We start from the raw sequence: 144179 nt of genomic DNA on the forward strand, positions 1-144179 counted from the left end.
CACATTCAGCAGTATAGATATATGGTCCGCACATTCATCATTATATGGTCAACACATTCAGCAGTATATATTCATATGGTCAACACATTCAGCAGTATATATATATGGTCAACACATTCAGCAGTGTATATATATGGTCAACACATTCAGCAGTGTATATATATATATGGTCAACACATTCAGCAGTATATGGTCAACACATTCAGCAGTATATATATATATGTATATATATATATATGGTCAACACATTCAGCAGTGTATATATATGGTCAACACATTCAGCAGTATATATATATATGGTCAACACATTCAGCAGTATATATATATATATATATATATATATATATGGTCAACACATTCAGCAGTATATATATATATACATGGTCAACACATTCAGCAGTATATATATATATATATATATATATGGTCAACACATTCAGCAGTATATATATATATATGGTCAACACATTCAGCAGACCAGGAGGCCGCTCCGTCTGCCCCTTCTACGGCGTCGTTGTTTTGGGTCGCCTGCTGGGATCCGATCCATTGTCCTGGGTGGTGGTCCAGACTGAGGATCTGCTTCGGGAAAGTCGTATTCCTGGTCGTAATGTCGGTGAGTTAACGTTGCTCTTATATCCAATAGTTCCTCCCGACTGTATGTAATACAACCTAAGATTAGCTGGGGTAACAATGTAAGAAATAACATAAAAAAACTAAATACTGCATAGTTTCTGTTGGGTCGCGTCAATTCGAATCTGGTATCAGAACAAAATAGTCAGCACATAGTAACTTCTGATTTCTTTGTACTTTAATTAATGCAAACACTTGAATGGTAAATATGTTGTTCGTATATACGGGCTCACTGTGACACCACGCAGGGCAGACAGAGAACTGGAATGACATCATAAGTTCTTCTTTAAGTACTTGACAGACTTAGTTCCCTCTCCCTGAGGGCCTGTCATAGTAGAGGCTTGGGTATGGTTTAGACTTACTCCAGCCTATCGTTGGTTGGCTCCCAACCTCTAGACGCACTCCCGTTTCCTGGCATAGCTATTGTCTCTGGTGGATGTCTCATCTTGTGACTGCACAATGCACAGTTCTCTAAAACCCTTAACACCCCCCCCCCCTGCATATACCTTTCACCCATATCCTGTTATTGCTATTAATCTACAGAAAACCCTGTTTCTACAGCATCAGCATTCTGTCCACACGACCCACCATCACATGAGCCACTCCCTCTAACATACAGCAGTATTCAATTATCTATAGTTTATATACTTATTATTATAGCTTCTGTGTTATATTATATAGGTTATGCAAACAAATTGTTATATTATATAGGATATGCACACAAATAGTTGGTCAAACCCAAGAATGCGAAACGAGGCGGCCATCTCTGTCGGCGCCGGAAAAAAAACTTTATAACGTTCTTATCTTTCGCGTTATAATGTTCTTATCTTTCCCGTTATAACGTTCTTATCTTTCCCGTTATAACGTTCTTATCTTTCCCGTTATAACGTTCTTATCTTTCCCGTTATAACGTTCTTATCTTTCCCGTTATAACGTTCTTATCTTTCCCGTTATAACGTTCTTATCTTTCCCGTTATAACGTTCTTATCTTTCCCGTTATAACGTTCTTATCTTTCCCGTTATAATGTTCTTATCTTTCCTGTTATAATGTTCTTATCTTTCCCGTTATAACGTTCTTATCTTTCCCGTTATAACGTTCTTATCTTTCCCGTTATAACGTTCTTATCTTTCCCGTTATAACGTTCTTATCTTTCCCGTTATAACGTTCTTATCTTTCCCGTTATAACGTTCTTATCTTTCCCGTTATAACGTTCTTATCTTTCCCGTTATAACGTTCTTATCTTTCCCGTTATGTTATCTTTCTCGTTAGAATGAGATCATGGATGATTTCCTTGTAAGCAGTTATTTAATAATAACGTGATTTTATCAATACGCCACCATAGTAAAGAAACTAAGGCTATTAGAGTTGTTAAATAGTGAAAAGCCCTAATTATTTTTGTAAATGTAGAATGGAGCCAAGTGAGAAAGACAGACATCTTGGTTTTAGACATTTGATTTATTAACTTTATATGTAAAATGAACAAGAGATCAACAACAGAACACGTTTAATTCCAGCCTCTTCATCAACGGTAGAAGAACCCCAATCAAAAGCCTCTTACTGCAGACATACAGTCCAGACATACAGTCTATACATACAGTCCAGACATACAGTCTATACATATAGTACAGTCCAGACATACAGTCTATACATATAGTACAGTCCAGACATACAGTCTATACATATAGTACAGACATACAGTCTATACATATAGTACAGTCCAGACATACAGTCTATACATATAGTACAGTCCAGACATACAGTCTATACATATAGTACAGTCCAGACATACAGTCTATACATATAGTACAGTCCAGACATATAGTACAGACATACAGTCTATACATATAGTACAGTCCAGACATATAGTAGACATACAGTCCAGACATACAGTCTATACATATAGTACAGTCCAGACATACAGTCTATACATATAGTACAGACATACAGTCTATACATATAGTACAGTCCAGACATATAGTAGACATACAGTCCAGACATACAGTACAGACATATAGTACAGTCCAAACATATAATACAGACATATAGTACAGTCCAGACATATAGTACAGTCCAAACATATAATACAGACATATAGTACAGTCCAGACATATAGTACAGTCCAAACATATAATACAGACATATAGTACAGTCCAGACATATAGTACAGTCCAAACATATAATACAGACATATAGTACAGTCCAGACATATAGTACAGTCCAAACATATAATACAGACATATAGTACAGTCCAGACATATAGTACAGTCCAGACATATAGTACAGTCCAGACATATAGTACAGTCCAAACATATAATACAGACATATAGTACAGTCCAGACATATAGTACAGTCCAAACATATAATACAGACATATAGTACAGTCCAGACATATAGTACAGTCCAAAAATATAATACAGACATATAGTACAGTCCAGACATATAGTACAGTCCAGACATACAGTCTATACATATAGTACAGTCCAGACATATAGTAGACATACAGTCCAAACATACAGTACAGACATATAGTACAGTCCAAACATATAATACAGACATATAGTACAGTCCAGACATATAGTACAGTCCAGACATACAGTCTATACATATAGTACAGTCCAGACATATAGTAGACATACAGTCCAAACATACAGTCTATACATATAGTACAGCATCTAGACTCTGGCATTGGGGCAGCACAGGCCTACATTACATTAGAATGTACAGTCACCACCTATTGTGCTTTATTAAATGCTGTTCCACCGTCAGGTGGATTATTAAACGGTGTTCCACCGTCAGGTGGTTTATTAAACGGTGTTCCACCGTCAGGTGGTTTATTAAACGGTGGTTTATTAAATGGTGTTCCACCATCAGGTGGTTTATTAAACGGTGGTTTATTAAATGCTGTTCCACCGTCAGGTGGATTATTAAACGGTGGTTTATTAAATGCTGTTCCACCGTCAGGTGGATTATTAAACGGTGTTCCACCGTCAGGTGGTTTATTAAACGGTGGTTTATTAAATGGTGTTCCACCATCAGGTGGTTTATTAAACGGTGGTTTATTAAATGCTGTTCCACCGTCAGGTGGTTTATTAAACGGTGTTCCACCGCCAGGTGGTTTATTAAACGGTGTTCCACCGTCAGGTGGTATATTAAACGGTGTTCCACCGTCAGGTGGTATATTAAATGGTGGTTTATTAAACGGTGGTTTATTAAACGGTGTTCCACCATCAGGTGGTTTATTAAATGGTGGTTTATTAAACGGTGTTCCACCGTCAGGTGGTTTATTAAACGGTGTTCCACCGTCAGGTGGTTTATTAAACGGTGTTCCACCGTCAGGTGGTTTATTAAACGGTGTTCCACCGTCAGGTGGTTTATTAAACGGTGTTCCACCGTCAGGTGGTTTATTAAACGGTGTTCCACCGTCAGGTGGTTTATTAAACGGTGTTCCACCGTCAGGTGGTTTATTAAACGGTGGTTTATTAAACGGTGGTTTATTAAACGGTGTTCCACCGTCAGGTGGTTAATTAAACGGTGTTCCACCGTCAGGTGGTTAATTAAACGGTGTTCCACCGTCAGGTGGTTTATTAAACGGTGTTCCACCGTCAGGTGGTTTATTAAACGGTGTTCCACCGTCAGGTGGTTTATTAAACGGTGTTCCACCGTCAGGTGGTTTATTAAATGGTGGGTTATTAAACGGTGTTCCACCGTCAGGTGGTTTATTAAACGGTGGTTTATTAAATGGTGATCCACCGTCAGGTGGTTTATTAGACGGTGTTCCATCGTCAGGTGGTTTATTAAACGGTGGTTAATTAAACGGTGTTCCACCGTCAGGTGGTTTATTAAACGGTGGTTTATTAAACGGTGTTCCACCGTCAGGTGGTTTATTAAACGGTGGTTTATTAAATGGTGATCCACCGTCAGGTGGTTTATTAAATGGTGGTTTATTAAACGGTGGTTTATTAAACGGTGTTCCACCGTCAGGTGGTTTATTAAACGGTGGTTTATTAAACGGTGTTCCACCGTCAGGTGGTTTATTAAACGGTGGTTTATTAAATGGTGATCCACCGTCAGGTGGTTTATTAAATGGTGGTTTATTAAACGGTGGTTTATTAAACGGTGTTCCACCGTCAGGTGGTTTATTAAACGGTGGTTTATTAGACGGTGTTCCATCGTCAGGTGGTTTATTAAACGGTGGTTAATTAAACGGTGTTCCACCGTCAGGTGGTTTATTAAACGGTGTTCCACCGTCAGGTGGTTTATTAAACGGTGTTCCACCGTCAGGTGGTTAATTAAACGGTGTTCCACCGTCAGGTGGTTTATTAAACGGTGTTCCACCGTCAGGTGGTTTATTAAACGGTGGTTTATTAAACGGTGGTTTATTAAACGGTGTTCCACCGTCAGGTGGTTTATTAAACGGTGTTCCACCGTCAGGTGGTTAATTAAACGGTGTTCCACCGTCAGGTGGTTTATTAAATGGTGGTTTATTAAACGGTGTTCCACCGTCAGGTGGTTTATTAAACGGTGGTTTATTAAACGGTGTTCCACCGTCAGGTGGTTTATTAAACGGTGTTCCACCGTCAGGTGGTTTATTAAACGGTGGTTTATTAAACGGTGGTTTATTAAACGGTGTTCCACCGTCAGGTGGTTTATTAAACGGTGTTCCACCGTCAGGTGGTTAATTAAACGGTGTTCCACCGTCAGGTGGTTTATTAAACGGTGTTCCACCGTCAGGTGGTTAATTAAACGGTGTTCCACCGTCAGGTGGTTTATTAAACGGTGTTCCACCGTCAGGTGGTTTATTAAACGGTGGTTTATTAAACGGTGGTTTATTAAACGGTGTTCCACCGTCAGGTGGTTTATTAAACGGTGTTCCACCGTCAGGTGGTTAATTAAACGGTGTTCCACCGTAAGGTGGTTTATTAAACGGTGTTCCACCGTCAGGTGGTTTATTAAACGGTGTTCCACCGTCAGGTGGTTTATTAAACGGTGTTCCACCGTCAGGTGGTTAATTAAACGGTGTTCCACCGTCAGGTGGTTTATTAAACGGGGTTCCACCGTCAGGTGGTTTATTAAACGGTGGTTAATTAAACGGTGTTCCACCGTCAGGTGGTTTATTAAACGGTGGTTTAATAAACGGTGTTCCACCGTCAGGTGGGTTATTAAACGGTGTTCCACCGCCAGGTGGTTTATTAAACGGTGTTCCACCGTCAGGTGGTTTATTAAACGGTGTTGCACCGTCAGGTGGTTTATTAAACGGTGTTCCACCGTCAGGTGGTTTATTAAACGGTGGTTTATTAAACGGTGTTCCACCGTCAGGTGGTTTATTAAACGGTGTTCCACCGTCAGGTGGTTTATTAAACGGTGGTTTATTAAACGGTGTTCCACCGTCAGGTGGTTTATTAAACGGTGTTCCACCGTCAGGTGGTTTATTAAACGGTGGTTAATTAAACGGTGTTCCACCGTCAGGTGGTTTATTAAACGGTGGTTTAATAAACGGTGTTCCACCGTCAGGTGGATTATTAAACGGTGGTTTATTAAATGCTGTTCCACCGTCAGGTGGATTATTAAACGGTGTTCCACCGTCAGGTGGTTTATTAAACGGTGGTTTATTAAATGGTGTTCCACCATCAGGTGGTTTATTAAACGGTGGTTTATTAAATGCTGTTCCACCGTCAGGTGGTTTATTAAACGGTGTTCCACCGCCAGGTGGTTTATTAAACGGTGTTCCACCGTCAGGTGGTATATTAAACGGTGTTCCACCGTCAGGTGGTATATTAAACGGTGTTCCACCGTCAGGTGGTATATTAAATGGTGGTTTATTAAACGGTGGTTTATTAAACGGTGTTCCACCGTCAGGTGGTTTATTAAATGGTGGTTTATTAAACGGTGTTCCACCGTCAGGTGGTTTATTAAACGGTGTTCCACCGTCAGGTGGTTTATTAAACGGTGTTCCACCGTCAGGTGGTTTATTAAACGGTGTTCCACCGTCAGGTGGTTTATTAAACGGTGTTCCACCGTCAGGTGGTTTATTAAACGGTGTTCCACCGTCAGGTGGTTTATTAAACGGTGTTCCACCGTCAGGTGGTTTATTAAACGGTGTTCCACCGTCAGGTGGTTTATTAAACGGTGTTCCACCGTCAGGTGGTTAATTAAACGGTGTTCCACCGTCAGGTGGTTTATTAAACGGTGTTCCACCGTCGGTGGTTTATTAAACGGTGTTCCACCGTCAGGTGGTTTATTAAACGGTGTTCCACCGTCAGGTGGTTTATTAAATGGTGGGTTATTAAACGGTGTTCCACCGTCAGGTGGTTTATTAAACGGTGGTTTATTAAATGGTGATCCACCGTCAGGTGGTTTATTAGACGGTGTTCCATCGTCAGGTGGTTTATTAAACGGTGGTTAATTAAACGGTGTTCCACCGTCAGGTGGTTTATTAAACGGTGGTTTATTAAACGGTGTTCCACCGTCAGGTGGTTTATTAAACGGTGGTTTATTAAATGGTGATCCACCGTCAGGTGGTTTATTAAATGGTGGTTTATTAAACGGTGGTTTATTAAACGGTGTTCCACCGTCAGGTGGTTTATTAAACGGTGGTTTATTAAACGGTGTTCCACCATCAGGTGGTTTATTAAACGGTGGTTTATTAAATGGTGATCCACCGTCAGGTGGTTTATTAGACGGTGTTCCATCGTCAGGTGGTTTATTAAACGGTGGTTAATTAAACGGTGTTCCACCGTCAGGTGGTTTATTAAACGGTGTTCCACCGTCAGGTGGTTTATTAAACGGTGTTCCACCGTCAGGTGGTTTATTAAACGGTGTTCCACCGTCAGGTGGTTAATTAAACGGTGTTCCACCGTCAGGTGGTTTATTAAACGGTGTTCCACCGTCAGGTGGTTTATTAAACGGTGGTTTATTAAACGGTGGTTTATTAAACGGTGTTCCACCGTCAGGTGGTTTATTAAACGGTGTTCCACCGTCAGGTGGTTAATTAAACGGTGTTCCACCGTCAGGTGGTTTATTAAATGGTGGTTTATTAAACGGTGTTCCACCGTCAGGTGGTTTATTAAACGGTGGTTTATTAAACGGTGTTCCACCGTCAGGTGGTTTATTAAACGGTGTTCCACCGTCAGGTGGTTTATTAAACGGTGGTTTATTAAACGGTGGTTTATTAAACGGTGTTCCACCGTCAGGTGGTTTATTAAACGGTGTTCCACCGTCAGGTGGTTAATTAAACGGTGTTCCACCGTCAGGTGGTTTATTAAACGGTGTTCCACCGTCAGGTGGTTAATTAAACGGTGTTCCACCGTCAGGTGGTTTATTAAACGGTGTTCCACCGTCAGGTGGTTTATTAAACGGTGGTTTATTAAACGGTGGTTTATTAAACGGTGTTCCACCGTCAGGTGGTTTATTAAACGGTGTTCCACCGTCAGGTGGTTAATTAAACGGTGTTCCACCGTAAGGTGGTTTATTAAACGGTGTTCCACCGTCAGGTGGTTTATTAAACGGTGTTCCACCGTCAGGTGGTTTATTAAACGGTGTTCCACCGTCAGGTGGTTAATTAAACGGTGTTCCACCGTCAGGTGGTTTATTAAACGGGGTTCCACCGTCAGGTGGTTTATTAAACGGTGGTTAATTAAACGGTGTTCCACCGTCAGGTGGTTTATTAAACGGTGGTTTAATAAACGGTGTTCCACCGTCAGGTGGGTTATTAAACGGTGTTCCACCGCCAGGTGGTTTATTAAACGGTGTTCCACCGTCAGGTGGTTTATTAAACGGTGTTGCACCGTCAGGTGGTTTATTAAACGGTGTTCCACCGTCAGGTGGTTTATTAAACGGTGGTTTATTAAACGGTGTTCCACCGTCAGGTGGTTTATTAAACGGTGTTCCACCGTCAGGTGGTTTATTAAACGGTGGTTTATTAAACGGTGTTCCACCGTCAGGTGGTTTATTAAATGGTGGTTTATTAAACGGTGTTCCACCGTCAGGTGGTTTATTAAACGGTGTTCCACCGTCAGGTGGTTTATTAAACGGTGTTCCACCGTCAGGTGGTTTATTAAATGGTGGTTTATTAAACGGTGGTTTATTAAAAGGTGTTCCACCGTCAGGTGGTTTATTAGACGATGTTCCACCATCACGTGGTTTATTAAATGGTGTTCCACCGTCAGGTGGTTTATTAAATGGTGGTTTATTAAACGGTGTTCCACCGTCAGGTGGTTTATTAAACGGTGGTTTATTAAACGGTGTTCCACCGTCAGGTGGTTGATTAAACGGTGGTTTATTAAACGGTGTTCCACCGTCAGGTGGTTGATTAAACGGTGGTTTATTAAACGGTGTTCCACCGTCAGGTGGTTTATTAAATGGTGGTTTATTAAACGGTGTTCCACCGTCAGGTGGTTTATTAAACGGTGTTCCACCGTCAGGTGGTTTATTAAACGGTGGTTTATTAAACGGTGTTCCACCGTCAGGTGGTTTATTAAATGGTTGTTTATTAAACGGTGTTCCACCGTCAGGTGGTTTATTAAATGGTGGTTTATTAAACGTTGGTTTATTAAACGGTGTTCCACCGTCAGGTGGTTTATTAGACGGTGTTCCACCGTCAGGTGGTTTATTAAACGGTGTTCCACCGTCAGGTGGTTTATTAAACGGTGTTCCACTGTCAGGTGGTTTATTAAATGGTGTTCCACCGTCAGGTGGATTATTAAACCTTGTTCCACCGTCAGGTGGGTTATTAAACGGTGTTCCACTGTCAGGTGGTTTATTAAACGGTGTTCCTCCGTCAGGTGGTTTATTAAACGGTGTTCCACCGTCAGGTGGTTTATTAAACGGTGTTCCCCCATCAGGTGGTTTATTAAACGGTGTTCCACCGCCAGGTGGTTTATTAAACGGTGTTCCACCGTCGGGTGGTTTATTAAACGGTGTTCCACCGTCAGGTGGTTTATTAGATGGTGTTCCACCGTCAGGTGGTTTATTAAACGGTGGTTTATTAAACGGTGTTCCACCGTCAGGTGGTTTATTAAACGGTGTTCCACCGTCAGGTGGTTTATTAAACGGTGTTCCACCGTCAGGTGGTTTATTAAACGGTGTTCCACCGTCAGGTGGTTTATTAAACGGTGTTCCACCGTCAGGTGGTTTATTAAACGGTGGTTTATTAAACGGTGTTCCACCGTCAGGTGGTTTATTAAACGGTGTTCCACCGTCAGGTGGTTTATTAAACGGTGTTCCACCGTCAGGTGGTTTATTAAACGGTGTTCCACCGTCAGGTGGGTTATTAAACGGTGGTTTATTAAACGGTGTTCCACTCTCAGGTGGTTTATTAAACGGTGTTCCACCGTCAGGTGGTTTATTAAACGGTGTTCCACCGTCAGGTGGTTTATTAAACGGTGTTCCACCGTCAGGTGGTTTATTAAACGGTGTTCCACCGTCAGGTGGTTTATTAAACGGTGGTTTATTAAACGGTGTTCCACCGTCAGGTGGTTTATTAAACGGTGTTCCACCGTCAGGTGGTTTATTAAACGGTGTTCCACCGTCAGGTGGTTTATTAAACGGTGTTCCACCGTCAGGTGGTTTATTAAACGGTGTTCCACCGTCAGGTGGTTTATTAAACGGTGGTTTATTAAACGGTGTTCCACCGTCAGGTGGTTTATTAAACGGTGTTCCACCGTCAGGTGGTTTATTAAACGGTGTTCCACCGTCAGGTGGTTTATTAAACGGTGTTCCACCGTCAGGTGGTTTATTAAACGGTGGTTTATTAAACGGTGTTCCACCGTCAGGTGGTTTATTAAACGGTGGTTTATTAAACGGTGTTCCACCGTCAGGTGGTTTATTAAACGGTGTTCCACCGTCAGGTGGTTTATTAAACGGTGTTCCACCGTCAGGTGGTTTATTAAACGGTGTTCCACCGTCAGGTGGTTTATTAAACGGTGGTTTATTAAACGGTGTTCCACCGTCAGGTGGTTTATTAAACGGTGTTCCACCGTCAGGTGGTTTATTAAACGGTGTTCCACCGTCAGGTGGTTTATTAAACGGTGGTTTATTAAACGGTGTTCCACCGTCAGGTGGTTTATTAAACGGTGTTCCACCGTCAGGTGGTTTATTAAACGGTGTTCCACCGTCAGGTGGTTTATTAAACGGTGTTCCACCGTCAGGTGGTTTATTAAATGGTGGTTTATTAAACGGTGTTCCACCGTCAGGTGGTTTATTAAACGGTGTTCCACCGTCAGGTGGTTTATTAAACGGTGTTCCACCGTCAGGTGGTTTATTAAATGGTGGTTTATTAAACGGTGTTCCACCGTCAGGTGGTTTATTAAACGGTGGTTTATTAAACGGTGTTCCACCGTCAGGTGGTTTATTAAACGGTGTTCCACCGTCAGGTGGTTTATTAAACGGTGTTCCACCGTCAGGTGGTTTATTAAACGGTGTTCCACCGTCAGGTGGTTTATTAAACGGTGTTCCACCGTCAGGTGGTTTATTAAATGGTGGTTTATTAAACGGTGTTCCACCGTCAGGTGGTTTATTAAACGGTGTTCCACCGTCAGGTGGTTTATTAAACGGTGTTCCACCGTCAGGTGGTTTATTAAACGGTGTTCCACCGTCAGGTGGTTTATTAAACGGTGGTTTATTAAACGGTGTTCCACCGTCAGGTGGTTTATTAAATGGTGGTTTATTAAACGGTGTTCCACCGTCAGGTGGTTTATTAAACGGTGTTCCACCGTCAGGTGGTTTATTAAACGGTGTTCCACCGTCAGGTGGTTTATTAAACGGTGTTCCACCGTCAGGTGGTTTATTAAACGGTGTTCCACCGTCAGGTGGTTTATTAAATGGTGGTTTATTAAACGGTGTTCCACCGTCAGGTGGTTTATTAAACGGTGTTCCACCGTCAGGTGGTTTATTAAACGGTGTTCCACCGTCAGGTGGTTTATTAAACGGTGTTCCACCGTCAGGTGGTTTATTAAACGGTGTTCCACCGTCAGGTGGTTTATTAAACGGTGTTCCACCGTCAGGTGGTTTATTAAACGGTGTTCCACCGTCAGGTGGTTTATTAAACGGTGTTCCACCGTCAGGTGGTTTATTAAACGGTGTTCCACCGTCAGGTGGTTTATTAAATGGTGGTTTATTAAACGGTGTTCCACCGTCAGGTGGTTTATTAAATGGTGTTCCACCGTCAGGTGGTTTATTAAACGGTGTTCCACCGTCAGGTGGTTTATTAAATGGTGTTCCACCGTCAGGTGGTTTATTAAACGGTGTTCCACCGTCAGGTGGTTTATTAAATGGTGGTTTATTAAACGGTGTTCCACCGTCAGGTGGTTTATTAAACGGTGTTCCACCGTCAGGTGGTTTATTAAACGGTGGTTTATTAAACGGTGTTCCACCGTCAGGTGGTTTATTAAATGGTGGTTTATTAAACGGTGGTTTATTAAACGGTGTTCCACCGTCAGGTGGTTTATTAAACGGTGTTCCACCGTCAGGTGGTTTATTAAATGGTGTTCCACCGTCAGGTGGTTTATTAAACGGTGTTCCACCGTCAGGTGGTTTATTAAACGGTGTTCCACCGTCAGGTGGTTTATTAAATGGTGGTTTATTAAACGGTGTTCCACCGTCAGGTGGTTTATTAAACGGTGTTCCACCGTCAGGTGGTTTATTAAACGGTGTTTCACCGTCAGGTGGTTTATTAAACGGTGTTCCACCGTCAGGTGGTTTATTAAACGGTGTTCCACCGTCAGGTGGTTTATTAAACGGTGTTCCACCGTCAGGTGGTTTATTAAACGGTGTTCCACCGTCAGGTGGTTTATTAAACGGTGGTTTATTAAACGGTGTTCCACCGTCAGGTGGTTTATTAAACGGTGGTTTATTAAACGGTGTTCCACCGTCAGGTGGTTTATTAAACGGTGGTTTATTAAACGGTGTTCCACCGTCAGGTGGTTTATTAAACGGTGTTCCACCGTCAGGTGGTTTATTAAACGGTGTTCCACCGTCAGGTGGTTTATTAAACGGTGTTCCACCGTCAGGTGGTTTATTAAACGGTGGTTTATTAAACGGTGGTTTATTAAACGGTGTTCCACCGTCAGGTGGTTTATTAAACGGTGTTCCACCGTCAGGTGGTTTATTAAATGGTGGTTTATTAAACGGTGTTCCACCGTCAGGTGGTTTATTAAACGGTGTTCCACCGTCAGGTGGTTTATTAAACGGTGTTCCACCGTCAGGTGGTTTATTAAACGGTGTTCCACCGTCAGGTGGTTTATTAAATGGTGGTTTATTAAACGGTTCCCCCGGTGGTTTATTAAACTGTGTTCCACCGTCAGGTGGTTTATTAAACGGTGTTCCACCGTCAGGTGGTTTATTAAACGGTGGTTTATTAAACGGTGGTTTATTAAACGGTGTTCCACCGTCAGGTGGTTTATTAAACGGTGTTCCACCGTCAGGTGGTTTATTAAACGGTGTTCCACCGTCAGGTGGTTTATTAAACGGTGTTCCACCGTCAGGTGGTTTATTAAACGGTGTTCCACCGTCAGGTGGTTTATTAAACGGTGTTCCACCGTCAGGTGGTTTATTAAATGGTGGTTTATTAAACGGTGTTCCACCGTCAGGTGGTTTATTAAACGGTGTTCCACCGTCAGGTGGTTTATTAAACGGTGTTCCACCGTCAGGTGGTTTATTAAATGGTGGTTTATTAAACGGTGTTCCACCGTCAGGTGGTTTATTAAACGGTGTTCCACCGTCAGGTGGTTTATTAAATGGTGTTCCACCGTCAGGTGGTTTATTAAACGGTGGTTTATTAAACGGTGTTCCACCGTCAGGTGGTTTATTAAATGGTGGTTTATTAAACGGTGTTCCACCGTCAGGTGGTTTATTAAACGGTGTTCCACCGTCAGGTGGTTTATTAAACGGTGTTCCACCGTCAGGTGGTTTATTAAACGGTGTTCCACCGTCAGGTGGTTTATTAAACGGTGTTCCACCGTCAGGTGGTTTATTAAATGGTGGTTTATTAAACGGTGTTCCACCGTCAGGTGGTTTATTAAACGGTGTTCCACCGTCAGGTGGTTTATTAAACGGTGTTCCACCGTCAGGTGGTTTATTAAATGGTGGTTTATTAAACGGGTGGTTTATTAAATGGTGGTTTATTAAACGGTGGTTTATTAAACGGTGTTCCACCGTCAGGTGGTTTATTAAACGGTGTTCCACCGTCAGGTGGTTTATTAAACGGTGTTCCACCGTCAGGTGGTTTATTAAATGGTGGTTTATTAAACGGTGTTCCACCGTCAGGTGGTTTATTAAACGGTGTTCCACCGTCAGGTGGTTTATTAAACGGTGTTCCACCGTCAGGTGGTTTATTAAACGGTGTTCCACCGTCAGGTGGTTTATTAAACGGTGTTCCACCGTCAGGTGGTTTATTAAACGGTGGTTTATTAAACGGTGGTTTATTAAACGGTGTTCCACCGTCAGGTGGTTTATTAAACGGTGTTCCACCGTCAGGTGGTTTATTAAACGGTGTTCCACCGTCAGGTGGTTTATTAAACGGTGTTCCACCGTCAGGTGGTTTATTAAACGGTGTTCCACCGTCAGGTGGTTTATTAAATGGTGTTCCACCGTCAGGTGGTTTATTAAACGGTGTTCCACCGTCAGGTGGTTTATTAAACGGTGTTCCACCGTCAGGTGGTTTATTAAACGGTGTTCCACCGTCAGGTGGTTTATTAAACGGTGGTTTATTAAACGGTGTTCCACCGTCAGGTGGTTTATTAAACGGTGTTCCACCGTCAGGTGGTTTATTAAACGGTGTTCCACCGTCAGGTGGTTTATTAAACGGTGGTTTATTAAACGGTGTTCCACCGTCAGGTGGTTTATTAAACGGTGTTCCACCGTCAGGTGGTTTATTAAACGGTGTTCCACCGTCAGGTGGTTTATTAAACGGTGGTTTATTAAACGGTGTTCCACCGTCAGGTGGTTTATTAAACGGTGGTTTATTAAACGGTGTTCCACCGTCAGGTGGTTTATTAAACGGTGTTCCACCGTCAGGTGGTTTATTAAACGGTGTTCCACCGTCAGGTGGTTTATTAAACGGTGTTCCACCGTCAGGTGGTTTATTAAACGGTGTTCCACCGTCAGGTGGTTTATTAAACGGTGTTCCACCGTCAGGTGGTTTATTAAACGGTGTTCCACCGTCAGGTGGTTTATTAAACGGTGTTCCACCGTCAGGTGGTTTATTAAACGGTGTTCCACCGTCAGGTGGTTTATTAAACGGTGTTCCACCGTCAGGTGGTTTATTAAACGGTGTTCCACCGTCAGGTGGTTTATTAAACGGTGTTCCACCGTCAGGTGGTTTATTAAAAGGTGTTCCACCGTCAGGTGGTTTATTAAATGGTGGCTTATTAAACGGTGTTCCACCGTCAGGTGGTTTATTAAACGGTGTTCCACCGTCAGGTGGTTTATTAAACGGTGGTTTATTAAACGGTGTTCCACCGTCAGGTGGTTTATTAAACGGCCGGTGGTTTATTAAACGGTGTTCCACCGTCAGGTGGTTTATTAAATGGTGTTCCACCGTCAGGTGGTTTATTAAACGGTGGTTTATTAAACGGTGTTCCACCGTCAGGTGGTTTATTAAACGGTGTTCCACCGTCAGGTGGTTTATTAAATGGTGGTTTATTAAACGGTGTTCCACCGTCAGGTGGTTTATTAAACGGTGTTCCACCGTCAGGTGGTTTATTAAACGGTGTTCCACCGTCAGGTGGTTTATTAAATGGTGGTTTATTAAACGGTGTTCCACCGTCAGGTGGTTTATTAAACGGTGTTCCACCGTCAGGTGGTTTATTAAACGGTGGTTTATTAAACGGTGTTCCACCGTCAGGTGGTTTATTAAACGGTGGTTTATTAAACGGTGTTCCACCGTCAGGTGGTTTATTAAACGGTGTTCCACCGTCAGGTGGTTTATTAAACGGTGTTCCACCGTCAGGTGGTTTATTAAATGGTGTTCCACCGTCAGGTGGTTTATTAAACGGTGGTTTATTAAACGGTGTTCCACCGTCAGGTGGTTTATTAAACGGTGTTCCACCGTCAGGTGGTTTATTAAACGGTGTTCCACCGTCAGGTGGTTTATTAAACGGTGTTCCACCGTCAGGTGGTTTATTAAACGGTGTTCCACCGTCAGGTGGTTTATTAAACGGTGTTCCACCGTCAGGTGGTTTATTAAACGGTGTTCCACCGTCAGGTGGTTTATTAAATGGTGGTTTATTAAACGGTGTTCCACCGTCAGGTGGTTTATTAAACGGTGTTCCACCGTCAGGTGGTTTATTAAACGGTGTTCCACCGTCAGGTGGTTTATTAAACGGTGTTCCACCGTCAGGTGGTTTATTAAACGGTGTTCCACCGTCAGGTGGTTTATTAAACGGTGGTTTATTAAACGGTGTTCCACCGTCAGGTGGTTTATTAAACGGTGTTCCACCGTCAGGTGGTTTATTAAACGGTGGTTTATTAAACGGTGTTCCACCGTCAGGTGGTTTATTAAACGGTGTTCCACCGTCAGGTGGTTTATTAAACGGTGTTCCACCGTCAGGTGGTTTATTAAACGGTGTTCCACCGTCAGGTGGTTTATTAAACGGTGTTCCACCGTCAGGTGGTTTATTAAACGGTGTTCCACCGTCAGGTGGTTTATTAAACGGTGTTCCACCGTCAGGTGGTTTATTAAACGGTGTTCCACCGTCAGGTGGTTTATTAAACGGTGTTCCACCGTCAGGTGGTTTATTAAACGGTGTTCCACCGTCAGGTGGTTTATTAAACGGTGTTCCACCGTCAGGTGGTTTATTAAACGGTGGTTTATTAAACGGTGTTCCACCGTCAGGTGGTTTATTAAACGGTGTTCCACCGTCAGGTGGTTTATTAAATGGTGGTTTATTAAACGGTGTTCCACCGTCAGGTGGTTTATTAAACGGTGGTTTATTAAACGGTGTTCCACCGTCAGGTGGTTTATTAAACGGTGTTCCACCGTCAGGTGGTTTATTAAACGGTGTTCCACCGTCAGGTGGTTTATTAAACGGTGTTCCACCGTCAGGTGGTTTATTAAACGGTGTTCCACCGTCAGGTGGTTTATTAAACGGTGTTCCACCGTCAGGTGGTTTATTAAACGGTGGTTTATTAAACGGTGTTCCACCGTCAGGTGGTTTATTAAATGGTGTTCCACCGTCAGGTGGTTTATTAAACGGTGTTCCACCGTCAGGTGGTTTATTAAACGGTGTTCCACCGTCAGGTGGTTTATTAAACGGTGTTCCACCGTCAGGTGGTTTATTAAACGGTGTTCCACCGTCAGGTGGTTTATTAAACGGTGGTTTATTAAACGGTGTTCCACCGTCAGGTGGTTTATTAAACGGTGGTTTATTAAATGGTGTTCCACCGTCAGGTGGTTTATTAAACGGTGGTTTATTAAACGGTGTTCCACCGTCAGGTGGTTTATTAAACGGTGGTTTATTAAACGGTGTTCCACCGTCAGGTGGTTTATTAAACGGTGTTCCACCGTCAGGTGGTTTATTAAACGGTGTTCCACCGTCAGGTGGTTTATTAAACGGTGTTCCACCGTCAGGTGGTTTATTAAACGGTGTTCCACCGTCAGGTGGTTTATTAAACGGTGGTTTATTAAACGGTGTTCCACCGTCAGGTGGTTTATTAAACGGGTGGTTTATTAAACGGTGTTCCACCGTCGGGTGGTTTATTAAACGGTGTTCCACCGTCAGGTGGTTTATTAAACGGTGTTCCACCGTCAGGTGGTTTATTAAACGGTGGTTTATTAAACGGTGTTCCACCGTCAGGTGGTTTATTAAACGGTGTTCCACCGTCAGGTGGTTTATTAAACGGTGTTCCACCGTCAGGTGGTTTATTAAACGGTGTTCCACCGTCAGGTGGTTTATTAAATGGTGGTTTATTAAACGGTGTTCCACCGTCAGGTGGTTTATTAAACGGTGTTCCACCGTCAGGTGGTTTATTAAACGGTGTTCCACCGTCAGGTGGTTTATTAAACGGTGTTCCACCGTCAGGTGGTTTATTAAATGGTGGTTTATTAAACGGTGTTCCACCGTCAGGTGGTTTATTAAACGGTGTTCCACCGTCAGGTGGTTTATTAAACGGTGTTCCACCGTCAGGTGGTTTATTAAACGGTGTTCCACCGTCAGGTGGTTTATTAAACGGTGTTCCACCGTCAGGTGGTTTATTAAATGGTGGTTTATTAAACGGTGTTCCACCGTCAGGTGGTTTATTAAACGGTGTTCCACCGTCAGGTGGTTTATTAAACGGTGTTCCACCGTCAGGTGGTTTATTAAATGGTGGTTTATTAAACGGTGTTCCACCGTCAGGTGGTTTATTAAACGGTGTTCCACCGTCAGGTGGTTTATTAAACGGTGTTCCACCGTCAGGTGGTTTATTAAACGGTGTTCCACCGTCAGGTGGTTTATTAAATGGTGTTCCACCGTCAGGTGGTTTATTAAACGGTGTTCCACCGTCAGGTGGTTTATTAAATGGTGGTTTATTAAACGGTGTTCCACCGTCAGGTGGTTTATTAAATGGTGTTCCACCGTCAGGTGGTTTATTAAACGGTGTTCCACCGTCAGGTGGTTTATTAAATGGTGTTCCACCGTCAGGTGGTTTATTAAACGGTGTTCCACCGTCAGGTGGTTTATTAAACGGTGTTCCACCGTCAGGTGGTTTATTAAACGGTGGTTTATTAAACGGTGTTCCACCGTCAGGTGGTTTATTAGACGGTGGTTTATTAAACGGTGTTCCACCGTCAGGTGGTTTATTAAACGGTGTTCCACCGTCAGGTGGTTTATTAAACGGTGGTTTATTAAACGGTGTTCCACCGTCAGGTGGTTTATTAAACGGTGTTCCACCGTCAGGTGGTTTATTAAACGGTGGTTTATTAAACGGTGGTTTATTAAACGGTGTTCCACCGTCAGATGGTTTATTAAACGGTGGTTTATTAAACGGTGTTCCACCGTCAGGTGGTTTATTAAACGGTGGTTTATTAAACGGTGTTCCACCGTCAGGTGGTTTATTAAACGGTGTTCCACCGTCAGGTGGTTTATTAAACGGTGTTCCACCGTCAGGTGGTTTATTAAACGGTGTTCCACCGTCAGGTGGTTTATTAAACGGTGTTCCACCGTCAGGTGGTTTATTAAACGGTGTTCCACCGTCAGGTGGTTTATTAAACGGTGTTCCACCGTCAGGTGGTTTATTAAACGGTGTTCCACCGTCAGGTGGTTTATTAAACGGTGTTCCACCGTCAGGTGGTTTATTAAATGGTGGTTTATTAAACGGTGGTTTATTAAACGGTGTTCCACCGTCAGGTGGTTTATTAAACGGTGTTCCACCGTCAGGTGGTTTATTAAACGGTGTTCCACCGTCAGGTGGTTTATTAAACGGTGTTCCACCGTCAGGTGGTTTATTAAACGGTGTTCCACCGTCAGGTGGTTTATTAAACGGTGTTCCACCGTCAGGTGGTTTATTAAACGGTGGTTTATTAAACGGTGTTCCACCGTCAGGTGGTTTATTAAACGGTGTTCCACCGTCAGGTGGTTTATTAAACGGTGTTCCACCGTCAGGTGGTTTATTAAATGGTGGTTTATTAAACGGTGTTCCACCGTCAGGTGGTTTATTAAACGGTGTTCCACCGTCAGGTGGTTTATTAAACGGTGTTCCACCGTCAGGTGGTTTATTAAACGGTGGTTTATTAAACGGTGTTCCACCGTCAGGTGGTTTATTAAATGGTGGTTTATTAAACGGTGTTCCACCGTCAGGTGGTTTATTAAACGGTGTTCCACCGTCAGGTGGTTTATTAAACGGTGTTCCACCGTCAGGTGGTTTATTAGATGGTGTTCCACCGTCAGGTGGTTTATTAAACGGTGTTCCACCGTCAGGTGGTTTATTAAATGGTGGCTTATTAAACGGTGTTCCACCGTCAGGTGGTTTATTAGATGGTGTTCCACCGTCAGGTGGTTTATTAAACGGTGTTCCACCGTCAGGTGGTTTATTAAACGGTGGTTTATTAAACGGTGTTCCACCGTCAGGTGGTTTATTAAACGGTGGTTTATTAAACGGTGTTCCACCGTCAGGTGGTTTATTAAACGGTGTTCCACCGTCAGGTGGTTTATTAAACGGTGTTCCACCGTCAGGTGGTTTATTAAACGGTGGTTTATTAAACGGTGTTCCACCGTCAGGTGGTTTATTAAACGGTGTTCCACCGTCAGGTGGTTTATTAAACGGTGTTCCACCGTCAGGTGGTTTATTAAACGGTGTTCCACCGTCAGGTGGTTTATTAAACGGTGTTCCACCGTCAGGTGGTTTATTAAACGGTGGTTTATTAAACGGTGGTTTATTAAACGGTGTTCCACCGTCAGGTGGTTTATTAAACGGTGTTCCACCGTCAGGTGGTTTATTAAACGGTGGTTTATTAAACGGTGGTTTATTAAACGGTGTTCCACCGTCAGGTGGTTTATTAAACGGTGTTCCACCGTCAGGTGGTTTATTAAACGGTGTTCCACCGTCAGGTGGTTTATTAAACGGTGTTCCACCGTCAGGTGGTTTATTAAACGGTGTTCCACCGTCAGGTGGTTTATTAAACGGTGTTCCACCGTCAGGTGGTTTATTAAACGGTGTTCCACCGTCAGGTGGTTTAGTAAATGGTGGTTTATTAAACGGTGTTCCACCGTCAGGTGGTTTATTAAACGGTGTTCCACCGTCAGGTGGTTTATTAAACGGTGTTCCACCGTCAGGTGGTTTATTAAACGGTGGTTTATTAAACGGTGTTCCACCGTCAGGTGGTTTATTAAATGGTGGTTTATTAAACGGTGTTCCACCGTCAGGTGATTTATTAAACGGTGTTCCACCGTCAGGTGGTTTATTAAACGGTGTTCCACCGTCAGGTGGTTTATTATATGGTGTTCCACCGTCAGGTGGTTTATTAAACGGTGTTCCACCGTCAGGTGGTTTATTAAATGGTGGTTTATTAAACGGTGTTCCACCGTCAGGTGGTTTATTAAGATTGTGTTCCACCGTCAGGTGGTTTATTAAACGGTGTTCCACCGTCAGGTGGTTTATTAAACGGTGTTCCACCGTCAGGTGGTTTATTAAACGGTGTTCCAAGGTCAGGTGGTTTATTAAACGGTGTTCCACCGTCAGGTGGTTTATTAAACGGTGTTCCACCGTCAGGTGGTTTATTAAACGGTGTTCCACCGTCAGGTGGTTTATTAAATGGTGTTCCACCGTCAGGTGGTTTATTAAACGGTGTTCCACCGTCAGGTGGTTTATTAAACGGTGTTCCACCGTCAGGTGGTTTATTAAACGGTGGTTTATTAAACGGTGTTCCACCGTCAGGTGGTTTATTAGACGGTGGTTTATTAAACGGTGTTCCACCGTCAGGTGGTTTATTAAACGGTGGTTTATTAAACGGTGTTCCACCGTCAGGTGGTTTATTAAACGGTGGTTTATTAAACGGTGTTCCACCGTCAGGTGGTTTATTAAATGGTGTTCCACCGTCAGGTGGTTTATTAAATGGTGATTTATTAAATGGTGTTCCACCGTCAGGTGGTTTATTAAACGGTGTTCCACCGTCAGGTGGTTTATTGTCAGGTGGTTTATTAAATGGTGTTCCACCGTCAGGTGGTTTATTAAATGGTGGTTTATTAAATGGTGTTCCACCGTCAGGTGGTTTATTAAACGGTGTTCCACCGTCAGGTGGTTTATTAAACGGTGGTTTATTAAACGGTGTTCCACCGTCAGGTGGTTTATTAAACGGTGGTTTATTAAACGGTGTTCCACCGTCAGGTGGTTTATTAAACGGTGTTCCACCGTCAGGTGGTTTATTAAACGGTGTTCCACCGTCAGGTGGTTTATTAAACGGTGTTCCACCGTCAGGTGGTTTATTAAACGGTGTTTCACCGTAACGGGTGGTTTATTAAACGGTGGTTTATTAAACGGTGTTCCACCGTCAGGTGGTTTATTAAACGGTGTTCCACCGTCAGGTGGTTTATTAAACGGTGTTCCACCGTCAGGTGGTTTATTAAACGGTGTTCCACCGTCAGGTGGTTTATTAAACGGTGTTCCACCGTCAGGTGGTTTATTAAATGGTGGTTTATTAAACGGTGTTCCACCGTCAGGTGGTTTATTAAACGGTGTTCCACCGTCAGGTGGTTTATTAAACGGTGTTCCACCGTCAGGTGGTTTATTAAATGGTGGTTTATTAAACGGTGTTCCACCGTCAGGTGGTTTATTAAACGGTGTTCCACCGTCAGGTGGTTTATTAAACGGTGGTTTATTAAACGGTGTTCCACCGTCAGGTGGTTTATTAAACGGTGTTCCACCGTCAGGTGGTTTATTAAACGGTGGTTTATTAAACGGTGTTCCACCGTCAGGTGGTTTATTAAACGGTGGTTTATTAAACGGTGTTCCACCGTCAGGTGGTTTATTAAACGGTGTTCCACCGTCAGGTGATTTATTAAACGGTGTTCCACCGTCAGGTGGTTTATTAAACGGTGTTCCACCGTCAGGTGGTTTATTAAACGGTGTTCCACCGTCAGGTGGTTTAGTAAATGGTGGTTTATTAAACGGTGTTCCACCGTCAGGTGGTTTATTAAACGGTGTTCCACCGTCAGGTGGTTTATTAAACGGTGTTCCACCGTCAGGTGGTTTATTAAACGGTGTTCCACCGTCAGGTGGTTTATTAAACGGTGTTCCACCGTCAGGTGGTTTAGTAAATGGTGGTTTATTAAACGGTGTTCCACCGTCAGGTGGTTTATTAAACGGTGTTCCACCGTCAGGTGGTTTATTAAACGGTGGTTAATTAAACGGTGTTCCACCGTCAGGTGGTTTATTAAATGGTGGTTTATTAAACGGTGTTCCACCGTCAGGTGATTTATTAAACGGTGTTCCACCGTCAGGTGGTTTATTAAACAGTGTTCCACCGTCAGGTGGTTTATTAGATGGTGTTCCACCGTCAGGTGGTTTATTATATGGTGTTCCACCGTCAGGTGGTTTATTAAACGGTGTTCCACCGTCAGGTGGTTTATTAAGTGGTGGCTTATTAAACGGTGTTCCACCGTCAGGTGGTTTATTAGATGGTGTTCCACCGTGAGGTGGTTTATTAAACGGTGTTCCACCGTCAGGTGGTTTATTATATGGTGTTCCACCGTCAGGTGGTTTATAAAACGGTGTTCCACCGTCAGGTGGTTTATTAAACGGTGTTCCACCGTCAGGTGGTTTATTAAACGGTTGTTTATTAAACGGTTTTCCACCGTCAGGTGGTTTATTAGACGGTGGTTTATTAAACGGTGTTCCACCGTCAGGTGGTTTATTAAACGGTGGTTTATTAAACGGTGTTCCACCGTCAGGTGGTTTATTAAACGGTGGTTTATTAAACGGTGTTCCACCGTCAGGTGGTTTATTAAACGGTGTTCCACCGTCAGGTGGTTTATTAAACGGTGGTTTATTAAACGGTGGTTTATTAAACGGTGGTTTATTAAACGGTGGTTTATTAAACTGTATTCCACCGTCAGGTGGTTTATTAAACGGTGGTTTATTAAACGGTGGTTTAATAAACGGTGGTTTATTAAACGGTGGTTTATTAAACGGTATTCCACCGTCAGGTGGTTTATTAAACGGTGTTCCACCGTCAGGTGGTTTATTAAACGGTGTTCCACCGTCAGGTGGTTTAGTAAATGGTGGTTTATTAAACGGTGTTCCACCGTCAGGTGGTTTATTAAACGGTGTTCCAAGGTCAGGTGGTTTATTAAACTGTGTTCCACCGTCAGGTGGTTTATTAAACGGTGTTCCACCGTCAGGTGGTTTATTAAACGGTGTTCCACCGTCAGGTGGTTTATTAAATGGTGGTTTATTAAACGGTGGTTTATTAAACGGTGTTCCACCGTCAGGTGGTTTATTAAACGGTGTTCCACCGTCAGGTGGTTTATTAAACGGTGGTTTATTAAACGGTGGTTTATTAAACGGTGTTCCACCGTCAGGTGGTTTATTAAACGGTGTTCCACCGTCAGGTGGTTTATTAAACGGTGTTCCACCGTCAGGTGGTTTATTAAACGGTGTTCCACCGTCAGGTGGTTTATTAAACGGTGTTCCACCGTCAGGTGGTTTATTAAATGGTGGTTTATTAAACGGTGTTCCACCGTCAGGTGGTTTATTAAACGGTGTTCCACCGTCAGGTGGTTTATTAAACGGTGTTCCACCGTCAGGTGGTTTAGTAAATGGTGGTTTATTAAACGGTGTTCCACCGTCAGGTGGTTTATTAAACGGTGTTCCACCGTCAGGTGGTTTATTAAACGGTGGTCCACCGTCAGGTGGTTTATTAAACGGTGGTTAATTAAACGGTGTTCCACCGTCAGGTGGTTTATTAAATGGTGGTTTATTAAACGGTGTTCCACCGTCAGGTGATTTATTAAACGGTGTTCCACCGTCAGGTGGTTTATTAAACGGTGTTCCACTGTCAGGTGGTTTATTATATGGTGTTCCACCGTCAGGTGGTTTATTAAACGGTGTTCCACCGTCAGGTGGTTTATTAAATGGTGGCTTATTAAACGGTGTTCCACCGTCAGGTGGTTTATTAGATTGTGTTCCACCGTCAGGTGGTTTATAAAACGGTGTTCCACCGTCAGGTGGTTTATTAAACGGTGTTCCACCGTCAGGTGGTTTATTAAACGGTGTTCCAAGGTCAGGTGGTTTATTAAACTGTGTTCCACCGTCAGGTGGTTTATTAAACGGTGTTCCACCGTCAGGTGGTTTATTAAACGGTGTTCCACCGTCAGGTGGTTTATTAAACGGTGTTCCACCGTCAGGTGGTTTATTATATGGTGTTCCACCGTCAGGTGGTTTATAAAACGGTGTTCCACCGTCAGGTGGTTTATTAAACGGTGTTCCACCGTCAGGTGGTTTATTAAACGGTGGTTTATTAAACGGTGTTCCACCGTCAGGTGGTTTATTAGACGGTGGTTTATTAAACGGTGTTCCACCGTCAGGTGGTTTATTAAACGGTGGTTTATTAAACGGTGTTCCACCGTCAGGTGGTTTATTAAACGGTGGTTTATTAAACGGTGTTCCACCGTCAGGTGGTTTATTAAATGGTGTTCCACTGTCAGGTGGTTTATTAAATGGTGATTTATTAAATGGTGTTCCACTGTCAGGTGGTTTATTAAACGGTGTTCCACCGTCAGGTGGTTTATTGTCAGGTGGTTTATTAAACGGTGTTCCACCGTCAGGTGGTTTATTAAATGGTGATTTATTAAATGGTGTTCCACCGTCAGGTGGTTTATTAGACGGTGTTCCACCGTCAGGTGGTTTATTAAACGGTGGTTTATTAAACGGTGTTCCACCGTCAGGTGGTTTATTAAACGGTGGTTTATTAAACGGTGTTCCACCGTCAGGTGGTTTATTAGACGGTGTTCCACCGTCAGGTGGTTTATTAAACGGTGGTTTATTAAACGGTATTCCACCGTCAGGTGGTTTATTAAACGGTGTTCCACCGTCAGGTGGTTTATTAAACGGTGGTTTATTAAACGGTGGTTTATTAAACGGTGTTCCACCGTCAGGTGGTTTATTAAACGGTGTTCCACCGTCAGGTGGTTTATTAAACGGTGTTCCACCGTCAGGTGGTTTATTAAACGGTGTTCCACCGTCAGGTGGTTTATTAAACGGTGTTCCACCGTCAGGTGGTTTATTAAACGGTGTTCCACCGTCAGGTGGTTTATTAAATGGTGGTTTATTAAACGGTGTTCCACCGTCAGGTGGTTTATTAAACGGTGTTCCACCGTCAGGTGGTTTATTAGACGGTGTTCCACCGTCAGGTGGTTTATTAAATGGTGGTTTATTAAACGGTGTTCCACCATCAGGTGGTTTATTAAACGGTGTTCCACCGTCAGGTGGTTTATTAAACGGTGGTTTATTAAACGGTGTTCCACCGTCAGGTGGTTTATTAAACGGTGTTCCACCGTCAGGTGGTTTATTAAACGGTGGCTTATTAAACGGTGTTCCACCGTCAGGTGGTTTATTAAACGGTGGTTTATTAAACGGTGTTCCACCGTCAGGTGGGTTATTAAACGGTGTTCCACCGTCAGGTGATTTATTAAACGGTGTTCCACCGTCAGGTGGTTTATTAAACGGTGGTTTATTAAATGGTGGTTTATTAAACGGTCGTTAATTAAACGGCGTTCCACCGTCAGGTGGTTTATTAAACGGTGTTCCACCGTCAGGTGGTTTATTAAATGGTGGTTTATTAAACGGTGTTCCACCGTCAGGTGGTTTATTAAACGGTGTTCCACCGTCAGGTGGTTTATTAAACGGTGTTCCACCGTCAGGTGGTTTATTAAACGGTGTTCCACCGTCAGGTGGTTTAGTAAATGGTGGTTTATTAAACGGTGTTCCACCGTCAGGTGGTTTATTAAACGGTGTTCCACCGTCAGGTGGTTTATTAAACGGTGTTCCACCGTCAGGTGGTTTATTAAACGGTGGTTAATTAAACGGTGTTCCACCGTCAGGTGGTTTATTAAATGGTGGTTTATTAAACGGTGTTCCACCGTCAGGTGATTTATTAAACGGTGTTCCACCGTCAGGTGGTTTATTAAACGGTGTTCCACCGTCAGGTGGTTTATTATATGGTGTTCCACCGTCAGGTGGTTTATTAAACGGTGTTCCACCGTCAGGTGGTTTATTAAATGGTGGCTTATTAAACGGTGTTCCACCGTCAGGTGGTTTATTAGATGGTGTTCCACCGTCAGGTGGTTTATTAAACGGTGTTCCACCGTCAGGTGGTTTATTATATGGTGTTCCACCGTCAGGTGGTTTATTAAACGGTGTTCCACCGTCAGGTGGTTTATTAAACGGTGTTCCACCGTCAGGTGGTTTATTAAACGGTGGTTTATTAAACGGTGTTCCACCGTCAGGTGGTTTATTAGACGGTGGTTTATTAAACGGTGTTCCACCGTCAGGTGGTTTATTAAACGGTGGTTTATTAAACGGTGTTCCACCGTCAGGTGGTTTATTAAACGGTGGTTTATTAAACGGTGTTCCACCGTCAGGTGGTTTATTAAATGGTGGTTTATTAAACGGTGTTCCACCGTCAGGTGGTTTATTAAACGGTGGTTTATTAAACGGTGTTCCACCGTCAGGTGGTTTATTAAACGGTGTTCCACCGTCAGGTGGTTTATTAAATGGTGATTTATTAAACGGTGTTCCACCGTCAGGTGGTTTATTAAACGGTGGTTTATTAAACGGTGTTCCACCGTCAGGTGGTTTATTAAACGGTGTTCCACCGTCAGGTGGTTTATTAAACGGTGTTCCACCGTCAGGTGGTTTATTAAACGGTGTTCCACCGTCAGGTGGTTTATTAAACGGTGGTTTATTAAATGGTGGTTTATTAAACGGTCGTTAATTAAACGGCGTTCCACCGTCAGGTGGTTTATTAAACGGTGTTCCACCGTCAGGTGGTTTATTAAACGGTGTTCCACCGTCAGGTGGTTTATTAAACGGTGTTCCACCGTCAGGTGGTTTATTAAATGGTGGTTTATTAAACGGTGTTCCACCGTCAGGTGGTTTATTAAACGGTGTTCCACCGTCAGGTGGTTTATTAAACGGTGTTCCACCGTCAGGTGGTTTATTAAACGGTGTTCCACCGTCAGGTGGTTTAGTAAATGGTGGTTTATTAAACGGTGTTCCACCGTCAGGTGGTTTATTAAACGGTGTTCCACCGTCAGGTGGTTTATTAAACGGTGGTTAATTAAACGGTGTTCCACCGTCAGGTGGTTTATTAAATGGTGGTTTATTAAACGGTGTTCCACCGTCAGGTGATTTATTAAACGGTGTTCCACCGTCAGGTGGTTTATTAAACGGTGTTCCACCGTCAGGTGGTTTATTATATGGTGTTCCACCGTCAGGTGGTTTATTAAACGGTGTTCCACCGTCAGGTGGTTTATTAAATGGTGGTTTATTAAACGGTGTTCCACCGTCAGGTGGTTTATTAGATGGTGTTCCACCGTCAGGTGGTTTATTAAACGGTGTTCCACCGTCAGGTGGTTTATTATATGGTGTTCCACCGTCAGGTGGTTTATAAAACGGTGTTCCACCGTCAGGTGGTTTATTAAACGGTGGTTTATTAAACGGTGTTCCACCGTCAGGTGGTTTATTAGACGGTGGTTTATTAAACGGTGTTCCACCGTCAGGTGGTTTATTAAACGGTGGTTTATTAAACGGTGTTCCACCGTCAGGTGGTTTATTAAACGGTGTTCCACCGTCAGGTGGTTTATTAAACGGTGTTCCACCGTCAGGTGGTTTATTAAACGGTGATTTATTAAATGGTGGTTTATTAAACGGTGTTCCACCGTCAGGTGGTTTATTAAACGGTGTTCCACCGTCAGGTGGTTTATTAAACGGTGTTCCACCGTCAGGTGGTTTATTAAACGGTGTTCCACCGTCAGGTGGTTTATTAAATGGTGGTTTATTAAACGGTGTTCCACCGTCAGGTGGTTTATTAAACGGTGGTTTATTAAACGGTGTTCCACCGTCAGGTGGTTTATTAAACGGTGGTTTATTAAACGGTGTTCCACCGTCAGGTGGTTTATTAGACGGTGTTCCACCGTCAGGTGGTTTATTAAACGGTGGTTTATTAAACGGTGGTTTATTAAACGGTATTCCACCGTCAGGTGGTTTATTAAACGGTGTTCCACCGTCAGGTGGTTTATTAAACGGTGGTTTATTAAACGGTGGTTTATTAAATGGTGTTCCACCGTCAGGTGGTTTATTAAACGGTGTTCCACCGTCAGGTGGTTTATTAAACGGTGTTCCACCGTCAGGTGGTTTATTAAACGGTGTTCCACCGTCAGGTGGTTTATTAAATGGTGTTCCACCGTCAGGTGGTTTATTAAACGGTGTTCCACCGTCAGGTGGTTTATTAAATGGTGGTTTATTAAACGGTGTTCCACCGTCAGGTGGTTTATTAAACGGTGTTCCACCGTCAGGTGGTTTATTAAACGGTGGTTTATTAAACGGTGTTCCACCGTCAGGTGGTTTATTAAACGGTGTTCCACCGTCAGGTGGTTTATTAAACGGTGTTCCACCGTCAGGTGGTTTATTAAACGGTGGTTTATTAAACGGTGTTCCACCGTCAGGTGGGTTATTAAACGGTGTTCCACCGTCAGGTGGTTTATTAAACGGTGTTCCACCGTCAGGTGGTTTATTAAACGGTGTTCCACCGTCAGGTGGTTTATTAAACGGTGGTTTATTAAACGGTGTTCCACCGTCAGGTGGTTTATTAAACGGTGTTCCACCGTCAGGTGGTTTATTAAACGGTGGTTTATTAAACGGTGTTCCACCGTCAGGTGGTTTATTAAATGGTGTTCCACCGTCAGGTGGTTTATTAAACGGTGGTTTATTAAACGGTGTTCCACCGTCAGGTGGGTTATTAAACGGTGTTCCACCGTCAGGTGGTTTATGAAACGGTGTTCCACCGTCAGGTGGTTTATTAAACGGTGTTCCACCATCAGGTAAAGATATTGTCTCCGGAACTAAGAGCAGTGTGAGACAAGGCAGTGACATGGATCAACAGTATTCACCAACAGTTTGTTCATGACTTAGTAACACTGTTTATAAGGAGATCATGTTGATGACAGTGACATGGTTATAAGGAGAGGGAGGATAGTGATGCATATGGCGATGGTACCTGACGTAGCCCGTTCCATAGCTGGCTGCTCCTTCTAGCCTCTCTTCCCATCCAGTCCTTTAGATTTGTTCTGCCTCTGCCAAGGTTACACTACTACTAAAGCCATGTCAAGTCTTTCTCAGCCCAAGATAAAACAGCATGAACCACCAGCCACAGTCTAGTGAGTGAGCCTCAGTCTGCCGATGGCTGAATCATGTAACTCAAGGCAATATGGTGATAGTATTGAATAATGTTTGGTTTGATATGATGCCTGGACCTGCTCAATCAGACCAGCTATTAAAACATTCCCCACAGTCTTTACATCAGATTCCCATTAGGTCCCATGCAGTAACAAGGCTAGCACAGTAGCCTACAGTTTACACCAAGCTGCCAGTCAACATCTGAGGACAACCTACAGCAGATGGGTCCTCGGTACAGGGAGACTATCTATCTATCTATCTATCTATCTATCTATCTATCTACCTACCTACCTACCTACCTACAGCAGAGGGGTAGGTCCTCGGGACAGGGAGACTATCTGGAGTGAGAAAGTGGCTGAGAAATCCACGTTCTCTTTGTGCTAAATGTAAAGGAGGTCATGCGAGTACCTCCTCGTCCCGATTTCGCCCATACCTGGACTGAACTCAGGTGCCTTACTAGCACATGTGACCGCACTCCTGAAGCATCTTACCATTCGGCGCCACGTGAAACGCTAGCTAATCGCTGGCGGAAGTGGGGACACTTCAGACTGAAGTGTAGGTATCACACATCCACTCAGGTTACACTAACTTTCCTTGTCATTCTAAACAACACAGAGTACAGCTGAATTGGGAAGTTTACATCCACTTAGGTTGGAGTCGTTAAAACTTGTTTTTCAACCAGTCCACAAGTTTCTTGTTAACAAACTATATAGTTTTGGCAAGTCGGTTAGGACATCTACTTTCTGCATGACACAAGTCATTTTTCCAACAATTGTTTACAGACAGATTATTTCACTTATAATTCACTGGATCACAATTCCAGTGGGTCAGAAGTTTACATACACTAAGTTGACTGTGCCTTTAAACAGCTTGGAAAATTCCAGAAAATGATGTCAAGGCTTTAGAAGCTTCTGATAGGCTAATTGACATAATTTGAGTCAATTGGAGGTGTACCTGTGGATGTATTTCAAGGCCTACCTTCAAACTCAGTGTCTCTTCGCATGTCTGGTTTATCCTTGGGAGCAATTTCCATACGTCTGAAGGTACCACGTTCATCTGTACAAACAATTGTACCCAAGTATAAAGACCATGGGACCACGCAGCCGTCATACCGCTCAGGAAGGAGACGCGTTCTGTCTCCTAGAGATGAACGTACTTTGGTGCGAGAAGTGAAAATCCATCCCAGAACAACAGCCTTGTGAAGATGCTGGAGGAAACAGGTACAAAAGTATCTATATCCACAGTAAAATGAGTCCTATATCGACATAACCTGAAATGCCGCTCAGCAAGAAAGAAGCCACTGCTCCAAAACCGCCATAAAAAATGCCAGACTACCGTTTGCAACTGCACATGGGGACAAAGATCGTACTTTTTGGAGAAATGTCCTCTAGTCTGATGAAACTGTTTGGCCATAATGACCATCGTTATGTTTGGAGGAAAAAGGGGGAGGTTTGCAAGCTGAAGAACACCATCCCAACCGTGAAGCATGGGGGTGGCAGCATCATGGTGTGGGGGGGCTTTGCTGCAGGAGGGACTGGTGCACTTCACAAAATAGATGGCATCATGAGGGAGAGAAATTAGGTGGATATATTGAAGCAACATCTCAAGACATCAGTCAGGAAGTTAAAGCTTGGTTGCAAATGGGTCTTCCAAATGGACAATGACCCCCAAGCATACTTCCAAAGTTGTGTCAAAATGGCTTAAGGACAACAAAGTCAAGGTATTGGAGTGGCCATCACAAAGCCCTGATCTCAATCCCATAGAAAATTTGTGTGAAGAACTGAAAAACCGTGTGTGAGCAACGAGGCCTACAAACCTGACTCAGTTACACCAGCTCTGTCAGGAGGAATGGGCCAAAATTCACCCAACTTATTGTGGGAAGCTTGTGGAAGGCTACCTGAAACGTTTGACCCAAGTTAAACAATTTAAAGGCAATGCTACCAAATACTAATTGAGTGTATGTAAACTTCTGACCCACTGGGAATGTGATGAAAGAAATAAAAGCTGTAATAAATCATTCTCTCTACTATTATTCTGACATTTCACATTCTTAAAATAAAGTGGTGATCCTAACTGACCTAAAACAGGGAATTTTTATTAGGATTAAATGTCAGGAATTGTAAAAAACAGAGTTTAAATGTATTTGGCCAAGGTGAATGTAAACTGCAGACTTCAACTGTATATGGAGTTGGAAGTTATCACAAAACATTTTCTGGATTTCAGGCTGAGGACTGATTCACTGGCTAAGAAATCAAAGTTCTACATGTGGGAAGTTATTTTTGTTTCCAACTCTGGGAAGAGGAAGGAGTATTACTGAACTCTCTTTGGACAGTTCTGTGCTGATGAACAATATACACTGGGATAGAACGAAACATGGCACATACATGTATTTTAACAGGCTGGTCAGCGTAAGAGAATTGCTTGCTTATACACAGTGAGTAACCATTCACAACAATACAAATGTTTGGTATTTTTCTCCAAACAGTGGAGAAAAAAAAAACATTTCTCTCATTATGAAATTATAAAAATGTAAAATATATTTACAGCATCCATTTTGATTATCCTGCATTGGGGCACCTACTGAATACATGGTTTAACATGTCCAACGGTCTCTTTCCGAATGAGAAAGAGCGTCATGTTGTAGAAAACAGGGTCATTCTGTAAAATGTACATAAATTCTATTTTACAACTTGTCATTCATTGTAAGGTGTTTGACAATTCAGACAAAACTAAAATGTACATATATCTCAGGTCAAAATATAGACCTCAACTGTTAAGGTAACTGCAAGTGTTCATCTAGGATGGATTAGAAAAATTGTTCACAATCCCCTTTTGAAGCAGAATATTACTCAAAGACGACTAAATGACAGTCCTGACAGGTCTGGGGTCAGTTAGCTGGTGGAGGAGAGAGACTGGGGCTCAGGTTATGATCAGGTCTGGGGTCAGTTAGCTGGTGGAGGAGAGAGACTGGGGCTCAGGTTATGATCAGGTCTGGGGTCAGTTAGCTGGTGAATGAGAGGTCTGGGGTCAGTTAGCTGGTGGAGGAGAGAGACTGGGGCTCAGGTTATGATCAGGTCTGGGGTCAGGTAGCTGGTGAATGATCAGGTCTGGGGTCAGTTAGCTGGTGGAGGAGAGAGACTGGGACTCAGGTTATGATCAGGTCTGGGGTCAGTTAGCTGAGCTGTGGAGAGGCCTGGAAGGCAGGGTGTCCCTGGGGGCGGGGTCAGAGGTCAGAACCCCCCTTGGACGAAGGGGTGTGAGAGGAGGTTTTCGGCCGTGGGACGCCACTTCTCCTCTATGAACACCTGGCGTACAAAGTCCCGGGCGGCCTCGGAAACGCCCTCCGGGAGGAAGGGCTTGGTGGGCTGTGTGGCTATCTTAAAGATAGCTGCCATGACCTCGTATTCCGCCCAGGGAGGCTTCTGGGTAAGCATCTCCACCACCGTGCACGCCACAGACCTGACAGACAAAAAATGTAAAATAAACTTTACGGAGACAGACCCACTTCATCTAGTACAGGAGACAAACATGAGAAATAAAATCAACTTTAACATTAGTGTATATTCTTAAACAAGGCAAGAAAATCAGGAATTTGTTTAACAAAAAAAACATTGATATCGCAAAACGTTCTTGTGGAAGTGTGAATGGCACTAAAAGAGTCATCAGACTGCATCATGAGTCTATGCTATTTTTTACCAGACATCAGCTTTGCGTCCATATCCTTCTCCGTTGATGACTTCCGGGCTCATCCAGTAAGGTGTACCGGTGACGGTTTTGATTCCACTTCCTGACATACAGATGGTCTGGATGCGTTTACTGGCCCCAAAGTCCCCCAGCTTTATGTTGCCAGTGGAGTCTCTCAGGATGTTGGCACCTAGAGGACAACAGAGTTAGTATGAAGGAAAATACTAATACTATATAATATAATAAATACTACCACTATATAATATAATAAATACTACCACTATATAATATAATAATACTACCACTATATAATATAATAAATACTACCACTATATAATACAATAAATACTACCACTATATAATACAATAAATACTACCACTATACAATATAATAAATACTATAAAACTACCACTATATAATAAATACTATAAAACTATCACTATATAATATAATAATACTATAAATACTACCACTATATAATATAATAATACTATAAAACTACCACTATATAATATAATAAATACTACCACTATATAATATAATAAATACTACCACTATATAATAATACTATAAAACTACCACTATATAATATAATAATACTATAAAACTACCACTATATAATATAATAAATACTACCACTATATAATATAATAAATACTACCACTATATAATATAATAAATACTACCACTATATAATATAATAATACTATAATACTACCACTATATAATATAATAAATACTACCACTATATAATATAATAATACTATAAAACTACCACTATATAATATAATAAATACTACCACTATATAATATAATAATACTATAAAACTATCACTATATAATATAATAAATACTACCACTATATAATATAATAAATACTATCACTATATAATAATACTATAAAACTACCACTATATAATATAATAATACTACCACTATATAATAATACTATAAAACTACCACTATATAATAATACTATAAAACTACCACTATATAATAATACTATAAAACTACCACTATATAATATAATAAATACTACCACTATATAATAATACTATAAAACTACCACTACATAATATAATAATACTATAATACTACCACTATATAATATAATAAATACTACCACTATATAATAATACTATAAAACTACCACTATATAATATAATAAATACTATAAAACTACCACTATATAATATAATAAATACTACCACTATATAATATAATAACACTATAAAACTACCACTATATAATACAATAAATACTACCACTACATAATATAATAAATACTATCACTATATAATAATACTATAAAACTACCACTATATAATATAATAAATACTATAAAACTACCACTATATAATATAATAAATACTACCACTATATAATACAATAAATACTACCACTACATAATATAATAAATACTATCACTATATAATAATACTATAAAACTACCACTATATAATATAATAAATACTATAAAACTACCACTATATAATATAATAAATACTACCACTATATAATATAATAACACTATAAAACTACCACTATATAATACAATAAATACTACCACTACATAATATAATAACACTATAAAACTACCACTATATAATAAATACTACCACTATATAATATAATAATACTATAAAACTACCACTATATAATATAATAAATAGTACCACTATATAATATAATAATACTATCACCACTATATAATAATACGATCACTATATAGTATAATAATACTACCACTATATAATATAATAATACTACCACTATATAGTATGATAATACTATACTACTACCACTATATAAAATAATAATAATGCCACTATATACTATTATACTTTCACTATATAATATAATAATACTACCACTATATAATACAATACTACCACTATATACTATAATAAATACTACCACTATATAATATAATAATACTATAAAACTACCACTATATAATATAATAAATACTATCACTATATAATAATACTATAAAACTACCACTATAATAATATAATAATACTATAATACTACCACTATATAATATAATAAATACTATCACTATATAATAATACTATAAAACTACCACTATAATAATATAATAATACTATAATACTACCACTATATAATATAATAATACTATCACCACTATATAATAATACGATCACTATATAGTATAATAATACTACCACTATATAATATAATAATACTACCACTATATAGTATAATAATACTATACTACTACCACTATATAAAATAATAATACTGCCACTATATACTATAATACTTTCACTATATAATATAATAATACTACCACTATATAATACAATAATACTACCACTATATACTATAATAATACTACCACTACTATATAATACTATAATACTACCACTATATAATACTAAAATAATACTACCGCTATATAATATAATAACACTACCCCTATATAATACTGCCACTATATAATACAATAATACTACCACTTTATAATACTATAATACTTACCACTATATACTATAATAATACCGCTATATAATAATACTACCACTATATAATAATACAACACTACCACTAGTCTCTTGACACATGGGCCATAATCTTAGGTTCATTCACCTTCACAGTAGCACTATGGTAGTGAGGTAGTGCTACTGTGAAGGTGAATGAACCTACCGTAATGAGGTAGTGCTACTGTGAAAGTGACTGAACCTACGGTAATGAGGTAGTGTTACTGTGAAGGTTAATGAACCTACGGTAATGAGGTAGTGTTACTGTGAAGTTTAATGAACCTACGGTAATGAGGTAGTATTACTGTGAAGGTGAATGAACCTACGGTAATGAGGTAGTATTACTGTGAAGGTGAATGAACCTACGGTAATGAGGTAGTGCTACTGTGAAGGTGAATGAACCTACGGTAATGAGGTAGTATTACTGTGAAGGTGAATGAACCTACGGTAATGAGGTAGTGCTACTGTGAAGGTGAATGAACCTACGGTAATGAGGTAGTATTACTGCGAAGGTGAATGAACCTACGGTAATGAGGTAGTGCTACTGTGAAGGTGAATGAACCAACGGTAATGAGGTAGTGCTACTGTGAAGGTGAATGAACCTACGATAATGAGGTAGTATTACTGTGAAGGTGAATGAACCTACGGTAATGAGGTAGTGCTACTGTGAAGGTGTATGAACCTACGGTAATGAGGTAGTATTACTGTGAATGGATCAATGGTCCTGTCTGAATATGATTACAGGTTTCATCAGTCAGCTCTGGTGGAATGGTGAACGAGGTCAGACAGTAAAGTTAGACTAGCTCACACATTATGCAATCTCTATTGCACTCCACACTGCCCTTTCCCACCTGGACAAGAGAAACACCTATGTGAGAATGTTGTTCATTGACAACAGCTCAGTGTTCAACATCATAGTGCCCTCAAAGCTCATCACTAAGCTAAGGACCCTGGGACTAAACACCTCCCTCTGCAACTGGATCCTGGACTTCCTGACGGGCCGCCCCCCAGGTGGTGAGGGTAGGTAACAACACATCCGCCACGCTGATCCTCAACACTGGTGCCCCTCAGGGGTGCGTGCTGAGTCCCCTCCTGTACTCCCTGTTCACCCACGACTCCAACTCAATCATCAAATTTTGTGACGACACGACAGTGATGAGACAGCCTATAGGGAGGTCTGAGACCTGGCCGCGTGGTACCAGGACAACAACCACTCCCTCAACGTCAGTAAGACCAAGGAGCCGATCGAGGACTACAGGAGAAAGAGGGGAGAGCCCGCCCCCATTCACATAAACGGGGCTGTAGTGGAGCGAGTCAAAAGCTTCAAGTTCCTCAGTGTCCACATCACTAAGGATCTATCATGGTCCACACACCAACACAGTCATGAAGAGGGCACGACAACGCTTCTTCCCCTCAGGAAGCTGAAAAGATTTGGCATGGACCCTCACATATCTTTAAAAAGTTCTACAGCTGTACCATCGAGAGCATCTTGACTGGCTCCACTTGGTATGGAAACTGCTTGGCATCTGACCGCAAGGCACTACAGAAGGTAGTGCGTACAGCCCAGTACATTACTGGGGCCGAGCTCCCTGCCATCCAGGACCTCTATACCAGGCGGTGTCAGAGGAAGGCCCTAAAAATTGCTACCAGGACTATCTGCATTGACCCTTTTCTACACTAACATGTCTGGCTCATTACATACGCTGCAGCTACTGTTTATTACCAAATCAAAGATTACTTGTCACATGCGCCGAATACAACAGGTGTTGACCTTACAGTGAAATGCTGAATACAAGCTCTTAACCAAAAATGCAGTTTTAAGAAAATACCCCCCCCCGCAAAAAAAAGAGATATGAATAACAAATAATTAAGGAGCAGCAGTAAATAACAATAGCGAGGCTACATACAGGGGGTACCGGTACAGAGTCAATGTGGAGGCTATATACAGGGGGTACCGGTACAGAGTCAATGTGGAGGCTATATAGAGGGGGTACCGGTACAGAGTCAATGTGGAGGCAATATACAGGGTATTACGATACAGAGTCAATGTGGAGGCTATATACAGGGGGGTACCGGTACAGAGTCAATGTGGAGGCTATATACAGGGGGTACCGGTACAGAGTCAATGTGGAGGCTATATACAGGGGGTACCGGTACAGAGTCAATGTGGAGGCTATATACAGGGGGTACCGGTACAGAGTCAATGTGGAGGCTATATACAGGGTATTACGGTACAGAGTCAATGTGGAGGCTATATACAGGGGGTACCGGTACAGAGTCAATGTGGAGGCTATATACAGGGGGGTACCGGTACAGAGTCAATGTGGAGGCTATACAGGGGGTACCGGTACAGAGTCAATGTGGAGGCTATATACAGGGGGTACCGGTACAGAGTCAATGTGGAGGCTATATACAGGGGGTACGAGTACAGAGTCAATGTGGAGTCTATTTACAGGGGGTACCGGTACAGAGTCAATGTGGAGGCTATATACAGGGGGTACCGGTACAGAGTCAATGTGGAGGCTATATACAGGGGGTACCGGTACAGAGTCAATGTGGAGGCTATATACAGGGGGGTACCGGTACAGAGTCAATGTGGAGTTTATATACAGGGGGTACCGGTACAGAGTCAATGTGGAGGCTATATACAGGGGGTACCGGTACAGAGTCAATGTGGAGGCTATATACAGGGGGGTACCGGTACAGAGTCAATGTGGAGGCTATATACAGGGGGTACCGGTACAGAGTCAATGTGGAGGCTATATACAGGGGGTACCGGTACAGAGTCAATGTGGAGGCTATATACAGGGGGTACCGGTACAGAGTCAATGTGGAGGCTATATACAGGGGGTACCGGTACAGAGTCAATGTGGAGGCTATATACAGGGTATTACGGTACAGAGTCAATGTGGAGGCTATATACAGGGGGTACCGGTACAGAGTCAATGTGGAGGCTATATACAGGGGGTACCGGTACAGAGTCAATGTGGAGGCTATATACAGGGGGTACCGGTACAGAGTCAATGTGGAGGCTATATACAGGGGGTACTGGTACAGAGTCAATGTGGAGGCTATATACAGGGGGTACCGGTACAGAGTCAATGTGGAGGCTATATACAGGGTATTACGGTACAGAGTCAATGTGGAGGCTATATACAGGGGGTACCGGTACAGAGTCAATGTGGAGGCTATATACAGGGGGTACCGGTACAGAGTCAATGTGGAGGCTATATACAGGGGGTACCGGTACAGAGTCAATGTGGAGGCTATATACAGGGGGTACCGGTACAGAGTCAATGTGGAGGCTATATACAGGGGGTACCGGTACAGAGTCAATGTGGAGGCTATATACAGGGGGGACCGGTACAGAGTCAATGTGGAGGCTATATACAGGGGGTACCGGTACAGAGTCAATGTGGAGGCTATATACAGGGGGTACCGGTACAGAGTCAATGTGGAGGCTATATACAGGGGGTACCGGTACAGAGTCAATGTGGAGGCTATATACAGGGTATTACGGTACAGAGTCAATGTGGAGGCTATATACAGGGTGTTACGGTACAGAGTCAATGTGGAGGCTATATACAGGGTATTACAGTACAGAGTCAATTTTGAGGCTATATACAGGGGGTACCGGTACAGAGTCAATGTGGAGGCTATATACAGGGGGTACCGGTACAGAGTCAATGTGGAGGCTATATACAGGGGGTACCGGTACAGAGTCAATGTGGAGGCTATATACAGGGGGTACCGGTACAGAGTCAATGTGGGGGCTATATACAGGGGGGTACCGGTACAGAGTCAATGTGGAGGCTATATACAGGGGGTACCGGTACAGAGTCAATGTGGAGGCTACATACAGGGGGTACCGGTACAGAGTCAACGTGGAGGCTATATACAGGGAATTACGGTACAGAGTCAACGTGGAGGCTATATACAGGGGGTACCGGTACAGAGTCAATGTGGAGGCTATATACAGGGGGTACCGGTACAGAGTCAATGTGGAGGCTATATACAGGGGGTACCGGTACAGAGTCAATGTGGAGGCTACATACAGGGGGTACCGGTACAGAGTCAATGTGTGGGGTCACCGGTTTTGAGGTAATTGAAGTTAAACAAACCTAATATCTATCCTGTTGCCTAGTCACTTTAGTTCTAGTTATATGTACATACACTATATATACAAAAGTATGTGGACATGCCTTCAAATTAGTGGATTCGGCTATTTCAGCCCCACCCGTTGCTGACTGGTGAATAAAAATATCTCTGTACGATCATGTCGCTGTGTGACTGGACCTTTGATATCTCTGTGAACGATCATGTTGCTGTGAAGGTAGAAGACTCCCTGGAGGATCTGTCTGGTGTAGCGTCGCGTCACCTTCTCTGTCAGCGCCCCGTACGCCTTCAACTGGTCCTTAATGGAACCCTGAAACAGACAGACAGACTGGTCAGACAGACAGACAGACAGGTCAGACAGACAGACAGACTGGTCAGACAGACAGACAGACTGGTACAGACAGACAGACAGACAGACAGACTGGTCAGACAGACAGACAGACTGGTCAGATAGACAGACAGACTGGTCAGACAGACAGACAGACAGACAGACTGGTCAGACAGACAGACAGACTGGTCAGACAGACAGACAGACAGACAGACTGGTCAGACCGACAGACAGACTGGTCAGACCGACAGACAGACTGGTCAGACAGACAGACAGACTGGTCAGACAGACAGACAGACTGGTCAGACAGACAGACAGACAGACAGACTGGTCAGACAGACAGACAGACTGGTCAGACAGACAGACAGACTGGTCAGACAGACAGACAGACAGACAGACAGACTGGTCAGACAGACAGACAGACTGGTCAGACAGACAGACAGACAGACAGACTGGTCAGACAGACAGACAGACTGGTCAGACCGACAGACAGACTGGTCAGACAGACAGACAGACTGGTCAGACAGACAGACAGACTGGTCAGACAGACAGACAGACTGGTCAGATAGACAGACAGACTGGTCAGACAGACAGACAGACAGACAGACTGGTCAGACAGACAGACAGACTGGTCAGATAGACAGACAGACTGGTCAGACCGACAGAGAGACCAGACCGACCGGGGGGCCAGACAGACCGACAGGGGGGCCAGACCAGAGCGACCAGGACAGAGAGACCAGGACAGAGACCAGACAGGACAGGACAGAGACCAGACAAACGGACCGACCGACAGCTGCCCCCTACGCACCCCAGCCGCCCCCTACGCACCCCAGCCGCCCCCACGCACCCCCCAGCCGCCCCCAACGCACCCCAGCCGCCCCCACGCACCCCCCAGCCGCCCCTCACGCACCCCCAGCCGCCCCCAACGCACCCCAGCCGCCCCCCACGCACCCCCAGCCGCCCCAGCCGCCCCCCACGCACCCCCCAGCCGCCCCCATGCACCCCCCAGCCGCCCCCTACGCACCCCAGGCATGAACTCAACAAAGATGGTGAGTTTCCTCTTCTCCAGGTCCCTCGAAGACCCGTAGTACTGAACGATCCGCTCGTGATGCAGGTTCTTCAACAACTGGACCTCACATTCCAGAGCATTCACCTCCTAGAGGGGGGAGAGAAAAGGGGAGAGAGGGGGAGATAAAGGGGGAGAAAAACAGAGGGGAGAGAGAGAAGGGGGAGATAAAGGGGGAGATAAACAGAGGGGAGAGAGAGAAGGGGGAGATAAAGGGGGAGATAAACAGAGGGGAGAGAGAGAAGGGGGAGATAAAGGGGGAGATAAACAGAGGGGAGAGAGAGAAGGGGGAGATAAAGGGGGAGAAAAACAGAGGGGAGAGAGAGAAGGGGGAGATAAAGGGGGAGATAAACAGAGGGGAGAGAGAGAAGGGGGAGAGAAAGGGGGGAGATAAACAGAGGGGAGAGAGAGAAGGGGGAGATAAAGGGGAGATAAACAGAAGGGGAGAGAGAGAAGGGGGGAGATAAAGGGGGAGATAAACAGAGGGGAGAGAGAGAAGGGGGAGATAAAGGGGGAGATAAACAGAGGGGAGAGAGAATGGGGAGATAAAGGGGGAGATAAACAGAGGGGAGAGAGAGAAGGGGGAGATAAAGGGGGAGAAAAACAGAGGGGAGAGAGAGAAGGGGGAGATAAAGGGGGAGATAAACAGAGGGGAGAGAGAGAAGGGGGAGATAAAGGGGGAGATAAACAGAGGGGAGAGAGAGAAGCGGGGGAGATAAACAGAGGGGAGAGAGAGAAGCGGGGGAGATAAAGGGGGAGATAAACAGAGGGGAGAGAGAGAAGGGGGGGAGATAAAGGGGGAGATAAACAGAGGGGAGAGAGAGAAGGGGGGGAGAGAGGGGGAGATAAACAGAGGGGAGAGAGAGAAGGGGGGGAGAGAGGGGGAGATAAACAGAGGGGAGAGAGAGAAGCGGGGGAGATAAAGGGGGAGATAAACAGAGGGGAGAGAGAGAAGGGGGGAGATAAAGGGGGAGATAAACAGAGGGGAGAGAGAGAAGGGGGGAGATAAATCAGTGGTGAGAGGAGAAGGTGGTGAGATAAAGGGGAGATAAACTGTGGGGAGAGAGAGCTATGTGTGAGAGAGGGAGTAAATCAGAGGGAGAGAGTAGCTCGTGGGGAGAGAGGGGGAGATAAACAGAGGGGAGAGAGAGAAGGTAAATCTGTGTTCTCAGGTAGCTCTGTGTTGTGACAGGTAAATCTGTGTTCTCAGGTAGCTCTGTGTTGTGACAGGTAAATCTGTGTTCTCAGGTAGCTCTGTGTTGTGACAGGTAAATCTGTGTTCTCAGGTAGCTCTGTGTTGTGACAGGTAAATCTGTGTTCTCAGGTAGCTCTGTGTTGTGACAGGTAAATCTGTGTTCTCAGGTAGCTCTGTGTTGTGACAGGTAAATCTGTGTTCTCAGGTAGCTCTGTGTTGTGACAGGTAAATCTGTGTTCTCAGGTAGCTCTGTGTTGTGACAGGTAAATCTGTGTTCTCAGGTAGCTCTGTGTTGTGACAGGTAAATCTGATCCCTCCCACTCACCTTGCTTGTTTCCTGACAGTCGGGGTCAAAGGGCACCTGTTTGGCGGCCAACTCCCGTCCGGTGTCGGCGTCGTAACAGAGGTATACCTCCCCAAACGCCCCGCGACCCAGCAGCTTCCCCTGACGCCAGTTCACCGGCGCCTGCGGAGCTACAAGACAGAACACACCACACGTCATAAACTAGGAGGACACGCCACGTCTCCAGCCTAACACCTCCCACACGTCTCCAACCTAACACCTCCCACACGTCTCCCACCTAACACCTCCCACACGTCTCCAACCTAACACCTCCCACACGTCTCCAACCTAACACCTCCCACACGTCTCCAACCTAACACCTCCCACACGTCTCCAACCTAACACCTCCCACACGTCTCCAACCTAACACCTCCCACACGTCTCCAACCTAACACCTCCCACACGTCTCCAACCTAACACCTCCCACACGTCTCCAACCTAACACCTCCCACACGTCTCCAACCTAACACCTCCCACACGTCTCCAACCTAACACCTCCCACACGTCTCCAACCTAACACCTCCCACACGTCTCCAACCTAACACCTCCCACACGTCTCCAACCTAACACCTCCCACACGTCTCCAACCTAACACCTCCCACACGTCTCCAACCTAACACCTCCCACACGTCTCCCACCTAACACCTCCCACACGTCTCCAGCCTAACACCTCCCACACGTCTCCAGCCTAACACCTCCCACACGTCTGCAACCTAACACCTCCCACACGTCTCCAACCTAACACCTCCCACACGTCTCCAACCTAACACCTCCCACACGTCTCCAACCTAACACCTCCCACACGTCTCCAACCTAACACCTCCCACACGTCTCCAACCTAACACCTCCCACACGTCTCCCACCTAACACCTCCCACACGTCTCCAACCTAACACCTCCCACAAGTCTCCAACCTAACATCTCCCACACGTCTCCAACCTAACACCTCCCACACGTCTCCAACCTAACACCTCCCACACGTCTCCAACCTAACACCTCCCACACGTCTCCCACCTAACACCTCCCACACGTCTCCAACCTAACACCTCCCACACGTCTCCAACCTAACACCTCCCACACGTCTCCAACCTAACACCTCCCACACGTCTCCAACCTAACACCTCCCACACGTCTCCAACCTAACACCTCCCACACGTCTCCAACCTAACACCTCCCACACGTCTCCAACCTAACACCAGGGTCTGTAGTGACAACTCTAGTACTGAGATGCAGTGCCTTAGACCGCTGTGCTACCTCGGGAGTATTACTACACTGTTGGAGCTAGGAACACAAGCATTTCACTACACCCACAATAACATCTGCTAAACATGTGCAAACGAGAGCAATCCAATTTGATTTGATCTATGGATAAGAATGCAGACGTGTTTGTGCTGATAAAAGAAGAAGGGTTGAATGAATTCAACTGTCTCAAAGTAAAATCAGAAACTGCACTGTTCACAAGTTCACAACCTTTGCAGTGAAATGCAGTACCGTGCAGTTCATAACGTCACCAGTAGATGTCAGCATGTGTATTGAGTAGATTCCCTACAGTCAAAAGTCATGAAAAGAAACACGAATGCAGCCTTGCAATGGGAGCTCCCGTACGGACAAGTTAATTACGAAAATGTTTATTTTTAATTTATTTTTTTAAGTACCCTTTTTAATCCTCATGTTTGTGATATCCAAATTGGTAGTTACAGTCTTGTCCCATCGCAGCAACTCCAGTACGGACTCGGGAGAGGCGAAGGTCCAGAGCCGTGCGTCCTCCGAAACACGACCCTGCCAAGCCGCTCTGCTTCTTGACACACTGCTCACTTAACCCAGAAGCCAGCCGCACCAATGTGTCTGAGGAAACACCGTATACCTGGTGAAGGTGTCAGCGTGCACTGCGCCCAGCTCGCCACAGGAGTCGCTAGAGCGCGAAGGGACAAGAACATCCCTTCCGGCCAAACCCTCCCCTAACCCGGACGACACTGGGCCAATTGTGCATCGTCCCATGGGTCTCCCGGTCATGTACGGCTGTGACAGAGCCCGGGATCGAACCCAGATCTGTAGTGACGCCTCAAGTACTGCAGTGCCTAAGTCATTCAGCTCATCAGGAGGTCGTTAGAGGACCTGGTATGTCTGTAACCAGGAGGTCGTTAGAGGACCTGGTATGTCTGTAACCAGGAGGTCGTTAGAGGACCTGGTATGTCTGACTGTAACCAGGAGGTCGTTAGAGGACCTGGTATGTACTGTAACCAGGAGGTCGTTAGAGGACCTGGTATGTCTGTAACCAGGAGGTCGTTAGAGGACCTGGTATGTCTGTAACCAGGAGGTCGTTAGAGGACCTGGTATGTCTGTAACCAGGAGGTCGTTAGAGGGCCTGGTATGGCTGTAACCAGGAGGTCGTTAGAGGACCTGGTATGTCTCACTGTAACCAGGAGGTCGTTAGAGGGCCTGGTATGTCTGTAACCAGGAGGTCGTTAGAGGACCTGGTATGTCTGTAACCAGGAGGTCGTTAGAGGACCTGGTATGTCTGTAACCAGGAGGTCGTTAGAGGACCTGGTATGTCTGTAACCAGGAGGTCGTTAGAGGACCTGGTATGTCTGTAACCAGGAGGTCGTTAGAGGACCTGGTATGTCTGTAACCAGGAGGTCGTTAGAGGACCTGGTATGTCTGTAACCAGGAGGTCGTTAGAGGACCTGGTATGTCTCACTGTAACCAGGAGGTCGTTAGAGGACCTGGTATGTCTGTAACCAGGAGGTCGTTAGAGGACCTGGTATGTCTGTAACCAGGCGGTCGTTAGAGGACCTGGTATGTCTGACTGTAACCAGGAGGTCGTTAGAGGACCTGGTATGTCTGTAACCAGGAGGTCGTTAGAGGACCTGGTATGTCTCACTGTAACCAGGAGGTCGTTAGAGGACCTGGTATGTCTGTAACCAGGAGGTCGTTAGAGGACCTGGTATGTCTGTAACCAGGAGGTCGTTAGAGGGCCTAGTATGTCTGTAACCAGGAGGTCGTTAGAGGGCCTAGTATGTCTGTAACCAGGAGGTCGTTAGAGGACCTGGTATGTCTGTAACCAGGAGGTCGTTAGAGGACCTGGTATGTCTGTAACCAGGAGGTCGTTAGAGGACCTGGTATGTCTGTAACCAGGAGGTCGTTAGAGGACCTGGTATGTCTGTAACCAGGAGGTCGTTAGAGGACCTGGTATGTCTGTAACCAGGAGGTCGTTAGAGGACCTGGTATGTCTGTAACCAGGAGGTCGTTAGAGGACCTGGTATGTCTGTAACCAGGAGGTCGTTAGAGGACCTGGTATGTCTGTAACCAGGAGGTCGTTAGAGGACCTGGTATGTCTCACTGTAACCAGGAGGTCGTTAGAGGACCTGGTATGTCTGTAACCAGGAGGTCGTTAGAGGGCCTGGTATGTCTGTAACCAGGAGGTCGTTAGAGGACCTGGTATGTCTGTAACCAGGAGGTCGTTAGAGGACCTGGTATGTCTGTAACCAGGAGGTCGTTAGAGGACCTGGTATGTCTGTAACCAGGAGGTCGTTAGAGGACCTGGTATGTCTGTAACCAGGAGGTCGTTAGAGGACCTGGTATGTCTGTAACCAGGAGGTCGTTAGAGGACCTGGTATGTCTGTAACCAGGAGGTCGTTAGAGGACCTGGTATGTCTGTAACCAGGAGGTCGTTAGAGGACCTGGTATGTCTCACTGTAACCAGGAGGTCGTTAGAGGACCTGGTATGTCTGTAACCAGGAGGTCGTTAGAGGGCCTGGTATGTCTGTAACCAGGAGGTCGTTAGAGGACCTGGTATGTCTGTAACCAGGAGGTCGTTAGAGGACCTGGTATGTCTGACTGTAACCAGGAGGTCGTTAGAGGACCTGGTATGTCTGTAACCAGGAGGTCGTTAGAGGACCTGGTATGTCTGTAACCAGGAGGTCGTTAGAGGGCCTGGTATGTCTGTAACCAGGAGGTCGTTAGAGGACCTGGTATGTCTGTAACCAGGAGGTCGTTAGAGGACCTGGTATGTCTCACTGTAACCAGGAGGTCGTTAGAGGACCTGGTATTTCTCACTGTAACCAGGAGGTCGTTAGAGGACCTGGTATGTCTGTAACCAGGAGGTCGTTAGAGGACCTGGTATGTCTGTAACCAGGAGGTCGTTAGAGGACCTGGTATGTCTCACTGTAACCAGGAGGTCGTTAGAGGACCTGGTATGTCTCACTGTAACCAGGAGGTCGTTAGAGGACCTGGTATGTCTGACTGTAACCAGGAGGTCGTTAGAGGACCTGGTATGTCTGTAACCAGGAGGTCGTTAGAGGACCTGGTATGTCTGTAACCAGGAGGTCGTTAGAGGACCTGGTATGTCTCACTGTAACCAGGAGGTCGTTAGAGGACCTGGTATGTCTCACTGTAACCAGGAGGTCGTTAGAGGACCTGGTATGTCTGTAACCAGGAGGTCGTTAGAGGACCTGGTATGTCTGTAACCAGGAGGTCGTTAGAGGACCTGGTATGTCTGTAACCAGGAGGTCGTTAGAGGACCTGGTATGTCTGACTGTAACCAGGAGGTCGTTAGAGGACCTGGTATGTCTGTAACCAGGAGGTCGTTAGAGGACCTGGTATGTCTGTAACCAGGTCGTTGTTAGAGGACCTGGTATGTCTGACTGTAACCAGGAGGTCGTTAGAGGACCTGGTATGTCTGTAACCAGGAGGTCGTTAGAGGACCTGGTATGTCTGTAACCAGGAGGTCGTTAGACAACCTGGTATGTCTGACTGCAACCAGGAGGTCGTTAGAGGACCTGGTATGTCTGTAACCAGGAGGTCGTTAGAGGACCTGGTATGTCTGTAACCAGGAGGTCGTTAGAGAACCTGGTATGTCTGTAACCAGGAGGTCGTTAGAGGACCTGGTATGTCTCACTGTAACCAGGAGGTCGTTAGAGGGCCTGGTATGTCTGTAACCAGGAGGTCGTTAGAGGACCTGGTATGTCTGTAACCAGGAGGTCGTTAGAGGACCTGGTATGTCTGTAACCAGGAGGTCGTTAGAGGACCTGGTATGTCTGTAACCAGGAGGTCGTTAGAGGACCTGGTATGTCTGACTGCAACCAGGAGGTCGTTAGAGGACCTGGTATGTCTGTAACCAGGAGGTCGTTAGAGGACCTGGTATGTCTGTAACCAGGAGGTCGTTAGAGGACCTGGTATGTCTGTAACCAGGAGGTCGTTAGAGGACCTGGTATGTCTGTAACCAGGAGGTCGTTAGAGGACCTGGTATGTCTCACTGTAACCAGGAGGTCGTTAGAGGACCTGGTATGTCTGTAACCAGGAGGTCGTTAGAGGACCTGGTATGTCTGACTGTAACCAGGAGGTCGTTAGAGGACCTGGTATGTCTGTAACCAGGAGGTCGTTAGAGGACCTGGTATGTCTGTAACCAGGAGGTCGTTAGAGGACCTGGTATGTCTGTAACCAGGAGGTCGTTAGAGGACCTGGTATGTCTGACTGTAACCAGGAGGTCGTTAGAGGACCTGGTATGTCTGACTGTAACCAGGAGGTCGTTAGAGGACCTGGTATGTCTGTAACCAGGAGGTCGTTAGAGGACCTGGTATGTCTGTCTGTAACCAGGAGGTCGTTAGAGGACCTGGTATGTCTGTCTGTAACCAGGAGGTCGTTAGAGGACCTGGTATGTCTGTAACCAGGAGGTCGTTAGAGGACCTGGTATGTCTGTAACCAGGAGGTCGTTAGAGGACCTGGTATGTCTGTAACCAGGAGGTCGTTAGAGGACCTGGTATGTCTGTAATCAGGAGGTCGTTAGACAACCTGGTATGTCTGACTGCAACCAGGAGGTCGTTAGAGGGCCTGGTATGTCTGTAACCAGGAGGTCGTTAGAGGACCTGGTATGTCTGACTGTAACCAGGAGGTCGTTAGAGGACCTGGTATGTCTGTAACCAGGAGGTCGTTAGACAACCTGGTATGTCTGCTGTAACCAAGGAGGTCGTTAGAGGACCTGGTATGTCTGCTGTAACCAGGAGGTCGTTAGAGGACCTGGTATGTCTGTAACCAGGAGGTCGTTAGAGGACCTGGTATGTCTGTAACCAGGAGGTCGTTAGAGGACCTGGTATGTCTGTAACCAGGAGGTCGTTAGAGGACCTGGTATGTCTGAATGTAACCAGGAGGTCGTTAGTGGACCTGGTATGTCTGACTGTAACCAGGAGGTTTATATTGGTCTGTAACTCACATTTGTGTGCTTCCCTGCGGGGGCAGCTCTTCTCTGTGACTCGGCCCAGTGTTCGGAGGTCGCTGTACTGCAGAGTACTGTCTCCGTTGTACCTCCGGGACTGACTGGATGGAACCAGCTGAAACAGGTTCTCCTGAGGCATGAAGCTCCGAGGGAACGTCCTCCGACCTGGACACACACAAGTTAATTTTTATGCAGAACCATGTTAATTTTACTAAACAGTACACAGGCATACACACACAGTTCTGAGTACGACAACGGACCGTTAAAGCAAGCATACTACCAACTATCACCTTCTGGTGATGAAAGATTACGCATATTATGGACACGTTGGAACTGCGGATAGTTGGAGGTTTAAAAACCTGGTAACATTTACTTGGAGGAGGCTTAAAAACCTGGTAACATTTACTTGGAGGAGGCTTAAAAACCTGGTAACATTTACTTGGAGGAGGCTTAAAAACCTGGTAACATTTACTTGGAGGCTTAATCAAACTAGTCAGATTATTTTCTGTTATTACTGTCTTACTGTGTAACGATAGAGCAGCATTGTTCAGGAGAAAGCCCTTTTACTGTGTAATAATAGAGCAGCATTGTTCAGGAGAAAGCCCTCTTACTGTGTAACGATAGAGCAACATCGTTCAGGAGAAAGCCCTCTTACTGTGTAACGATAGAGCAACATCGTTCAGGAGAAAGCCCTCTTACTGTGTAACGATAGAGCAACATCGTTCAGGAGAAAGCCCTCTTACTGTGTAACGATAGAGCAACGTCGTTCAGGAGAAAGCCCTCTTACTGTGTAACGATAGAGCAACATCGTTCAGGAGAAAGCCCTCTTACTGTGTAACGATAGAGCAACATCGTTCAGGAGAAAGCCCTCTTACTGTGTAACGATAGAGCAACATCGTTCAGGAGAAAGCCCTCTTACCATCGCTGTAGTCTTTGCTGCCATTGGACAAGTGGAATTGACGAGGGAAAGTTCCTCCTTTACTGTGGCGCCCTGCAGGGGGAGCAGAGACAGAGATTTAGCCAGCCAGTCATCCAGTCAGCCAGCCAGCCAGCCAGCCAGCCAGAGCCAGCCAGCCAGCCAGTCCATCCATCCATCCATCCAGCCAGCAATCCATCCAGCCAGCCAGCAATCCATCCATCCATCCAGCAATCCATCCAGCCAGCCAGCCTGCAATCCATCCAGCCAGCCAGCCATCCATCCAGCCAGCAATCCATCCAGCCAGCCAGCCATCCATCCATCCATCCAGCCAGCAATCCATCCAGCCATCCAGCCAGCCATCCATCCAGCCAGCCAGCCATCCATCCAGCCAGCCAGCTAACCATCCAGCGTTGTCACTACAATACAGTACAATGATAGTGCCCTCTAATCACATCGCTAAACTGTTGAACAAGTAAGCAACAGCAGATAGTCATGTCCTACTAATGACTAGATGAAGGAGGAAGGTAGGGAGGAGGAGGAAGGAGGGAGGAGGAAGGTAGGGGGGAGGAAGGGGGGGAGGAGGAAGGTAGGGGGGAGGAAGGGGGAGGGAGGAGGAAGGTAGGGGGGAGGGACGGAGGAAGGAAGGAGGGACGTAGGAGGAAGGAAGGAGGGACGTAGGAGGAAGGAAGGAAGGAGGTAGGGAGGAGGGAGGAAGGAGGGAGGCTAACATCCCCACATCCCGGAGAGCTGAGATGACAAATCAAATCAAGTTTTATTAGTCACATGAAGCTGAATACAACAGGTGTAGTAGACCTCACAGTGAAATGCTGAATACAACAGGTGTAGTAGACCTCACAGTGAAATGCTGAATACAACAGGTGTAGTAGACCTCAAAGTGAAATGCTGAATACAACAGGTGTGGTAGACCTCACAGTGAAATGCTGAATACAACAGGTGTGGTAGACCTCACAGTGAAATGCTGAATACAACAGGTGTGGTAGACCTCACAGTGAAATGCTGAATACAACAGGTGTGGTAGACCTCACAGTGAAATGCTGAATACAACAGGTGTAGTAGACCTCACAGTGAAATGCTGAATACAACAGGTGTAGTAGACCTCACAGTGAAATGCTGAATACAACAGGTGTAGTAGACCTCACAGTGAAATGCTGAATACAACAGGTGTAGTAGACCTCACAGTGAAATGCTGAATACAACAGGTGTAGTAGACCTCACAGTGAAATGCTGAATACAACAGGTGTAGTAGACCTCACAGTGAAATGCTGAATACAACAGGTGTAGTAGACCTCACAGTGAAATGCTGAATACAACAGGTGTGGTAGACCTTACAGTGAAATGCTGAATACAACAGGTGTAGTAGACCTCACAGTGAAATGCTGAATACAACAGGTGTAGTAGACCTCACAGTGAAATGCTGAATACAACAGGTGTAGTAGACCTCACAGTGAAATGCTGAATACAACAGGTGTAGTAGACCTCACAGTGAAATGCTGAATACAACAGGTGTGGTAGACCTCACAGTGAAATGCTGAATACAACAGGTGTAGTAGACCTCACAGTGAAATGCTGAATACAACAGGTGTAGTAGACCTCACAGTGAAATGCTGAATACAACAGGTGTAGTAGACCTCACAGTGAAATGCTGAATACAACAGGTGTAGTAGATCTCACAGTGAAATGCTGAATACAACAGGTGTAGTAGACCTCACAGTGAAATGCTGAATACAACAGGTGTAGTAGACCTCACAGTGAAATGCTGAATACAACAGGTGTAGTAGACCTCACAGTGAAATGCTGAATACAACAGGTGTAGTAGACCTCACAGTGAAATGCTGAATACAACAGGTGTAGTAGACCTCACAGTGAAATGCTGAATACAACAGGTGTAGTAGACCTCCCAGTGAAATGCTGAATACAACAGGTGTAGTAGACCTCACAGTGAAATGCTGATTACAACAGGTGTGGTAGATCTCACAGTGAAATGCTGAATACAACAGGTGTAGTAGACCTCACAGTGAAATGCTGAATACAACAGGTGTAGTAGACCTCACAGTGAAATGCTGAATACAACAGGTGTAGTAGACCTCACAGTGAAATGCTGAATACAACAGGTGTAGTAGACCTCACAGTGAAATGCTGAATACAACAGGTGTAGTAGACCTCACAGTGAAATGCTGAATACAACAGGTGTAGTAGACCTTACAGTGAAATGCTGAATACAACAGGTGTGGTAGACCTCACAGTGAAATGCGGAATACAACAGGTGTAGTAGACCTCACAGTGAAATGCTGAATACAACAGGTGTAGTAGACCTCACAGTGAAATGCTGAATACAACAGGTGTAGTAGATCTCACAGTGAAATGCTGAATACAACAGGTGTAGTAGACCTCACAGTGAAATGCTGAATACAACAGGTGTAGTAGACCTCACAGTGAAATGCTGAATACAACAGGTGTAGTAGACCTCACAGTGAAATGTTTACTTACGAGCCCTTAATTATGAGCAAATAAACAACAATGCAGTTTTAAAAAATACAGATAAGATACAGAGATACGCTACATACAGGGGGTACCGGTACAGAGTCAATGTGGAGGCTATATACAGGGGGTACCGGTACAGAGTCAATGTGGAGGCTATATACAGGGAGTACCGGTACAGAGTCAATGTGGAGGCTATATACAGGGGGTACCGGTACAGAGTCAATGTGGAGGCTATATACAGGGGGTACCGGTACAGAGTCAATGTGGAGGCTATATACAGGGGGTACCGGTACAGAGTCAATGTGGAGGCTATATACAGGGGGTACCGGTACAGAGTCAATGTGGAGGCTATATACAGGGGGTACCGGTACAGAGTCAATGTGGAGGCTATATACAGGGTATTACGGTACAGAGTCAATGTGGAGGCTATATACAGGGTGTTACGGTACAGAGTCAATGTGGAGGCTATATACAGGGGGTACCGGTACAGAGTCAATGTGGAGGCTATATACAGGGGGTACCGGTACAGAGTCAATGTGGAGGCTATATACAGGGGGTACCGGTACAGAGTCAATGTGGAGGCTATATACAGGGGGGTACCGGTACAGAGTCAATGTGGAGGCTATATACAGGGGGTACCGGTACAGAGTCAATGTGGAGGCTATATACAGGGGGTACCGGTACAGAGTCAATGTGGAGGCTATATACAGGGGGTACCGGTACAGAGTCAATGTGGAGGCTATATACAGGGTATTACGGTACAGAGTCAATGTGGAGGCTATATACAGGGGGTACCGGTACAGAGTCAATGTGGAGGCTATATACAGGGGGTACCGGTACAGAGTCAATGTGGAGGCTATATACAGGGGGTACGGGTACAGAGTCAATGTGGAGGCTATATACAGGGGGTACCGGTACAGAGTCAATGTGGAGGCTATATACAGGGGTATTACGGTACAGAGTCAATGTGGAGGCTATATACAGGGTGTTACGGTACAGAGTCAATGTGGAGGCTATATACAGGGGGGTACCGGTACAGAGTCAATGTGGAGGCTATATACAGGGGGTACCGGTACAGAGTCAATGTGGAGGCTATATACAGGGGTACCGGTACAGAGTCAATGTGGAGGCTATATACAGGGGGTACCGGTACAGAGTCAATGTGGAGGCTATATACAGGGGGTACCGGTACAGAGTCAATGTGGAGGCTATATACAGGGGGTACCGGTACAGAGTCAATGTGGGGGCTATATACAGGGGGTACCGGTACAGAGTCAATGTGGAGGCTATATACAGGGGGGTACCGGTACAGAGTCAATGTGGGGGCTATATTCAGGGGGTACCGGTACAGAGTCAATGTGGAGGCTATATACAGGGGGTACCGGTACAGAGTCAATGTGGGGGCTATATACAGGGGGTACCGGTACAGAGTCAATGTGGAGGCTATATACAGGGGGTACCGGTACAGAGTCAATGTGGGGGCTATATACAGGGGGTACCGGTACAGAGTCAATGTGGAGGCTATATACAGGGGGTACCGGTACAGAGTCAATGTGGGGGGCTATATACAGGGGGTACCGGTACAGAGTCAATGTGGAGGCTATATACAGGGGGTACCGGTACAGAGTCAATGTGGGGGCTATATACAAGGGGTACCGGTACAGAGTCAATGTGGAGGCTATATACAGGGGGTACCGGTACAGAGTCAATGTGGAGGCTATATACAGGGGGTACCGGTACAGAGTCAATGTGGAGGCTATATACAGGGGGGTACCGGTACAGAGTCAATGTGGAGGCTATATACAGGGGGTACCGGTACAGAGTCAATGTGGAGGCTATATACAGGGGGGTACCTGTACAGAGTCAATGTGGAGGCTATATACAGGGGGTACCGGTACAGAGTCAATGTGGAGGCTATATACAGGGGGTACCGGTACAGAGTCAATGTGGAGGCTATATACAGGGTATTACGGTACAGAGTCAATGTGGAGGCTATATACAGGGTGTTCCGGTACAGAGTCAATGTGGAGGCTATATACAGGGTATTACGGTACTGAGTCAATGTGGAGGCTATATACAGGGTATTACGGTACTGAGTCAACGTGGAGGCTATGTACAGGGGGTACCGGTACAGAGTCAATGTGGAGGCTATATACAGGGGGTACCGGTACAGAGTCAATGTGGAGGCTATATACAGGGGGTACCGGTACAGAGTCAATGTGGAGGCTATATACAGGGGGTACCGGTACAGAGTCAATGTGGAGGCTATATACAGGGGGTACCGGTGCAGAGTCAATGTGGAGGCTATATACAGGGGGTACCGGTACAGAGTCAATGTGGAGGCTATATACAGGGTATTACGGTACCGAGTCAATGTGCGGGGGCACCGGTTAGTTGAGGTAGTATGTACATGTAGGTAGAGTTATTAAAGTGACTATTCATAGATGATAACAGAGAGTAGCAGCAGTGTACACGAGGGGGGGGGCAATGCAAATAGTCTGGGTAGCCATTTGATTAGCTGTTCAGGAGTCTTATGGCTTGGGGGTAGAAGCTGTTTAGAAGCCTTTTGGACCTAGACTTGGTTGCTCCGGTACCGCTTGCCGTGCGGTAGCAGAGAGAACAGTCTATGACTAGGGTGGCTGGAGTCTTGGACAATTTTTAGGGCCTTCCTCTGACACCGCCTGGTGTTGAGGTTCTGGATGGCAGGAAGCTTGGCCCCAGTAATGTACTCTGTAGTGGCTTGCGGTCGGAGGCCGAGCAGTTGCCATAGTTGCCTGCTCCACTACAGCCCCGTCGATGAGAATGGGGGCGTGCTCGGCCCTCCTTTTCCTGTAGTCCACAATCATCTCCTTTGTCTTGATCACGTTGAGGGAGAGGTTGTTGTCCTGGCACCACCCGGCCAGGTCTCTGACCTCCTCCCTATAGGCTGTCTCATCGTTGATCAGGCCTACCACCGTTGTGTAGTCGGCAAACTTACTGATTGTGTTGGAGTTGTGCCTGGCCATGCAGTCATGGGTGAACAGGGAGTACAGGGGACTCAGCACGCACCCCTGAGGGGCCCCAGTGTTGTGGATCAGCATGGCAGATGTGTTGTTACCTACCCTCACCACCTGGGGGCGGCCGGTCAGGAAGTCCAGGATCCAGTTGCAGAGGGAGGTGTTTAGTCCCAGGGTCCTTAGCTTAGTGATGAGCTTTGCGGGCACTATGATGTTGAACGCTGAGCTGTAGTCAATGAACAACATTCTCACATAGGTGTTCCTTTTGTCCAGGTGGGAAAGGGCAGTGTGGAGTGCAATAGAGATTTGCGTCATCTGTGGATCTGTTGTTGCAGTATGCAAATTGGAGTGGGTCTAGGTTTTCTGGGATGATGGTGTTGATGTGAGCCATGACCAGCCTTTCAAAGCACTTCATGGCTACAGACGTCGTAGCTACAGGTCGGTAATCATTTAGGCAGGTTACCTTGGTGTTCTTGGGAAGATGTGATGACCGGCTGTCATTCAACTTTCAAGTTTTGTCACATGCACAAGAACAGTGAAATGCCTTTCCTGCATCTCTAACCCCTCTAATGCAGTAATCAATGTCAATAATATATAATATATATAGAAATAAATATATAACTATAAAATAAAGTACAACCAACAATTAGAAGAACACGAGAAAGTAAGGAAGCTACAGTTGAAGTCGGAAGTTTACATCCACTAAGGTTGGAGTCATTAAAACTCGTTTTTCAACCACTCCACAAGTTTCTTGTTAACAAACTATAGTTTTGGCAAGTCGGTTAGGACATCTACTTTGTGCATGACACAAGTATTTTTTCCAACAATTGTTTACAGACAGATTATTTCACTTATAATTCACTGTATCACAATTCCAGTGGGTCAGAAGTGTACATACACTAAGTTGACTGTGCCTTTAAACTGCTTGGAAAATTCCTGAAAATGATGTCATGGCTTTAGAAGCTTATGATAGGCTAATTGACATCATTTGAGTCAATTGGAGGTGTATTTGTGGATGTATTTCAAGGCCTACCTTCAAACTCAGTGCCTCTTTGCTTGACATCATAGGAAAATCTAAAGAAATCAGCCAAGACCACAGAAAAAAAATTGTAGACCTCCACAAGTCTGGTTCATCCTTGGGAGCAATTTTCAAATGCCTGAAGGTACCACGTTCATCTGTACAAACAATAGTACGCAAGTATGAACAAAAAGTGCAAATCAATCCCAGAGCAACAGCAAAGGACCTTGTGAAGATGCTGGAGGAAACAGGTACAAAAGTATCTATATCCACAGTAAAACAAGTCCTATATCGACATAACCTGAAAGGACGCTCAGCAAGGAAGAAGCCACTGGTCCAAAACCGCCATAAAAAAGCCAGACTACCGTTTGCAACTGCACATGGGGACAAAGATCGTACTTTTTGGAGAAATGTCCTCTGGTCAGATGAAACAAAAATAGAACTGTTTGGCCATAATGACCATCGTTATGTTTGGAGGAAAAAGGGGGAGGCTTGCAAGCCGAAGAACACCATCCCAACCGTGAAGCATGGGGGTGGCAGCATCATGTTGTGGGGTGCTTTGCTGCAGGAGGGACTGGTGCACTTCACAAAATAGATGGCATCATGAGGAAAGAAAATTATGTGGATATATTGAAGCAACATCTCAAGACATCAGTCAGGAAGGTAAAGCTTGGTTACAAATGGGTCTTCCAAACGGACAATGACCCCAAGCATACTTCCAAAGTTGTGGCAAAATGGCTTAAGTACAATAAAGTCAAGGAATTGGAGTGGCCATCACAAAGACCTGACCTCAATCCTATAGAACATTTGTGAGAAGAACTGAAAAAGTGTGTGTGAGCAAGGAGGCCTACAAACCTGACTCAGTTACACCAGCTCTGTCAGGAGGAATGGGACAAAATTCACCCAACTTATTGTGGGAAGCTTGTGGAAGGCTACCCAAACATTTGACCCAGGTTAAACAATTTAAAGGCAATGCTACCAAATACGAATTGAGTGTATGTAAACTTCTGACCCACTGGGAATGTGATGAAAGAAATAAAAGCTGAAATAAATTATTCTCTTTACTATTATTCTGACATTTCACGTTCTTAAAATAAAGTGGTGGTCCATACCCCTCCCCATGTCTGTTTCCCTGAATCCAATGTCCTGTCCCCTCGGTGAACAGAGAATCCATTGAGTTGGATAGCCTAGTGGGGTGTCTTGTCCAAAAGTCATGTTTCCCAAAAGCAGAGAATATTGCAGCTACGAGAGTCAAATTGATAAAGAATCCGCATTTAGAGGTCATCCATCTTATTATCAACAATATTGGCAACAGGAGGGAAGAGGTGGCCGGTTTCCCCTTCTTAATCTCGCCGGGTCTCCCCCTCTCCGTAGCCCAAATTGGGTCGGAATCACACAAAGAGCACAGGGCAGATGAGTTGAAGTTGAAGCCAGAATTAAGGTGAGTTTCAAAAGTACTTGTTGATCATAAGAAATGATAGGGGACAAATTTGGTTGAAATAGTAAAGCTGGCAGCCATATAGTAAGGCGCCATCATAGGTCCCTAAGCCTGCTAACCTCAGAGAGACTGGCTGTCGTTAGCATTAGCCTGCTAACCTCAGAGAGACTGGCTGTTGTTAGCATTAGCCTGCTAACCTCAGGGAGACTGGCTGTCGTTAGCATTAGCCTGCTAACCTCAGGGAGACTGGCTGTCGTTAGCATTAGCCTGCTAACCTCAGGGAGACTGGCTGTCGTTAGCATTAGCCTGCTAACCTCAGGGAGACTGGCTGTCGTTAGCATTAGCCTGCTAACCTCAGGGAGACTGGCTGTCGTTAGCATTAGCCTGCTAACCTCTGGGAGACTGGCTGTCGTTAGCATTAGCCTGCTAACCTCAGGGAGACTGGCTGTCGTTAGCATTAGCCTGCTAACCTCAGGGAGACTGGCTGTCGTTAGCATTAGCCTGCTAACCTCAAGGAGACTGGCTGTCGTTAGCATTAGCCTGCTAACCTCAAGGAGCCTGGCTGTCGTTAGCATTAGCCTGCTAACCTCAGGGAGACTGGCTGTCGTTAGCATTAGCCTGCTAACCTGTTAGCCTCAGTGAGACTGGCTGTCGTTGGCATTAGCCTGCTAACCTGTTAGCCTCAGTGAGCCTGGCTGTCGTTAGGTAGATGGGGAGACAAGGGGAGGTAGAGGGGAGACAAGGAGGGGTAGAGGGGAGACAAGGAGAGGTAGAGGGGAGACAAGGAGAGGTAGAGGGGAGACGAGAGGTCGAGGGGAGACAAGGAGAGGTCGAGGGGAGACAAGGAGAGGTCGAGGGGAGACAAGGGGAGGTAGAGGGGAGACAAGGAGAGGTAGAGGGGAGGTAGAGGGGAGACAGGGAGAGGTAGAGGGGAGACAAGGAGAGGTAGAGGGGAGACAAGGAGAGGTAGAGGGGAGACAAGGAGAGGTAGAGGGGAGACAAGGAGAAGTAGAGGGGAGACAAGGAGAGGTAGAGGGGAGACAAGGAGAGGTAGAGGGGAGACAAGGAGAGGTAGAGGGGAGACAAGGAGAGGTAGAGGGGAGACAAGGGGAGGTAGAGGGGAGACAAGGGAGAGGTAGAGGGGAGACAAGGGAGAGGTAGAGGGGAGACAAGGGGAGGTAGAGGGGAGACAAGGAGAGGTAGAGGGGAGACAAGGAGAGGTAGAGGGGAGACAAGGAGAGGTAGAGGGGAGACAAGGGGAGGTAGAGGGGAGACAAGGAGAGGTAGAGGGGAGGTAGAGGGGAGACAGGGAGAGGTAGAGGGGAGACAATGAGAGGTAGAGGGGAGACAAGGAGAGGTAGTGGAGGAAGTAGTCTCATTGAGATTAAAAACCTATTTTCCAAGAGAGACCTGGCCAAAATAGCAGCAAACAAAGTGTCAGACATCATTACAACTTATAACACAGAGCACTACAGTTGAACAATCTCTACACATTGAGCAGGAAGGTCAGAATAAATACATTCAGAATGAACCCATACCTCTGTGTCCTTCATAGTTGAGGCTCAGGTAGTTGTTGTCTCGGTTGTTCTGGGAAAAAGGAGGGCTGAGTAAGAAGAGAGTAGAGAGAGAAACGAGAGAGAGAGAGAGAGAGAGAGAGAAACAAAATTGGTTATGTGAACGTTCCCAGAACGTTCATTAGGTCGCAGCAAATGTTCTCATGACAAAAAAATAAAATAAACTGTCGCCTTGATGATTATAGAATGTTTGTATAAACACATTCATTTAATGTTGCAAGAACATTTCTAGAACACTTGCAATCTGTTCTTTAAAAAAGGTTCCCAGAACATTTCATAAGGTTGTGGGAACATTGTGGGAACATTGTGGGAACATCACAAAAGCTTTGTTTCCAAAACACAAAAATGGTCCAGTTCTGCACTGGGCAAAACATTTTCTGTCATCAGTTATATGAAATGGTGCCAATTGTGTACTGTCACTACATATGATAACTTATAAGACAGGTGAAATCTCAGTTGTTTATCATTTGATTGGTACTATATTTAGAAAGCATTTCAAATTCCACTTTTGTTGAATATGAAAAAAGATTATACAGTGCCTTCTCAGAAGGTATTCACACCCTTTGACTTTTTCCATATTTTGTTGGGCTCTCGAGTGGCGCAGCGGTCTAAGGCACTGCATCTCAGTGCTAGAGGCGTCACTACAGACACCCTGGTTCGAATCCGGGCTGTACCACAACCGGCTGTGATTGGGAGTCCAATAGAGCGGCTCACAATTGGCCAAGCGTCGTCTGGGTTTGGCCGCAGTAGGCCGTCATTGTAAATAAGAACTTGTTATTTTACAACTAGCCATTTAACTAAGCAAGTCAGTTAAGAACAAATTCTTATTTACAATGACAGCCTACCGGGGAACAGTGGGTTAACTGCCTTGTTCAGGGACAGAACGACAGATTTTTAACCTCGTCAGCTCGGGGATTCAATCCAGCAACCTTTCGGTTACTAGTCCAACGCTCTAACCACTAGGCTACCTGCCGCCCTGACTTGCTTAGTTAAATAAAGGTTAAATAAAATAAACAGGGTGAATTTAAAATAGATTAAATATAGTTTTGTCGTCACCGGCCAACACAAAATACCCCATCATGTCAAAGTGGAATAATGTTTTTAGAATGTTTACAAATTAATTAAAAATGAAAACAATTCACTTAACAAGTCACATAAGTTGAATGGACTCTGTGTGCAATAATAGTGTTTAACATCTCTGTACTCCACACATACAGATAATTGTAAGGTCCCTCAGTCGAGCAGTGAATTACAAACACAGATTCAACCACAAAGACCAGGGAGGTTTTCCAATCCCCTGCAAAGAAGAGCACCTATTGGGAGACGGGTAAAAAAATTAAAAGGCGGACATTGAATATCCCTTTCAGCATGGTGAAGTTATTAACTAGACTTTGGATGGTGTATCAATACACCCAGTCACTACAAAGATAGAGGCATCCTTCCTAACTCAGTTGCCAGAGAGGAAAGGAAACCGCTCAGGGATTTCGCTGGAAGTGTATTATGGTAGGGCAGAAGTGTGTTATGGGTAGGGGGGAAGTGTGTTATGGGTAGGGAGGAAGTGTGTTATGGGTAAGGAGGAAGTGCGTTATGGGTATGGAGGACGTGCGTTATGGGTAGGGGAGAAGTGCGTTATGGGTAGGGGGGAAGTGCGTTATGGGTAGGGTGGAAGTGCGTTATGGGTAGGGAGGAAGTGCGTTATGGGTAGGGAGGAAGTGTGTTATGGGTAGGGTGGAAGTGTGTTATGGGTAGGGGGGAAGTGCGTTATGGGTAGGGGGGAAGTGCGTTATGGGTAGGGGGGAAGTGCGTTATGGGTAGGGGGGAAGTGTGTTATGGGTAGGGAGGAAGTGTGTTATGGGTAGGGGGGAAGTGCGTTATGGGTAGGGTGGAAGTGCGTTATGGGTAGGGAGGAAGTGTGTTATGGGTAGGCTTGTAATCGGCAACGACTGGAGAGTTTCAAGATAAAAAAAAAAACAGAATGGAGTTGAGCACAGGCAGAGGAGAACCTGGTTCAGTCCGCTTTCCACCAGACACTGGGACATGAACAGGACAATAACCTAAAACCATGACGACAGTGAATGTTCTTGAGTAGCCGAGTTACAGTTTTAACTTAAATCTACTGGAAAATCTATGGCGAGACCTGGAAATGGCTGTTTAGCAATGTCCAACAATCAACTTGACAGAGCTTGAAGAATTTTGAAAAGAACCAGTGTTGTACAATCCTGGTGTGGAAACTCTTACCCAGAAAACTCACAGGTCTAATCGCTGCCCAAGGGGATTCTATAAAGTATTGATTCAGGGGTATAAATACTTATGTAAATTAGATTATTTCTGTATTTCATTTTCAATCAATTTGCAAAAATTTCGAGAGAAACAAGAGAAAAACAAGAGAGCGAGAGAAGAGAGAGACGTCATTATGGGGTATTGTGATGTCATTATGGGGTATTGTGATGTCATTATGGAGTATTGTGATGTCATTATGGGGTATTGTGATGTCATTATGGGGTATTGTGTGTAGATAGGTGAGAAAAACCCCCCAATGTAATCAATATTGAATTCAGGCTGTAACACAAGGTGGAATAAGTCAAGAGGTATGAATACTTTCTGAAGGAACAGTGCATTCAGACTTCTTCCCTTTTTCCACATTTTATTACGTTACGGACTTATTCTGAAATGGATTAAATAAAATAAAATCCTCATCGATCTACAAACAATACCCCATAATGACATCACAATACCCCATAATGACATCACAATACCCCATAATGACATCACAATACCCCATAATGACATCACAATACTCCATAATGACATCACAAAACCCCATAATGACATCACAATACCCAAATAATTTTTGCAAATGTATTAAAAATAAAAAACAGAAATACTTTATTTAACAATATTCTATTTACCAATATTCTCAGATCTTGGCACTAGGTGCTATACTGTAGACAGCACCAGCCCCCTGGAGAGCCCTGCGGTTGCGGACGGTTTAATTGCCGCACCAGGCGATGATACAGCCCGACAGGATGCTCTCATTGGTTCATCTGTAGAAGTTTGTGAGGATCTTATGGACCAAGCTGAATTTCTTCAGCCTCCTGAGGTTGAAGAGGCGCTGTTGTGCCTTCTTCACCATGTCTGTGTGGATGGACCAGTTCAGCCCTGTGTGGATGGACCAGTTCAGCCCTGTGTGGTGGACCAGTTCAGCCCTGTGTGGATGGACCAGTTCAGCCCTGTGTGGATGGACCAGTTCAGCCCTGTGTGGATGGACCAGTTCAGCCCTGTGTGGATGGACCAGTTCAGCCTGCCATTGCAGGTTTCCACCTTGTCCACTATGGCCCTGTTGATGTGGATGGGGTCATGCTCCCTCTGCTGTCTCCTGAAGTCCACGATCAGTTCCTTTGTTCTGTTGACGTCGAGGAAGAGGTTATTTCCCAGGCAGCACTCCGCCAAGGCCCTCACCTCCTCCCTGTAGGCCGTCTCGTCGTTGTTGCTAATCAGGCCTACCACTGTTGTATCATCAGCAAACCTGATGATTGAGTTGGAGGTGCACTTGGCCATGGGTGAACAGGGAGTACAGGAGAGGGCTGAGAACACACCTCAGTGTTGAGGATCAGTGGTGTTGTTTCCTACCTTCACCACCAGGGGTCATCTGTCAGAAAGTCCAGGACCCAATTGCACAGGGCAGGGTTGAGACCCAGGGCCTCCAGCTTGATGATGAGCTTGGAGGGTACTATGGTGTTAAATGCTCAGCTGTAGTCAATGAACAGCATTCTCACATAGGTATTCCTCTTGTCCAGATGGGATAGGGCAGTGTGCAGTGTGATGGTGATTGCATCGTCTGTGGATCTATTGGGGCGATAAGCAAACTGAAGTGGGTCTAAGGTTTCAGGTAGGGTGGAGGTGATATGATCCTTAACTAGTCTCTCAAAGCACTTCATGAGGACAGTAGTGAGTGTTACGGGGCGATAGTCATTTAGTTCAGTTACGTCATCTTCCCTGGGTACAGGAACAATGGTGGACATCTTAAAGCATGTGGGGACAGCAGACTGGGATAGGAAGAGATTGAATATGTCCGGAAACACTCATCTATCGCTGTGTGTGGCGAGGCAGACCCAGGATGGGTGGGCACGGCGCCCACTGGAGGGGAAGGTTCCAGCAACACATCCTGTCATTGTTCCCCAGGCCATATCTCTCTCTCTCTCTCTCTCTCTCTCTCTCTCTCTCTCTCTCTCTCTCTCTCTCTCTCTCTCTCTCTCTCTCTCTCTCTCTCTCTCTCTCTCTCTCTCTCTCTCTCTCTCTCTCTCTCTCTCTCTCTCTCTCTCTCTCTCCCCTCTCTCTCTCTCTCTCCCCTCTCTCTCTCCCCTCTCTCTCTCTCCCCTCTCTCTCTCTCTCTCTCTCTCAACTTGGTTCTATTCGTGACGCGCTGCAAGTCCCATCTCCTCATTGGTTTTTAGGAGCATAGACCCACGTCCCGTCTCCTCATTGGTTGTTAGGAGCATAGACCCACGTCCCGTCTCCTCATTGGTTGTTAGGAGCATAGACCCACGTGGGTGATTGAAAGATGAACTGAGGTCCACACTCCAGTCCAGTTGGTGGTGGTAATGCACCTTAAAGTTGGTTGCCAACCGCCATATAAAGTCCACAGAAGAAGAAGAAGCCTGAAGGAGGAGAGATGACTAGAAACAAACTCAGTTTCCCCTTTTATCTGTGGATACATTTTAGGTGTAGAGGACCTTGTGCATTTCAGGTAAAATAACAACCCAATGTTTATATCCCAGGACAAATTACCTAGCAACAGCAAACTAGCTAGCTAAATTGACATGTTTAATGCTTTTCGACCTGCCCTCTAATTAATATAATTGGTTCAGAGTTGGTTTTGATATTTTAACCTGCGTGTCGTGATCGCGTCTGGTATCAGTTGACCACAACATGCGCACGATGGTGCACGTGGACGAGCGGTCTGGACAGTATATAACGGTCATAGTTAATATTCACATTGTCATCAGAGTCGCTCACTTCTAAATCCAAAGCAACAGCTGAACATGACCCCCAGACTGGACACGACCCCCAGACTGAACACGGCCCACAGACTGGACACGGCCCACAGACTGGACACGGCCCACAGACTGCACACGGCCCACAGACTGGACACGGCCCACAGACTGGACACGGCCCACAGACTGGACACGGCCCACAGACTGGACACGGCCCACAGACTGGACACGGCCCACAGACTGCACACGGCCCACAGACTGGACACGGCCCACAGACTGGACACGGCCCACAGACTGGACACGGCCCACAGACTGCACACGGCCCACAGACTGGACACGGCCCACAGACTGGACACGACCCACAGACTGGACACGACCCACAGACTGGACACGGCCCACAGACTGGACACGACCCACAGACTGGACACGGCCGCATCAGAACCAACTTCAGTTCAAAACAGTCAGTCAACAGACCAGTCTGTCTACTAACCAGTCAGTCTACTAACCTGTCAGTCTACTAACCAGTCAGTCTACTAACCAGTCTACTAACCAGTCAGTCTACTAACCAGTCAGTCTACTAACCAGTCAGTCAACAGACTAGTTAATAGACTGGTCCTGCTCTCTCCCTCTGCCCTTTTGAGCTCTTCCTCTCCTTCTTCCTCCCTCCTCTCTCTCCCCTCCTCCTCCTCTCTCCCCTCATGTGTTTCTGAACAGTATAAATCACTAAACACTCCACATTCTTGACAACAAACATAACTAATTTACATACATAGATGTTTCATATGGCAGAGAAGTAAGGGTCTCACCTGTCCAATGCTTGGTCTATTGATTGACAGCTGCTGGACAGAGAGTTGTCTGCACTGCCAAAGGGCTCCAGCAACTGAAGAAAACAACAGAACAATCACATTGTTATCTTTACTATGCCACTCAGAAACAGACTGAGACAGAGATGTACGAGGGAACAGAGACATTAGACAGAGATGTACGAGGGAACAGACACAGACTGAGACAGAGATGTACGAGGGAACAGAGACATTAGACTGAGACAGAGATGTACGAGGGAACAGACACATTAGACTGAGACAGAGATGTACGAGGGAACAGACACATTAGACTGAGACAGAGATGTACGAGGGAACAGACACAGACTGAGACAGAGATGTACGAGGGAACAGAGACATTAGACTGAGACAGAGATGTACGAGGGAACAGACACATTAGACTGAGACAGAGATGTACGAGGGAACAGACACAGACTGAGACAGAGATGTACGAGGGAACAGAGACATTAGACTGAGACAGAGATGTACGAGGGAACAGACACAGACTGAGACAGAGATGTACGAGGGAACAGAGACATTAGACTGAGACAGAGATGTACGAGGGAACAGAGACATTAGACTGAGACAGAGATGTACGAGGGAACAGAGACATTAGACTGAGACAGAGATGTACGAGGGAACAGAGACATTAGACTGAGACAGAGATGTACGAGGGAACAGACACATTAGACAGACAGAGATGTACGAGGGAACAGAGACATTAGACTGAGACAGAGATGTACGAGGGAACAGACACATTAGACTGAGACAGAGATGTACGAGGGAACAGAGACATTAGACTGAGACAGAGATGTACGAGGGAACAGACACAGACTGAGACAGAGATGTACGAGGGAACAGAGACATTAGACTGAGACAGAGATGTACGAGGGAACAGAGACATTAGACTGAGACAGAGATGTACGAGGGAACAGAGACATTAGACTGAGACAGAGATGTACGAGGGAACAGACACATTAGACTGAGACAGAGATGTACGAGGGAACAGAGACATTAGACTGAGACAGAGATGTACGAGGGAACAGACACATTAGACTGAGACAGAGATGTACGAGGGAACAGAGACATTAGACTGAGACAGAGATGTACGAGGGAACAGACACAGACTGAGACAGAGATGTACGAGGGAACAGAGACATTAGACTGAGACAGAGATGTACGAGGGAACAGAGACATTAGACTGAGACAGAGATGTACGAGGGAACAGAGACATTAGACTGAGACAGAGATGTACGAGGGAACAGAGACATTAGACTGAGACAGAGATGTACGAGGGAACAGACACATTAGACTGAGACAGAGATGTACGAGGGAACAGAGACATTAGACTGAGACAGAGATGTACGAGGGAACAGACACATTAGACTGAGACAGAGATGTACGAGGGAACAGAGACATTAGACTGAGACAGAGATGTACGAGGGAACAGACACAGACTGAGACAGAGATGTACGAGGGAACAGAGACATTAGACTGAGACAGAGATGTACGAGGGAACAGAGACATTAGACTGAGACAGAGATGTACGAGGGAACAGAGACATTAGACTGAGACAGAGATGTACAAGGGAACAGAGACATTAGACTGAGACAGAGATGTACGAGGGAACAGACACATTAGACTGAGACAGAGATGTACGAGGGAACAGAGACATTAGACTGAGACAGAGATGTACGAGGGAACAGACACATTAGACTGAGACAGAGATGTACGAGGGAACAGAGACATTAGACTGAGACAGAGATGTACGAGGGAACAGACACAGACTGAGACAGAGATGTACGAGGAAACAGAGACATTAGACTGAGACAGAGATGTACGAGGGAACAGAGACATTAGACTGAGACAGAGATGTACGAGGGAACAGAGACATTAGACTGAGACAGAGATGTACGAGGGAACAGAGACAGACTGAGACAGAGATGTACGAGGGAACAGACACAGACTGAGACAGAGATGTACGAGGGAACAGAGACAGACTGAGACAGAGATGTACGAGGGAACAGAGACATTAGACAGAGACAGAGATGTACGAGGGAACAGAGACATTAGACTGAGACAGAGATGTACGAGGGAACAGAGACAGACTGAGACAGAGATGTACGAGGGAACAGACACAGACTGAGACAGAGATGTACGAGGGAACAGACACAGACTGAGACAGAGATGTACGAGGGAACAGAGACATTAGACTGAGACAGAGATGTACGAGGGAACAGAGACATTAGACTGAGACAGAGATGTACGAGGGAACAGACACATTAGACTGAGACAGAGATGTACGAGGGAACAGACACAGACTGAGACAGAGATGTACGAGGGAACAGACACATTAGACTGAGACAGAGATGTACGAGGGAACAGAGACAGACTGAGACAGAGATGTACGAGGGAACAGAGACATTAGACTGAGACAGAGATGTACGAGGGAACAGAGACATTAGACTGAGACAGAGATGTACGAGGGAACAGAGACATTAGACTGAGACAGAGATGTACGAGGGAACAGAAACAGACTGAGACAGAGATGTACGAGGGAACAGAGACAGACTGAGACAGAGATGTACGAGGGAACAGACACAGACTGAGACAGAGATGTACGAGGGAACAGAGACATTAGACTGAGACAGAGATGTACGAGGGAACAGACACAGACTGAGACAGAGATGTACGAGGGAACAGACACAGACTGAGACAGAGATGTACGAGGGAACAGAGACATTAGACTGAGACAGATGTACGAGGGAACAGAGACAGACTGAGACAGAGATGTACGAGGGAACAGAGACATTAGACTGAGACAGAGATGTACGAGGGAACAGAGACATTAGACAGAGACAGAGATGTACGAGGGAACAGAGACATTAGACAGAGACAGAGATGTACGAGGGAACAGAGATAGACTGAGACAGAGATGTACGAGGGAACAGAGACAGACTGAGACAGAGATGTACGAGGGAACAGAGACATTAGACTGAGACAGAGATGTACGAGGGAACAGAGACATTAGACTGAGACAGAGATGTACGAGGGAACAGAAACAGACTGAGACAGAGATGTACGAGGGAACAGAGACATTAGACTGAGACAGAGATGTACGAGGGAACAGAGACATTAGACTGAGACAGAGATGTACGAGGGAACAGACACATTAGACAGAGATGTACGAGGGAACAGACACATTAGACAGAGATGTACGAGGGAACAGACACAGACAGAGTGAAATGCTTATTTAGGGACATTCCCAACAATGCAGAGAGAAAGACAGAAATGATACAAAAGTAAAACATGTCAATAAGTCATTATAACTAGGCTATATACACAGGGTACCAGTACTGAGTAATGATAACCAGGCTATATACACAGGGTACCAGGCTATATACACAGGGTACCAGTACTGAGTAATGATAACCAGGCTATATACACAGGGTACCAGGCTATATACACAGGGTACCAGTACTGAGTAATGATAACCAGGCTATATACACAGGGTACCAGGCTATATACACAGGGTACCAGGCTATATACACAGGGTACCAGGTTATATACACAGGGTACCAGGCTATATACACAGGGTACCAGGCTATATACACAGGGTACCAGGCTATATACACAGGGTACCAGGCTATATACACAGAGTACCAGGCTATATACACAGAGTACCAGGCTATATACACAGGGTACCAGGCTATATACACAGGGTACCAGGCTATATACACAGGGTACCAGGCTATATACACAGGGTACCAGTACTGAGTAATGATAACCAGGCTATATATACACAGGGTACCAGGTTATATACACAGGGTACCAGGCTATATACACATGGTACCAGGCTATATACACAGGGTACCAGGCTATATACACAGGGTACCAGGCTATATACACAGGGTACCAGGCTATATACACAGGGTACCAGTACTGAGTGGATGTGCAGGAGTATGAGGTCTTTGAGGTAGATATGTACAGTGGGGGGAAAAAGTATTTGATCCCCTGCTGATTTTGTACGTTTGCCCACTGACAAAGAAATGATCAGTCTATAATTTTAATGGTAGGTTTATTTGAACAGTGAGAGACAGAATAACAACAAAAAAATCCAGAAAAACGCATGTCAAAAATGTTGTCAAATGATTTGCATTTTAATGAGGGAAATAAGTACTTGACCCCTCTGCAAAACATGACTTAATACTTGGTGGCGAAACCCTTGTTGGCAATCACAGAGGTCAGACGTTTCTTGTAGTTGGCCACCAGGTTTGCACACATCTCAGGAGGGATTTTGTCCCGCTCCTTTTTGCAGATCTTCTTCAAGTCATTAAGGTTTCGAGGCTGACGTTTGGCAACTCGAACCTTCAGCTCCCTCCACAGATTTTCTATGGGATTAAGGTCTGAAGACTGGCTAGGCCACTCCAGGACCTTAATGTGCTTCTTCTTGAGCCACTCCTTTGTTGCCTTGGTCGTGTGTTTTGGGTCATTGTCATGCTGGAATACCCATCCACGACCCATTTTCAATGCCCTGGCTGAGGGAAGGAGGTTCTCACCCAAGATTTGACGGTACATGGCCCCGTCCATCGTCCCTTTGATGCGGTGAAGTTGTCCTGTCCCCTTAGCAGAAAAACACCCCCAAAGCATAATGTTTCCACCTCCATGTTTGGCGGTGGGGATGGTGTTCTTGGGGTCATAGGCAGCATTCCTCCTCCTCCAAACACGGCGAGTTGAGTTGATGTCAAAGAGCTCCATTTTTGGTCTCGTCTGACCACAACACTTTCACCAGTTGTCCTCTGAGTCATTCAGATGTTCATTGGCAAACTTCAGACGGGCATGTATATGTATTCTTGAGCAGGGGGACCTTGCGGGCGCTGCAGGATTTCAGTCCTTCACGGCGTAGTGTGTTACCAATTGTTTTCTTGGTGACTATGGTCCCAGCTGCCTTGAGATCATTGACAAGATCCTCTCGTGTAGTTCTGGGCTGATTCCTCACTGTTCTCATGATCATTGCAACTCCACGAGGTGAGATCTTGCATGGAGCCCCAGGCCGAGGGATATTGACAGTTCTTTTGTGTTTCTTCCATTTGCGAATAATCGCACCAAATGTTGTCACCTTCTCACCAAGCTGCTTGGCGATGGTCTTGTAGCCCATTCCAGCCTTGTGTAGGTCTACAATCTTGTCCCTGACATCCTTGGAGAGCTCTTTGGTCTTGGCCATGGTGGAGAGTTTGGAATCTGATTAATTGATTGCTTCTGTGGACAGGTGTCTTTTATACAGGTAACAAGCTGAGATTAGGAACACTCCCTTTAAGAGTGTGCTCCTAATCTCAGCTCGTTACCTGTATAAAAGACACCTGGGAGCCAGAAATCTTTCTGATTGAGAGGAGATCAAATACTTATTTCCCTCATTAAAATGCAAATCAATTTATAACATTTTTGACATGCGTTTTTCTGGATTTTTTTGTTGTTATTCTGTCTCTCACTGTTCAAATAAACCTACCATTAAAATTATAGACTGATCATTTCTTTGTCAGTGGGCAAACGTACAAAATCAGCAGGGGATCAAATACTTTTTCCCCCACTGTACGTACAACTAGGAATGAAGTGACTGATAATAAGCAGTAGCAGCAGCGTTGTCGTGTCCTTCTTCACGACTGTGTTGGTGTGAGTAGACAACGATAGATCCTTAGTGATGTGGACACCGAGGAACTTGAAGCCCTCTACCCACTCCACTACAGCCCCGTCGATGTGGATGGTCCTCCTTTTCCTGTAGTCCACAATCATCTCCTTAGTCTTGGTTACGTTGAGGAAGAGGTTGTTATTCTGGCACCACCCGGCCAGGTCTCTGACCTCCTCCCTATAGGCTGTCTGATCGTTGTTGGTGATCAGGTCCTACCACCAGGTCTCTGATCAGGTCCTACCACCAGGTCTCTGATCAGGTCCTACCACCAGGTCTCTGATCAGGTCCTACCACCAGGTCTCTGATCAGGTCCTACCACCAGGTCTCTGATCAGGTCCTACCACCAGGTCTCTGATCAGGTCCTACCACCAGGTCTCTGATCAGGTCCTACCACCAGGTCTCTGATCAGGTCCTACCACCAGGTCTCTGATCAGGTCCTACCACCAGGTCTCTGATCAGGTCCTACCACCAGGTCTCTGACCTCCTCCCTATAGGCTGTCTGATCGTTGTTGGTGATCAGGTCCTACCACCAGGTCTCTGATCAGGTCCTACCACCAGGTCTCTGATCAGGTCCTACCACCAGGTCTCTGATCAGGTCCTACCACCAGGTCTCTGATCAGGTCCTACCACCAGGTCTCTGATCAGGTCCTACCACCAGGTCTCTGATCAGGTCCTACCACCAGGTCTCTGATCAGGTCCTACCACCAGGTCTCTGATCAGGTCCTACCACCAGGTCTCTGATCAGGTCCTACCACCAGGTCTCTGATCAGGTCCTACCACCAGGTCTCTGATCAGGTCCTACCACCAGGTCTCTGATCAGGTCCTACCACCAGGTCTCTGACCTCCTCCCTATAGGCTGTCTGATCGTTGTTGGTGATCAGGTCCTACCACCAGGTCTCTGATCAGGTCCTACCACCAGGTCTCTGATCAGGTCCTACCACCAGGTCTCTGATCAGGTCCTACCACCAGGTCTCTGATCAGGTCCTACCACCAGGTCTCTGATCAGGTCCTACCACCAGGTCTCTGATCAGGTCCTACCACCAGGTCTCTGACCTCCTCCCTATAGGCTGTCTCCTCGTTGTTGGTGATCAGGTCCATCACCAGTGTCGTCGGCAATCTTACTGATGGAGTTGGAGTCGTGCACGGCCACACAGTCGTGGGTGAACAAGGAGTACAGGAGGGGACTAAGAACGCACCCCTGGGGGGGCCCTTGTGATGAGCATCAGCGTGGTGGGCCCAGGGTGGCTGGGATGATGGTGCTGCTGATGTGAGCCATGACCAGCCTTTCAAAGCCCTTCATGGCTACAGAGTGAGTGCTACGGAACTATAATCATTCAGGCAGGTTACCTTGGCGTTCCTTTGGCACAGGGATGGTGGGCTGCTTGAAACATGTAGGTATTAGACTGGGTCAGGGAGAGGATGAAAATGTCAGTGAAGACATTACCAGCTGGTCAGCGAATGCTCTGTGTACTGAGTCCTGGTAATCTGTCTGGCCCTGAAGCCTTGTGAATGTTAACCTGTTTAAAAAGTCTTACTCACATCGGCTACGGCGAGTGTGATCACACAGTCGTCTGGAACAGCTGGTGCTCTCATGCGTGTTTAAGTGTTGCTTGCCTCAAAGTGAGCATAGAAAGTATTTAGCTTGTCTGGTAGGCTCGCGTCACTGGGCCGGTCGCAAATGAGAGAGTACTATGTTGTCTCTTACCTTCTGATCCAGGCCCTCAGGTATAAACTGTCCTTCTGTGTGAATAGAGGTGAAGGAGCCCTGTCTAGCAATCTGCTGCTGCTCCTCTGGGACCGAGCCTGGAGGGGGGGACCTGCGACCTGCATGGAGAGAACCTGACAAGGAGAGAGACGAGAGACACAACACATAGTATACACGGGGTTGGAAAAGAGTGGGAATGAAGGAGGAGAGAGAGATGTCTGTCAAACATTCTCCATTAAGATTCAGGGATACTGTACAGCATGTTTGTATCAGTGTTTGTAGTAATTGTACATTAACACTGAGCACAAACACTGAGTACAAACTAACACGGCATTAAAACGGAGTAGATTAACACTGTGTACATTAAGACAAGCTCTCAGGTGATTTCACACCTGGACAAAATAAAGCTTGACTTCATTGAAACTCATTCACTCTCTTTTCATTCCTGTAGAGGTGGATGTGAGTACAGGAAGTCAGTGTGTGTGTCTGTGTGTGTGTGTACTGACTAACCTGTGGAGTGTGTGTGTGTGTGTGTGTGTGTGTGTGTGTGTGTGTGTGTGTGTGTGTACTGACTAACCTGTGGATGTGTGTGTGTGTGTGTGTGTGTGTGTGTGTGTGTGTGTGTGTGTGTGTGTGTGTGTACTGACTAACCTGTGGAGTGTGTGTGTGTGTGTGTGTGTGTGTGTGTGTGTGTGTGTGTGTGTGTGTGTGTGTGTGTGTGTGTGTGTGTGTGTGTGTGTGTGTACTGACTAACCTGTGGAGTGTTTGCGGACCCTCTCTGAGCTCTTGAGTATACAGCCCTTCAGATCCCCTAGAGAACGGGACGACCTCAGCTCGCTCTGTTTGTCCCTGCTGCCCACTTGTAGGAACTAGACACACAGGAAGTGGACAGGAGAGGAAGTGAAGAAGGACAGCGAAGGAAGTGACTGTTGTCAGTCAGTTAGTTCATCTCTGTGCATGTCACAACAGGAAGTAAGGTTGGGCAATAAGGCCAAAACATCACATCGCAATATTTTCCACATTTGACAGTATTTGATGGGATTTTATGTTTAAAATGTATAAATGTATGAAAAAGAAATAAGATATTTGTCCTCCGAAGAGGAGGGGTGGTGAAGGGGTTAATAAAAATGAATAATCCAAGTAGTAAATTTGCTTTCTGATTAGTTCATGACCTTAGCTTGGCAACACACATTATAAGTGATTTCAAATCGGACTTTTTCCATGTCTACTGTTCAATCCAACTTCAAAACCAAAATTATTTTCAGCATTTCCTACACTTGTATTATTAATTCCACATTGTGCCACGCAGCATAATATATTTATTCATTTTTATTTAATCTTTATTTAACTAAATAAACATTGGATTATTGTAATTCTATAGTGGGAATGTAGTGGGCAGCACTATATTACAAACTCTGCCTTCACGGCGGGACCTGAGAGCGAAGCAAGGGCACTATAGGTCTACCGCTGGCTAATCGGATAGCTCAGATGACCAAGTCTGCAGTAATGTAGCAGGTGTAAAAGAAATCTACAGCCACGTTAATACTGTAGGATTTAACAATGTTTAAACCCCCACGACTAGAGAGACTTAATACTGTAGGATTTAACAATGTTTAAACCCCCACGACTAGAGAGACTTAATACTGTAGGATTTAACAATGTTTAAACCCCCACGACTAGAGAGACTGACCCCCTCAGTCTGCTGCTCTCTCCCTCCGCTGAGACTGACCCCCTCAGTCTGCTGCTCTCTCCCTCCGCTGAGACTGACCCACTCAGTCTGCTGCTCTCTCCCTCCGCTGAGACTCACCCCCTCAGTCTGCTGCTCTCTCCCTCCGCTGAGACTCACCCCCTCAGTCTGCTGCTCTCTCCCTCCGCTGAGACTCACCCCCTCAGTCTGCTGCTCTCTCCCTCCGCTGAGACTGACGCCCTCAGTCTGCTGCTCTCTCCCTCCGCTGAGACTGACCCCCTCAGTCTGCTGCTCTCTCCCTCCGCTGAGACTGACGCCCTCAGTCTGCTGCTCTCTCCCTCCGCTGAGACTGACCCCCTCAGTCTGCTGCTCTCTCCCTCCGCTGAGACTGACCCCCTCAGTCTGCTGCTCTCTCCCTCCGCTGAGACTGACCCCCTCAGTCTGCTGCTCTCTCCCTCCGCTGAGACTGACCCCCTCAGTCTGCTGCTCTCTCCCTCTGCTGACACTGACCCTCACAAGTAATACAACAACTGATCTATTACTGGTGTGATCATATAGTCCACCTCAAATTTAGAAATATATATTTTTTGTAATGGTTTGAACAACAATGCATTGGCAGGTAAATTCAATCAAAGCCAGTATGCGGTGATAATGTATTGAGCCTATAGCTTACTGCACAAACCTCATTGCTACAGAACTGTTTTTAAATTGGTTAATGTTGCACAGGCTTAAGTTTTTGTTAAAGTCACGTTAAAAAAAAACAATCTGAGCGGTAGATAATTTTGACCAAGTGATCTTGACCACTGCTCTGTCCAGGTAATCACAATAATACACATTAGAGAATTTCCTCACAACCAAATTATAACACACACATCATGGAGGGGAAAACAGTGGAGAGAAGATATACATAACGCCTATAGAGGCGTAGTATTTGTTGCATGTGTACTACATGCTTGGACACGGTCTCCTAAGGCGTGTAGACTCACCTGGTCGTTCGTGGGAGTTTTCAGCAGTAGTCTGAGCAGGCTGCTGGACCCCACGTTGAGCACAGCTCTGTCGAGATCGTCCTGGTTCTTTAGAGGAACCAGCCGCTGGAGGGAGACATTCACATAACGTCATAGATCCACCAGCCGTTACTACGTCAGATCCACCAGCCGTTACTACGTCAGATCCACCAGCCGTTACTACGTCAGATCCACCAGCCGTTACTACGTCAGATCCACCAGCCGTTACTACGTCAGATCCACCAGCCGTTACTACGTCAGATCCACCAGCCGTTACTACGTCAGATCCACCAGCCGTTACTACGTCAGATCCACCAGCCGTTACTACGTCAGAGACACCAACCGTTACTACGTCAGATCCACCAGCCGTTACTACGTCAGATCCACCAGCCGGTACTACGTCAGATCCACCAGCCGTTACTACGTCAGATCCACCAGCCGTTACTACGTCAGATCCACCAGCCGTTACTACGTCAGAGACACCAACAGTTACTACGTCAGATACACCAACAGTTACTACGTCAGATACACCAGCCGTTACTACGTCAGATCCACCAGCCGGTACTACGTCAGATCCACCAGCCGTTACTACGTCAGATCCATCAGCCGTTACTACGTCAGATCCACCAGCCGTTACTACGTCAGAGACACCAACAGTTACTACGTCAGATACACCAACAGTTACTACGTCAGATACACCAACAGTTACTACGTCAGAGACAAGATAGAGGTCCATCTGTTGTGTTATTGTGTTATCTACCTCTCTGTCTGTGTAGAAGAGGTCCATCTGTTCTCCAAAGGCCTCTGTGACCTTCTGGAGCAGCTCCTTGATCTTCAGAGGTCGCTGGAACGGGATGATGCTGCGGAACAGAGGATAGAGGTCATCCTGAAGGTTAAGACAGAGGATAGAGGTCATCCTGAAGGTTCAGACAGCGGGCCCCGGCACAGAGGGGCCCCGGCACAGAGGGGCCCCGGCACAGAGGGCCCCCGGCACAGAGGGGCCCCGGCACAGAGGGGCCCCGGCACAGAGCCACGTCTATCAGAGGGTTAACGTTCTGTTTCCAACTCTACACTCTTTAGTCAGTCATCTCTGGTGTTGTGATGGCATCATACGGCTACAGGTGAGAGGCAGTGTGTTTGTCTACTGCTTCTCTGTCACTTGTTCCGCCACAATTACCGTATAACACAATACCCCCACTTCTCCCTCCTCACTGAGGCAATACCCCCACTTCTCCCTCCTCACTGAGGCATTAAGGCCATGAGATCTCATGGTATAACACAATACCCCCACTTCTCCCTCCTCACTGAGACATTAAGGCCATGAGATCTCATGGTATAACACAATACCCCCACTTCTCCCTCCTCACTGAGGCATTAAGGCCATGAGATCTCATGGTATAACACAATACCCCCACTTCTCCCTCCTCACTGAGACATTAAGGCCATGAGATCTCAGTCATGGTATAACACAATACCCCCACTTCTCCCTCCTCACTGAGGCATTAAGGCCATGAGATCTCATGGTATAACACAATACCCCCACTTCTCCTCCTCCTCACTGAGGCATTAAGGCCATGAGATCTCATGGTATAACACAATACCCCCACTTCTCTCCCTCCTCACTGAGACATTAAGGCCATGAGATCTCATGGTATAACACAATACCCCCACTTCTCCCTCCTCACTGAGACATTAAGGCCATGAGATCTCAGTCATGGTATAACACAATACCCCCACTTCTCCTCCTCCTCACTGAGGCATTAAGGCCATGAGATCTCATGGTATAACACAATACCCCCACTTCTCTCCCTCCTCACTGAGACATTAAGGCCATGAGATCTCATGGTATAACACAATACCCCCACTTCTCCCTCCTCACTGAGACATTAAGGCCATGAGATCTCAGTCATGGTATAACACAATACCCCCACTTCTCCCTCCTCACTGAGGCATTAAGGCCATGAGATCTCATGGTATAACACAATACCCCCACTTCTCCCTCCTCACTGAGGCATTAAGACCATGAGATCTCAGTCATGGTATAACACAATACCCCCACTTCTCCTCCTCAATGAGACATTAAGGCCATGAGATCTCAGTCATGGTATAACACAATACCCCCACTTCTCCCTCCTCACTGAGGCATTAACCTCTTATGGCTAGGGGGCAGTATTTTCACGGCTGGATAAAAAACGTACCCGATTTAATCTGGTTACTAATCCTACCCAGTAACTAGAATATGCATATACTTATTATATATGGATAGAAAACACCCTAAAGTTTCTAAAATTATTTGAATGGTGTCTGTGAGTATAACAGAACTCAAATGGCAGGTCAAAACCTGAGAGATTCCTTTACAGGAAGTGGCCTGTCTGACCATTTCTGGAACTTCTTTGCCATCTCTATCTTTTACTAAGGATCTCTGCTCTAACGTGACACTTCCTACGTCGTCCATAGGCTCTCAGAGCCCGGGAAAAACCTGAATGTCGTCATCCCAGCCCCAGGCTGAAACACATTATCGCCTTTCTCAAGTGGCCGATCAAGGGACTGTGGGCTTAGGCGCGTGACCTGCCTGCCCCCGTCTTTGTGATTTTTTCCTCTGTTTGCCGAAAAGGAGATTCCCTTTTGGAATATTATCGCTTTTCTACGAGAAAAATGGCATAAAAATTTATTTTAAACAGCGGTTGACATGCTTCGAAGTACGGTAATGGAATATTTAGATTTTTTTTGTCACGAATTGCGCCATGCGCGCGACCCTTCTTTACCATTTCGGATAGTGTCTGGAACGCACGAACAAAACGCCGCTATTCGGATATAACGATGGATTATTTTGGACCAAACCAACATTTGTTATTGAAGTAGCAGTCCTGGGAGTGCATTCTGACGAAGACAACAAAGGTAATGAAACTTTTGTAATAGTAAATCGGAGTTTGATCAGGGCTAAACTTGGTCGGTGTCTAAATGGCTAGCCGTGATGGCTGGGCTATCTACTGAGAATATTGCAAAATGTGCTTTCACCGAAAAGCTATTTTAAAATCGGACATATCGAGTGCATAGAGGAGATCTGTATCTATAATTCTTAAAATAATTGTTATGTTTTTTGTGAACGTTTATCGTGAGTAATTTAGTAAATTCACCGGATGTTTGCGGGGGGTATGCTAGTTCTGAACGTCACATGCTAATGTAAAAAGCTGTTTTTTGATATAAATATGAACTTGATTGAACAAAACATGCATCTATTGTATAACATAATGTCCTAGGAGTGTCATCTGATGAAGATCATCAAAGGTTAGTACTGCATTTAGCTGTGGTTTTGTTTTTTGTGACATTATATGCTAGCTTGAAAAATGGGTGTCTGATTATTTCTGGCTTGGTACTCTGCTGACATAATCTAATGTTTTGCTTTCGCTGTAAAGCCTTTTTGAAATCGGACAGTGTGGTTAGATAAAGGAGAGTCTTGTCTTTAAAATGCTGTGAAATAGTCATATGTTTGAAAAATTGAAGTTTTTGTATTTTTGAGGAATTTGTAATTCGCGCCACGCCTATCATTGGATATTGGAGCGGTGTTCCGCTAGCGGAACGTCTAGATGTAAGAGGTTAAGGCCATGAGATCTCATGGTATAACACAATACCCCCACTTCTCCCTCCTCACTGAGACATTAAGACCATGAGATCTCATGGTATAACACAATACCCCCACTTCTCCTCCTCACTGAGACATTAAGGCCATGAGATCTCATGGTATAACACAATACCCCCACTTCTCCCTCCTCACTGAGACATTAAGACCATGAGATCTCATGGTATAACACAATACCCCCACTTCTCCTCCTCACTGAGACATTAAGGCCATGAGATCTCATGGTATAACACAATACCCCCACTTCTCCCTCCTCACTGAGACATTAAGACCATGAGATCTCATGGTATAACACAATACCCCCACTTCTCCTCCTCACTGAGACATTAAGGCCATGAGATCTCATGGTATAACACAATACCCCCACTTCTCCCTCCTCACTGAGACATTAAGGCCATGAGATCTCATGGTATAACACGATACCCCCACTTCTCCCTCCTCACTGAGGCATTAAGGCCATGAGATCTCATGGTATAACACAATACCCCCACTTCTCCTCCTCACTGAGACATTAAGGCCATGAGATCACACAATACCCCCACTTCTCCCTCCTCACTGAGACATTAAGGCCATGAGATCTCATGGTACAACACGATACCCCCACTTCTCCCTCCTCACTGGAAAGAGAAGTAGAAAAACAGTGGAAGTTTGCAACTCACCGTTTCTCTCTCTCATGCTCCAGCTTGACTCTTAAATCCTGTTGAAAGGAAAAACGGCAACAGAGAGGATTATAAGGTTGGAAAGATCAAGTGAAAGAAATCTGATGGTATCTGTGTTGTTAATCCCTGTACGGAGAGACATAAAGTAATACAATACTTTATTTATTTGTCAGTTTGCACGGATATCGTAAAAATTTTAAAAAAAAAAGAATTCTGTCACAACACCCAACCGGACAGTCACCAGGCTGGGAACAGGGTAGCACAACGCTGCTCCACTGAAGCACGTAGTGGTTAAGTGCCTTGGAGTTATTGAACCAAATGGATGTTATTTAACTATGATATTATTATTACTGACCTTCTGTTGTTCACAGTTGATTAATACTTTATAAATAAAGCCTATTAACCAATAACAGTCTAAGCCGGGGGATATATAAGAAAATATCAGGAAACATTTGTTATAATTTATTTTTTTAGGTATTTATTCCCCTTATTTTTGGCACTAAACAGTCTAAGCCGGGAAGGGGAGGGGTATATGGAATTGTTTTAAGGTCATACCAAGGATCATTATGCTGTTTGATCTTGAATTTTAAGACCTTTCAAAAAGGAAGTTTGTTCTATAGTGCCTTTACAATATCTGAAAGATATAAGACCAGGAAACATTTGTTATTTATTTCTGACATGTATTTAAGCCCTTATTTTTGGCGCTAAACAGTCTTCATATACTACAGAGGGGATCTTCAGACTAGGAAATCTATATGTACGTGTTTCCACAGAGGGTTTCATATTAAAGGACGCAGGACAAACTGTTTGGCTGCTACAGACAATTTTGTGAAAAGTCAGATTTTTTTTTAGGGATGTCTCATGGTCTGATAAATACAGCTCTAGATATCTCACTTTTCACTGCGGTTGCAGAAGCGCCACATCGGCGGAGACGGTGGATTGCGAAGAATCCAGTGTAAAAACACATCTCCAGCTTCAACTGATAGAGTTTAATGGAGATTGTTTTATTGTGCTAATTAGATTTTCACGAGGGAGGGAACTCGACTCCAGTTAAGGTACTACTACCATTAATACTACTAACATTAATACTACTACTACTACTACTACTACTACTACTACTACTACTACTACTACTACTAGTACTACTACTACCACCATCATTAATACTACTACCGCCATCATTAATACTACTACTACTACTACTACTACCACCATCAATACTACTAACATGAATACTACTACTACTACCACCATTAATACTACCACCGCCATCATTAATACTACTACCGCCATCAGTAATACTACTACTACCGCCATCATTAATACTACTACTACCACCATTAATACTACTACTACCACCATTAATACTACTACTACCACCATTAATACTACCACCGCCATCATTAATACTACTACCGCCATCATTAATACTACTACTACCGCCATCATTAATACTACTACTACCACCATTAATACTACTACTACCATTAATATGACTACTACCACCATTAATACTACTACTACCGCCATCATTAATACTACTACTACTACTACTACTACTACTACTGGGTATTAGGGGTATAGGCCTGTGTGTATAGCAGGGTCCTGGGTATTAGGGGTATAGGCCTGTGTGTATAGCAGGGCCCTGGGTATTAGGGGTATAGGCCTGTGTGTATAGCAGGGTCCTGGGTATTAGGGGTATAGGCCTGTGTGTATAGCAGGGCCCTGGGTATTAGGGGTATAGGCCTGTGTGTATAGCAGGGCCCTGGGTATTAGGGGTATAGGCCTGTGTGTATAGCAGGGTCCTGGGTATTAGGGGTATAGGCCTGTGTGTATAGCAGGGTCCTGGGTATTAGGGGTATAGGCCTGTGTGTATAGCAGGGTCCTGGGTATTAGGGGTATAGGCCTGTGTGTATAGCAGGGTCCTGGGTATTAGGGGTATAGGCCTGTGTGTATAGCAGGGTCCTGGGTATTAGGGGTATAGGCCTGTGTGTATAGCAGGGCCCTGGGTATTAGGGGTATAGGCCTGTGTGTATAGCAGGGTCCTGGGTATTAGGGGTATAGGCCTGTGTGTATAGCAGGGCCCTGGGTATTAGGGGTATAGGCCTGTGTGTATAGCAGGGCCCTGGGTATTAGGGGTATAGGCCTGTGTGTATAGCAGGGCCCTGGGTATTAGGGGTATAGGCCTGTGTGTATAGCAGGGCCCTGGGCTTATGGCTGTTGTGTTGCTGTAAGGCTATATGGTGAAGGCTAGGGGCTAGGTTAGAGGCTAGGGTAAAGGCTAGGGGCTAGGTTAGAGTCTAGGGTAAAGGATAGGGGCTAGGTTAGAGGCTAGGGTAAAGGCTAGGGGCTAGGTTAGAGGCTAGAGTAAAGGCTAGGGGCTAGGTTAGAGTCTAGGGTAAAGGCTAGGGGCTAGGTTAGAGGCTAGGGTAAAGGATAGGGGCTAGGTTAGAGGCTAGGGTAAAGGATAGGGGCTAGGTTAGAGGCTAGAGTAAAGGCTAGGGGCTAGGATATTAGGCTAGCGGTAGGGGGTAGGGTCTTAGGGTAGGGCAGGGACAGGGGATGGGTAGAGGCTAGGATATAGGCTAGGGTCTTAGGGTAGGGGATGGGTGGAGGCTATGAGTAGAGGCTAGGGTATTAGAGAATGACCTAGGGTATTAGGGTAGGGGCAGGGGATAGGTTAGAGGCTAGGGTAAGGCTAGAGTAAAGGCTAGGGGCTAGGGTATTAGGGTAGGGGCAGGGGATAGGTTAGAGGCTAGGGCCTAAGGGGCTAGGGTAGGGGCAGGGGATAGGTTAGAGGCTAGGGTTGGGCCTAAGGGGCTAGGGTAGGGGAGGGGATAGGTTAGAGGCTAGGGTTGGGCCTAAGGGGCTAGGGCAGGGCTACGGGCAGGGCCTTGGGTATTAGAGTAGGGGCAGGGGATAGGTTAGAGGCTAGGGTAGGGCCTAAGGGGTGAGGGCTACGGGCAGGGCCTTGGGTATTAGGGTAGGGGCAGGGGATAGGTTAGAGGCTAGGGTAAGGCCTAAGGGGCTAGGGTGAGGGCTACGGGCAGGGCCTAGGGTATTAGGGTAGGGGGTAGGTTAGAGGCTAGGGTTGGGCCTAAGGGGCTAGGGTGAGGGCTACGGGCAGGGCCTAGGGTAGGGGGCATAAGATATGTACCTGTTTGGACAGCAAGGTCCTGGGCTTGGGTTTGTGGCTGCTGCTGTCGTGTTGCTGGGCGTAGCAGCGACCCAACGCCGCCAGGTCCTTCATGATAGAGTTCAGAGCCTCCTCGTCATCTAGAGGAACACAGAGAGACAAAGAAATGTTACAACAATGCTCGACTATAGACTCACATCAATGACAGAGATGTTATACTCTACAGACAGAGCTGTTACATTAATATACAGTGGGGGAATAAAGTATTTGATCCCCTGCTGATTTTGTATGTTTGCCAACTGACAAAGAAATGATCAGTCTATAATTTTAATGGTAGGTTTATTTGAACAGTGAGAGACAGAATAACAACAAAAATATCGAGAAAAACGCATGTCAAAAATGTTATAAATTGATTTGCATTTTAAATGAGGGAAATAAGTATTTGACCCCCTCTCAGTCAGAAAGATTTCTGGCTCCCAGGTGTCTTTTATACAGGTAACGAGCTGAGATTAGGAGCACACTCTTAAAACCTGTTGGGGATAGGGGGCAGTATTTGCACGGCCAGATAAAAAACGTACCCGATTTAATCTGGTTACTACTCCTGCCCAGTAACTAGAATATGCATATAGATTTGTAGATTTGGATAGAAAACACTCCAAAGTTTCTAAAACTGTTTGAATGGTGTCTGTGAGTATAACAGAACTCATATGGCAGTCAAAACCCTGAGACAAATCCTAACAGGAAGTGGAAATCTGATGTGTGGAATCACTTTCAAGCCTTTGCCATTGAAACACACAGGGACTTATTAATCATTTAGCACTTCCTAAGGCTTCCACTAGATGTCAACAGTCTTTACAAAGTGGTTTTAGTCTTCTATGGTACAAACTGACCGAAAGAGAGGCTTGGGAAGTTGGTCACAGAGGGAGGGCCATTACTACTATGACGCGGGCGCCCATGGGAACCCTTTTGTTCCGAAACGTTTAGTAAGACAATGCAATCGTCCGCCTTGAATATTATTGAAGCTCTGGTTGAAAAAGGCCCTAAAGATTTATGTTATACAACGTTTGACATGTTTGAACGAACGTAAATATAGTTTTTTTGCACATTCGTGACGACAAGTCCAGCGCGCCTCGTACATTATGAGTAGCCTTCGGAACGCGCTAACAAGAAGGAACTATTGGGACATAAATTATTAACTTTTTCGAACAAAACTACATTTGTTGTGGACCTGGGATTCCTGGAAGTGCCTTCTGATGAAGATAATCAAAGGTAAGGGAATATTTACAATAGTATATTTGATTTTAGATGGTTCCAAGATGGCGCTAACATGTATCACCTAGCCTATTTTTCTGAGCATACCACGTCGTTTATTGCAAAGTGTGATTTCCCAGTAAAGTTATTTTAAAATCTGGCAATGCGGTTGCATTCACGAAATGTTAATCTATAATTATTTGAATGACAATATTAAATTTTAACAATGTTTTCGAATAGTAATTTTGTAAATTGTAGCGCTGAGTCACCGGAAGCATTTGAGGGAAAATATTTTCTGAACGTCACACGCCGATGTAAAATGCTGTTTTTATATATAAATATGAACTTTATCGAACAAGAAAATGCATGTATTGTGTAACATGATGTCTTAGGAGTGTCATCTGATGAAGATTGTCAAAGGTTAGTGCTGCATTTAGCTGTGTTTTGGGTATTTGTGATGCATGCTAGTTGCTTTGAAAATGGCAGTGTGATTTTTTTTGGCAGGGTACTCTCCTAACATAATCTAATGTTTTGCTTTTGCTGTAAAGCCTTTTTGAAAAATCGGACAACGTGGTTCGATTCAGGAGAGGTGTATCTATAAAATGGTGTAAAATAGTCATATGTTTGAGAAATTGAAGTTATAGCATTTATGAGGTATTTGTATTTCGCGTGACGCGATTCCACTGGCTGTTGACTAGGGTGGGACGCAAGCATCCCAGGTTCCCAGACAGGTTAAAGGGAGTGCTCCTAACCGCAGCTTGTTACCTGTAAAAAGACACCTGTCCACAGAAGCAATCAATTAATCAGATTCCAAACTCTCAACCATGGCCAAGACCAAAGAGCTCTCCAAGGATGTCAGGGACAAGATTGTAGACCTACACAAGGCTGGAATGGGCTACAAGACCATCACCAAGCAGCTTGGTGAGAAGGTGACAACAGTTGGTGTGATTATTCGCAAATGGAAGAAACACAAAAGAACTGTCAATATCCCTCGGCCTGGGGCTCCATGCAAGATCTCACCTCGTGGAGTTGCAATGATCATGAGAACTGTGAGGAATCAGCCCAGAACTACACGGGAGAATCTTGTCAATGATCTCAAGGCAGCTGGGTCCATAGTCACCAAGAAAACAATTGGTAACACACTACGCCGTGAAGGACTGAAATCCTGCAGCGCCCGCAAGGTCCCCCTGCTCAAGAATACATATACATGCCCGTCTGTAGTTTGCCAATGAACATCTGAATGAATCAGAGGACAACTGGTGAAAGTGTTGTGGTCAGATGAGACCAAAATGGAGCTCTTTGGCATCAACTCAACTCGCCGTGTTTGGAGGAGAAGGAATGCTGCCTATGACCCCAAGAACACCATCCCCAAACATGGAGGTGGAAACATTATGTTTTGGGGGTGTTTTTCTGCTAAGGGGACAGGACAACTTCACCGCATCAAAGGGACGATGGACAGGGGCCATGCACCGTCAAATCTTGGGTGAGAACCTCCTTCCCTCAGCCAGGGCATTGAAAATGGGTCGTGGATGGGTATTCCAGCATGACAATGACCCAAAACACACGGCCAAGGCAACAAAGGAGTGGCTCAAGAAGAAGCACATTAAGGTCCTGGAGTGGCCTAGCCAGTCTCCAGACCTTAATCCCATAGAAAATCTGTGGAGGGAGCTGAAGGTTCGAGTTGCCAAATGTCAGCCTTGAAACCTTAATGACTTGGAGAAGATCTGCAAAGAGGAGTGGGACAAAATCCCTCCTGAGATGTGTGCAAACCTGGTGGCCAACTACAAGAAACGTCTGACCTCTGTGATTGCCAACAAGGGTTTTGCCACCAAGTACTAAGTCATGTTTTGCAGAAGGGTCAAATACTTATTTCCCTCATTAAAATGCAAATCAATTTATAACATTTTTGACATGCGTTTTTCTGGATTCTTTTGTTGTCATTCTGTCTCTCACTGTTCATATAAACCTAACATTAAAATTATAGACTGATCATTTCTTTGTCAGTGGGCAAACCTACAAAATCAGCAGGGGATCAAATACTTTCCCCCCACTGTACTAGAGAGTCACATCAATTAGGGAACAAATAGACAGACAGACATGTTATAGAGATGTCATACATAAATAAAGTTGAAGTCGGAAGTTTACATCCACTTAGGTTGGAGTCATTAAAACTCGTTTTTCAACCACTCCACAAATCTCTTGTTAACAAACTATAGTTTTGGCAAGTCAGTTAGGACATCTACTTTGTGCATGACACAAGTCATTTTTCCAACAATTGTTTACGGACAGATTATTTCACTTATAATTCACTGTATCACAATTCCAGTGGGTCAGAAGTTTACATACGCTAAGTTGACTGTGCCTTTAAACAGCTTGGAAAATTCCAGAAAATGATGTCATGGCTTTAGAAGCTTCTGATAGGCTAATTGACATCATTTGAGTCAATTGGAGGTGTATCTGTGGATGTATTTCAAGGCCTACCTTCAAACTCAGTGCCTCTTTGCTTGACATCATGGGAAAATCTAAAGAAATCAGCCAAGACCTCAGAAAAAAAACTGTAGACCTCCACAAGTCTGGTTCATCCTTGGGAGCAATTTCCAAATGCCTGAAGGTACCATGTTCATCTGTACAAACAATAGTACGCAAGTATAAACACCATGGGACCACGCAGCCGTCATACCGCTCAGGAAGGAGACGCGTTCTGTCTCCTAGAGATGAACGTACTTTGGTGCGAAAAGTGCAAATCAATCCCAGAACAACAGCAAAGGACCTTGTGAAGATGGAGGAAACAGGTACAAAATTATCTATATCCACAGTAAAACGAGTCCTATATCGACATAACCTGAAAGGCCGCTCAGCAAGGAAGAAGTCACTGCTCCAAAACCGCCATAAAAAAAGCCAGACTACGGTTTGCAACTGCACATGCTTTTTGGAGAAATGTCCTCTAGTCTGATGAAACAAAAATAGAACTGTTTGGCAATAATGACCATCGTTATGTTTAGAGGAAAAAGGGGGAGGCTTGCAAGCCAAAGAACACCATCCCAACCGCGAAGCACGGACGTGTGTGTGTGTGTGTGTGTGTGTGTGTGTGTGTGTGTGTGTGTGTGTTGCTGCATGCTACTCACCCATGTTTACTGTCATCATCAGGAAGCGATCTTGTGGAACTCTGAGCTCAACTCCTCCGGCCTGGTCGGCTCTGAGCTCAACTCCGCCGGTCTGGTCGGCTCTGAGCTCAACTCCTCCGGCCTGGTCGGCTCTGAGCTCAACTCCTCCGGCCTGGTCGGCTCTGAGCTCAACTCCTCCGGCCTGGTCGGCTCTGAGCTCAACTCCTCCGGCCTGGTCGGCTCTGAGCTCAACTCCTCCGGCCTGGTCGGCTCTGGGCTCAACTCCTCCGGCCTGGTCGGCTCTGAGCTCAACTCCTCCGGTCTGGTCGGCTCTGAGCTCAACTCAACTCTGGTCGGCTCTGGGCTCAACTCCTCCGGTCTGGTCGGCTCCGAGCTCAACTCCTCCGGTCTGGTAAAGTCTTCACCTTGAGAGAAAGGACAAACACACACACAGGTTAAAATACATACTACATGGACCAGATAACAATACGAGGGTCTTCTCATGTCCTCTATCAATGTTCTTCAACTAGTCCTCAAGCACTTCAATCCATCCCTACAGGGAAAACACGTCATGGGCTGGACAATACGTGTCGTGGAAAATTGTCTTAAGAACATAATACTCTTGCAAGAACTTTGTGAATTCAATATAGACTTTAATACAGAGTAGCAAAACCACATTTGGTTGGTCTGGACCAATCAATCATAGACATCTGTGGATCACAAGTTTGGACATCAAAGTACAGTAGAGGGCAGTACAGTAAAGTTCATTATAATACAGTAGAGGGCAGTACAGTAAAGTTCATTATAATACAGTAGAGTTCAGTACACTACATTATAGAGTCCTGAACTATACTCAACTTTTTGCTGGACCTTTACTGTACTCTGACTACCATACTATGCTTTTCTTTAATGTACCTTTCTTTACTATACCTTTCCGTGCCCTGCCTTTCCGTGCCCTGCCTTTCCCTGCCCTGCCTTTCCCTGCCCTGCCGTGCCCTGCCTTTCCCTGCCGTGCCGTGCCCTGCCCTGCCGTGCCCTGCCTTTCCCTGCCCTGCCCTGCCTTTCCCTGCCCTGCCCTGCCTTTCCCTGCCCTGCCCTGCCTTTCCCTGCCCTGCCTTTCCCTGCCCTGCCTTTCCCTGCCCTGCCTTTCCCTGCCCTGCCTTTCCGTGCCATGCCTTTCCCTGCCTTTCCCTGCCCTTTCCTGTACCTTTCTACACTGTACTCTACTGCACAAACTTGTGATCCTAACTGGTTTGTGACTAATATAATTTCCCATCTGTTTTCCAACTGCTTATTCAAAATGTTTACAATGAAAAGCGGTTGAAAACAATATACATTTCCCAGAAATAGAGACTCCTAGCTTCCATTTGACATGCTCCCAGAAATAGAGACTCCTAGCTTCCATTTGACATGCTCCCAGAAATAGAGACTCCTCTTAGCTTCCATTTGACATGCTCCCAGAAATAGAGACTCCTAGCTTCCATTTCACATGCTCACAGAAATAGAGACTCCTAGCTTCCATTTGACATGCTCCCAGAAATAGACTCCTAGCTTCCATTTGACATGCTCCCAGAAAAAGACTCCTAGCTTCCATTTGACATGCTCCCAGAAATAGAGACTCCACCTAGCTTCCATTTGACATGCTCCCAGAAATAGAGACTCCTCCTAGCTTCCATTTGACATGCTCCCAGAAATAGAGACTCCTAGCTTCCATTTGACATGCTCCCAGAAATAGAGACTCCTAGCTTCCATTTGACATGCTCCCAGAAATAGAGACTCCTCCTAGCTTCCATTTGACATGCTCCCAGAAATAGAGACTCTTAGCTTCCATTTGACATGCTCCCAGAAATAGAGACTCCTCCTAGCTTCCATTTGACATGCTCCCAGAAATAGAGACTCCTAGCTTCCATTTGACATGCTCCCAGAAATAGAGACACCTAGCTTCCATTTGACATGCTCCCAGAAATAGAGACTCCTCCCAGCTTACATTTGACATGCTCCCAGAAATAGAGACTCCTCCTAGCTTCCATTTGACATGCTCCCAGAAATAGACACCTAGCTTCCATTTGACATGCTCCCAGAAATAGAGACTCTGCCTAGCTTCCATTTGACATGCTCCCAGAAATAGAGACTCTGCCTAGCTTCCATTTGACATGCTCCCAGAAATAGAGACTCCTAGCTTCCATTTGACATGCTCCCAGAAATAGAGACACCTAGCTTCCATTTGACATGCTCCCAGAAATAGAGACTCCTCCTAGCTTCCATTTGACATGCTCCCAGAAATAGAGACACCTAGCTTCCATTTGACATGCTCCCAGAAATAGAGACTCCTCCTAGCTTCCATTTGACATGCTCCCAGAAATAGAGACACCTAGCTTCCATTTGACATGCTCCCAGAAATAGAGACTCCTCCTAGCTTCCATTTGACATGCTCCCAGAAATAGAGACTCCTAGCTTCCATTTGACATGCTCCCAGAAATAGAGACACCTAGCTTCCATTTGACATGCTCCCAGAAATAGAGACTCCTCCCAGCTTACATTTGACATGCTCCCAGAAATAGAGACTCCTCCTAGCTTCCATTTGACATGCTCCCAGAAATAGAGACTCCTAGCTTCCATTTGACATGCTCCCAGAAATAGAGACTCCTAGCTTCCATTTGACATGCTCCCAGAAATAGAGACTCCTAGCTTCCATTTGACATGCTCCCAGAAATAGAGACTCCTCCTAGCTTCCATTTGACATGCTCCCAGAAATAGAGACTCTTAGCTTCCATTTGACATGCTCCCAGAAATAGAGACTCCTAGCTTCCATTTGACATGCTCCCAGAAATAGAGACTCTTAGCTTCCATTTGACATGCTCCCAGAAATAGAGACTCCTAGCTTCCATTTGACATGCTCCCAGAAATAGAGACTCCTCCTAGCTTCCATTTGACATGCTCCCAGAAATAGAGACTCCTCCTAGATTCCATTTGACATGCTCCCAGAAATAGAGACTCCTCCTAGCTTCCATTTGACATGCTCCCAGAAATAGAGACTCCTCCTAGCTTCCATTTGACATGCTCCCAGAAATAGAGACTCCTCCGAGCTTCCATTTGACATGCTCCCAGAAATAGAGACTCCTAGCTTCCATTTGACATGCTCCCAGAAATAGAGACTCCTCCTAGCTTCCATTTGACATGCTCCCAGAAATAGAGACTCCTCCTAGCTTCCATTTGACATGCTCCCAGAAATAGAGACCCTAGCTTCCATTTGATATGCTCCCAGAAATAGACTCCCCTAGCTTCCATTTGACATACTCCCAGAAATAGAGACTCCTCCTAGCTTCCATTTGACATGCTCCCAGAAATAGAGACTCCTCCTAGCTTCCATTTGACATGCTCCCAGAAATAGAGACTCCTAGCTTCCATTTGACATGCTCCCAGAAATAGAGACTCCTAGCTTCCATTTGACATGCTCCCAGAAATAGAGACTCCTCCTAGCTTCCATTTGACATGCTCCCAGAAATAGACTCCTAGCTTCCATTTGACATGCTCCCAGAAATATAGACTCCTCCTAGCTTCCATTTGACATGCTCCCAGAAATAGACTCCTAGCTTCCATTTGACATGCTCCCAGAAATAGACTCCTAGCTTCCATTTGACATGCTCCCAGAAATAGAGACACCTAGCTTCCATTTGACATGCTCCCAGAAATAGAGACTCTGCCTAGCTTCCATTTGACATGCTCCCAGAAATAGAGACTCTGCCTAGCTTCCATTTGACATGCTCCCAGAAATAGAGACTCTGCCTAGCTTCCATTTGACATGCTCCCAGAAATAGAGACTCCTAGCTTCCATTTGACATGCTCCCAGAAATAGAGACACCTAGCTTCCATTTGACATGCTCCCAGAAATAGAGACTCCTCCTAGCTTCCATTTGACATGCTCCCAGAAATAGAGACACCTAGCTTCCATTTGACATGCTCCCAGAAATAGAGACTCCTCCTAGCTTCCATTTGACATGCTCCCAGAAATAGAGACTCCTCCTAGCTTCCATTTGACATGCTCCCAGAAATAGAGACTCCTCCTAGCTTCCATTTGACATGCTCCCAGAAATAGAGACTCCTCCTAGCTTCCATTTGACATGCTCCCAGAAATAGAGACGCCTAGCTTCCATTTGACATGCTCCCAGAAATAGAGACTCCTCCTAGCTTCCATTTGACATGCTCCCAGAAATAGAGACTCCTAGCTTCCATTTGACATGCTCCCAGAAATAGAGACTCCTAGCTTCCATTTGACATGCTCCCAGAAATAGAGACTCCTCCTAGCTTCCATTTGACATGCTCCCAGAAATAGAGACTCCTCCTAGCTTCCATTTGACATGCTCCCAGAAATAGAGACTCCTAGCTTCCATTTGACATGCTCCCAGAAATAGAGACTCCTAGCTTCCATTTGACATGCTCCCAGAAATAGAGACTCCTCCTAGCTTCCATTTGACATGCTCCCAGAAATAGAGACTCCTAGCTTCCATTTGACATGCTCCCAGAAATAGAGACTCCTAGCTTCCATTTGACATGCTCCCAGAAATAGAGACTCCTAGCTTCCATTTGACATGCTCCCAGAAATAGAGACTCCTCCTAGCTTCCATTTGACATGCTCCCAGAAATAGAGACTCCTCCTAGCTTCCATTTGACATGCTCCCAGAAATAGAGACTCCTCCTAGCTTCCATTTGACATGCTCCCAGAAATAGAGACTCCTAGCTTCCATTTGACATGCTCCCATAAACTTCACATTTTGGTGCTCATGGGTCCTTTTACATTTTGTATCACAAACATTATTTTTTTTTAAAATCCTGATGAAAGTGGCCATTTTAGACCCTTTTAGACCTTTATATGCCTCCTGTCAGACCCCATGATCTGTATGGTTTACATCTTAACCTCATGTCTGTATCATGTAGAGTTAACAGGTCCCGTGTGGCTCAGTTGGTAGAGCATGGTGTTTGCAACGCCAGGGTTGTGGGTTCGATTCCCACGGGGGACCAGTACGGAGAAAGAAAATCTATGAAATGTATGCATTCACTACTACTGTAAGTCGCTCTGGATAAGAGCGTCTGCTAAAATGACTAAAATGTAAAAATGTAATAGGGTCTAATGACAGATGTAGTCTGTATTATGTATAGTTAACAGATCATGGGGTCTGACAGGAGGCATATAAAGGTCTAAAATGGCCACTTTCATCAGGATTTTAAAAATGGTTTGTGATACAAAATGTAAAAAAAGCATTTTAAAAACATCCTTTACTCCCATTTAAGTTTGAGAGAGAGAGAGAACTGCCAGAACAATCTCCCGATGTCGTGGAATCGCCCAGATGTGACGCTAATCTGTATCTGCAGCAGCGTGGGCTTCACTTCCTGGAAACGAGAGCTGGAGAGCGTACTGGAATCATTAGTAAGGGGTGTGGTTAGGAGTCTGGCTACTCACGACCAACACTACCTCACACGCTGACGTAAGCCGTTTCCTTATGCGCTGCAACAGCCAGGGGTGACATCACCACTTGGAATGAGTTGTCAATTGAAGAAAGTGTTTTAGTTACGGGACATAACAGCCTGTAAAGGACTGAGAAAGTGTTGTTGTTATGGGACATAACAGCCTGTAAAGGACTGAGATAGTGTTGTTGTTATGGGACATAACAGCCTGTAAAGGACTGAGAAAGTGTTGTTGTTATGGGACATAACAGCCTGTAAAGGACTGAGAAAGTGTTGTTGTTATGGGACATAACAGCCTGTAAAGGACTGAGAAAGTGTTGTTGTTATGGGACATAACAGCCTGTAAAGGACTGAGAAAGTGTTGTTGTTATGGGACATAACAGCCTGTAAAGGACTGAGAAAGTGAAGTAAAAAGTGAATAGACTGGGATTGATCGAGGGGGAAAAAAATCTAAGATTTCACACACGTCCCTCACACTCATACACAAATGTACAGACGCATGCATGCGCACGCACGCTGACCAACACACACACACACACACACACACACACACACACACACACACACACACACACACACACACACACACACACACACACACACACACACAGTTCTTTCAGCTCTCTTACATCACTCATTAAATAAACATTTCTTTATCCGTCTCTCAGGGTATTTCCCCATTCCTCTCACCAGAGCAGAACACTGGAGAAAGAGGCAGGCAGAGAGAGAGAGATAAAAGATAGATTGAGAGAGCGACAAAGAAAGAGAAAGTTAGTTCTGTTTAATTGCATCCCCCCACCAGCTCTGAACACCATGACATCATGTTTACATAATTCCTCTCAGATGGAGCCACAAGACAACGTCTCTCCTCCCCTCTCCTCCCTCCTCTCCTCCAGAGCCAAGACAACATCTCTCCTCCCCTCTCCTCCCTCCTCTCCTCCAGAGACTAGACAACATCTCTACCCTCCTCTCCCCCAGAGCCAAGACAACGTCTCTCCTCTCCTCCAGAGACTAGACAACATCTCTCCTCTCCTCCAGAGCCAAGACAACATCTCTCCTCCCCTCTCTACCCTCCTCTCCCCCAGAGCCAAGACAACGTCTCTCCTCCCCTCTCCTCCCTCCTCTCCTCCAGAGCCAAGACTACGTCTCTCCTCCCCTCTCTACCCTCCTCTCCCCCAGAGCCAAGACAACGTCTCTCCTCCCCTCTCCTCCCTCCTCTCCTCCAGAGCCAAGACAACGTCTCTCCTCCCCTCTCCTCCCTCCTCTCCTCCAGAGCCAAGACTACGTCTCTCCTCCCCTCTCTACCCTCCTCTCCCCCAGAGCCAAGACAACGTCTCTCCTCCCCTCTCCTCCCTCCTCTCCTCCAGAGCCAAGACAACATCTCTCCTCCCCTCTCCTCCCTCCAGAGACTAGACAACATCTCTACCCTCCTCTCCTCCAGAGACTAGACAACGTCTCTCCTCTCCTCCAGAGACTAAACATCTCTCCTCTCCTCCAGAGCCAAGACAACATCTCTCCTCTCCTCCAGAGCCAAGACAACATCTCCCCTCTCCTCCCTCCTCTCCTCCAGAGCCAAGACTACGTCTCTCCTCCCCTCTCTACCCTCCTCTCCCCCAGAGCCAAGACAACGTCTCTCCTCCCCTCTCCTCCCTCCTCTCCTCCAGAGCCAAGACAACATCTCTCCTCCCCTCTCCTCCCTCCAGAGACTAGACAACGTCTCTCCTCTCCTCCAGAGACTAGACAACGTCTCTCCTCTCCTCCAGAGACTAGACAACATCTCTCCTCTCCTCCAGAGCCAAGACAACATCTCTCCTCTCCTCCAGAGCCAAGACAACATCTCTCCTCCCCTCCCTCCTCTCCTCCCTCCTCTCCTCCAGAGCCAAGACAACATCTCCCCTCTCCTCCCTCCTCTCCTCCAGAGCCAAGACAACGTCTCTCCTCCCCTCTCTACCCTCCTCTCCCCCAGAGCCAAGACAACATCTCCCCTCTCCTCCAGAGCCAAGACAACATCTCTCCTCCCCTCCCTCCTCTCCTCCCTCCTCTCCTCCAGAGCCAAGACACCATCTCTCCTCTACCCTCCTCCAGAGCCAAGACAACATCTCCCCTCTCCTCTACCCTCCTCCAGAGCCAAGACAACGTCTCTCCTCCCCTCTCTACCCTCCTCTCCTCCAGAGCCAAGACACCATCTCTCCTCTCTACCCTCCTCCAGAGCCAAGACAACATCTCTACCCTCCTCTCTCCAGAGCCAAGACAACATCTCTCCTCTCCTCCAGAGCCAAGACAACATCTTTACCCTCCTCCAGAGACTAGACAACATCTCTCCTCTCCTCCAGAGACAACATCTCTCCTCTCCTCCAGAGCCTAGACAACATCTCTCCTCTCCTCCAGAGCCAAGACAACATCTCTCTTCTCCTCCAGAGCCAAGACAACATCTCTCTTCTCCTCTCCTCCAGAGCCAAGACAACATCTCTCCTCTCCTCCAGAGCCAAGACAACATCTCTCCTCTCCTCCAGAGCCAAGACAACATCTCTCCTCTCCTCCAGAGACTAGACAACATCTCTCCTCTCCTCCAGAGACTAGACAACATCTCTCCTCTCCTCTCCTCCAGAGACAAGACATCTCTCCTCTCCTCCAGAGCCTAGACAACATCTCTCCTCTCCTCCAGAGCCTAGACAATATCTCTCCTCTCCTCCAGAGCCAAGACAACATCTCTCCTCCTCCCTCCAGAGCCTAGACAACATCTCTCCTCTCCTCCCTCCAGAGCCTAGACAACATCTCTCCTCTCCTCCCTACAGAGCCTAGACAACATCTCTCCTCTCCTCCCTCCAGAGCCTAGACAACATCTCTCCTCTCCTCCCTACAGAGCCTAGACAACATCTCTCCTCTCCTCCCTCCAGAGCCTAGACAACATCTCTCCTCTCCTCCCTCCAGAGCCTAGACAACATCTCTCCTCTCCTCCCTCCAGAGCCTAGACAACATCTCTCCTCTCCTCCCTCCAGAGCCTAGACAACATCTCTCCTCTCCTCCCTCCAGAGCCTAGACAACATCTCTCCTCTCCTCCCTCCAGAGCCTAGACAACATCTCTCCTCTCCTCCCTCCAGAGCCTAGACAACATCTCTCCTCTCCTCCCTCCAGAGCCTAGACAACATCTCTCCTCTCCTCCCTCCAGAGCCTAGACAACATCTCTCCTCTCCTCCCTCCAGAGACTAGACAACATCCCTCCTCTCCTCCAGAGACTAGACAACATCTCTCCTCTCCTCCAGAGACTAGACAACATCTCTCCTCTCCTCCAGAGACTAGACAACATCTCTCCTCCAGAGACTAGACAACATCTCTCCTCCAGAGACGAGACAACATCTCTCCTCCAGAGACGAGACAACATCTCTCCTCCAGAGCCTAGACAACATCTCTCCTCTCCTCTCCTCCAGAGCCTAGACAACATCTCTCCTCTCCTCCAGAGACTAGACAACATCTCTCCTCTCCTCCAGAGCCTAGACAACATCTCTCCTCTCCTCCAGAGCCTAGACAACATCTCTCCTCTCCTCCAGAGCCTAGACAACATCTCTCCTCTCCTCCAGAGACTAGACAACATCTCTCCTCTCCTCCAGAGACAACATCTCTCCTCTCCTCCAGAGACATCTCTCCTCTCCTCCAGAGACAACATCTCTCCTCTCCTCCAGAGCCAAGACAACATCTCTACCCTCCTCTCCTCCAGAGACAACATCTCTCCTCTCCTCCCTCCTCTCCTCCAGAGACTAGACAACATCTCTCCTCTCCTCCAGAGACTAGACAACATCTCTCCTCTCCTCCCTCCTCTCCTCCAGAGACTAGACAACATCTCTCCTCTCCTCCCTCCAGAGCCAAGACAACATCTCTCCTCTCCTCCCTCCAGAGCCTAGACAACATCTCTCCTCTCCTCCCTCCAGAGACAAGACAACATCTCTCCTCTCCTCCCTCCAGAGACAAGACAACATCTCTCCTCTCCTCCCTCCAGAGACTAGACAACATCTCTCCTCTCCTCCCTCCAGAGACTAGACAACATCTCTCCTCTCCTCCCTCCAGAGACGAGACAACATCTCTCCTCTCCTCCAGAGACGAGACAACATCTCTCCTCTCCTCCAGAGACGAGACAACATCTCTCCTCTCCTCTCCTCCAGAGCCTAGACAACATCTCTCCTCTCCTCTCCTCCAGAGCCTAGACAACATCTCTCCTCTCCTCTCCTCCAGAGCCTAGACAACATCTCTCCTCTCCTCCAGAGCCTAGACAACATCTCTCCTCTCCTCTCCTCCAGAGCCTAGACAACATCTCTCCTCTCCTCTCCTCCAGAGCCTAGACATCTCTCCTCTCCTCCAGAGCCTAGACAACATCTCTCCTCTCCTCCAGAGCCTAGACAACATCTCTCCTCTCCTCCAGAGACTAGACAACATCTCTCCTCTCCTCCAGAGACTAGACAACATCTCTCCTCCAGAGCCTAGACAACATCTCTCCTCTCCTCTCCTCCAGAGCCTAGACATCTCTCCTCTCCTCCAGAGCCTAGACAACATCTCTCCTCTCCTCCAGAGACTAGACAACATCTCTCCTCTCCTCCCTCCTCTCCTCCAGAGACTAGACAACATCTCTACCCTCCTCTCCTCCAGAGACTAGACAACATCTCTCCTCTCCTCCAGAGACTAGACAACATCTCTCCTCTCCTCCAGAGACTAGACAACATCTCTCCTCTCCTCCAGAGCCAAGACAACATCTCTACCCTCCTCTCCTCCAGAGACAACATCTCTCCTCTCCTCCAGAGACTAGACAACATCTCTCCTCTCCTCCCTCCTCTCCTCCAGAGACTAGACAACATCTCTACCCTCCTCTCCTCCAGAGACTAGACAACATCTCTCCTCTCCTCCAGAGACTAGACAACATCTCTCCTCTCCTCTCTCCTCTCCTCCAGAGCCAAGACAACATCTCTACCCTCCTCTCCTCCAGAGACTAGACAACATCTCTACCCTCCTCTCCTCCAGAGACTAGACAACATCTCTCCCCTCCTCTCCTCCAGAGACAACATCTCTCCCCTCCTCTCCTCCAGAGACAACATCTCTCCCCTCCTCTCCTCCAGAGACAACATCTCTCCTCTCCTCTCCTCCAGAGACAACATCTCTCCTCTCCTCCAGAGACAACATCTCTCCTCTCCTCCAGAGACAACATCTCTCCTCTCCTCCAGAGCCAAGACAACATCTCTCCTCTCCTCCAGAGACTAGACAACATCTCTCCTCTCCTCCAGAGACTAGACAACATCTCTCCTCTCCTCCAGAGACTAGACAACATCTCTCCTCTCCTCTCCTCCAGAGACTTGACAACATCTCTCCTCTCCTCCAGAGACTAGACAACATCTCTCCTCTCCTCCAGAGACTAGACAACATCTCTCCTCTCCTCCAGAGACAACATCTCTCCTCCAGAGACATCTCTCCTCTCCTCCAGAGACAACATCTCTCCTCTCCTCCAGAGACAACATCTCTCCTCTCCTCCAGAGACAACATCTCTCCTCTCCTCCAGAGACAACATCTCTCCTCTCCTCCTTCCTCTCCTCCAGAGCCAAGACAACATCTCTACCCTCCTCTCCTCCAGAGACTAGACAACGCCTCTCCTCTCCTCCAGAGCCTAGACAACGCCTCTCCTCTCCTCCAGAGCCTAGACAACGCCTCTCCTCTCCTCCAGAGCCTAGACAACGCCTCTCCTCTCCTCCAGAGCCTAGACAACGCCTCTCCTCTCCTCCAGAGACTAGACAACATCTCTCCTCTCCTCTCCTCCAGAGACTAGACAACATCTCTCCTCTCCTCCAGAGACTAGACAACATCTCTCCTCTCCTCTCCTCCAGAGATTAGACAACATCTCTACCCTCCTCTCCTCCAGAGACTAGACAACATCTCTACCCTCCTCTCCTCCAGAGACTAGACAACATCTCTTCTGATTAAAAGTTTAACATGTTTGTCACAACTCCAGAACACTCAGATTCCATTCTCCAATTATGCAGCCTACAACACACGTCAACAAACAGACAGACAGACAGACAGACAGACAGACCCAGACAGACCCAGACAGAGACAGACACAGACACAGAGACAGAGAGAGACAGACAGAGACAAAGAGTTATAGGCTAATCAATAGAACCAGGGCTCTGTTGGCAGTGCCAGCAGTGATGCCAGTGTTTTGGGTTTAAGACATTACATACAGATGGCATTACTGAAGAGCTGGAGACCAACTACTGCATTAGAGACTGACTACTGCATTAGAGACTAACTACTGCATTAGAGCCTGGAGACCGACTACTGCATTAGAGACCGACTACTGCATTAGAGACTAACTACTGCATTAGAGCCTGGAGACCGACTACTGCATTAGAGACCGACTACTGCATTAGAGACCGACTACTGCATTAGAGACTAACTACTGCATTAGAGACTAACTACTGCATTAGAGACTAACTACTGCATTAGAGACTAACTACTGCATTAGAGACTAACTACTGCATTAGAGACTAACTACTGCATTAGAGACTGACTACTGCATTAGAGACTGACTACTGCATTAGAGACTGACTACTGCATAAGAGACTAACTACTGCATTAGAGACTAACTAATGCATTAGAGACTGACTAATGCATTAGAGACTAACTACTGCATTAGAGCCTGGAGACCAACTACTGCATTAGAGTCCGACTACTGCATTAGAGACTAACTACTGCATTAGAGCCTGGAGACCGACTACTGCATCAGAGACCGACTACTGCATCAGAGACCGACTACTGCATCAGAGACCGACTACTGCATCAGAGACCGACTACTGCATTAGAGACTGGAGACTAACTACTGCATTAGAGACTAACTACTGCATTAGAGACTGGAGACCGACTACTGCATTAGAGACTAACTACTGCATTAGAGACTAACTACTGCATTAGAGCCTGGAGACCGACTACTGCATTAGAGACCGACTACTGCATTAGAGACCAACTACTGCATTAGAGACTGGAGACCGACTACTGCATTAGAGACTGGAGACTAACTACTGCATTAGAGACCGACTACTGCATTAGAGACTGGAGACTAACTACTGCATTAGAGCCTGGAGACTGACTACTGCATTAGAGCCTGGAGACTGACTACTGCATTAGAGCCTGGAGACCGACTACTGCATTAGAGACCGACTACTGCATTAGAGACTGACTACTGCATTAGAGACTGACTACTGCATTAGAGACTGACTACTGCATTAGAGACTGACTACTGCATTAGAGACTAACTACTGCATTAGAGACTAACTACTGCATTAGAGACTAACTACTGCATTAGAGACTGACTACTGCATTAGAGACTGACTACTGCATTAGAGACTGACTACTGCATTAGAGACTGACTACTGCATAAGAGACTAACTACTGCATTAGAGACTAACTACTGCATTAGAGACTAACTACTGCATTAGAGACTAACTAATGCATTAGAGACTGACTAATGCATTAGAGACTAACTACTGCATTAGAGCCTGGAGACCAACTACTGCATTAGAGTCCGACTACTGCATTAGAGACTAACTACTGCATTAGAGCCTGGAGACCGACTACTGCATCAGAGACCGACTACTGCATCAGAGACCGACTACTGCATCAGAGACCGACTACTGCATTAGAGACTGGAGACTAACTACTGCATTAGAGACTAACTACTGCATTAGAGACTGGAGACCGACTACTGCATTAGAGGCTAACTACTGCATTAGAGACTAACTACTGCATTAGAGCCTGGAGACCGACTACTGCATTAGAGACCGACTACTGCATTAGAGACCAACTACTGCATTAGAGACTGGAGACCGACTACTGCATTAGAGACTGGAGACTAACTACTGCATTAGAGACCGACTACTGCATTAGAGACTGGAGACTAACTACTGCATTAGAGCCTGGAGACTAACTACTGCATTAGAGACTAACTAATGCATTAGAGACTGACTAATGCATTAGAGACTAACTACTGCATTAGAGCCTGGAGACCAACTACTGCATTAGAGTCCGACTACTGCATTAGAGACTAACTACTGCATTAGAGCCTGGAGACCGACTACTGCATCAGAGGCCGACTACTGCATCAGAGACCGACTACTGCATCAGAGACCGACTACTGCATCAGAGACCGACTACTGCATTAGAGACTGGAGACTAACTACTGCATTAGAGACTAACTACTGCATTAGAGACTGGAGACCGACTACTGCATTAGAGACTAACTACTGCATTAGAGACTAACTACTGCATTAGAGCCTGGAGACCGACTACTGCATTAGAGACCGACTACTGCATTAGAGACCAACTACTGCATTAGAGACTGGAGACCGACTACTGCATTAGAGACTGGAGACTAACTACTGCATTAGAGACCGACTACTGCATTAGAGACTGGAGACTAACTACTGCATTAGAGCCTGGAGACTGACTACTGCATTAGAGCCTGGAGACTGACTACTGCATTAGAGCCTGGAGACCGACTACTGCATTAGAGACCGACTACTGCATTAGAGACTGACTACTGCATTAGAGACTGACTACTGCATTAGAGACTGACTACTGCATTAGAGACTGACTACTGCATTAGAGACTAACTACTGCATTAGAGACTAACTACTGCATTAGAGACTGACTACTGCATTAGAGACTGACTACTGCATTAGAGACTGACTACTGCATTAGAGACTAACTACTGCATAAGAGACTAACTACTGCATTAGAGACTAACTACTGCATTAGAGACTAACTACTGCATTAGAGACTAACTAATGCATTAGAGACTGACTAATGCATTAGAGACTAACTACTGCATTAGAGCCTGGAGACCAACTACTGCATTAGAGTCCGACTACTGCATTAGAGACTAACTACTGCATTAGAGCCTGGAGACCGACTACTGCATCAGAGACCGACTACTGCATCAGAGACCGACTACTGCATCAGAGACCGACTACTGCATTAGAGACTGGAGACTAACTACTGCATTAGAGACTAACTACTGCATTAGAGACTGGAGACCGACTACTGCATTAGAGGCTAACTACTGCATTAGAGACTAACTACTGCATTAGAGCCTGGAGACCGACTACTGCATTAGAGACCGACTACTGCATTAGAGACCAACTACTGCATTAGAGACTGGAGACCGACTACTGCATTAGAGACTGGAGACTAACTACTGCATTAGAGACCGACTACTGCATTAGAGACTGGAGACTAACTACTGCATTAGAGCCTGGAGACTAACTACTGCATTAGAGCCTGGAGACCGACTCCTGCTTTAGAGCCCGACTACTGCATTAGAGCCCGACTACTGCATTAGAGACTAACTACTGCATTAGAGGCTGACTACTGCATTAGAGACCGACTACTGCATTAGAGGCCAACTACTGCATTAGAGCCTGGAGACCAACTACTGCATTAGAGACTAACTACTGCATTAGAGGCTGACTACTGCATTAGAGGCCGACTACTGCATTAGAGACCGACTACTGCATTAGAGACTGGAGACCAACTACTGCATTAGAGCCTGGAGACCAACTACTGCATTAGAGACCGACTACTGCATTAGAGACCGACTACTGCATTAGAGACCGACTACTGCATTAGAGACCGACTACTGCATTAGAGACCGACTACTGCATTAGAGACTAACTACTGCATTAGACCGACTACTGCATTAGAGACTGACTACTGCATTAGAGACTGACTACTGCATTAGAGACTGGAGACGAAATAGTTTCAATCTCTAATAAACTAAATGTCCAAAACATTAGGAACACCTGCTCTTTCAAATGACATAGACTGACTGACCTAGTGAATCCAGACTGAACATGTGATGTTCCTAATGTTTTGTACACAGTGTTTAATACTATATTACAAGTCTAAATATTAGCTAACCAATTCAGTTGTACGGACCAATAGTTCCTCATCTCGCAGTGTTCATAGGAAAACATAAAACTCAGACTGGAGTAAAACACATCTGTCAAGAGGCAGACAGCAGAACAAAGGAAACTAGCAGATCATCACAGACACATTCACAGTAACCATGCAGACGGAGGCAGACGAAATCCAGGCAATCAGATACAGTAGAAGACTGATCTGAGAACCATGGTAGAACCCTGGTAGAACCCTGCTGTCTATCATCTCTCTGGCTGAGTAGGAACATCTTTCCCCCTGGTAGAACCCTGGTAGAACCCTGCTGTCTACCGTCTCTCTGGCTGAGTAGGAACATCTTTCCCCCTGATAGAACCCTGATAGAACCCTGGTAGAACCCTGCTGTCTATCATCTCTCTGGCTGAGTAGGAACATCTTTCCCCCTGGTAGAACCCTGGTAGAACCCTGGTATAACCCTGCTGTCTATCGTCTCTCTAGCTGAGTAGGAACATCTTCCCCCCTGATAGAACCCTGGTAGAACCCTGATAGAACCCTGGTAGAACCCTGCTGTCTATCGTCTCTCTGGCTGAGTAGGAACATCTTTCCCTGGTAGAACCCTGGTAGAACCCTGCTAGAACCCTGGTAGAACCCTGCTGTCTATCGTCTCTCTAGCTGAGTAGGAACATCTTTCCCCCTGATAGAACCCTGGTAGAACCCTGCTGTCTATCGTCTCTCTAGCTGAGTAGGAACATCTTTCCCTGAGATGAAGCTAACAGGCCATCTGTAGATTAGAGCTGTTCTTTCCATTACACTGGGACACTGATGACGTTATCAAACACTTTGTGTTTTTCCTCCCCATATGAAGCCATGCAGAGCAGAGTTGAAGACAAGAGATGCTAGTTAGCTACGGCACATAGTCCCATGAATTGGTTTATTTTTGAAAGCTTCCCCATGGAAACATACCCAGCTTAGGACAAGTTATCTTCATCCTAGAGTCATTTCAGGAAGGTTAACAGAAATTCAAAAAATGTAATATTTGAAAAAAAAAAAAATAAAAAGCACCATATTTTTTCAATGACTTTTCAATAAACTGAAAAGTCAATTTATGAAGTTTAAATTCAAATCACTTCCTGAATTGACCCTAGCGCAGAGGCTTATACGGTCTCGTCTCATCGCTACAACTCCGCAACGCGCTCGGGAGAGGCGACGGTCGAGTCACGTGACCCTCCTAAACATGACCCTCCTAACCGCGCTTCTTAACACCCGCCAGCTTAACCCGGAACACAGCCGCACCCAAGTATCAGAGGAAACGCTGTTCAACTGACGACCGAGGTCAGCCTGCAGACGCCCGGCCCACCACAAAGAGTCGCTAGAGTGCGATGAGCCAAGGAAACCCCCCCCCTTCACGGCCAAACCCTCCCCAAACACAGAGGACGCTGGGCCAATTGTGCGCCGCCCTAATCGGACTTGTGACACAGCCTGGAATCGAACCAGGGTCTGTAGTGACGCCTCAAGCGCTGCGATGCCTTAGACCGCTGCACTACTCGGGAGGCCACGTTGCTCCACTTTAAATCAAGGGGCTGCCATGAAAACACCCCCCCACACCACCACCAGCCTGCGACATGATGGATTCATCTACACGTGGTTTTCTCCAATCGTTTCAACGTACGACAAGTTGAGCGTTCTTTTATGGGTGTTTGGGCACCAATGTTGTACTGGACTGTCAGTGGACTAACTGCAGCCCGTCTGTTGCTGTGCACAATTCATCAGCCTCCTTTGTCCTCTTTCATCAATGACCCGTTCCGACCACTGGCTGCGCTGAACTCCGCTTCGCTGCGCTGAACTGCGCTTAACTCCACTGCGCTGAACTCCGCTCTACTGCGCTGAACTCCACTGCACTGCGCTGAACTCCACTGCGCTGAACTCCGCTGCACTGCGCTGAACTCCGCTGCGCTGCGCTGAACTGAGCTGCGCTGCGCTGAACTGAGCTGCGCTGCGCTGAACTGAGCTGCGCTGCGCTGAACTCCGCTGCACTGCGCTGAACTGAACTCCGCTGAACTTGTGAAACATAGATGTCTACGATTGGATCAGATTTGGTCCGGTTTAGACCAACCAAATGTGGTTTTGTTTGGGGGCCGAGCGCATTAAAATAAGCCAGCGTGTAGAATAATACCCAAATATGCAAAATAAGGATATTGTATATTTCTACCTTTGTACCTATTGAGGAAACATCATCATGAAGAGAATGACATTCATATCCATCATTATGCGTTTCTGTGTTCTACAGATCAGGCACCCATGTTGTAATTCAGTAACCGGGTGGAAATCCACTTCACCTGCTGTAGTTCAAGTCAAGGTGTCATGGCTGACACCCCATTTCTTCTGCAGACATCTTTAAATGAATCTTAATTCAGAGCAAATATTTAACAGGGTTTTTAGAAAACATGGACTGAAATCATGTTATCAAAACTTTGAATCTACACAGTTCTTCAAGTAAAATGTATTCTAGTAAAATGTATTCTAGTAAAATGTATTCTAGTAAAATGTATTCTAGTAAAATGTATTCTAGTAAAATGTATTCTAGTAAAATGTATTCTAGTAAAATGTATTCTAGTAAAATGTATTCTAGTAAAATGTGTTCTAGTAAAATGTGTTCTAGTAAAATGTATTCTAGTAAAATGTATTCTAGTAAAATGTGTTTTAGTAAAATGTGTAAATTGTTAAAAAAAGTAGTCCTTGAGCATTGAGTTGTATGGTTTGTTAAAAGTTTGAAATAAAATGGCTTTTGTTTGGTGTCTCAGCGCAGCGACCGTTGGGGTGGTGTCCGGTCGCTAGGGACGATCAGAGTCCGCTGATGTCACCAGCGGAGAGGCTACAGTACCGGGGTCACGCAGTAGAACTAAAACCCGGTTACCATGGAGACACTGCAGCGATCCTAAACCCTCAAGAGGAGAACACTCTATTCCTCTGAATCAGATGGTTACTCACGCAGAAGCCACGGGGAAATTGTGGCGAGAGTTCATAGAAAGGCTAAAGGAGAGTTTTTTTTTCTAACAGCACTTTTCCACGCGTGTGTTAAGTTAGTGTCAGCGGCGTCCCTAGAATGATTAAGTCTATTCAAGAACTGGGACATATTCAGCTTCCAGGAATTGTGTACAGATCCTTGTGACATCGGGCCGTGTGCATTATCATGCTGAAACATGAGGTGATGGTAGTAGATGAATGGCACGACAATGGGCCTCAGGATCTCATCACGGTATCTCTGGAAATGTGAATCAATAAAATGCATTTGTGTTCGTTGTCCGTAGCTTATACCTGCCCCGCACCATAACCCCACCACCACGGGGCGCTCTGCAGTCAGCATGCCAATTACACGCTCCCTTAAAACTTGGCATTGTGTTGTGACAAAACTGCATATTTTAGAGGGGCCTTTTATTGTCCCCAGCACAAGGTGCACCTATGTAAAGATCATATTAAACAACTGATTAAACAATCAGCTTCTTGATATCACACACCTGTCAGGTGGATGGATTATTTTGGTAAAGGAAAAAATCTCACTAACAGGGGATGTAAACAAATATGTTCACAAATCAGCTTTTTGAGCGTTTGAAACATTTCTGGGATCTTTTATTTCAGCTCATGAAACATGTGACCAATATTTTCCATGTTGTGTTTATATTTTTGTTCAGTGTACATTAGGGAAGGGACAACTGAGTCAAGTCATTCATTTAAACAAGAACAGATGACTAGTAGCCTACTTCCTAGAGCCAGTCCACCCACCTCACTGAGACCAGGGAACCTGGGGAACCCCACCTCACTGAGACCAGGGAACCTGGGGAACCCCACCTCACTGAGACCAGGGAACCTGGGGAACCCCACCTCACTGAGACCAGGGTACCCCACCTCACTGAGACCAGGGTACCTGGGGAACCCCACCTCACTGAGACCAGGGTACCTGGGGAACCCCACCTCACTGAGACCAGGGAACCTGGGGAACCCCACCTCACTGAGACCAGGGTACCCCACCTCACTGAGACCAGGGTACCTGGGGAACCCCACCTCACTGAGACCAGGGAACCTGGGGAACCCCACCTCACTGAGACCAGGGAACCTGGGGAACCCCACCTCACTGAGACCAGGGAACCCCACCTCACTGAGACCAGGGTACCCCACCTCACTGAGACCAGGGTACCTGGGGAACCCCACCTCACTGAGACCAGGGTACCTGGGGAACCCCACCTCACTGAGACCAGGGAACCTGGGGAACCCCACCTCACTGAGACCAGGGTACCCCACCTCACTGAGACCAGGGTACCTGGGGAACCCCACCTCACTGAGACCAGGGAACCTGGGGAACCCCACCTCACTGAGACCAGGGAACCTGGGGAACCCCACCTCACTGAGACCAGGGAACCTGGGGAACCCCACCTCACTGAGACCAGGGAACCTGGGGAACCCCACCTCACTGAGACCAGGGTACCCCACCTCACTGAGACCAGGGAACCTGGGGAACCCCACCTCACTGAGACCAGGGAACCTGGGGAACCCCACCTCACTGAGACCAGGGAACCTGGGGAACCCCACTGAGACCAGGGAACCTGGGGAACCCCACTGAGACCAGGGAACCTGGGGAACCCCACCTCACTGAGACCAGGGAACCTGGGGAACCCCACCTCACTGAGACCAGGGAACCCCAACTCACTAAGACCAGGGAACCCCACCTCACTGAGACCAGGGAACCCCACCTCACTGAGACCAGGGAACCCCACCTCACTGAGACCAGGGTACCTGGGGAACCCCACCTCACTGAGACCAGGGAACCTGGGGAACCCCACCTCACTGAGACCAGGGAACCTGGGGAACCCCACCTCACTGAGACCAGGGAACCCCACCTCACTGAGACCAGGGTACCCCACCTCACTGAGACCAGGGTACCCCACCTCACTGAGACCAGGGTACCTGGGGAACCCCACCTCACTGAGACCAGGGTACCTGGGGAACCCCACCTCACTGAGACCAGGGAACCTGGGGAACCCCACCTCACTGAGACCAGGGTACCCCACCTCACTGAGACCAGGGTACCTGGGGAACCCCACCTCACTGAGACCAGGGAACCTGGGGAACCCCACCTCACTGAGACCAGGGAACCTGGGGAACCCCACCTCACTGAGACCAGGGAACCTGGGGAACCCCACCTCACTGAGACCAGGGAACCTGGGGAACCCCACCTCACTGAGACCAGGGAACCCCACCTCACTGAGACCAGGGAACCTGGGGAACCCCACCTCACTGAGACCAGGGAACCTGGGGAACCCCACCTCACTGAGACCAGGGAACCTGGGGAACCCCACCTCACTGAGACCAGGGTACCCCACCTCACTGAGACCAGGGTACCTGGGGAACCCCACCTCACTGAGACCAGGGAACCTGGGGAACCCCACCTCACTGAGACCAGGGAACCTGGGGAACCCCACCTCACTGAGACCAGGGAACCCCACCTCACTGAGACCAGGGTACCTGGGGAACCCCACCTCACTGAGACCAGGGAACCTGGGGAACCCCACCTCACTGAGACCAGGGAACCTGGGGAACCCCACCTCACTGAGACCAGGGAACCTGGGGAACCCCACCTCACTGAGACCAGGGTACCCCACCTCACTGAGACCAGGGAACCTGGGGAACCCCCACCTCACTGAGACCAGGGTACCTGGGGAACCCCACCTCACTGAGACCAGGGAACCTGGGGAACCCCACCTCACTGAGACCAGGGAACCTGGGGAACCACACCTCACTGAGACCAGGGAACCTGGGGAACCCCACCTCACTGAGACCAGGGAACCTGGGGAACCCCACCTCACTGAGACCAGGGAACCTGGGGAACCCCACCTCACTGAGACCAGGGAACCTGGGGAACCCCACCTCACTGAGACCAGGGAACCCCACCTCACTGAGACCAGGGAACCCCACCTCACTGAGACCAGGGAACCCCACCTCACTGAGACCAGGGAACCTGGGGAACCCCACCTCACTGAGACCAGGGAACCTGGGGAACCCCACCTCACTGAGACCAGGGAACCTGGGGAACCCCACCTCACTGAGACCAGGGAACCTGGGGAACCCCACCTCACTGAGACCAGGGTACCCCACCTCACTGAGACCAGGGAACCTGGGGAACCCCACCTCACTGAGACCAGGGAACCTGGGGAACCCCACCTCACTGAGACCAGGGAACCTGGGGAACCCCACCTCACTGAGACCAGGGAACCTGGGGAACCCCACCTCACTGAGACCAGGGTACCCCACCTCACTGAGACCAGGGTACCCCACCTCACTGAGACCAGGGTACCCCACCTCACTGAGACCAGGGAACCTGGGGAACCCCACCTCACTGAGACCAGGGAACCTGGGGAACCCCACCTCACTGAGACCAGGGAACCTGGGGAACCCCACCTCACTGAGACCAGGGAACCTGGGGAACCCCACCTCACTGAGACCAGGGAACCTGGGGAACCCCACCTCACTGAGACCAGGGTACCCCACCTCACTGAGACCAGGGAACCTGGGGAACCCCACCTCACTGAGACCAGGGAACCCCACCTCACTGAGACCAGGGAACCTGGGGAACCCCACCTCACTGAGACCAGGGTACCCCACCTCACTGAGACCAGGGAACCCCACCTCACTGAGACCAGGGAACCTGGGGAACCCCACCTCACTGAGACCAGGGAACCCCACCTCACTGAGACCAGGGAACCTGGGGAACCCCACCTCACTGAGACCAGGGAACCCCACCTCACTGAGACCAGGGAACCCCACCTCACTGAGACCAGGGAACCCCACCTCACTGGGACCAGGGTACCCCACCACACTGAGACCAGGGTACCCCACGTCACTGAGACCAGGGTACCCCACCTCACTGAGACCAGGGTACCCCACCTCACTGAGACCAGGGAACCCCACCTCACTGAGACCAGGGTACCCCACCTCACTGAGACCAGGGAACCTGGGGAACCCCACCTCACTGAGACCAGGGAACCCCACCTCACTGAGACCAGGGAACCTGGGGAACCCCACCTCACTGAGACCAGGGTACCCCACCTCACTGAGACCAGGGAACCTGGGGAACCCCACCTCACTGAGACCAGGGTACCCCACCTCACTGAGACCAGGGTACCCCACCTCACTGAGACCAGGGTACCCCACCTCACTGAGACCAGGGAACCTGGGGAACCCCACCTCACTGAGACCAGGGTACCCCACCTCACTGAGACCAGGGAACCCCACCTCACTGAGACCAGGGAACCTGGGGAACCCCACCTCACTGAGACCAGGGTACCCCACCTCACTGAGACCAGGGAACCCCACCTCACTGAGACCAGGGAACCTGGGGAACCCCACCTCACTGAGACCAGGGAACCCCACCTCACTGAGACCAGGGAACCTGGGGAACCCCACCTCACTGAGACCAGGGAACCCCACCTCACTGAGACCAGGGAACCCCACCTCACTGAGACCAGGGAACCCCACCTCACTGAGACCAGGGAACCCCACCTCATTGAGACCAGGGAACCTTGGGAACCCCACCTCACTGAGACCAGGGTACCCCACCTCACTGAGACCAGGGAACCTGGGGAACCCCACCTCACTGAGACCAGGGTACCCCACCTCACTGAGACCAGGGAACCTGGGGAACCCCACCTCACTGAGACCAGGGAACCCCACCTCACTGAGACCAGGGAACCTGGGGAACCCCACCTCACTGAAGTGTTTTCAGAAGAATGAAGACACCCTCCCAGCTGACCGCACCCTCCCAGCTGACTGTACCCTCCCAGCTGACTGCACCCTCCCAGCTGACTGTACCCTCCCAGCTGACCGTACCCTCCCAGCTGACCGCACCCTCCCAGCTGACCGCACCCTCCCGCTGCCCGCACCCTCCCAGCTGACCGCACCCTCCCAGCTGACCGTACCCTCCCAGCTGACCGTACCCTCCCAGCTGACTGCACCCTCCCAGCTGACTGTACCCTCCCAGCTGACTGTACCCTCCCAGCTGACTGCACCCTCCCAGCTGACTGCACCCTCCCAGCTGACTGTACCCTCCCAGCTGACTGCACCCTCCCAGCTGACTGTACCCTCCCAGCTGACTGTACCCTCCCAGCTGACTGTACCCTCCCAGCTGACTGTACCCTCCCAGCTGACTGTACCCTCCCAGCTGACTGCACCCTCCCAGCTGACTGCACCCTCCCAGCTGACTGTACCCTCCCAGCTGACTGTACCCTCCCAGCTGACTGTACCCTCCCAGCTGACTGCACCCTCCCAGCTGACTGCACCCTCCCAGCTGACTGTACCCTCCCAGCTGACTGTACCCTCCCAGCTGACAGTACCCTCCCAGCTGACCGCACCCTCCCAGCTGACCGTACCCTCCCAGCTGACCGCACCCTCCCAGCTGACCGCACCCTCCCAGCTGACCGCACCCTCCCAGCTGACCGTACCCTCCCAGCTGACCGCACCCTCCCGCTGACCGCACCCTCCAAGCTGACCGCACCCTCCCGCTGCCCGCACCCTCCCAGCTGACCGCACCCTCCCAGCTGACCGTACCCTCCCAGCTGACCGCACCCTCCCAGCTGACTGTACCCTCCCAGCTGACTGTACCCTCCCAGCTGACTGTACCCTCCCAGCTGACCGCACCCTCCCGCTGACCGCACCCTCCAAGCTGACCGTACCCTCCCAGCTGACTGTACCCTCCCAGCTGACCGTACCCTCCCAGCTGACTGCACCCTCCCAGCTGACCGCACCCTCCAAGCTGACCGCACCCTCCCAGCTGACTGTACCCTCCCAGCTGACTGTACCCTCCCAGCTGACTGTACCCTCCCAGCTGACCGTACCCTCCCAGCTGACTGTACCCTCCCAGCTGACCGTACCCTCCCAGCTGACCGCACCCTCCCAGCTGACTGTACCCTCCCAGCTGCCCGCACCCTCCCAGCTGCCCGCACCCTCCCAGCTGACTGTACCCTCCCAGCTGACTGCACCCTCCCAGCTGACTGTACCCTCCCAGCTGACCGTACCCTCCCAGCTGACTGCACCCTCTCGCCCTCCCAACATCACTACTCTGGACGGCTCTGACTTAGAATATGTGGACAACTATAAATACCTGGGTGTCTGGTTAGACTGTAAACTCTCCTTCCAGACTCACATCAAACATCTCCAATCCAAAGTTAAATACATGATTCCATATGTGTTATTTCATAGTTTTGATATCTTCAGTATTATTCTACAATGTAGAAAATAGTAAAAAATTAAGAAAAACCCTTGAATGAGTAGGGTGTCCAAACTTTGGACTGGTTCTGTATAGGCCAGGCTCACAGTCATGGCCCTACAGAGAGACAGTAGGAAAAGGGTTAGACAGGTCTCAGTAAGGAGAGGAGACAGTAGGAAAAGGGTTAGACAGGTCTCAGTAAGGAGAGGAGAGGAGAGGAGAGGAGAGGAGAGGAGAGGAGACAGTAGGAAAAGGGTTAGACAGGTCCCAGTAAGGAGAGGAGACAGTAGGAAAAGGGTTAGACAGGTCCCAGTAAGGAGAGGAGACAGTAGGAAAAGGGTTAGACAGGTCTCAGTAAGGAGAGGAGAGGAGAGGAGAGGAGACAGTAGGAAAAGGGTTAGACAGGTCCCAGTAAGGAGAGGAGAGGAGACAGTAGGAAAAGGGTTAGACAGGTCCCAGTAAGGAGAGGAGAGGAGAGGAGACAGTAGGAAAAGGGTTAGACAGGTCCCAGTAAGGAGAGGAGAGGAGAGGAGAGGAGGAAAATAAAATACACACCATGACAGGGGATGACCCTACAGGGCAGGTGTTGGTTGGGGAACACAGCAGCCAATGACAACAAAGTTTAACCGACCCACAGCCAATGACAACAGTTAACTGGTCTGTGGCTTGTGGAGGAGAGGGCAATCTGACCCTAAAACCAGGGAGGGTTGTGGAGGAGAGGGCAATCTGACCCTAAAACCAGGGAGGGTTGTGGAGGAGAGGGCAATCTGACCCTAAAACCTGGAGGGTTGTGGAGGAGAGGGCAATCTGACCCTAAAACCTGGGAGGGTTGTGGAGGAGAGGGCAATCTGACCCTAAAACCTGGGAGGGTTGTGGAGGAGAGGGCAATCTGACCCTAAAACCTGGAGGGTTGTGGAGGAGAGGGCAATCTGACCCTAAAACCAGGGAGGGTTGTGGAGGAGAGGGCAATCTGACCCTAAAACCAGGGAGGGTTGTGGAGGAGAGGGCAATCTGACCCTAAAACCTGGAGGGTTGTGGAGGAGAGGGCAATCTGACCCTAAAACCAGGGAGGGTTGTGGAGGAGAGGGCAATCTGACCCTAAAACCTGGAGGGTTGTGGAGGAGAGGGCAATCTGACCCTAAAACCAGGGAGGGTTGTGGAGGAGAGGGCAATCTGACCCTAAAACCAGGGAGGGTTGTGGAGGAGAGGGCAATCTGACCCTAAAACCTGGAGGGTTGTGGAGGAGAGGGCAATCTGACCCTAAAACCAGGGAGGGTTGTGGAGGAGAGGGCAATCTGACCCTAAAACCTGGAGGGTTGTGGAGGAGAGGGCAATCTGACCCTAAAACCAGGGAGGGTTGTGGAGGAGAGGGCAATCTGACCCTAAAACCTGGGAGGGTTGGTTTTCACCCAGACTTACTAAACAACTAGACGACATAAAAGATGGATATCGCAGACTGTCAAAGGCTACAGTTTTTAATTCAGCATGAATTCTCACCTTGTTACCCGGATGTCTTCATTCTTCTGAAAACACTTCATGAGGATTATCGATGGTATCGAATAAAACCATTTCTGTTCTAAACCACCATGGACAGACAGGAAGAATGGCTGTCGAGAGAACAAGACCCAAACCCGAAACAGTTACACCCGGAAGCTGCGCTCAGTTCATGTACAGTTAGCGAATAAAAACCGCAAATCAAAAAGCTTCTATTTCACCCTGGTAAAACCTTGAATTATAATGTGCTCTCTCCCGGGTAAATCAATAATCCACCGGTGACCTCCGGACTTCCCTCGAAAGCTTCAAAAGATCAGTTCTCTTTGAGAAGAAAGTTTCTGCGTCTCCCCGATTGTCTTCTTCTTCTTCTACCTGTTAAAGGTTTTGTTGGCGGACTCCATCCTGAACGGCGTGTTGCCTCCACCTCCTGGATGGGGTGGAAACAGTCTCTTCTCTTCTTCTTCTACCTGTTAAAGGTTTTGTTGGCGGACTCCATCCTGAACGGCGTGTTGCCTCCACCTCCTGGATGGGGTGGAAACAACTCAGAGCAGCGAGTCAAGCCGCATTCACAAGCTAGTTGGAACTCTGGACATTTTGGAAAATACCGACTTACTGATTCGTTAATTATTAAAAAACGGTTTCCGTAATGAATGTCCGCAAGAACATGAACGGGAAATGATGACGTGGATGGATCCATTTTGAGGACTAAATCCACGAACGGTGGTATCTGCTGAATGAATGGCATGGGGGCCCCAGACAGAGTAGAGACAGACAAACATTTTAATTCAAGTTCAAGTTTAGATTAAAAAGTCATTTGATCACTTTATATTATTTATTTGAAATGCTATGAATTATTGGCCTTGCCAATTTACATTTGGGACTGATCGAATGAAATTATATTTGTCACCACATGCGCCGAAAACAACAGGAATAGACCTTACCGTGAAATGCTGAATAAAAGCCCTTCACACACAATGTGGTTAAGAAAATATTTACTAAATAAACTAAAGTACAAAATAAAATAGCAACAATAAAATAACAATAACGAGGATATATACAGGGTATTACGGTACAGAGTCAATATGGAGGCTATATACAGGGTATTACGGTACAGAGTCAATGTGGAGGCTATATACAGGGGGTACCGGTACAGAGTCAATGTGGAGGCTATATACAGGGGGTACCGGTACAGAGTCAATGTGGAGGCTATATACAGGGGGTACCGGTACAGAGTCAATGTGGAGGCTATATACAGGGTATTACGGTACAGAGTCAATGTGCGGGGGTACAGGTTAGGAATGAGGATATATACAGGGTATTACGGTACTGAGTCAATGTGCGGGGGTACAGGTTAGGAATGAGGCTATATACAGGGTATTACGGAACTGAGTCAATGTGCGGTGGTACAGGTTAGGAATGAGGCTATATACAGAGTATTATGGTACTGAGTCAATGTGCAGGGGAACAGGTTAGGAATGAGGCTATATACAGGGTATTACGGTACTGAGTCAATGTGCGGGGGTACAGGTTAGGAATGAGGCTATATACAGGGTATTACGGTACTGAGTCAATGTGCAGGGGAACAGGTAAGGAATGAGGCTATATACAGGGTATTACGGTACTGAGTCAATGTGCAGGGGAACAGGTTAGGAATGAGGCTATATACAGGGTATTACGGTACTGAGTCAATGTGCGGGGGAACAGGTTAGGAATGAGGCTATATACAGGGTATTACGGTACTGAGTCAATGTGCGGGGGTACAGGTTAGGAATGAGGCTATATACAGGGTATTACGGTACTGAGTCAATGTGCGGGGGTACAGGTTAGGAATGAGGCTATATACAGGGTATTACGGTACTGAGTCAATGTGCAGGGGAACAGGTTAGCAATGAGGATATATAGAGGGGATTACGGTACTGAGTCAATGTGCGGGGGAACAGGTTAGTAATGAGGATATATACAGGGTATTACGGTACTGAGTCAATATGCAGGGGAACAGGTTAGTAATGAGGCTATATACAGGGTATTACGGTACTGAGTCAATGTGCAGGGGAACAGGTTAGGAATGAGGCTATATACAGGGTATTACGGTACTGAGTCAATGTGCAGGGGAACAGGTTAGGAATGAGGATATATGCAGTGTATTACGGTACTGAGTCAATGTGCAGGGGAATAGGTTAGTAATGAGGCTATATACAGGGTATTACGGTACTGAGTCAATGTGCAGGGGTACAGGTAAGGAATGAGGCTATATACAGGGTATTACGGTACTGAGTCAATGTGCAGGGGAATAGGTTAGTAATGAGGCTATATACAGGGTATTACGGTACTGAGTCAATGTGAAGGGGAACGAGTTAGTAATGAGGATATATACAGGGTGTTATGGTACTGAGTCAATGTGCAGGGGTACAGGTAAGGAATGAGGCTATATACAGGGTATTACGGTACTGAGTCAATGTGCAGGGGTACAGGTTAGGAATGAAGCTATATACAGGGGATTACGGTACTGAGTCAATGTGCAGGGGTACAGGTAAGGAATGAGGCTATATACAGGGTATTACGGTACTGAGTCAATGTGCAGGGGAACAGGTTAGGAATGAGGCTATATACAGGGTATTACGGTACTGAGTCAATATGCGGGGGTACAGGTTAGGAATGAGGCTATATACAGGGTATTACGGTACTGAGTAAATGTGCAGGGGAACAGGTTAGGAATGAGGCTATATACAGGGGATTACGGTACTGAGTCAATGTGCAGGGGAACAGGTAAGGAATGAGGCTATATACAGGGTATTACGGTACTGAGTCAATGTGCAGGGGAACAGGTTAGGAATGAGGCTATATACAGGGTATTACGGTACTGAGTCAATGTGCAGGGGAACAGGTTAGGAATGAGGATATATGCAGTGTATTACGGTACTGAGTCAATGTGCAGGGGAATAGGTTAGTAATGAGGCTATATACAGGGTATTACGGTACTGAGTCAATGTGCAGGGGTACAGGTAAGGAATGAGGCTATATACAGGGTATTACGGTACTGAGTCAATGTGCAGGGGAATAGGTTAGTAATGAGGCTATATACAGGGTATTACGGTACTGAGTCAATGTGAAGGGGAACGAGTTAGTAATGAGGATATATACAGGGTGTTATGGTACTGAGTCAATGTGCAGGGGTACAGGTAAGGAATGAGGCTATATACAGGGTATTACGGTACTGAGTCAATGTGCAGGGGTACAGGTTAGGAATTAAGCTATATACAGGGGATTACGGTACTGAGTCAATGTGCAGGGGTACAGGTAAGGAATGAGGCTATATACAGGGTATTACGGTACTGAGTCAATGTGCAGGGGAACAGGTTAGGAATGAGGCTATATACAGGGTATTACGGTACTGAGTCAATATGCGGGGGTACAGGTTAGGAATGAGGCTATATACAGGGTATTACGGTACTGAGTAAATGTGCAGGGAACAGGTTAGGAATGAGGCTATATACAGGGGATTACGGTACTGAGTCAATGTGCAGGGGAACAGGTAAGGAATGAGGCTATATACAGGGTATTACGGTACTGAGTCAATGTGCAGGGGAACAGGTTAGCAATGAGGATATATACAGGGTATTACGGTACTGAGTCAATGTGCAGGGGTACAGGTTAGGAATGAGGCTATATACAGGGTATTACGGTACTGAGTCAATGTGCAGGGGTACAGGTAAGGAATGAGGCTATATACAGGGTATTACGGTACTGAGTCAATGTGCAGGGGAATAGGTTAGTAATGAGGCTATATACAGGGTATTACGGTACTGAGTCAATGTGAAGGGTAACAAGTTAGTAATGAGGATATATACAGGGTGTTATGGTACTGAGTCAATGTGCAGGGGTACAGGTAAGGAATGAGGCTATATACAGGGTATTACGGTACTGAGTCAATGTGCAGGGGTACAGGTTAGGAATGAAGCTATATACAGGGGATTACGGTACTTAGTCAATGTGCAGGGGTACAGGTAAGGAATGAGGCTATATACAGGGTATTACGGTACTGAGTCAATGTGCAGGGGTACAGGTTAGGAATGAAGCTATATACAGGGGATTACGGTACTGAGTCAATGTGAAGGGGAACAGGTTAGTAATGAGGCTATATACAGGGTATTACGGTACTGAGTCAATGTGCAAGGGAACAGGTTAGCAATGAGGCTATATACAGGGTATTACGGTACTGAGTCAATATGCAGGGGAACAGGTTAGTAATGAGGATATATACAGGGGATTACGGTACTGAGTCAATGTGCAGGGGAACAGCTTAGTAATGAGGATATATACAGGGTATTACGGTACTGAGTCAATATGCAGGGGTACAGGTTAGGAATGAGGATATATACAGGGGATTACGGTACTGAGTCAATGTGCAGGGGAACAGGTTAGGAATGAGGATATATACAGGGGATTACGGTACTGAGTCAATGTGCAGGGGAACAGGTTAGTAATGAGGCTATATACAGGGGATTACGGTACTGAGTCAATGTGCAGGGAAACAGGTTAGGAATGAGGATATATACAGGGTATTACGGTACTGAGTCAATGTGCAGGAGAACAGGTTAGCAATGAGGATATATACAGGGGATTACGGTACTGAGTCAATGTGCAGGGGTACAGGTAAGGAATGAGGATATATACAGGGGATTACGGTACTGAGTCAATGTGCAGGGGAACAGGTAAGGAATGAGGCTATATACAGGGGATTACGGTACTGAGTCAATGTGCAGGGGAACAGGTTAGTAATGAGGCTATATACAGGGGATTACGGTACTGAGTCAATGTGCAGGGGTACAGGTTAGGAATGACGCTATATACAGGGGATTACGGTACTGAGTCAATGTGCAGGGGAACAGGTTAGTAATGAGGTAATGGATATAATATGTTAATGTAGGTAGGGGTAAAGTGACTATGCAAATAGGGGGTCAATGCAAATAGTCTGGGTAGCCATTTGATTAGCTGTTCAGGAGTCTTCTGGCTTGGTGGTAGAAGCTGTTTAGAAGCCTTTTGGACCTAGACTTGGTGCTCCGGTTCCGCTTGCCGTGTCAATTTTTAGGGCCTTCCTCTGACACCAGGTGGATGGATTACACTTGGCAAAGGAGAAATTCTCACCGACAGGGACGTAAACAAATTTGTGCACAAAATTTGAGAGAAATAAGTTTGTGTGTATACAACATGTGTGGGATTTTTTTATTTCAGCACTTGGGAAACATGGGACCAACACTCTACATGGTTAAGCTTTATATTTTGGTTCAGTATATATCTATTTCATCTATATATATCTATATTCATCTATATTTTGTCTATAGGCCTGTATCTATTTCATACAATGTCTTTACGTTTTAGCTCGTGTTTACACCAACCATTCACGATAAACCATTTACTTATTTACAAAAAAAAGCTTAGGAAAATACTAAAAAAAATATGAGGCAAAAATAAGTAGGCCTAAAACATTTAATTTATGACCTCCTAAACCTAGAACCATCTATGGGGCATCATGGGAATCTAACATTTTAATAAATTCTAATAACATTTGAAAAACGAATGAAAAAACGAATGCATGTAACTCATGAACAAATGATTAGAGCATTGCTATTCACAATTGGGGTCGATAATCCAGGGCTGGAGAGAAGACACACATAGTTTTATGAGAAGACACACATCGTCTAATTTCGGTGCTGGAGAGAAGACACACCATCTAATCCAGGGCTGTAGAGAAGACACACATCGTCTAATCCAGGGCTGGAGAGAAGACACACATCGTTTTATGAGAAGACACACATCGTCTAATTTCGGTGCTGGAGAGAAGACACACATCGTCTAATCCAGGGCTGGAGAGAAGACACACATCGTTTTATGAGAAGACACACATCGTCTAATTTCGGTGCTGGAGAGAAGACACACATCATCTAATCCAGGGCTGGAGAGAAGACACACATCGTCTAATCCAGGGCTGGAGAGAAGACACACATCGTCTAATCCAGGGCTGGAGAGAAGACACACATCGTCTAATCCAGGGCTGGAGAGAAGACACACATCATCTAATCCAGGGCTGGAGAGAAGACACACATCGTCTAATCCAGGGCTGTAGAGAAGACACACATCGTCTAATCCCGGGCTGGAGAGAAGACACACATCGTCTAATTTCGGTGCTGGAGAGAAGACACACATCGTCTAATCCCGGGCTAGAGAGAAGACACACCATCTAATCCAGGGCTGGAGAGAAGACACACACCATCTAATCCAGGGCTGGAGAGAAGACACACCATCTAATCCCGGGCTGTAGAGAAGACACACATCGTCTAATCCAGGGCTGTAGAGAAGACACACATCGTCATTAGAAAATGAAATAATGATTGTTAATTGGCCAAAGGACGCACAGCAGACTAAAAGGTAATAAAGTCGCCAATGTGTCTTTGACAAGCTACATCCTGGCAGTGTAGTTTACCAGCCTTGGGTCGAGAATAAAACATATTGAGCCTCTGGCCTTTAGAGAGAATCCCAGAACCAGAAGATCCTTCATCCCCCTGTAACAACCCTGTTACTGCATTCATGGATCCTTCATCCCCTGTAACAACCCTGTTACTGCATTCATGGATCCTTCATCCCCCTGTAACAACCCTGTTACTGCATTCATGGATCCTTCATCCCCCTGTAACAACCCTGTTACTGCATTCATGGATCCTTCATCCCCCTGTAACAACCCTGTTACTGCATTCATGGATCCTTCATCCCCTGTAACAACCCTGTTACTGCATTCATGGATCCTTCATCCCCTGTAACAACCCTGTTACTGCATTCATGGATCCTTCATCCCCTGTAACAACCCTGTTACTGCATTCATGGATCCTTCATCCCCTGTAACAACCCTGTTACTGCATTCATGGATGCTTCATCCCCTGTAACAACCCTGTTACTGCATTCATGGATCCTTCATCCCCTGTAACAACCCTGTTACTGCATTCATGGATCCTTCATCCCCCTGTAACAACCCTGTTACTGCATTCATGGATCCTTCATCCCCTTAAACAACCCTGTTACTGCATTCATGGATCCTTCATCCCCCTGTAACAACCCTGTTACTGCATTCATGGATCCTTCATCCCCCTGTAACAACCCTGTTACTGCATTCATGGATCCTTCATCCCCTGTAACAACCCTGTTACTGCATTCATGGATCCTTCATCCCCTGTAACAACCCTGTTACTGCATTCATGGATCCTTCATCCCCCTGTAACAACCCTGTTACTGCATTCATGGATCCTTCATCCCCCTTAAACAACCCTGTTACTGCATTCATGGATCCTTCATCCCCTGTAACAACCCTGTTACTGCATTCATGGATCCTTCATCCCCTGTAACAACCCTGTTACTGCATTCATGGATCCTTCATCCCCTGTAACAACCCTGTTACTGCATTCATGGATCCTTCATCCCCTGTAACAACCCTGTTACTGCATTCATGGATCCTTCATCCCCTGTAACAACCCTGTTACTGCATTCATGGATCCTTCATCCCCTGTAACAACCCTGTTACTGCATTCATGGATCCTTCATCCCCTGTAACAAACCTGTTACTGCATTCATGGATCCTTCATCCCCCTGTAACAACCCTGTTACTGCATTCATGGATCCTTCATCTCCTTTAACAACCCTGTTACTGCATTCATGGATCCTTCATCCCCCTGTAACAACCCTGTTACTGCATTCATGGATCCTTCATCCCCCTGTAACAACCCTGTTACTGCATTCATGGATCCTTCATCCCCTTAAACAACCCTGTTACTGCATTCATGGATCCTTCATCCCCTGTAACAACCCTGTTACTGCATTCATGGATCCTTCATCCCCCTGTAACAACCCTGTTACTGCATTCATGGATCCTTCATCCCCCTGTAACAACCCTGTTACTGCATTCATGGATCCTTCATCCCCCTGTAACAACCCTGTTACTGCATTCATGGATCCTTCATCCCCCTGTAACAACCCTGTTACTGCATTCATGGATCCTTCATCCCCTGTAACAACCCTGTTACTGCATTCATGGATCCTTCATCCCCTGTAACAACCCTGTTACTGCATTCATGGATCCTTCATCTCCTTAAACAACCCTGTTACTGCATTCATGGATCCTTCATCCCCTGTAACAACCCTGTTACTGCATTCATGGATCCTTCATCCCCCTGTAACAACCCTGTTACTGCATTCATGGATCCTTCATCCCCCTGTAACAACCCTGTTACTGCATTCATGGATCCTTCATCCCCCTGTAACAACCCTGTTACTGCATTCATGGATCCTTCATCCCCTGTAACAACCCTGTTACTGCATTCATGGATCCTTCATCCCCCTGTAACAACCCTGTTACTGCATTCATGGATCCTTCATCTCCTTTAACAACCCTGTTACTGCATTCATGGATCCTTCATCCCCCTGTAACAACCCTGTTACTGCATTCATGGATCCTTCATCCCCTGTAACAACCCTTACTGCATTCATGGATCCTTCATCCCCTGTAACAACCCTGTTACTGCATTCATGGATCCTTCATCTCCTTTAACAACCCTGTTACTGCATTCATGGATCCTTCATCCCCCTGTAACAACCCTGTTACTGCATTCAAGGATCCTTCATCCCCTGTAACAACCCTGTTACTGCATTCATGGATCCTTCATCCCCTTTAACAACCCTGTTACTGCATTCATGGATCCTTCATCCCCTGTAACAACCCTGTTACTGCATTCATGGATCCTTCATCCCCTGTAACAACCCTGTTACTGCATTCATGGATCCTTCATCCCCTTTAACAACCCTGTTACTGCATTCATGGATCCTTCATCCCCCTGTAACAACCCTGTTACTGCATTCATGGATCCTTCATCCCCCTGTAACAACCCTGTTACTGCATTCATGGATCCTTCATCCCCTGTAACAACCCTGTTACTGCATTCATGGATCCTTCATCCCCTGTAACAACCCTGTTACTGCATTCATGGATCCTTCATCCCCCTGTAACAACCCTGTTACTGCATTCATGGATCCTTCATCCCCTTAAACAACCCTGTTACTGCATTCATGGATCCTTCATCCCCTGTAACAACCCTGTTACTGCATTCATGGATCCTTCATCCCCTGTAACAACCCTGTTACTGCATTCATAGATCCTTCATCCCCTGTAACAACCCTGTTACTGCATTCATGGATCCTTCATCCCCTGTAACAACCCTGTTACTGCATTCATGGATCCTTCATCCCCTGTAACAACCCTGTTACTGCATTCATAGATCCTTCATCCCCTGTAACAACCCTGTTACTGCATTCATGGATCCTTCATCCCCCTGTAACAACCCTGTTACTGCATTCATGGATCCTTCATCCCCTGTAACAACCCTGTTACTGCATTCATGGATCCTTCATCCCCCTGTAACAACCCTGTTACTGCATTCATGGATCCTTCATCCCCCTGTAACAACCCTGTTACTGCATTCATGGATGCTTCATCCCCTGTAACAACCCTGTTACTGCATTCATGGATCCTTCATCCCCTGTAACAACCCTGTTACTGCATTCATGGATCCTTCATCCCCCTGTAACAACCCTGTTACTGCATTCATGGATCCTTCATCCCCCTGTAACAACCCTGTTACTGCATTCATGGATCCTTCATCCCCCTGTAACAACCCTGTTACTGCATTCATGGATCCTTCATCCCCTGTAACAACCCTGTTACTGCATTCATGGATCCTTCATCCCCTGTAACAACCCTGTTACTGCATTCATGGATCCTTCATCCCCTGTAACAACCCTGTTACTGCATTCATGGATCCTTCATCCCCTGTAACAACCCTGTTACTGCATTCATGGATCCTTCATCCCCTGTAACAACCCTGTTACTGCATTCATGGATCCTTCATCCCCTTTAACAACCCTGTTACTGCATTCATGGATCCTTCATCCCCCTGTAACAACCCTGTTACTGCATTCATGGATCCTTCATCCCCCTGTAACAACCCTGTTACTGCATTCATGGATCCTTCATCCCCTGTAACAACCCTGTTACTGCATTCATGGATCCTTCATCCCCTGTAACAACCCTGTTACTGCATTCATGGATCCTTCATCCCCCTGTAACAACCCTGTTACTGCATTCATGGATCCTTCATCCCCTTAAACAACCCTGTTACTGCATTCATGGATCCTTCATCCCCTTAAACAACCCTGTTACTGCATTCATGGATCCTTCATCCCCTGTAACAACCCTGTTACTGCATTCATGGATCCTTCATCCCCTGTAACAACCCTGTTACTGCATTCATGGATCCTTCATCCCCTGTAACAACCCTGTTACTGCATTCATGGATCCTTCATCCCCTGTAACAACCCTGTTACTGCTTTCATAGATCCTTCATCCCCTGTAACAACCCTGTTACTGCATTCATGGATCCTTCATCCCCCTGTAACAACCCTGTTACTGCATTCATGGATCCTTCATCCCCTGTAACAACCCTGTTACTGCATTCATGGATCCTTCATCCCCCTGTAACAACCCTGTTACTGCATTCATGGATCCTTCATCCCCTTAAACAACCCTGTTACTGCATTCATGGATCCTTCATCCCCTGTAACAACCCTGTTACTGCATTCATGGATCCTTCATCCCCTGTAACAACCCTGTTACTGCATTCATGGATCCTTCATCCCCTGTAACAACCCTGTTACTGCATTCATGGATCCTTCATCCCCTGTAACAACCCTGTTACTGCATTCATGGATCCTTCATCCCCTGTAACAACCCTGTTACTGCATTCATAGATCCTTCATCCCCTGTAACAACCCTGTTTCTGCATTCATGGATCCTTCATCCCCTTTAACAACCCTGTTACTGGATTCATGGATCCTTCATCCCCTGTAACAACCCTGTTACTGCATTCATGGATCCTTCATCCCCTGTAACAACCCTGTTACTGCATTCATGGATCCTTCATCCCCTGTAACAACCCTGTTACTGCATTCATCTCCATCAACAGGGAAATCCCATCCCTTTACTTCTCTGTGTGGATGCTGATGTTCTTCACAGGAAAACCACAGGCAGTAGTGATGACTATGACGTGAGCAGGAAACTTGTACACAGAACTCAGACTGTGTGTATGGAAGGTACTACCATCAGTGTGAGCTGTGAAGACCAAGGTGACGTCCATCTTGGTGTTGGGTCACAGAGTTCCTAAGGGAGTGAAACTAGACATGCACAGAGATGCCTGCTGGACCTGGAGCTGAGAGAGGAGGGAGGTGTAGTGAACAGGTAGATGGCGTCGACAGAGATAGTCGCCTCGCTTCGAGTTCTTAGGAAACTAACTTATTTTTTATTATTTCTTACATTGTTACCCCAGGGAATCTTAAGTCTTATTACAAACAGCCGTGAAGAACTATTGGATATAAGAGCAACGTCAACTTACCAACATTACGACCTGGAATACGACTTTCCTGAAGTGGATCCTCAGTCTGGACCACCACCCAGGACAATGGATCGGATCCCAGCCGGCGACCCAAAACAACGACGCCGCAGAAGGGGCAGATGAAGCGGCCTCCTGGTCAGGCTCCGTGGACGTGCACACCGCTCCCGAGTTTACTACTAGCCAATGTCCAGTCTCTTGACAACAAGGTAAAGAAAATTCGAGCAAGGGTTACCTTCCAGATAGACATCAGAGATTGTAATATTCTCTGTTTCACGGAAACATGGCTCTCTCGGGATATGTTGTCGGAATCGGTTCAGCCACCGGGCTTCTCCATGCATCGCGCCGACAGAGATAACACCTCTCTGGGAAGTGGAAGGGCGGGGTGTATGCTTTATGATTAACGACTCATGGTGTAATCATAACAACATACAGGAACTCAAGTCCTTCTGCTCACCCGATCTAGAATTCCTTACAACCAAGAGCCGGCCATTTTACCTACCAAGATTATTCTCGTCAGTTATCTTGTTATGGCTTGGGGGCAGTATTTCGACATCTGGATGAGAAGCGTGCCCAAAGTAAACTGCCTGTTACTCAGGCCCAGAAGCTATGATATGCATATAATTGGTAGATTTGGATAGAAAACACTCTAACATTTCCAAAACGGTTAAAATACTGTCTGTGAGTATAACAGAACTGATATGGCAGGCAAAAACCTGAGGAAAATCCATCCAGGAAGTGGAATATTTTTGATGTGTGTAGTTTTCAATTGAATGCCTATACAGTATGTGTTGGGTTAGGACCCAGATTGCAGTTCCTATGGCTTCCACTAGATGTCAACAGTCTTTAGACATTGTTTCAGGCTTGTTTTCTGAAAAATGAGGAAGAATGAGACCATTTTCTCAGTGGACTGTAGAATGAAGCAGAGCTAGTTTGCGCGCGTGACCGATTGCGCGCCCTTCATTCTTTTTCCTTTCTATTGAAGACGCTATTGTCCGGTTGAAATATTATAGATTATTTAGACAATAGACAACCTGAGGATTAATTATGAACATCGTTTGACATGTTTCGTCAAACTTTACCGGTACTATTAGGATGTATTCGTCTGCATGTCGTGACCGCCATTGAGCCAGTGGATTACTGAACAAAACGTGCCAACAAAACGGAGTTATTGGGAAATAAATAGGGACTTTATCGAACAAAACAAACATTTATTGTGTAACAGGGACTCTTGTGACTGCAACCATATGAAGATCATCAAAAGTAAGTAATTAATTTGATCGCTATTTCTGACTTTCGTGACTCCTCTACTTGGCTTGAAAATGTTTGTATGCTTTTGTAAGCTGGGCGCTGTCCTCAGATAATCGCATGGTTTGCTTTCGCCGTAAAGTCTTTTTGAAATCTGACACAGCGGCTGGATTAACAAGAAGTTAACAAGGATTAACAAGGATTAACAATCTTTAAGCCGATGTATAACACTTGTATCTTTCATGAATGTTTATTATGAGTATCTCTGTATTTTGAATTTGGCGCTCTGCAATTTCACCGGATGTTGTCGAGGTGGGCCGCTAGCGGAACGCCTGCACCAGAGAGGTAATAGTCACAGCTGTGTACATTCCCTCTCAAGCAGACACCAAGATGGCCATCAAGGAACTTCACTGGACTATATGCAAACTGGAAACCATACATCCTGAGGCTGCATTTATTGTAGCTGGTTAATTTTAACAAAGCAAATTTGAGACCATGTCTACCTTCCGCGATGCATACAAAGCCCTCCCTTCGGCAAATCCGACCACGACGCCATCTTGCTCCTTCCGTGTTATAGGCAGAAACTCAAACAGGATGTGCCAGTGACGAGAACCATTCAACTCCGGTCCAACCAATCGGAAGCCACTCTTCAAGATTGTGGTGTGTTTACGGACATATTCAATCGCTCCCTATCCCAGTCTGTTGTCCCCACATGCTTCAAGATGGCTACCATTGGTCCTGTACCGAAGAAGGCAAAGATAACTGAACTAAATGACTACTGCCCCGTAGCACTCACTTCTGTCATTATGAAGTGCTTTGAGAGACTAGTCAAGGATCATATCACCTCCACCTTACCGGCCATCCTAGGCCCACTTCAGTTTGCATATCGCCCTAACAGGTCCACAGACGACGCAATCGCCATCACTGCACACTGCCCTATCCCATCTGGACAAGAGGAATACCTATGTAAGAATGCTGTTCATTGACTACAGCTCAGCATTCAACACCATAGTGCCCTCCAAGCTCATCATCAAGCTGGAGGCCCTGGGTCTCAACCCTGCCCTGTGCAATTGGGTCCTGGACTTCCTGATGGGCCGCCCCCAGGTGGTGAAGGTAGGAAACAACATCTCCACCCCGCTGATCCTCAACACTGGGGCCCCACAAGGGTGTGTTCTCAGCCCTCTCCTGTACTCCCTGTTCACCCATGACTGCGTGGCCATGCACGCCTCCAACTCAATCATCAAGTTTGCAGACGACACTACAGTGGAAGGCTTGATTACCAACAACAACGAAACGGCCACAGACAGCGTGGTGAAGAAGGCACAACAGCGCCTCTTCAACCTCAGGAGGCTGAAGAAATGTGGCTTGTCACCCAAAACACTCACAAACTTTTACAGATGCACAATCGAGAGCATCCTGTCGGGCTGTATCACTGCCTGGTACGGCAACTGCACCGCCCATAACCGGAAGGCTCTCCAGAGGGTAGTGAGGTCTGCCCAACGCATCACCGGGGGCAAACTGCCTGCCCTCCAGGACACCTACACCACCCGATATCACAGGAAGGCCAAAAAGATCATCAAGGACAACAACCACCCAAGCCACTGCCTGTTCACCCCACTACCACCCAGAAGGCGAGGTCAGTACAGGTGCATCAAAGCTGGAACCCGAGAGACTGAAAAACAGCTTCTATCTCAAGGCCATCAGACTGTTAAACAGCCATCACTAACATAGAGAGGCTGCTGCCTACACTGAGACCCAATCACTGGACACTTTAACACATGGATGACTAGTTACTTTACACAATGCACTCTAAATAATGCCACTTTAATAATGTTTACATATCTTACATTACTCATCTCATATGTATATACTGTACTCTATACCATCTACTGCATCTTACATATGCCGTTCGGCCATCGCTCATCCATATATTTATATGTACATATTCTTATTCAATCCTTTTAGATTTGTGTGTATAAGGTAGTTGTGGAATTGTTAGATTACTTGTTAGATATTACTGCACTGTCAGAACTAGAAGCACAAGCATTTCACTACACTCACATTAACATCTGCTAACCATGTGTATGTCAGAGAGCACCACATCACAGCTCAGAGAGCACCACATCACAGGTCAGAGAGCACCACATCACAGGTCAGTGAGCACCACCTCACAGGTCAGTGAGCACCACCTCACAGGTCAGAGCGCACTACATCACAGGTCAGAGAGCACCACATCACAGGTCAGTGAGCACCACATCACAGGTCAGAGAGCACTACATCACAGGTCAGAGAGCACCACATCACAGGTCAGTGAGCACCACATCACAGGTCAGAGAGCACTACATCACAGGTCAGTGAGCACTACATCACAGGTCAGAGAGCACTACATCACAGGTCAGTGAGCACCACATCACAGCTCAGAGAGCACCACATCACAGGTCAGTGAGCACCACATCACAGCTCAGAGAGCACCACATCACAGCTCAGTGAGCACCACATCACAGCTCAGTGGGAACATTTGGGATGGAATGTCTGCCTGCACTGACAGGTGCCTGTCCTCTCCCCAGTCAACGGACTAGTCTACTAACCAGTCAGTCAACAGAGCAGTCTACTGGTTAGTAGTCTCTGCAGGCGCCGAACTGTGGGCCGTTTCTGCAGGCGCCGGACTGTGGGCCGTCTCTGCAGGCGCCGGACTGTGGGCCGTCTCTGTCGGTTCCGGACTGTGGGCCGTCTCTGTCGGTTCCGGACTGTGGGCCGTCTCTTTCGGTTCCGGACTGTGGGCCGTCTCTGTCGGTTCCGGACTGTGGGCCGTCTCTGTCGGTTCCGGACTGTAGGACGTCGCCGGAAGCTCTGGACGGGGAACTGTCACCGGAAGCTCTGGATGTGGACTCCGCACTGAAGGCCTGATGCGTGGGGCTTTTGAGGCGCCAGACTATTGACACGCACCTCAGGGCTAGTGTGAGGAGCAGGAACAGGACGTACTGGACTATGAACCCTCACCTTCGGTCTGATGTTTGCAACTTGCATCACCGGTTCTGGCTCGATGCTGGCTCTAGCATGGCACCTGTGAGGAGCTTTCATTAAGCGCACCGGGCTGTAGCTGGCGCACTGGCGATACCGTGCGTATCTCCGCATAACATGGTGCTTGCTTAATCCGTCGCTCCCCATAATAAGCACAGGTGCTCCTTCGTGCCCTTTCCACCAGTACCTCTCTCCAGAATCTTGCGTCAAGCTCCACGCTTGATTCCTTGACTGGCTCCCTTTTTCTCCACGGCTCTCTCCTGTATGCCCGGGAAGTTAGGTCAGGGCTCCCCCTGACTCAACTAAACTCCCCGTATGCCCCCAAAATAATTTTGGGGGGGCTGCCTCCTCACCTCCTGAAATGGAGGATATAATGCCTCATACCTCCGTCGTTCCCTCTTAGCTTCCTCCAGCTCCTCCTTCGGGCGCTGGTACTCCCCAGCCTGGTGCCATGGACCCTTACCGTCGAGGATCTCCTCCCATGTCCATGACTCCAAATAGCTCTCCTGCTGCTCCTTCCTCCGCTGCTTAGTCCTTCTTTGGTGGGTGGTTCTGTAACGTGCGTCGTTGTAGGTGGACCAAAATGCAGCGGGTATATTTATCATCTTCTTTTTTATTGAAGGAAAAAAAAACATAAACAAAACCAACGATGAAACCAGTCCCGTGAGGTGCACAGACTAAACAGGAAACAACCACCCACAAAACACAAGAGAAAACTAAACCCACTTAAATATGGCCTCCAATTAGAGACAACGACAACCAGCTGCCTCTAATTGGAGGTCCTACCAAAACCCCAACATAGAAATAGAAAAACTAGATAAACACATAGAACTAGAAAATGTAGAACATAAACCAAAAACCCCAAACCTCACAAAACAAACACCCCTTTCACTGGTCAGGACGTGACAGACACATTAACCAGACTGTTCTGCTGCACCTCTGCTAAATATGAAATCTATAAAACACATTCATCTCTTATAAACAGTCTGGCTGAATCATGTCATGTTCCTATTTCCCCAGCAGGGGGCTCCACCTCTATGATGTGACCATGTCATGTAGCTATTTCTCCAGCAGGGGGCTCCACCTCTATGATGTGATCATGTCATGTTCCTATTTCCCCAGCAGGGGGCTCCACCTCTATGATGTGATCATGTCATGTTCTTATTTCCCCAGCAGGGGGCTCCACCTCTATGATGTGATCATGTAATGTACCTATTTCCCCAGCAGGGGGCTCCACCTCTATGATGTGACAGTCACTGCTCCTCTCCCATTGGAAGGTGATGCTGGACATACTGTTCCACATCTGACAGGAAGAAGAGAACAGACCGTCAGAGACTACAGGCACCATGGTGGTCTGGAGAAGAGAACAGAGACTACTGGCACCATGGTGGTCTGGAGAAGAGAACAGAGACTACTGGCACCATGGTGGTCTGGAGAAGAGAACAGAGACTACTGGCACCATGGTGGTCTGGAGAAGAGAACAGAGACTACTGGCACCATGGTGGTCTGGAGAAGAGAACAGAGACTACTGGCACCATGGTGGTCTGGAGAAGAGAACAGAGACTACTGGCACCATGGTGGTCTGGAGAAGAGAACAGACCGTCAGAGACTACAGGCACCATGGTGGTCTGGAGAAGAGAACAGAGACTACTGGCACAATGGTGGTCTGGAGAAGAGAACAGAGACTACTGGCACCATGGTGGTCTGGAGAAGAGAACAGACCGTCAGAGACTACAGGCACCATGGTGGTCTGGAGAAGAGAACAGAGACTACTGGCACAATGGTGGTCTGGAGAAGAGAACAGAGACTACAGGCACCATGGTGGTCTGGAGAAGAGAACATGAAGGGTGCAGGATAGTTGCTTGGAGCTTAGTGACAGTGTGGTTGTTATAAATGGTGCAGGATAGTTGCTGGGAGCTTAGTGACAGAGTGGTTGTTATGAATGGTGCAGGATAGTTTCTTGGCTTGGGAATATTCTCAACACTTTTAAGGAACTTTCTTGGTGTTTCATTACTTAAAAATGACGTCTCCTAAAAGTTCAAACATGGTTAATTTCAAATGTTGATAATGTTCTAGGAATGTTCTCAAATAGCTCAGAGAACGTTAAGGAACAATGTTCTTCTGTGGGAACTTCAGCTTAACGTTTCCTTCAGGTTTCCTCATGGTTCTATTTAAAGTCATGATCTCGCCCTTAAAATGTTCATTTGAAAGACTCTGATATGTTATATTTTGATCCAAATTATATGGACCCTGATTTAACTTTCATTGTTGATTTGTTCATTTTTCATGGCAGATTCTTTATCCATGTAATGAAGTGGGTGGAGAACAAGCCCCTTTTCACATTGTTTAAGATGTAATTTAAATATTAATTTGAAATGATCAGTAAATGTAAGAACTAAAAAGCATTACGCACCATAAAACTTTTTGACAAACTGAGTGTAACGCCCTGGCCATAGAGAGGGGTTTTTTGTTCTTTATTTGGGTTAGGCCAGGGTGTTACATTGGGTGGGCGTTCTATGTTCCTTTTTCTAGGTTTTTTGTATTTCTTTGTTTTGGGCCGTGTGTGGCTCCCAATCAGGCACAGCTGAAGTTCGTTGTTGCTGATTGGGAGTCACACATAAGGAGCATGTTTTTCCTTTGGGGTTTTGTGGGTAATTGTTTCTGTCATTTTGTTTCACCTGACAGGACTGTTTGGCTGTCGTTTTTTTTCTTGTTTTGTTTGTATAGTGTTCTATTCAATGATGAACACTAACTCCGCTGCGTTTTGGTCCGCTCTCTCTCACGGCAGCCGTTACACTGAAAATGTATCTGGATATGTAAACCAGTCCGTTAGGTTTATGTACTCTTGTTTGTATGTTTCTGGTTTTGTATTTGTTTTGTTCATAATAATAATAATTATATATATATATAGCAGTCAAGCACCCAAGCTAACTTGCTAGCTACTTCCAGACACAAATGACAGAACAGCTCACTGAACATTACTCTCCCTAGCAGAGCTGGTTAGGCTGTTATGTTATCCAGAGCGTTTTCTGTTGCTAAACCAACTAGGCTCGTAAAAAATATATTCGTATTTACAAAAGGTTTGTTATTAAGGCATGTGAAAGTTCTAGAAGGCATTTCTGCCAAAAAAACACATTTTGAGTAACCCCCCCCCCCCCCTTAAAATTTTTGCCATGCGTCAAAAGGAAAATTGTGCCATTCGGTAATCCAGCCATGATTGTGTGAAAGGTTGGATGGTAGAGGAGGGATGGCTGGAGATTTAATCAAAATGCAGAAATGCCTTCCTGAACATGTGAACATTCATGTGCCTTAATAACAAAGGAGGTGTGAAAGTAGCACCTTTCTCCTCCATTTCAGGCAGCCAGGTAACTATAGAAAAGGTCTGGGTTTCTTAAAAGGGACACGTTTTTTTAAACCAAGTGCGTGCTGAACATTTTTCTTTGTTACCCAAACATCGTTCATCGTTCAGCCACAAGGAAGTCAATAATGTGTTTAATAAATGTGCACAAAAAGGTTTACGCTATGAAATACTATTGCTGTCATATTTTCACCTGTTAAAAATGGCAATCTATTTACCAACCTAGTAAGTCCAGTGCCACTGATCAGACAATATATTTGCTTGATTAAAAGTGCAGGAATGTTGCAGGAATCAACTAATGTAGAATCAAGATGTACTTGAGAGCATGTCTTCTGCTGCTGTTGTGGTTTCCAACATGATCCAGCACGCCTGCTACACGCCTGCTACACGCCTGCTACACGGCAACAGTTCTGGCACTCTGACCTACTCGTACTCTAGCTTCCACCACCTATGATTAAACACGGTAACTCTAACCCACTCTGACCCACTCTAACCCACTCTAACCCACTCTGACCTACTCATACTCTAGCTACCACCACCTATGATTAAACAGGGTAACTCTAACCCACTCTGACCCACTCTAACCCACTCTAACCCACTCTGACCTACTCATACTCTAGCTACCACCACCTATGATTAAACAGGGTAACTCTAACCCACTCTGACCCACTCTAACCCACTCTAACCCACTCTGACCTACTCATACTCTAGCTACCACCACCTATGATTAAACAGGGTAACTCTAACCCACTCTAACCCACTCTGACCTACTCATACTCTAGCTACCACCTATGATTAAACACGGTAACTCTAACCCACTCTGACCCACTCTAACCCACTCTAACCCACTCTGACCTACTCATACTCTAGCTTCCACCACCTATGATTAAACACGGGGCTCTCTAACCCACTCTAACCCACTCTAAGCCACTCTAACCCACTCTGACCCACTCTGACCCACTCTAACCCACTCTAACCCACTCTGACCTACTCATACTCTAGCTACCACCTATGATTAAACACGGGGCCTCTTACTTCACAATAGGACAGACAGTTGTGTCATTAACGGTTTATGAACACTGTGACCTTGATGAAAATTAAAGCTCTTTAGGCTACATAGTTTATAGGCTACTGTGAAAGGAGGGACAGTGCACACCTAAAGCGTTTTGGGTGTGACTAAAACAGGGTGTGTCAGCCATATGTCACAGAATTTCAGAGAACTTTCTATTGTGACTGTTGTGAAACAGCTTTTCTTCGACAGAGGAGGGTGAGGTGGAGGAGGTCCGTGACAAACAACAGCTCAGCCAGCCCGGTCTCAAAGGCTAGCCGTAACATAGTAAACAACAATCAGGGACACTCAAATTAATATGTGAGGTTATGTTTAGTATGGTTAGGGTTAGGGTTAAGGTTAGGGTTGGTAGGGTTAGGGTTAGGATTAGGGTTAGTATGGGTTAGGGGTTAGGGGTTAGGATTAGGGTTAGGGTTAGGATTATGGTTAAGGGTTAGGGGTTAGGGTTAGGGTTAGGATTAGGGTTAGGGTTAGTATGGGTTAGGGTTAGGGGTTAGGGTTAGTATGGGTTAGGGGTTAGGGTTAGGGTAACTCAGTATGTAACCAATGTGACTCAGTATGTAACCAAGGTAACTCAGTATGTAACCAAGGTAACTCAGTATGTAACCAAGGTGACTCAGTATGTAACCAAGGTAACTCAGTATGTAACCATGGTGACTCAGTATGTAACCATGGTGACTCAGTATGTAACCAAGGTGACTCAGTATGTAACCAAGGTAACTCAGTATGTAACCAAGGTGACTCAGTATGTAACCAAGGTAACTCAGTATGTAACCAAGGTAACCCAGTATGTAACCAAGGTAACTCAGTATGTAACCAAGGTAACCCAGTATGTAACCAAGGTAACTCAGTATGTAACCAAGGTAACCCAGTATGTAACCAAGGTAACCCAGTATGTAACCAAGGTAACTCAGTATGTAACCAAGGTAACCCAGTATGTAACCATAGTGCTGGAATACATCCACTCTGTCAGACAGACCAGCCCGACAGGTTAAGACCATAGTCCTTTCCTTAAGACTGGCTTGTGTTGTAATACGTGATAAAATTAGGATTAATTCTCCATCATTAGAAGTATATAAAACGGATACATTTGGGAAATAAACAATGTACTTACTATATTTTACGGCATTAACCTAGTATTCATGACCTGCAACAGCTCAGCCAATCAGCATTGTCAGACACACAGAGACACTATACATATGAATGGGACAACAGATCAGAATGTCCCCTATGTCAGGAACTTAATGTAGAGGTGTAGACCAGGCTGCGGAGTCAAACAGAGGACCTGTCAGACCGGTGTGGCTGTGCTGTTGGTGTGGACTGACTGCGCGGCAGGTCAGGGCGCATGCTCGGTATTGGCTGTAGGCTACTGACAGCGCTGCTCGGTATTGGCTGCAGGCTACTGACAGCGCTACGCACTGTCTCGATCACATCAGCAGCCTGAAGTTTGTAGCGGACCGATGTTGCGAGATCTGCGCACCGCTTTTTATCACCGCTTTGCTATTCGCATTTATCCATAGAGACCCTTAGACTTGAGCGTTTGCTGCGGGGATTTTACGCACCTGCAACTTTGGACTGATCTGATCAATTTGGGATGGAATCAAACGGAAAAGCAGAAAAACATGGTAGGTTGAAACTGTAGATATATGGAATGTGGTATGAAATCTGTTCATATTGTTGAAAACCTTCACAATCTGTTAGATGCGACTTCTGTGCATGATCAGTCGGCACCTCTTTGAGTGCAATAGAATGACTCAAGTGCGCAATTTCAAACTATTTTTTAAAAGAAATGTTTTTATGATCTACCTGTACCAAGGTAACATCCGTTTGATTCCATTCCTCAATAGGCATTGTGATCATGCTTGAGTGGTAATGTGATTTGTTTGACTGTCTGAGATGGATTGTCTAGTGTCCTGTCTCGAGGGCACTTGACATTCTGTCTGAAAGTCATGATTGGAAGTAAAAACAGAGGAAATGCTTTCTCCTGTGGGATGAACAATGTGCTTTATTATACAAAATGTTGGTGTGCAGCCAGATCAGATATTAGTGTCTGGAGGCAGGTAGAGAGGGGAGGAGACATCCAAGCAGCCAACTCCTTCCTTCACACCTTCGCTTTCCTTTACCTCCACCTTAGTTACCCGATCACCCCAATCACGTCACTGTACCATCAAAAGGATAGTTTACCTGTTGCATAGGTAGCCTGTCGATCCCAGTTAGCAATCAGGTGGATTTAATGTGAGAGTTATAGCTGTACAGATGTAATTGAAGTTAAATGCGGTTGGCCTTACCAATACAAGACAATAGCTTGTTTCCTCTTGACTCTAGACTGAGTTGATACACTCTCATCAATATGAAAAATCAGTTAGCCCAGATATGGCCCCTATAACTGACTAGCATAAGTAGTGAAGGGTAACCAATGCACCTGGATATATGATAGATGGGAGATGCTATCCGTCATTCACAGCCAAACATGATGGACCTGAAAAATATTTAGACTGTAGGAGAAAGTGAGTTTTTTTTTTACATTCAGCATCAAGCCTTCAAGGGAAATATAGTATTCTTTCTAACAAAGATATCTACATATATTTCAGGATGTTGTGTATCCCTAGAAATAATCAGAATTCATGTAAACATTACAGTTTTAAAAAAGCTTGTCTAAAAAAAGAGGTCTCTTACCCGGGTATGGGAATACTGAAACAAGATGTCGTACACGTGGATCCAGAGCATCCCAAACATGCTCAGTGGGTGACATGTCTGGTGAGTATGCAGGCCACGGAAGAACTGGGATATTTTCAACTTCCAGGAATTGTGTACAGATCCTTGAGACATGGGGCTGTACATTATCATGCTGAAACATGAGGTGATGGAGGTGGATGAATGGCACCACAATGGACTACAGGGTCTCATCACGGTATCTCTGTGCATTCAAATTGCCATCGATAAAAATAAAATTGTGTTTGTTGTCCGTAGCTTATGTCTGCCCAATACCATAATCCCACCTCCACCATGGGGCCCATACCATAACCCCACCTCCACCATGGGGCCCATACCATAACCCCACCTCCACCATGGGGCCCAATACCATAACCCCACCGCTACCATGGGACACTCTGTTCACAACATTGACATCAGCAAACGGCTCGCCCACACGACGTCCTACACGTGGTCTGTGGTTGTGAGGCCAGTTGGACGTACTGCCAAATTCTCTAAAATGACATTGGAGGTGGTCTGCCATCTGCCCAGTACAGTTAAAACTGGGATTAATCCGTGAAGAGCACACTTCTCCAGCGTGCCAGTAGCCATCGAAGGTGAGCATTTGCCCACTGAAGTCGGTTACGACGCCGAACTGCAGTCAGGTCACGACCCTGGTGAGGACGACGAACACGCAGATGAGCTTCCCTGAGACGGTTTCTGACAGTTTGTGCAGAAGTTCTTCGTTGGATAAACCCACAGTTTTATCAACTGTCTGGGTGGCTGGTCTCAGACGATCTCGTAGGTGAAGAAGCCCGGATGTGGAAAAGTAAAAAAGTATAAAAGTATACAGTATACAGCAAATAAAGGCGTTATTGTCACCGTAAAAAGGTAAATGATGGGCGTTTTTCAGGTGGAGTTATAATGCACAGTTTCAGGTCAGAGGTCAGAGGTTATGTATGGCCGGTACCAGGTTTATGGATCTGAATCTTTTGGTCTTTTCAGAACTACTGTAAGTATGGAGGTGGTACTAATTCACAACAACTCCACCCTCCTCTAGATGCCTTGTAAGGTAACGGTGATCAACCCGACTCTCAATAATTAGACTGTGGCGTTGATGGTGGAAAACGTTCGCAATTGTCGTACCTGAGTAAAAGTAAAGATACACTACAAAAGTATGTGGACACCTGTTTGTCGAACATCTCATTCCAAAACCATGGGCATTAATATGGAGTTGGTCCCCCCTTTGCTGCTATAACAGCCTCCACTCTTCTGGGAAGGATTTCCACTAGATGTTGGAACATTGCTGCTATAACAGCCTCCACTCTTCTGGGAAGGCTTTCCACTAGATGTTGGAACATTGCTGCTATAACAGCCTCCACTCTTCTGGGAAGGCTTTCCACTAGATGTTGGAACATTGCTGCTATAACAGCCTCCACTCTTCTGGGAAGGCTTTCCACTAGATGTTGGAATATTGCTGCGGGGACTTGCTTCCATTCAGCCACAAGAGCATTAGTGAGGTCGGGCACTGATGTTGGGCGATTAGGCCTGGCTCGCAGTCTGCGTTCCAATTCATCCAAAAGGTGTTCAATGGGGTTGAGGTCAGGTCTCTGTGCAGGCCAGTCAAGTTCTTCCACACGATCTCGACAAACCATTTCTGTATAGACCTCGCTTTGTGAACGGGGACATTGTCATGCTGAAACAGGAAACGGCCTTCCCCAAACTGTTGCCACAAAGTTGGAAGCACAGAATCGTCTAGAATGTCATTGCATGCTGTAGCGTTAAGATTTCCCTTCATTGGAACTAAGGGGCCTACACTGAACCATGAAAAACAGCCCCAGACCATTATTCCTCCTCCACCAAACTTTACAGTTGGCACTGTGCATTGGGACAGGTAGCATTCTTCTGGCATCCGCCAAACCCAGATTAGTCCGTTGGACTGCCAGATATGAAGCGTGATTCATCACTCCAGAGAACACGTTTCCACTGCTCCAGAGTCCAATGCAGGCACATTTTACACCACCAGCTGACGAATGGCATTGCGCATGGTGATCTTCGGCTTGTGTGCGGCTGCTCGGCCATGGAAACCCGTTTCATGAAGCTCCCGACGAAGAGTTCTTGTGCTAACGTTGCTTTCAGAGGCAGTTTGAAACTCGGTAGTGAACGCTGAAACCGAGGAAATTTTTACGCACTACAGCATTCTGCAGTTCCGTTCTGTGAGCTTGTGTGGCCTACCACTTTGCGGCTGAGCCGTTGTTGCTCCAAGACTTCCACTTCATAATAACAACACTTGCAGTTGACCGGGGAAGCTCTAGAAGGGCAGAAATTTGATGAACTGACTTGTTGGAAAGGTGGCATCCTATGACAATGCCACGTTTGAAGTCACTGAGCTCTTCAGCAAGGCCATTCTACTGCCAATGTTTGTCTATGGAGATTGAATGGCTGTGTGCTCGATTTTTATAAACCTGTCAACAACGGGTGTGGCTGAAATAGCCAAATCCATTCATTTGAAGACACTTTTGTGTACCTTAATATTAAATGTTTATTTTATTTATTTAACCTTCATTTAACTAGTCAAGTCAGTTAAGAACAAATTCTTATTTACAATTACGACCTACCAAAAGGCAAAAGGCCTCCTGCGAGGATGGGGGCTGGGATTAATATGAATAAATAAATGCAATATAAATTTAGGACAAAACACACATCACAACAAGAGAGACAACACAACACTACATAAGGAGAGACCTAAGACAACAACACAGCATGGTAGCAACACAACATAACAACAACATGGTAGCAACACAGCATGGTAGCAACACAACATGGTAGAAACACAACATGGTAGCAACACAGCATGGTAGCAACACAACATAACAACAACATGGTAGCAACACAACATGGTAGAAACACAACATGGTAGAAACACAACATGGTAGCAACACAACATGGTAGCAACACAACATGGTAGCAACACAACATGGTAGCAACACAACATAACAACAAAGCATGGTAGCATCACAACATGGTAGCAGAACAAAATGGTAGCAGAACAACATGGTAGCATCACAACATGGTAGAAACACAACATGGTAGCAACACAACATAACAACACAGCATGGTAGAAACACAGCATGGTAGAAACACAACATGGTAGCAACACAACATGGTAGAAACACAACATGGTAGAAACACAACATGGTAGCAACACAACATGGTAGAAGAACAACATGGTAGAAGCACAACATGGTAGCAACACAACATGGTAGAAGCACAAAACATGGTACAAACATTATTGGGCTCAGACAACAGCACAAAGGGCAAGAAGGTAGAGACAACAATACATCACACAAAGCAGCCACAACTGTCAGTAAGAGTGTCCATGATTAAGTCTTTGAATGAAGAGATGGAGATAAAACTGTCCAGTTTGAGTGTTTGTTGCAGCTCGTTCCAGTCGCTAGCTGCAGCGAACTGAAAAGAGGAGCGACCCAGGGATGTTTGTACTTTGGGGACCTTTAACAGAATGTGACTGGTAGAACGGGTGTTGTATGTGGAGGATGAGGGCTGCAGTAGATATCTCAGATAGGGAGGAGTGAACGGGTGTTGTATGTGGAGGATGAGGGCTGCAGTAGATATCTCAGATAGGGGGGAGTGAACGGGTGTTGTATGTGGAGGATGAGGGCTGCAGTAGATATCTCAGATAGGGGGGAGTGAGGCCTAACACGACATGGTACCTTTAACAGAATGTGACTGGTAGAACGGGTGTTGCTTGTGTCACAGATTCGTCATGTACTTGTTTGGGTGTGGCCGAGTCCTGAGAAGGTGACGACTGCTGGGTCAAGGTGCCACCCAGTAACAGTTCTGGACCAATCACAACTGGTCAAGATGTCACTTAGTTTCCTCTGCCCAGAGAGTGTTCCCTCTGCCCAGAGAGTGTTCCCTCTTCCCAGAGAGTGTTTCCTCTGTCCAGAGAGTGTTCCCTCTGTCCAGAGAGTGTTTCCTCTTCCCAGAGAGTGTTTCCTCTTCCCAGAGAGTGTTCCCTCTTCCCAGAGAGTGTTTCCTCTGCCCAGAGAGTGTTCCCTCTTCCCAGAGAGTGTTCCCTCTTCCCAGAGAGTGTTCCCTCTTCCCAGAGAGTGTTTCCTCTTCCCAGAGAGTGTTCCCTCTGCCCAGAGAGTGTTCCCTCTTCCCAGAGAGTGTTCCCTCTTCCCAGAGAGTGTTCCCTCTGCCCAGAGAGTGTTCCCTCTTCCCAGAGAGTGTTCCCTCTTCCCAGAGAGTGTTCCCTCTTCCCAGAGAGTGTTTCCTCTGCCCAGAGAGTGTTCCCTCTTCCCAGAGAGTGTTTCCTCTTCCCAGAGAGTGTTCCCTCTGCCCAGAGAGTGTTCCCTCTGCCCAGAGAGTGTTCCCTCTTCCCAGAGAGTGTTCCCTCTGTCCAGAGAGTGTTCCCTCTGTGTACGTGTGGTTTATAACAAGAACTGGCTGCTCGATTTTGAATGAAAAGATAGGAAATCTGTACAGATACTTGGCTTGTAGTATATCTGGCTATTTCAAATCAAAATCAGCTGAAATCAAATGTTATTTGTCACATGCGTCGAATACAACAGGTGTAGTAGACCTCACAGTGAAATGAAAGAAAGAAAGCACAACATGAGCAATGCAATATCCATTTTTTAGAAAGATTGAAAGTATCTGCTATATTTATGAGAGTAATACGTGCATTTACTTACCTTATCAAGCTTGAAGACGATACAGTCAGTGTTATGAGTGAGTACAAGGTCTTCGATGGAGCCTTTTCCAACACCGTGGGAAGGGTAGGGGAAGGGTATCCATGTGACATTTTGCTTTGATATCAAATCAACTCGTATTGTTGCTAGCTACCTTAGCTGTTGTGCTAGCTAACATGCTACCTTAGCTGTTGTGCTAGCTAACATGCTACCTTAGCTGTTGTGCTAGCTAACATGCTACTGAACTGTGACACTAGCATATTGACATGCATAAAGGTCTTAGCTAGCTAGCTACCGTTATCTATCATACTGTTAACACATTTAATGTGATAGCTAGCTAGCTACCGTTATCTATCATACTGTTAACACATTTAATGTGATAGCTAGCTAGCTACCGTTATCTATCATACTGTTAACACATTTAATGTGATAGCTAGCTAGCTACCGTTATCTATCATACTGTTAACACATTTAATGTGATAGCTAGCTAGCTAACTAATGATTTGCCTGATATTTTAAACCACTTACATTTGTGGGTGAATACCTTTCTGTCTTTCTAAGATGTCAGTGGCACTGACAGATTGAAACTGGTATAGCAACAACATGTGTTTCACTCTATCCCATAAAACATGACCTTGCTAACCAGGCATCAATTAGCGAACACATTTTAAAGTTTATTAAGAAAGTTTAATGAATTAATAACTTAGACTCTCACGGGACAACTTTGGTAGGTAAATCTCTTGGTTTTCATTTACAACAGATGGTCGTAAACGGTTACAGGTCTTGGAACTCATGTGTTCACCAGAAATGCCTTCTGGTAAACTGTTTGCCACCAGTGGCAATAAATGTTGTTGCCACAGGTTTGCCACAGATACAAATAGAATCTCGAGAGAAGTGTTTGACAGAAAATAACCTCTGTCCAAATGGCAACAACCACCTGAGACCTGACAGGGTGGTTGTTGCCAAAAGGTTTGCTGCAAATTCACCACTAGTGGCAAACATTTGCAAACATTTTGGCAACATTTTGTGGCACACTATTTAGTTTGTAGCAAATTTGCCACAGCAAATTAATTTTGGTAAGGGAGGTTTGGGATCACATTTGTAAAATGACAGTTAGCTTCTGTACTCGCTATACACTCTAGATAGAACACAAGTATGCATTTTGAAACACAGGAAAAGACTGAATGATAGATAAAGAAATTAGACCAATACTAGCTCATCTAAACTCATGTTTTGTGTTTATAATGGTATAGGTCAGGAGTGAGCAGCCTTGTGATCATACAAGTCAACAACAACAGAGCTACTGAGTGAATTGAGGCTACGCTCCAATACCCTACAGAGGCAGTCTGAAGCACTCAGTTATTTCCCAGTGCCCAGCCTTCCTCCTCCTCCTCCCGGAATCCATAACAGCTAGATTCATAAACAGCCTCTGTCAGTCTGTTGCGGGACCTTGTAAAAATGTCTACAATGTTGTCGTTGTGCCCACGCCCCAGGAGTGGCTGACAGGGAGGTTCTGAATGTGGACCGCCCGGTCCAGTCCAGCCCAGCCAAGGCCAGTCCAGCCTAGTCCAGCCCAGCCCAGGCCAGTCCAGCCCAGCCCAGGAGTGGTGAGCACTGACAGGGAGGTTCTGAATGTGGACCGCCCAGCCCAGCCTAGTCCAGCCCAGGCCAGCCCAGCCTAGTCCAGTCCAGCCCAGGCTAGTCCAGCCTAGTCCAGGCCAGTCCAGCCCAGCCCAGGCTAGTCCAGCCTAGTCCAGCCCAGGCCAGTCCAGCCTACTTCAGCCTAGTCCAGCCCAGGCCAGTCCAGACCAGTCCAGCCTAGTCCAGCCTAGTCCAGCCCAGACAAGTCCAGCCCAGTCTAGTCCAGCCTAGTCTAGCATAGTCCAGTCTAGTCCAACCCAGGCCAGCCCAGGCCAGTCCAGCCTAGTCCAGCCTAGTCCAGCCCAGACCAGTCCAGCCTAGTCTAGTCCAGACCAGTCCAGCCTAGTCCAGGCCAGTCCAGCCTAGTCCAGCCCAGGCCAGTCTAGTCCAGTCCAGCCTAGTCCAGCCTAGTCCAGTCCAGCCTAGTCCAGCCCAGACCAGTCCAGTCTAGTCCAGACCAGCCTAGTCCAGCCTAGTCCAGTCCAGCCTAGTCCTGCCCGCTGACTGCTGCCTCTAACTCCCGCTGCTCGGTGTACCACACCATCTTTCATTTTCAGAGTCTAACTTGAGTGGTAGCGAGGAAAACATTTAGGGTGCAGGGGTCCTTTTGCTTTCACTTCCTGTCTGACTCGACTGACCTGGAATGTTTGTCTCAGATGTTCTACACTGGATGCTTTGCAGAAGTGTGGTTGCAACCACGAACACACAAACACATGCAAACAACACACACACACACACACACGTGTTGTAAGCAGCCCCTGGTGAGATCATTGCGAAAGCATAGTTCTGATGGAAAATCAGCTGCTTTTACAGTATACACCCTTCACCACAATTCCAAAACCACACCGCTCCATACCAACACAGAAATGCAAAATGGCTTCCTTTAGTAACATTCCAGATGGGTTTACCATGGTTACAGTAGTTGTGAAGAGTCCATCTGCCTCTGACCTCTGTGTGACCCCACTAGGGTTAGAGGGAGATGTGGACCTGCGGTTCTTGCTGGTGGGGGGAGAGCTGCTGAAAGTTAGGGTGAGGGTTTGTGTTTGTCTGACCTCTGACCTCTGTGTGACCCCACTAGGGTTAGAGGGAGATGTGGACCTGCGGTTCTTGCTGGTGGGAGGAGAGCTGCTGAAGGTGAGGTCCTCCTCCTGGAAGAAGAACCGCTTCTACAAGCTGCAGGAGGACTGTACAACCATGTGGCACGAGTCACACAGGACCTTCAAGCGCAACCAGACCTGTGAGTACGGCTACTATATCAGAGTAACCAGACCTGTGAGTACTGCTACTGTATCAGAGCAACCAGACCTGTGAGTACTGCTACTGTATTAAAGCAACCAGACCTGTGAGTACTGCTACTGTATCAGAGCAACCAGACCTGTGAGTACTGCTACTGTATCATAGCAACCAGACCTGTGAGTACTGCTACTGTATCAGAGCAACCAGACCTGTGAGTACTGCTACTGTATAAAAGCAACCAGACCTGTGAGTACTGCTACTGTATCAGAGTAACCAGACCTGTGAGTACTGCTACTGTATCATAGCAACCAGACCTGTGAGTACTGCTACTGTATCATAGCAACCAGACCTGTGAGTACTGCTACTGTATCAGAGCAACCAGACCTGTGAGTACTGCTACTGTATCAGAGCAACCAGACCTGTGAGTACTGCTACTGTATCAGAGTAACCAGACCTGTGAGTACTGCTACTGTATCAGAGCAACCAGACCTGTGAGTACTGCTACTGT

The 144179-nt window shown here is 46.3% G+C and overlaps 2 protein-coding genes across 4 annotated transcripts in view; one reads left to right on the forward strand and one right to left on the reverse strand.

The window, feature by feature from the left end:
* Positions 1-31866: 31866 nt before the first annotated feature.
* map3k22 (mitogen-activated protein kinase kinase kinase 22) lies at positions 31867-113586 on the reverse strand. 3 transcript variants are annotated; one of them, XM_045710744.1, is made up of 17 exons: positions 113213-113586; positions 87097-87500; positions 82742-82860; positions 79585-79622; positions 76046-76145; positions 75268-75372; positions 73349-73463; positions 72595-72728; positions 65189-65262; positions 59353-59417; positions 49861-49932; positions 48939-49106; positions 42714-42862; positions 41170-41283; positions 39980-40109; positions 33191-33368; positions 31867-32953 (listed from the first exon to the last, which is right to left on the reverse strand). In XM_045710744.1, the coding sequence occupies exons 2-17, from the start codon at positions 87113-87115 to the stop codon at positions 32725-32727; spliced, it is 1809 nt and encodes a 602-aa protein (XP_045566700.1). In that variant the 5' UTR covers positions 87116-87500; positions 113213-113586; the 3' UTR covers positions 31867-32724. The 3 variants fall into 3 exon arrangements, with proteins under 3 accessions (XP_045566700.1, XP_045566699.1, XP_045566701.1); XM_045710743.1 differs by having other exon boundaries at positions 41152-41283; positions 113213-113585; XM_045710745.1 differs by lacking the exon at positions 31867-32953 and having other exon boundaries at positions 39886-40109; positions 41152-41283.
* A 21160-nt stretch (positions 113587-134746) lies between these two features.
* The window catches only part of LOC106590697 (1-phosphatidylinositol 4,5-bisphosphate phosphodiesterase delta-1), an 87095-nt gene continuing 77662 nt past the window's right edge, over positions 134747-144179 (forward strand). The window contains exons 1-2 of the mRNA XM_045710677.1: positions 134747-135013; positions 143514-143672. Coding sequence (XP_045566633.1) covers positions 134983-135013; positions 143514-143672 — 190 coding nt within the window. The 5' untranslated portion in view covers positions 134747-134982. The remainder of the gene's footprint in view (positions 135014-143513; positions 143673-144179) is intronic.

The sequence above is a fragment of the Salmo salar genome, chromosome ssa29 (genome assembly GCF_905237065.1).
Source record: "Salmo salar chromosome ssa29, Ssal_v3.1, whole genome shotgun sequence".
In the NCBI taxonomy this organism is placed as follows: Eukaryota; Metazoa; Chordata; class Actinopteri; order Salmoniformes; family Salmonidae; genus Salmo; species Salmo salar.

Excerpts from the sequence above, each read along its gene's own strand:
- map3k22 (XM_045710743.1), bottom strand. Across the intron at positions 79,623-82,741 it reads GGACCTTGCTGTCCAAACAG|GATTTAAGAGTCAAGCTGGA; the intron begins GTACATATCTTA and ends TCCTTTCAACAG. Across the intron at positions 73,464-75,267 it reads AAACTCCCACGAACGACCAG|TTCCTACAAGTGGGCAGCAG; the intron begins GTGAGTCTACAC and ends CTGTGTGTCTAG.